Source organism: Equus asinus, chromosome 3, assembly GCF_041296235.1.
Source record: "Equus asinus isolate D_3611 breed Donkey chromosome 3, EquAss-T2T_v2, whole genome shotgun sequence".
NCBI lineage: Eukaryota > Metazoa > Chordata > Mammalia > Perissodactyla > Equidae > Equus > Equus asinus.
The window spans coordinates 67317391-67461569 of record NC_091792.1 but is presented as its reverse complement, the minus strand read 5'-3'; the positions used below and the strand labels follow the sequence as shown (position 1 = coordinate 67461569).

At 36.4% G+C, this 144179-nt stretch overlaps 1 protein-coding gene and 1 long non-coding RNA gene across 2 annotated transcripts; one reads left to right on the top strand and one right to left on the bottom strand.

Moving 5' to 3' along the window:
• Window positions 1-28000: 28000 nt before the first annotated feature.
• ADAM7 (ADAM metallopeptidase domain 7) lies at window positions 28001-96981 on the top strand. The gene is made up of 22 exons (XM_070506532.1): window positions 28001-28052; window positions 29120-29223; window positions 31479-31555; window positions 47586-47664; window positions 49012-49088; window positions 50128-50320; window positions 51603-51656; window positions 54441-54512; window positions 62383-62552; window positions 64892-64976; window positions 66618-66748; window positions 68375-68549; window positions 70026-70115; window positions 71139-71334; window positions 71750-71852; window positions 72834-73023; window positions 83570-83650; window positions 84773-84851; window positions 85375-85480; window positions 85850-85949; window positions 93791-93867; window positions 96768-96981. The coding sequence occupies exons 1-22, from the start codon at window positions 28001-28003 to the stop codon at window positions 96979-96981; spliced, it is 2505 nt and encodes an 834-aa protein (XP_070362633.1).
• Window positions 96982-97665: 684 nt separating this feature from the next.
• Window positions 97666-111361, bottom strand: LOC123284454 (uncharacterized). The gene is made up of 3 exons (XR_006525407.2): window positions 110986-111361; window positions 100988-101186; window positions 97666-100487 (listed from the first exon to the last, which is right to left on the bottom strand). It is a non-coding gene; the product is annotated as an uncharacterized lncRNA (long non-coding RNA).
• Window positions 111362-144179: the final 32818 nt, after the last annotated feature.

Sequence of the window (144179 nt, the reverse complement as noted above, 5' to 3'; positions counted from 1 at the left end):
TTTTGATTTGCATTTCTCTAATAATTAGTGATGTTGAACATCTTTTCCTGTGTCTCTTGGCCTTTTGTATATCTCCTTTAGACAAATGTCTGTTCAGATCCTTTGCCCAATTTTTAGATGAGTTGTTTTTTTGTTGTTGTGATATATGAGTTCTTTCTATATTTTGGATATTAATCCCTTACAGATATATGATTTGCAAGTATCTTCTCCCAATTATTAGGTTGTCTTTTTGCTTTGTTGATGGTTTCCTTTGCTGTGCAGAAGCTTTTTAGTTTGATGTAGTCCCATTTGTTTATTTTTTCTTTTGTTTCCCTTGCCTGGAGAGATGTGATATTCAAAGAGATACTGCTAAGACCAACGTCAAAGAACATACTCCCTATCTTTTATTCTAGGAGTTTTATGGTTTCAGGTCTTACATTCAAGTCTTTAATCCATTTTGAGTTAATTTTTGTGTATGGTGTAAGATAATGGTTACTTTCATACTTTTGCATGTGGCTGTCCAGTTTTCCCAGCACCATTTATTGGAGAGACTTTCTTTTCTCCATTTTATGGTCTTGGGTCCTTTGTCAAAAATTAGCTGTCCATAGATGTGTGGGTTTATTTCTGGGCTCTTCATTCTGTTCCATTGGTCTGTGGCATTGTTGTCTTAATTTTCACTCCTGTGACGACATATGATTTGGAGCACCTTTTCATATGTTTTTGCCATCCACATATCTTCCCTGCTGAGGTGTCCCTTAAGGTTTGGCCAACTTTTTAATTGAGTTGTTGTTTCCTTACTGTTGAATTTTAAGACTTCTTTGTATTTTTCTTTTTTGAGGAAGATTAGCCCTGAGCTAACATCTGTGCCCATCTTCCTCTACTTTCTATGCGGGATGCCTACCACAGCAGTGGCTTGTCAAGCAGTGCCACGTCCGCACCCAGGATCCAAAACGCAGAACGTCAGGCCCCTGAAGTGGAACGTGCACACTTAAGCACTGCGCCACTGGGCTGGCCCCTCTTTGTATATTTTAAGACTTCTTTGTTCAGATGTGTCCTTTGCAAATATTTTTTCCCAGTCTGGGGCTTGTTTTCTCATTTTCTTGATATTATCTTTTGCAAAATAGAAGTTTTTAATTTTAATAAAGTCTAGCTTATCAATTTTTTCCTTTCATGGATTATGCCTTTTGTATTGTGTCTCAAAAACATCATCACCATTCCCAAGGTCATCTAGATTTTTTCCTATGTTATCTTCCAGGAGCTTCATAGATTTGCATTTTACATTTAGGTCTGTGATCCATTTTGAGTTAGTTTTGTAAAGGGTGTAGGGTCTGCATCTAGATTCATTTTTCTGCTTGTGGATGTCCAGTTGTTCCAGCACTGTTTTGTTGAAAAGACTGTCTTTGCTCCATTGTATTGTCTTTGATCTCTTTTAAAATATCAGTTGACTGTATTTCTGTGAGTTTACTTTTGACCTCTCTATTTTGCTCTATTGATCTTATTCTATTTTACTTTGCCACTACTACACTGTCTTGATTACTGTAGCTTTATAGTAACTCTTGATGTTGTGTAGTGTCAATTCTTGAACTTTGTTCTTCTTTTTCAATATTTTGTTGGCTATCCTGGGACTTTTGCTTCTCTATCTAAAATTTAGAATCAGTTTGTTGATATGCACAAAATAACTTCATGGGATTTTGAATGTGGTTGCATTGAATCTTTAAATCCAGTTGGGAAGAACTAACGTCTTGACAATATTTAATCTTCCTATCCATGAATATGAAATATCTGTCCATTTATTCAGTTCTTCTTTGATTATTATTTGTCAGAGTTTTGTTTAGTTTTCCTTATGTAGATCATATACATATTTTGTTAGATTTATATCTACGTATTTCATTTTTGGGGGTGCTAATGTAAATGGTATCGTGTTTTTAATTTCAAATTTCATTTGCTTGTTCCTGGTATGTATGAAAGAAATTGACCTTTGTTTAGTAACCTTTATCTTGCAACCTTACTAAAATCACTTACTAGTTCCAGGTTGTGTTGGCTGTTAGGTGTTCTACATAGATGATCATATTATTTGTGAACATTTCTTCCTTCCCAACCTGTGTACCTTTTATTTCCTTTTCTTATCTTATTGTATTAGCTAAAACTGCCTGTAAAATGTTGAAAAGGAGTAGTGAGAAAGAACATCCTTGCCTTATACCTGATCTTAGTGGAGAAGCTTCAAGTTTCTCACCATTAAGTATAATATTAGCTGTCGATGTTTTTGTAGATAGTCTTTATCAAATTAAGGAAGTTCTCTTCTATTCCTAGGTTACTGAGAAGTTTTTATCATGAATGGATGTTGAATTTTGTCAAATATTTTTTCTGCATCTATTGATATGATCATATGATTTTTTTTTCCAGTTCTTGATATGATGACTTACATTAATTGATTTTTGAGTGATGAACCTGCTTTTATATCTGGGGTAAATCTCATTCAGTTATGGTGTATAATTCTTTTTATGTAATGTTGGATTGGACTCACTAATATTTTGTTGAAGATTTTTGCATCTGTGCTTACGAGAGATATTAATCTGTAGTTTTGTTTTCTTGTAACGTCTTTGTCTGATTTAGGTATTAGGGTAATGCTGGCCTCAAGGAATGAGTCAGGAATTATTCTCTCTGCTTCTATTCTCTGGAAGAGATTGTAGATAATTGGTATAACTTCTTCCTTAAATGTTTGGTAGAATTCACTAGTGAACCCATGTAAACCTTAATTATTGATTCAGTTTCCTTGTCGGATATAGGCCTATTCAGATCACCTATTTCTTCTTGTGTGAGTTTTTGTAACTTGTGTCTTTCAAGAAATTGGTCTATCTCATTGAGGTTATCAAATAGGTGGGCATAGAGTTGTTCATAGTTTTCCTTTATTATCCTTTTAATGTTCATGAGATCTGTCGTGATGTCCCCTTTTTCATTTATGATATTAGTAATTTGTGTCCTCTCTCTTCTTTTTTTTTGTTAGCTTGGCTAGACTCTTAGTGATTTTATTGTTTTTTTTTTCAGAGAACCAGCTTTTGGTTTCATTGATTTTCTTTATTGATTCCCTGTGATTTACAGTAACCAAGACAGTATGGTATAGGTACTTTCAATTTCATTGATTTCTGCTCTAATTATTATTATTTTTTTCTCTTGCTTACTTTAGTTTAATTTGCTCTTCTTTGTCTAGTTTCTTAAGGCAGAAACTTAGATTACTGATTTCAGAGATTTCTTCTTTTCTTATATATGCATTCAATGCTATAAATTTCTCTCTAAGCACTGCTTTTGATGTATCCCACAAATTTTGATAAGTTGTATTTTTATTTTCATTTAGTCAAAATGTTTCTTAATTTTTCTTGAGTTTTCTTCTTTGACTCACATATTATTTGGAAATGGGTTTTTTAATCTCCATATATTTGGGGATTTTCTAGTTATCTATTTGCTACTGGTTTCTAGTTTCATTCCACTGTGGTCTGAAAGCAGACATTGTATGTTTTTCATTCTGTTAAATTTGTTAAGGTACGTTTTATGGCCCAGAATGTGGTCTATCTTGGTGAATGTTCTTAAGCTTGGTGAGCTTAAGAAGAATATATATTCTGCTGTTGTTGGATGAAGTAGTCTATAGACGTCAACTTTATCCAGTTTACTGATAGTATTGTTGAGTTTGACTATGTCTTGGGATTTTCTGCCACCTGGACCTGTCCATTTCTCAGAGAGATTGTTACGTCTCCAACTATCAACTATCGAGTGGATTCATCTATTTCTTCTTGCAGTTCTATGAGGTTTTGTAGCACTCTGTTGTCAGGTGCATACACGTTAGGGATCACTTTATCTTCTTGAAGAATTGATCCTTTTATCAGAATGTAATGCCCTTCTTTATCCATGACAGCTTTCCTTGCTTTGAAGTTTATTCTTTCTGAAATTAATGTAGCTATTCCTGTTTTCTTTTGATTAGTGCTAGCAAGGTGTATTTTTCTCCATCCAATTACTTTTAGTCTATACTCATCTTTATATTTAAAGTGAACTTTTTGTAGACAACATATAGTTGGGTGTTGTTTTTTGATTGACTCTGACAGTCTCTGTCTTTTAATTTAATTGGTAAATTTAGAACATTAAGTTTTTTTCCAGCTTTATTGAGGTATAAATTACAAATAAAATTGTTCTATATTTAAAGTGCACAATGTGATGATTTGATATACACGTACATTGTGAAATGATTCCCACAATCAAGTTAATTAGTACGTCCATCACCTCACATATTTACCTTTTTATTTGGTGAGAATGCTTAAGATCTACTCTCTTAGCAACTATCAACTATATGATACAATATTACTAACTATATTCACCATACTCTACATTAGATCCTCAGAACTTATTCATCTTATAACTGAAACATTTAAGGTTATTATTGATATAGTTGTTAACAGCTGTGTTTGTTACTCTTTTCTATTTGTTTTCATTGTTCTTTGTTCCTGTTTTTGTCTTCCACTCTCTTTGTGATTTTAATAGAACTTTTCAGGTGATTCTATTTTGTCTCTTTTCTTAGCGCATCAGATATACTTCATTTTTTTACTTTTTTTAAGAGGTTACCCTAGAATTTGCAATATACATTTACAACTAATCCAAGTCCACTTTCAAATAACGTTTTATCACTTTGTAGGTAGTGTATCTTATAATAGTAAAATAATGCTAATTCCTCTCTCTCATCCCTCGTATCATGCTGCTGTTCATTTTACTTCTACATGTAAGCAACAATATTATATATATATATATATGTATATACACAAGCATATGTAATTGAATACACTTTTGCTAATATTATTTTGAACAAATTATCTGTTAGATCAATTAAGAATAAGAAAAAATGAAAGTTTTTATTTTACTTTTACTTATTCCTTCTTCAATATTCCTCCTTTCTTTATGTAGATCTGAGGTTCTGATCTGTATTATTTTTCTTCTCTCTGAAGAATTTCTTTTAACATTTCTTGCAAGGCAGGTCTACTGCCAACAAAGTCCCTCAATTTTTTTTTGTCTGAGAAAGTCTTTATTTCTTCTTCACTTTGGAAGAGTAATTTCACTGAGTATGGAATTCTGGGTTAGTGGGGTTTTTTCTCTGAACACTTTAAATATTTTGCTCTACTCTCTTCTTGCTTGCATGGTTCTTAGTGAAAAGTCAGGTGTAATTTTATTTTTCTCTTCTATAGGTAAACTTTTATTCCTCTGGCTTTGTGGAGATTTTTTCTTTATTATTCTCATTTGCCTCAAGGTATTTTCCAATTTCCTTCATGATTTCTTATTTGACCATTGGTTGTTTAAGAGTGTGTTGTTTAATTTCTGCTTAATTGTGGATTTTCAGTTTTTCTTTAGCTATCATTTCTAGTATCATTCCATTGTGATTAGAAAAGATTCTTGGTATGATTTCAATCTTTTTATATTTATTAAGACATTTTATGGCCTAATATCTGCTCTATCCTGGAGAATATTCCATGTGCACTTGTGGAAAATGCGTATTATGCCATGGTTGGGTTGAGTGTTCTGTATGTGTCTGTTAGGTCCAATTAGTCTATAGTGTTTTTCAAGTCCTCTGTATCCTTATTGATATTCTGTGTGGTTGTTTATCCATTATTAAAAGTGAATTATTGAAGTCTTCTACTATTGTGGTTGAGATATTTGTCCCTCTAATTCTGTCAATGTTTGCTTTATATATTGAGAAGCTCTAATGTTTGCTGCATATATGTTTATAATTATTACATCTTCTTGGCAAATTGACTCTTTTATCTTTATATAATATCTTTGGCTCTGGTAACAGTTTTTAACTTGAAGTATATTTTGTCTAATACTAGTATAGTCACTCCTGCTCTCTTTTGGTGTCTGTTTGCATGAAGTATCTTTTTCATCCTGTCACATTCAACCTGTGTGTGTCTTTAGATCTAAAATAAGTTTCTTGTAGATAGTATATAGTTGGATCTTGTTTTATTTATTTATCATTTCTGCCAATCTATGCCTTTTAATTGGGGAATTTACTCCATTTACATCTAAAGTAATTATTACGTTGAATACTAGAAAACATTCATGAAAGATATTTAAAAACACAAACATGGAAAGACATCTTATGTTCATGGATTGGGAGAATTAATATTGTTAAAATGTCCATAATACCCAAAGCAGACTACAGATTCAGTGCCATCCTTATCAAAATCCCAATGATATTTTTTATAGAAATAGAAAAAATAATCCTAAAATTCATATAAAACTTCAAAAGACCCCAAATAGCCAAAGAAATTTTGAGTAAGAAGAACAAAGCCAGAGGCATTACACTTCCTGATTTCAACATACATTACAAAGCTACAGTAATCAAAAGAGTAGGGCACTGGCATAAAAACAGCCATATAGATCAATGGAACAGGATAGAGAGCCCAGAAATAAACCCATGCATATATTGTGAACTGACCTTCCACAGGGTGCCAAAAATACACAGTGGGGAAAGGATAGTTTCTTTAATAAATGGTGTTGGGAAAACTGGATATTTGCATGCAAAAGAATGAAATAGAACCCTTATCTTACATTATACACAAAAATCAACTCAAAATGGATTAAAGACTTACATGTAAGAGTTTAAACTGAGAAACCCCTAGAAGAAAACGTAAGAAAACCTTATTGATGTTGGCCTTGGCAATGATTTCTTGGCTATGAAACCAAAAGCACAGGCAACAAAAGCAAAAATAGACCACTGGGATTACTTCAAATGAAAAAGCCCCAAAAAACAAAAAACTTTTGCACAGCAAACAATCACCGAAACAAAAATCAACATAGGAAATAGGGAAAAAAATATTTGCAAATTATATATCTGATGAACGGTTAATATTGAGAATATTATCTTATGATCTTTTGTTGAAAATTGGTCATTTGACAAAACAACTACCTTGTCCAGTCTTTGCAGACTGGCTCCATCTAGGGGAAGACCTTCATTAATCAGCTTGGTGTGAAGACTTCAGATCTTCTTAAGTCTTTACTGGGGTTGTGTCTTCCCTGTACCTGCATGTGTACTTTTTTCATAGTTTCCCTCCATATATAGTGGCTATTTTAAATGTGTTAATTTCCCTAAGAATATCACTGTCTTACTTCTGCTTCTTCTTAGGGCCTTAGATCTTGTGTTTTATTCTTCTGCCCATAATCTCTTGCCTCCAGGTCACCTACAGGTCTACAGTCCCCCTGCAGCTCTCAGGTGCCGTGACATCCACCACTTGATATCCAAATGGTGCCTCCACTCTCATCTGAGCTCCAAGTCAAGAAGACAGAAACCAGTTCCTTGGGCAGTGCCTAGACAGGTCAGAACATTGCAAACAAAGTCTGCTCTTTTGCTTTTGTCCTAAATGAAGAACTGGGGATTGAGTGGCTTCCTACCCCCAACACTGCCCTGTACTGAGGAGAGAGTGGATCAAGGGAAAGCAAAAGCACCACAAAATTTCCTACTGTTTTGAATGTGGTTTTTTATTCATTTGGAATTCACTTAATTTCTGCACATTCTTGACTGTTTTATAGAGCATCCACAAATCTGTTTCAATCAACCTGTTGTTTACATGGGGTGATGAGGGCCTGGAGCTTCCTAGTCTGCCTTCTGGCTGATGGCACCTTTTGTATAATTTTGATTCTTTAAAACTATTGGAATTTGTTTTACAACTCATAATAATATTATTTCTTGGTGAATATATTATGAGCACATGCAAACAATGAGTATCTGAAGTTGTGAGTGCAGTGCTCTGTAAATATTAATTGAATCAATTTGGTTCATATTTTTATTCAAGTTTTCTATATATCTACTGGTGTTCAATTGACTTAGTTTAATAGTTACTGAGAAAGCAGTATTTAAATCTTTGACTCTAATTGAGAAATTTTCTATTTTTCTTTCCAATTCTATGAATTGTTACTGACTGTATTTTGAAGCTCTATTGTTAGGTGCTTACAAATATAGAACTGTGTCTTCTTGATTATCTTTATGAAATACCCTTCTTTAGCCCTTATGATATTTCTTGTCTTGAAGTTTACTTTATCTACTGTTAATATAGACACTCCAACGTTCTTTTAATTAATTTTTTGTATATGTTACTTTCTGTCCTTTTACTTTTAACCTATTTGTGTCTTTATTTTCAAAGTGAGTTTCTGGTTGACGTAGTATGTTGAATTTTTCTTTTTTATTTAGACTGACAATATCTGACTTTTATGTGGAATGCTTACATCATTTATAGTTATTGACATTATTGAGATGTTAAAGCTAACATTTTGCTATCTTTTTTATTTTTCCAACATATTCTTTCTTCTTCTTTTCCTTATTTCCTGACTTCTAATGGATTGAATAAGTAATTTTAGGATTCAATTTTATTTGTCTATTGGCTTATTACCTATATATCTTCTATTATTTTTTTTTACTCTTTATAAGTTACAATGCACATTTTTAATTTATCACTGCCTACCTTCAAATAATATTTGACTGTGTTATTAGTGCCATCAAATTGCTTTTGACTCCTACTGACTCTGTGTACAGCAGAGCAGAACACTGTCAGGTCCTTTTGCACCATCCTCTTATCTTCTGTTGCTATGTCAGACAACACTCTGTCTGCTATTCACAGGGTTTTCACAGCTAGGTTTTTCAGAAGTGGGTGGCCACATGCCTCTTCCTAATTTGCCTTAGTCTGGAAGCTCCACTGAAGATTGTCCACCATGGGTGACCCTGCTATACTGATGGCATAGCTTTCAGCATCACAGCAACATATAAACACCATGCCTTGATGACCAACAGATGGGTGGTGTGGTTCTCTGACCAGGAAACAAACCCAGGCCACAATGGCGAGAGCAGCATATCTTAACCAAAAGACCGGCAGTGCTGGCTAATATTTGACTAAATAATGCAAAATGAAAGGACCTTATAGCAGCACACTTCTGTTTTACTGTTTTCATCATTGTATTATTGTTGTCACATGTTAAATTCTATGTATTTAACATACTCTAAAACACATTGCTATTATTTTTACTGTAAACAGACAATTGTCTTTTGAAGAAATTGAGACTCGAGAAAATAATCTATTTATCTTTACTCACATATTAAATATTTTGAGCACTTTCAATTACTTTGAGAAATCCAAGTTTGTATCTGGTATCACTTTTCTTCATCCTGAAGAAATTTCTTTTACACTTCTTGTCATGCAAGTCACTGTTAATAAATGCTCTCAGTTTTTGTTCATCTGAACAAATCTATGCTTTATCTTTATTTTTTGATGGTAGGTATTAAGGTTTTTTCTGAGGAATTCATATTGTTTACCTCTTTAATCTGGAAAATTTCAAACATAGACAAACCAGTCTGATAATACCCAATGTTCTATTTGCCCAAATTCAACAAATCCACTTCAACAAAGGTCACAATTCACTTTTGACCTTGAAGGTAAAGAATTCTAGATTAGCTTTTGTTTCTCTTTCTTCACTTTAAAACACTGATCCATTACCTTCTATCTTGCATAGTTTCTAGAGAGAAGTCTCTGATAATTCTTGTTTTTATTAATCTGTATATGCTATAAATTTTCTCTGGCTGTTTAAAAAATATTCATTTATTTTAGCAATTTAATTATGATTCTTAGAGTAGTGCTTCGTGTGTGTTTATCCTGCTTGAGATTCATTGAGATTCTTGGATCTGTGCACTTATAATTTTCTTCAAGTTAGGAAAAAAATTTGCCATTATTGCTTCTTTTTTTTCACTTTTCCTCTCGTTATGGGACAAAAATTACATATATATTAGAAATCTTGACCTTTTTCCATAAGACATTGAAGCATTGCTTATGTTCTATTTGCTAATTTTTAGTATATTTATACTCTGTGCCCCATTATTGATATTTTCAATTGTTATGTCTTCAGGTTCACTGATCTTTCCTTTTGTAAGGTCTAATCTACTGTGAATCACAGGCAGAGATTTTAAATGTTGAGATCTTCTATTTTTTATCTAATAATTCCTTTTTTATACTCTTTTGTCATCCATTTATCTCTTCATTAACTTCATATTTTCTTTTAAGTTCTTGAACATATTTCAAATAGCTGTTTTACTGTTCTAGTATGCTAATTCCATTATTTCTGTGATTAATTGTTCTCTTTTTATTGGTTGATATTCTCCTGGTCATGAATAATATTTTCATGCTTCTATCATGTCTAGTAATTTTTATTAGATTCCAGGTATTGTAGATTTATATTGTTGAATATTGGGCTTTGTTGTGTTAGACTTCCCTTTGATAGTCAGTTAGGTCACTAGCACATCAAGCTGACCTGTCTTTTAGCCTGAATCTCGAGAAGCCTTTATTCTAGTACTAGTGTAGCCTTACTACTAAGATGTGATCCTTGGAGTCTCTACTGAATGCTCTGAGTGATGGGCAAAGTCTCTCCATTCTAGCTCTGAGTGAGCCTTTGGAATTACTGTCTCTGAGTGAGCTTTTGGAATTCTTTGCTTTAATACTCCTCAGTGATTCTGAGTAGATTCTTTCTGCAGAAATTGATATTTTCCTGATTCATGAAGCTTCACCTTATGCACACACAAACTGTTGTTTACTCCTATACTCATTGGGCCCAATGTGCTCATGTCTGGAATACTTGCTCTGCCATTCTGACCTGCAAATCCTATCTTCCTAAAGATTCCCCCCCACCCAAGTCTAATCTCTCTCCTCAACTCAGCAGGATCACCAAGCCATGTTTGTATTTCTTCTTCTTGTGCTGTTTTCTGGAAGTTTCCTCCAGGTTAAAATCAGAGTTACTATGGGGCTCATCTTGTTTGCTTTTCTTATTTCAGGGATGCCTGTTGTGTAATTTCTAAAAAAAAATTTTACAAATAATTTTCCCAGTTCCTGGTTGTCTGCAGTATAAGCCCAAATTCTGATACCCCTTAATGCAGAAATTGGAAATGTTTGGCCCAATTTTTTATTCCATTCATTAGTTATCTGTGAATTTTGGAAAAAGGAACACCTAAGTTTAATTTATGCTCTATTGACACCTACAGTTTCAAAACAGTGAGGAAAGTCATTTTAACCATAACATGGTATTAAGACGCAATTATCTTTACAAAACCCTCTGTTCTTATTGCAAAATCTCAGAAAGACCTAATCTCTTTAAACAAACTCTAAATTCAAAGATAAAACCTACCATGAACTTATAAAAATAAGTGTTTATTCCACTCACAGAAACAATTCCATGCACTCCATTCCTTATCACTAGATAAAGAGCAGGAAGAGACTTACTCCAGAGTGCTGTGCGTGAACCTTATGACTGATATGCAATTGTTTCCAACTCCTTGCAGATCTCATTCAAACTGGAACTACATGTCTCTTTATTCGTATTGTGTTCCCATTCAATAGATATCTTTTGTTTGTTTTATGGGAATTCTACATTTTAGATACATCTTGGCCTGGTCACTTATTCTTTCTAAACTTCATTACTTATAGCTTATGACATAAGGATAATACCTATTTTGCTAATTCACAGAGTATCACCAGGATCACATGAGATAATCTATGAGGCATGTATTTTATAGATGTATAGAGCTGTCCATAGGTCATACATACTTTTTTGAAGTTTCAGTGTCCTTGACATAAGCCATTATAATGTATGTGAGAATACTTTGTTTTACTAAGAAATTGCTTTGGTAATATATGCCATGAGTTCTTTCTCCTGAAAAGCATCTGATTTTAACTCTATGGAGAATTGGAACATTTGCATCCATGTCATTAAGAAAATTAATGAGATCTCCAATTAGTATATCCAAATATTTAATTTATTACCCTCAGATTTAAATTAGCTTTATTTATCATATAGCTTTTTTAAATGATAACCCTCAGTAAAAAAACTAGTAAATATGAATACCAAAGCTTGTTTCTTAGCCTCTTTCTTATTTAATCTATTTATCTTTTCTATGACAACTTACTTATTCCTACACTGTGTAATTAAAATTCTTTTTCAGGTATCACATAATGATACATAATATACAAGATAAAAACATAAATTTGAAGTAGATAAAGAACACAAAGTAAACCTTTGAGTTTTTTAATATTCATCTTATTAATTTTATCCTCAATGTGATTTTATCCTCTGTAAGAGGTGCTCTGGATCAGAGATGAATAGTTATCAGTATTTCCGTAACAATAACGTTGTTTCATTTGTCCCACTCCTACCCTGAGACAACAGAATGAGAGTCAAATGGGAGAACTTTTTTGAGTGGCCAGACACTCCCTAAGCAAGGGATGGAAAAAAATGGATTTTTTTCTGCTTATGTATAGGAGAAAGATATAGCTGTCTTCCTCCTCCCTTTAAAAAGAAGGGAGAAAATCCTTCTTCTTGGAGCCAAGATGGCAAAGATTCTGGGATGTAAATACATCACTCCAAAGGCCAGCTATGCCCAAGACTTTCAGGCTTTGATGACTATAGAAGTATCTCCAAGGTCCTAGACCTCATTTTCTCTTGAAATGTAAACTCATACCTATGGAGTTAGGTAAATTTCCCTGGTGTTCTCTCACTCTCTATACTGGTTTAATTGACTTCTCAAAGCTTGCTCTTAAGCCAGGGTATAAAATTGCTACAAAATGTATTCAGAAAACCCTGGATGTGTAGAAACACAAAAGCATATTTTCTACATTCCTCAGAAATATAATAAGATCATAAATTTGTATTAACAGAAAAAGTAAGAGAAAGAAGCTCTGGGTAAAGTCCTTGAAGTTGCTCTTTTTAGTAAATCCCAGAGATCAACTAGTTCTCTAGTTAATTGACTCTTTCTTTAGAGTAAAATATATACACCACAGTCCTATGCATATACATACAGAAAACGAATAAGCAGAACAAATCCATTATTTTTACTCCAAAAAAATGTGACAATATTTTGTTTTTTTATTTCCTCTTGGGAAATTTAAATAAGCTTCAAAGAATTAGGAAACCAAAATATTTTGTTGTAAAATAGGAGGGAAAACTCATTAGGTTGACTTAAATGTTCTTTTAGTGATGTCACTCTGTCAGACAAAGTGCTTTTGCCCAGGGTGTGTGGTTGAAGTCAGATTTCCTCATTAGGAAAAGAGTATTTTCGAGCTTGAGGAGACCTTCAATATCTAACAACCCTAATGCATTCAGAGCTAATTTTAGAAAATGTTACATCTAGGACAGATTTTCATTGGTAATATGATAGAGTTTCTGTTTCTTCAGAAATATATATTTCCAGTTACCTTTGCATTTTCCTATCATCCAAATTAGATTTCTAACTGACTTGAATCATAAATCTTGATAGGAGATCAATGCTTAGGATTAAAAAAAGGTTATCCACCTTTATCAGAGTCAGTGTGGTGTCCTGAAAAGCACTGGCTTTGTAGAGGACAGACGTGGGTTGGAGTTCTTTCTCTGCCACTTACTATCTGTATGAAACTGGTGTAGTCACCTATGAAATTACCTCCCGTTTTGTGGATGAGGACACTGGATGTACAAGCACTGGAGAAAGTGTGGTTGTTGGTTTGATGGAGATATACAAATTGCCTAGCAGTGTGTGTGAGACACAGTAAGCACTCAACAAAGGAAAGATAATATTAGCAAATAACATTGTTTTTTGAATAGTAGAAATTGTTTTTCTCTTTGTCCAATCTCAGATGGGTTATCTAGCCATTGCTGATTTTCCATAACACCACTATCTTCCTCACTAAGGGGAAGGTAACTCAGGACACACTCGGAAAGTTTCTTTAAGGGCATCTTTTAAGGACTACATTCTTCTGTGTCACTTATACTGAAACAATCCTTTATACACTTTCAAAAAAGAGTGACACCCCCATGTCCAGGTAAAGAATGCCTAGGAACTTGTTAGATATTCTAAGAGATAAGCTGCACTTTCTTCTAACAAAAAGATATAGCATACATAACACTGTGGGCAAAATAAATTGTTCGATCTTTGTTGCCTGCTGCTTTTGTTTTCTTTTCTTGTCTACATTTTTCTATGTGTGTGTGCGCATGTCTGTATGCATATGCACAGTACTCTGTAACTTCGGCTCTTTGAGAGGGCTTCTATTCAGCTTTTTCTTCAGATTCCCATTTCAGCTCTTCTTAAGAGTTCTGATCAGTAAACTGTAATGCAGGGAACTTCTAAAGACAAAAATACTTTGAGGCAAAAATATATCCTTAGAAAATGATTCCTTCTTCTCTCCACTCTGCCTTCCATGTAATAAAATAATGAGTTATAGCTGTACCTGCATAATTAGTCAAAAATCTGTTTTAGAAGGAGTAACCTGAAGTAAAGAATTTCATAGCTATATATTTATGTTAGATATTTATTTCTTTGGAGTTTAATCTTCTTGGCATTACTTTTTTCCTGTGGGTGGACTATCATTCTCAGAAATAACTAAGAGCAGAAGTCTTGATAAATCTTCTCAAAAACACACTTAGGATAAAATCCTTTGTAAGTCTGCCCTTCCTGGAGTTAGGAGCTGTAAGTACTGAAAAGTTACACTCTTCTCTGACAGTCAAACATGCATCTTGCTTTTGCCTCTAGACCAAGTCCAGACAGCATACAGCATCTGCCCTACGGTTGGAATACATGCCCAGAGTCCCTAATTTCAATTGCTTTGCTCTATCTGGTCTTCTCTGATTTTCATTTTTTCAACAAATACAGTGACTACTGTATGTCAGACAACTTGCCAGCACAGGAAATAGAACAGTAATTGAGCAGACAGCATTATTTGTAGGTGCTGAAGTCAGGGAAGTAAGCAGGGGTCAGATAGGCAGGACCCTTTGAATCAGGATAAGGCAATCGGAATTTCTTTTCAGTTTGATAAAATACCATTAGAAAGTTTTATGCAAGCATAAACATTGATGTGGCTTATGTTTTAAGAAGATCACTTTGGTTGCTGAATGCAAAATGACATCTTGGGAAGGGTTGGGAGAAGCAAGAAGACCCAGTGCCTTTCTAGGCCTCCCATTAATGCAAGCATTGCTAACTGACAAGGATCCAGGATCATGCCATGTTTCCAAGTGTGGGTTCTCAAAACTGGTTACAGGAACAAACACTGGCTCATTGCTCACTAGCTATGTGAACTTGACAGGGTTTCTTAAATATCTTATGTTACATAAACATCTCAATCTCATCTGAAAAATAAGGATAACGATCTTACCTTCCACCAAGTGTTGATATGAGGATTACGTGCTGAAGTATATAAAGCACCTGGAGAAGCCCTTAGCACACAGAAAGCCTCAGTAAACATTAGCCTTAAAAAAAAAACTTTATCCATAAAATCCACTGACTCCTGTGTGTTTTTGTTGTGCAGACTTTTGACTACCTTACCACTGAGACTCTAATTCCTCCCAGCTTGATCATTCTCTTAAAATAGTGAGCTCCTCACTTGCTCTTGCCTAGTTTGGGAGATCTCTCTTGGAGAGATGGCCTGACTATATCGTTAGTATACACCAATTCTTCACCAAAGTCAGAGTTGTAGACTTCTTGATCCAACTAGGTCCTTACTACCCAAACTCCAGTAGAAAATCTACACTTATACTATATGCGTGGTGTTTAACATCAAGAATGTAAAACCAGAGACATCTCTTGCAACTTTGGCTAATCTAGTATCTTCAGTATCTGAGGTTCACGTTCTCATTTTAACCACAGTATTTTATCATGTCCATTTTATGGTGATGGATAGTTTCTATCATCAGTTTAGTTGCTGAATCTTACCATTTGTAACACTGCCTTTCCCCTCTAAACGCAAAAAAAAAAAAAAAAAAAATTCTAACTACCTCCTTGTGTTTGGGGTGTTTTAAAGTCTTTTTCTGGAAATATGTTAATATATAAGTCTTTGATTTCATTAGAGGGGGCTGTACATAGAAGTGACCCAACCCAGAGGGCTCTGAAGGAATGGCCTGAACTGCATCAGAATCTAAGAATGGGCCTCCTGGATGAATTAACCATAAGTTCCCCTGGTCTCCTAACTTCACATTTTGTGACCCTCCAGTATAGCCTGTCTCTCTGCTGAATATAGTTTATACCTATTCAAAAATTATTATACTTTGTTCTTTCCTCACATCCTGAGAGTTTGGAGAAAAGAATGCCTTTTGTGATGATGCTTGTCATGTATATTTTAATTTGTAAGAGGTTAGCTAGAGATTTTCTGATTAAATAAGGAAATTCACATTTTTTCAAAACCAAGTAATTGGTTATGATTTAAAATGCAATAGATGTTATGAAAAGAACAATTATTGGGGCTGGCCTGGTGGTGCAGCAGTTAAGTTTGCACGTTCTGCTTTGGTGGCCTTGGGTTTGCCGGTTCAGATCCTGGGTACGGACCTACTCACTGCTTGACAAGCCATGCTGTGGCAGGTGTCTCACAGAAACTAGAGGAAGATGGGCACGGTTGTTAGCTCAGGGCCAGTCTTCCTCAGCAAAAAAGAGGAGGATTGACGGCAGATGTTAGGTCAGAGCTAATCTTCCTCAAAAAAAAGAACAATTATTAACCTCTTCTTCTTACATCCCAAGCACTCTAGTATGCATTTTATATGCATAGTGCCATTCGATTCTCACAAAATCCTATGATTTTGTGTACTACTATTGTTTCAATTTCATATATAAAGTTGGTAAAAATTGAGAAGCAAATTGAATTATTTCCATTGAGGATCCAGTGTCAGATGACATACTTGCATTATGTCTATATTTCCCTGGCTTAAAATGCATTTGCAAAAGCTGGCCCAGGATCTCAGTAACACAAATATTATCGAATGTTTATCTCTTCAGTGGTTCAAAACTCTTCAAACTTTAAAAGAAATACAGAAAGAAAATAACACTAACCCATAAAGACAATATTGCTTAAGACAGGTGTTGGTACAGTGTATGTTTTCTGCAAAGGGCTTGATAGTATGTAAGTGTAGGCTTTATGGGTTATACTGTCCCTGATCTAACAACTACCTCTCTGCCACTGAAAGCATGAAAGCAGCCATAGACAACGCATAAACAAATGGCCATGGCTATGTTCCAATAAAACTTTATTTATAAAACTGACTGTAGCCCATAGACCAGAATGTCCCAACCCCTGGCTTAAAAAATGTGATGGATATAATTTTATTTCTTAATTTTGTAGAAAATTGAAGAGCAATCTTCCAAATAGTGAGTTAGAAGTCATTGCATTTAACATCTCATACTACGTGCAGCTGGGATATCCTTTTTGTAGCAAGAAAAAAATCTCAGGAATGAAATCCCTCAATCTGAGGAATAAGAATAAAACTTATCAATTGAATAAAAACTAAGTTAAAATAAAATCATTCTTTCTTGTCAGAAGATCTGGCACTCAGAACCATCTTCTCCTTTCTCCGCTTGAATTCATCATCCTATGTGTCCTTATTATTTAAAGAATAGGTCTAACAAAATTATTTGTGTGTTTAAAATTTTCTCAGTCTTGCCTCCAGCATAAATTATCCCCTTACTCTGGCAAACAGACCTCTTTACTACCCATCTCCAACCTATCTGGGTAGCCTCATCTCATGGCATGACCCCATCTCCCCAATCCCATTTAACCTGTTCCACTGTTAAACACATCTTCATTGGGCACCTAGTTCCAGGAATCTGTCAGAGTTTTAGATGTGAGTTGACTTCATCTAAATTCTTTTTAAACAATTTCATTTCAATTCATAGCAATACTCTACCAGGGAGTTCATACCTGTGAGGCAAATCTCATCATTCCATGAATACGTAACTAATATATATATTTTTGTCCTGCTTAAATGAGTCTTACATTTGCTACAAGTATGTGTTACTAAGTTGAAGCAACTGAGGAAGTTCAGCAAAGGAAATGGTAGAAGCGAAGACTGGAGGAGCTCAAACCACAACAACAAACAAAAGAGAACAACACAACACAGCACAAAAGCATGCTTTCCGACTTCATAGGGAGAGAGTGAGAATAGTTTTCTTGTGGATTCTCCTTAATAATTAGGGATAAACGAGTATGAGTCTTAAAAGAAGAAACTTTGATGAAAGCAAAATTTAAAACTCTTGAATTTTTATGTCTGTTTCTAACCATGGGCACGAGCAGGAAGCAGGACCACCACCCACAAAGCACAGTGGAAGTCAAAGGCTCCAAATGCTCGCTTCACCTCTGCATGACTTGTGGCTGGAATTTGAAATGGGAAGGGAATACATTCCTTGTTTTCAAATCTTGTGCAGGTGCTGGTTTCTTTGACAGATTAAAACAATTTTTTGAGACTATTACTATTATAGGATTTCTCTGGAATCTCAGAAACGAGAAGTAGAATACGATAGTGGGAACTTCACAAATTCAGTGTCTAAGAGTGTTGGACTTGTGCGAAGCTTCACCGTTTGCTGGTCAGCCTTGAGCAGGTGAATTTTTCCTTTGCGACTCAGTTTTTTCATCTGTACAATGGCTAAAGAATAACTACTGCATATTGTTAAAACTGAATGAGCAGGGTATGTTTTATTTCATCAGGAGGTAGTAGGGTTAATGTCAAGCCTGAGTCAAGACTGTACATTCTGAGTTAAGGAATAGCTCAATGCTAATATCCCTTCTCTTAACTTTGTGAAGAGACAACTTTGGCTGTGGGGAGTTTTTGGCATATATTTGAGAGCCATATCCAGCCTCTTCCTCCTAATTAATGGAGTGCTGCTGGTACAGGCACACAGAGATCAAACTGTGCCTGAAGGTACAATTGTGGGTGAAAGCAATCTTTAGCGTTTGAATGGGCAGACTGTAGAGATGCTATCACATTTATTTCTCTTTTCAGAAGAAAGGCTTGATGGACTTCGAAGCCATTAGAAATATTGATATGACCTCATGGTCCATGAATAGCTCTTGGTCACAGGTGACTCTGGGTCTTTTAAGCAGCCTTGCATCAGCTCTACAGAGACCTAGAGAAGCTCAAATTTTCTGGAAAATGAGAGTTATAGTAAATTTTTTTCAGTCACAGTAAAGCTATGTTTACCATCTATTCTGTAAACTGAGTGCAGCAATAATTGCGGTAAATTAATCAACTTCTTAAAACTACTATTTATTGAGTCCCAATAACATGCAAAGTCTGGGGTTGTTAGACTCTGCAGGGGACGTGTGACTGCTGATCATTGTCTCTGTCTCCAAAGGGCTTAGACATACTTCGGAAGATAAAGTGAAAATTTCGCTAATGATTTCTAGCATTGCAAATGTTTGAGAGCAGTAATAGACAGAAGATACGGCACTCGGGATATATCACTTTATTAAGATCTAAACAAATTTACTAAATATCTCAGACTTTGCTACACCAAGTCTACAAAAAAACAAGCAGAGAAAAAAAGACAACACTCACTTAAAGGTACTGATACATCAACATACAGACTAGTGGAGAAGAAGTTAGCAGAGTTTTAGAAGTCAGAGAAAGAAAGGAGAAGCATGTGCTACAGCGGGTAATGGAAGAATCACAAAGAATGTGATACTAGATGTGTGGGTTCAGGAAAGGTGGACAGGGGATGGTCCCTCCCCTTAGAGAGTGTTTTATAATATTTGTTGAATTGGAGGAGAAGGGTGGCATGGAATGAAGAATGTGATTAAGCCACAAAAGACTGACAAGTATACTCTGAGTTCCGTTCAATCAACCCTGAAAAAGATATTTCAGCTGAAACTGTAGGAAGATGAAAAGAGAGCCGACTACGTAGGAGAACTCATATAGGCGTGCTGATAAAAGGAGCAGGGGCACCAAGAGCTGAGCAGGCCAACCAACTGGATGATCAGTTGGCTAAAAGTGAAGTCCCTACTCTTTTTTAGTTGATGATCTTAAAATATTTTGCAAAAAGTGTTTGGACGTGATAACTTCTGTCTCCTGTCATTTGGCCATCCATACTACTAGGAATATTCTTTACAAAGACAGATGAGGGTGGAGGTTCAGTCATTCATTACTAATATTCCGTTTCAAAGGAAATATAAATTTTAAGGGCAATATCCTTAAATAAATGGTTAATTTATACCAAAAATATTTATTGTGAGTCTACTATGTGTGAAGTACTATTCTGGACACTGAGGATATAGTACTGAACAACAGAAAATTTTCCAAATTAAATTCTAGTACAAACAGATGAAAAAAAAATACCTAAGTGAAAGTCTTCACTGACCAGCTGCTTAGTCTTCATTGACCAAGTGGGAAGGAGGATAAGGAGAGCTTAGATGTATGGTATGAAGGGATGTGAAATCTAAAATAGAGGGAGCAGAGAAGGTCTTGCTGAAAAAGTAATATTTGAGGAAAGAACTAAAAGAGATGAGGGATGGAGCCCTGAAGTGATAACATGCTGGCATGTTTGTTCTGGATACAACAAAAAGGACAGAGTAGCTGAAGAGAGCTGAGGAGAAGAGTAAGTGATGAGGTCCAGGAGTAACAGGCACCAGATTATGTAGGGACCTGTAGATCATTACAAGGAATTTAGCTTCTACTCAGTTAAATGGCAAGTCATTGGAGGATTTTAAACAGAGGAATGACATGGCATTGCTTTCACTTTAAAAGGATAACTGAATACTTTTGAAAAACAGACTGTGAAGGAGAGGCAAGGATAGGAACAGTGAAACCACCGACCAGGAGGTTATTGTGGTAATCCAGGTGAGAGATGATTGCGGATTTCTCAGAGGGGTAGCAGTGGAGGAGATGAGAAGAGGTTAGATTTTCAGTACATTCTGAAGAAAGAGTCAATAGGATTTCCTCACAGATTGTGTATGGAGTGTGAGAAAGAGAGAAGCACCCAGGACAACACCAAGGTCTTTGACTTGAGTAGCTATATTGCTTGACAGCATTGCCATTTCCTAAGATGAACAAGGCATTTGGAGGAACAGTTTTGGGGATGAGTATCAGGAGTTCTGTTTTTGTTTATATTAAATTTGCAATGCCCACTACACATGAAAATGGAGATTCCAAAATGGAGAGATGCCAAGACAACTGAAGTTGAGGAAATATTTCTTGGACATATGAATTTGGCAATCAAACAGTATAGCAATTGTTTATAAGATGTGGTTTGTTGAGATCTGCAAGGGAACAAGCATAGACAAAAAAGAGGACAAGTTCAAAGAGTGAGATCTGAGATGCTCTAATATTTAAAGGTCTGGGCTCTGAGGAGAAATGAGTGAAGAAAAGTAAGAAGGAGCCACTAATGAGGAAGAAGAAACAGAACTGGAAGTAAAGTAAGGAAAGTGTAGCACAAAAAAGGAAGTGTCCAGTAACAAACCAAATGTGACCGAGAAGTGGAATCAGAACTCAGAATTGACCACTGAATTTAAAATCTGGAGATGCTTGGTGACCTTGATAAGTCATTTTAGTGGATTAGTGGGGACAAAAGAGATTGTCTCTTGTCCCCGATTGGAGTGGATTAAAGAGAGGATGAAGAACCAGGGACAGTGATTATAGATAACTCTTTGAGAGGATTTTGTTACAAGGGATCAGAAAAATATTAGTGCTTCTGGAAAAGCGTGTGAGATCAAGACAGTTACTATACTTTGTGTAAAGATGAGGAAAATGACAGCTTGTTGAAGAGTGAGAAGGTGTGCTGTAGTTCTGTAGGGACACAGGACTTCTGAATAGAGTCATGAATGCTATCACCTTGGGCCTACTTATCCAACAGGAGAAAATCTGATGGTATTGCATTGCATTTCATACCTTGTCATCATTTGGCATTAAGTCTATGTTGTTTAAACCTTTTGACCTTACCGAATCTAGTGTATTTCTTAAAGCTCTTGTGAAATAGAGTTAAATTGAAGGTGAGAAATAATGTCAACCCTTCAACGTAATTGAGAGTTACATATGTATTATGCACTATACATTAATTATCGTACTTAATCTACACAGTGATCCTGTGTAGAATATTGTTATTCCTGGTTTACCATTAGGAAACCCAAACTCTAGGAATATTAAATAACTTGCTCAAAGGTCACTAGCTAAGTAACGTGGTTATCAGAATTAAGAGGAGAAATTACTACTCACTTTATTTACTCTACCTCTGCTGTTTCCCCAGGAATAAACTTGCCCTGTTGGGTGGCAGAGAGAGTCAGTTTTTTATGCCTCTTGTTACATTTATTACATGACATTTGCTATGCATATTATTATAAATCTGTGCTTAGAAATGGAAAATATGATAGCTATTAAAAGTTCCAAATTTGTCATTACTCTAGCAAGTCGAAATTTCTGCTTACAATAAAAGCTTTAGAAAAGGGGAAAAAAATCAATGAAAACATGGCAACATGGCATCTCTACATTTAAAAAAAAGATCTTAGAGATGAAACAGTTTAACATTCCCAATTTATAAAAAAGGCACTGGGACCCAGAAAATAAGTGATTTGCCAAAGATAGTGGATTTAGTAACACGAGAACATGGAGTTCCTGATTTAGAATCTAGTGTTCTTTTCAATGCACTTAAAACACAGTTAATGGGCTGAAATTAGCTTCTACAAAGAGAACTACAAATTCCCCTTGATTAGTATGGTTTCAGAATACTACTTTATAATGATATTTCTTTTAAAGTCAGACAGAAAATGCTACTTTAATTCCAGTATTTCTATGCGAAGCTTTTGTCATTAATATTATAATTTGAATAAGATATTTTTCTTTATTCACTTCATTCTCTTCATTCACTTGGATTTACTGCCTTTTTTCTTCACGCTTCTCTTTACAAAGGTGGTACAAGAATAAGCAGTGGGGTCTGCAGTTCAGGCTGCTCCTTGTTTCTGACTTAGAATATATTCTTTATCATCTGTCATCCTTCCTGGGCCTCCATTAATATGAATTACTGCCTTTAAGTCCTTAAGGCCTGAAGGATTGCTCTCCAAGTTGCTAACTAGCAGGAGAGAGGGAGCAGGACTGAGGAAAAGAGGGAGAGAAGAAAGCTCAGGAGGGCAAGCTGGCAGGGGCATCTGGATTGTGAGGGAGGTCAAGAGGAGAAAGCAGCAAGTTCTGCACAAAGGTGGAGGCCTCCAAGACAAATACTCAAGGTTGACTGTTTTGTAAAGAAGTGATTCTAGTGTTGGTAAAGAATGAACACAAGAATCTACAACCTCAAAACCCATCATGGAAACCAAGATGGGATTAGACTAGAGAACTTCCTATGAAAGTTTGCTTCACTAATTTGCGGCAGAGAAATAAGAAGGGAACAGAACATTCTCGTACTTGTCTAATCTTCTTTAAAATCTGCTTTTGTCTGACATTTAGATTCCACAGAGCCACTTTGACATCGTAATCTGTTTTAGGGTTCATTGTTTTTCTACAAAGCTTTATATACGTTAGTGATCGTGTTAATTTAAACACAGAGAGCCTCTCCCGAGAGTGAGAATAAGTTGTAGACTAGTTATATTATAATATTGCACTATTCCATACTAGTCACTTGGTAAAGTTTGGAATTGAGGTATAATATTCTCCAAGTCTGAAAGATTGATTATAGAGCAATGATGAGAAAAAATAAAGTTTGTTTCCCCTTCAAAAAAAGAGGTACCAGTATATAATAAAAATAACACAGAGCCAGACAGAAATTTTCCTTTAATCTCTGCTCTCCACTTATTGATTATGTAGTTTGAGTAAGTTATAAAAATTTTTCTTCTTTGAAAGTTCTTGGTTGTTTCACCTGCATCACCCAGAGATAGTGCTCTATCTCTAATATTTTAGCTATGCTAGAAAGTTAGCCTAACCATAACTTACCCAAAGACAGCAGACAAAAGTCTTAGAGACTTATCATTTAACATGACACTATAAATAATTGAGATTACACGATTGATATTTTCAAAATTGCCTATTCTATTTTCCACAATTTTAACTGTAACAGAGGCAAGCTCAGTGTAGCTCCTATCATCCAATTTAAAAGGAATAAGCATGGAGGAGACACATGGTATAATATAAGCTAAACTCTTCAAAAGGTGGAAGTGATCAGCTGCATCAAATGCTGCTAAAAGGTCAAGTTAGTGAGGATTGAGAATCAACCTCTGGATTTAGCAAGGTACAGGTCATTGATAACATTGAAAAGAAGTGTTTTGTTGAGTGAAGGATAAAAAGTCTGAGTGGAGTAATTCAAGAGAAAATGGGGAGAGAGGAAGTGGAGACAACCTATACAACTCATTTTTCAAGAACTTGTGCTACTGAAAGAAGTCAAGAATGGGTGGAGGTGAAAGTGGTGTAAAAGGAGAAACACTTTTTTAAAAGATAGAAAAAATGGCAGCATGTTTGTATATATAGTAATAGAGTTAATACAGTAGAGAAAGAGAACTATTGTCAGAGTGCTGACATTGGGGGTCAAGAAGGAATGGAATCCAATACATTAACGGTGAGTAGACCTTAGAGGCGTGGGCAGCACATCCATAGAAACAGGAGAGAACTAGTCTGTATTGGTACACATCTTGATAGTAAGGTAGATGTGTTAGTGGGAGAAGGTGAGATTGTTTTTCTTCTGATGACTTTTTTTTTCTCAGGAAAATAGAAAGCATGGTGATCAGCTGAGAGTAAGAAGGAGAGATTTAGAGATTTGAGGAGAGAAGAGAGACTAAAATAGTCAATGAAGAGAATTGGGGAGTGAATGAACCAGGAAATGTAAGATTGCCTGTCAGCACAGATTCATTTAATATTACACCATCCCTATGAGGTTTTTGTTATTATTATACCCATTTTATAGATGAGAAAACAGAAGTACAGAAATGTTTCCTGCTTTCTCAATTAAAAGTAAAAACATTCAGTTAAAATGTCCATACTTCATAAAGCAATCTACAGATTCAGTGCAGTCCCTATCAAAATACCAATGACGTTTTTCACAGAAATAGAACAAAGAGTCCTAAAATTTATCCTTGAATATCATATCTCCTCAAGCAAGGGAAACAAAAGAAAAATAAATAAATGGGACTACATCAAACTGAAAAGCTTCTGCCTAGCAAAGGAAACCATGAACAAAATGAAGTGACAACCTAACAATTTGGAGAGGATATTTGCAAATCATATCTCTGATAAGAGGTTACTATCCAAAATATATAAAGAACTTGTACAACTCAACAACAAAAAAAGAAATATCCAATTCAAAAATGGGCAGAGGATCTGAACAGACATTTTCCAAAGAAGATATATGAATGGCCAACAGGCACATGAAAAGATGCCCAACATGACTAATTATTAGGGAAATGCAAATCAAAACCACAATGAGATTTCACTTCACACCCATCAGAATAGCTATTACTAAAAATACAAGAGGGCGGACCCAGTTGCTTAGTGGTTAAGTCCACATGCTTGGCTTCAGCAGCTTGGGGTTCACAGGTTCAAATCCCAGGCATGGACCTATACACGCTCATCAAGCCATGCTGTGGTGGTGTCCCACGTACAAAATAGGAGAGGATTGGCATAGATGTTAGCTCAGCAACAATTTTCCTCAAGTAAAAAGAGGAAGATTGCCAACAGATGTTAGCTCAGGGCCAATCTTCCTCACATACACACACACAAAAAAGACAAGAAATAACAAGTGTTGGAGAGGATATAAAGAAAAGGGAACACTCATACACTGCTGGTGGGAACATAAACTTGTGCAGCTACCATGGAAAACAGTATGGAGATCCTTCAAAAAATTAAGAATAAAGCTACTATATGATCCAGCTATTTCACTTCTGGGTATTTATCAAAACACATGAAAACACTAATTCAAAAAGATTTATGCATCCCTATGTTCATTGCAGCATTATTCACAATAGCCAAGACTTGGAAACAACCTAAGTGTCCATCAATAGATGAATGGATAAAGAAGATGTGGTATATATATATATATATATATATATATATATATATATATATATATATATATATGATGGAATACCACTCAGCCATAAAATAAAGGTAAAATCTTACCATTTGCAACAACATGGATAGAGCTTGAAGGCATTATTCTAAGCAAAATAAGTCAGAAGGAGAAAGCCAAGTACCATATGATTTCATGTGTGGAGGATAAAAACAACAGCAAACAAACACATAGCTGTAGAGGATAGACTGGTGGTCACCAGAGGGGAAAGGGAGAGGAAGGAGGACGAAAGGAGTAAAAGGGCGCATGTGCACAGTGGTGGCTGGCAATAGACTTTGAGTGGGGAACATGATATAGTCTACACCAAAATCAAAATATTATGGTGTACACCTGAAATTTATATAGTGTTATAAACCAACATCACCTCAATAAAAATAAATAAGTAAAATGTGAGGTATATCATAGAGATGATAATTAAACCATAATTGAAGATGAGATGGCTTTGGAATAAGTATACAGTTAGAGGAAAAGGGAGGGTAAGGTAATATCTTGAGGAGCTCCAAAATTTAAAGGTCAAGTAAAAATAAACACACCCACAAGTTGCCAGAGAGCTGGAAAGAAGTTAAGAAGACTGAGTGCCAAGGGAGCTAAATAGGATATTTCAAGGAGGAAGATATGGTCAAAAGTGCCAAATATTATTGAGAGGGCAAGACGAAGAGCCAAAATACCCTTGGATATAGAAATTGTGAAACCACTGGAGATACTGCACAGCTATATCTGTAAAATAATAGAGCTAGATGTCAGAGTAGAATGTGTGAGGATGAGCTGGGAATGAGAAAATTGCCACAAGAAATATAGATAAACCTGGTGAGAAGTTTAGCTGAAAAAAGAATGACAAAGAAGGTAATCGTGGAGGCCTGTGGAATATAGGATTGAGGGTAGGACTTTTTGAAAGAGAGACTTGAGCTTATTTAAATGTCAAAAGAAACCTTCCCAGTATCACAGATTGGTTCCGTTTATGGGAATATTAGAGAGATAATCAATAATGTGAGATAGGGGAGGGGATAGAATCCCAAATCCAGAAAAGAGATTGTACTGGCAAAAGGATATGCCTTCTAATCTAACAAGGGAACACAAACATACAAATAAGTTCGTACAGGTCCTTTTCACATATCTTATTTTTGTATTGATTTGAAAGAGTTCCATATTATAAGAATTTTTACCTTCACCTTTTATTATATATGTTGCATGCATTTCTAGAGTCTTTGTCTTTAAATTTAAATTAATTTGTGATTTATGACATAAATAAGTTTTTATAAGTAAGTTTGCAGGAAAGTGGTCAAAAGGGGCAAACTTCCATTTATAAGATAAATAAGTATAGAGATTTAATGAACAACATGATGACTATAGTGAACACTGCTGTATGGTATTTTTGAAAGCCGTTAAGAGAGTGGATCCTAAGTGTTCTCATCTCAAGGAAAAAAGCATTCTTTTTCTTTTTCTATTTTTTGTATGTATAGGGGATGATAAATGTTATCTAAACTTACTGTGATAATTATTTCACAATAAATGTAAATCAAATCATTATGCTGTACACCTTACACTTATACCGTGCTGTATGTCAATTACATCTCAATAAAACTGGGAAGAACAAAAAGATGGTTATTTTCCCTCATTTTCCCCTCTTGTCCCAATGACTCTCCTTCTATTGGGGTGGAGTGGAGTAATATCTCATGTTTCATACAGCACTCTAAAGGCCATTGTCCCTGGGCCTCACATGGCCTAGGTCTTTATTTAGCTAGAAAACAAAAATTCCAATATTTCTATCTCGTTTGTTTTATCAAATTTTCCTTACAGTTTCTACATGTGACATTCTGCATAGAAGGAACTTCTTCAAACACAGTTTATGTAAACATCATCCAATAATTTTTTTCTGAGACATACATGATTTTTTTCACTTTTGAATTTTTAACACATCTAGAAACTTATTTATATTAAGCTTGAACTAGGGATCTCTGCCCAGCCCACCTCCACGACCAGCACCTCAGTGGGTGCCTTTAATTGGTACGTGATGCCCACTCTTCAGGTTTTAGCCTCAAGCGCCTCACAAATTGTGTAACAGGATCAAGGAAAACTTCCTTGTGCTGGATCAAAACTGCTTGTCCATGTGTTGTTTTCCTCCTTGCTGAGGAAACAAGGATGAAGAACCGTGCACATCTTTTCTCAAGCATGTCTGTCCCTCTTCTGCCAGAAGCATGCAGAATGTTTCCCGGAAATTTATTTTTCATGATTTTACTCATTTCTCAGATTAAAGGTATGTCTTAATGTTTTTATCAGGGTTTTCTTATTATGCTATGAGGTAATGTCTCTTTAGTCGCAAAGTTTAAATCGTAAATGATAAAAACATTAATATCCATTGGTGATTTTACTGAGAACATAGCAAAGGACTTTGACTAGATTATGGCTAATCTTGAGATTCTATGATTCTATGAAATGTCATATCATTTGTAAATACTCTAATTTACAGTGAAAGGGAAGAAGGAGTGGACATTACTGAATATCTGCAATGTAGCAGACACTGTGATAGCCATTAGCATGTTTAAAATTCTATATTATTTTCTCCATTTACAGATAAGGAAATTGAGACTAATATCTACAGATCAGAGAGATTAGATATGCTACTCATGGTCATACTACTAATAAACTGGTAAATGCCTGATTCAAGTAAGAGCCGATTCCAAAATCCTATGCTCTTTCCTCTATATCAATCTTTAGTGAGGTGTGCAGGGCTGACCTCACAGATGACTACCAGTTGGGGTTTTTTAAAATATAATTGACACACAGTATCTTATTAGTTTCAGGTGTACATCATAGTGATTCAATATTTCTATATATTGGAAATAATTTTGATAGGAAACTTGTAGAAGATTATGTTTAGCACTGATCCAAGAGTATCTAGAATCCCTTTAACAACTGAAAGCCATATATTAAGACTTCAAGCGCAAATACCCCTGGGAGATAAAATGGGTAATTTACATTGGACAGTCCATTCCAGTGCAGGCTTTGACAGGTGGCAGAATCCAGAGACAGTTATGGGGAGAATAAGATTACAAGGGTAGCAACTACAGAACAAGGTGAAAAAAGGGAAGAAGCCAAAGGACTCTGATTTCTTTGCCAATTTTCCAATTTTGCTCATATTTTTCTACTCTGGAAATCTTGGTCTCAATTCCTTGCCTGTAAAGTGGGGATGCTATTTCATAGTGGTGTTGTACGTGGCTGCTAATCTGGAGGAAGTGAACTCTCTGAAAATAATTCTGTTACCCAATCACTTTGAGTGAGTGTTAATACCAGATGTATTTTCCCCCTTTTGTTTCCTTTTAGAAAAGGTAATCCTTGGAGTAGAGGGTCAAGAACTGGTTTATCCTAAAAGGCTTCCCGTGATACAGAAGCGAGATGTTTGGCACAGCCATGATTATGACATACAGGTACAGGTTTTGATTTAATAAATAAGATTTATTGGTTTCACAAGCATGTAGAAAGCAACCTCTGGCTCCAATCAGAAGCAAACAAGAGAGATGTCTCAATTTTTCTGAGGTCTCCCAATCAACTCACAGCATGTGCTTGGGTGGATGAGGAGTAGAAGTTGCAGAGGAAAACAACCCCTTGACAGATTAGGAAACAAAAAGGAGTAAAGTTCAGGTTTTAGAGGATGCCATGTAAAATTTTTCAGTTTATGTGAGGAGTTCCACTAACAGCTTTCCAGGCTCATTTAAAGCTATCTCATTTGTTCTAAGCTGCCAGTGGAACATAATCTCTGAGCATTTTGCTTTCCCAGTGATCTGATATACAGGCTTCTTTGTCTTACAGATTCTGTAGTAAAGTTGGATAACATTCATAGGAACAAAAAGGCTTACTTGGTCTATTTCTTAGAAGAATTTTGATTCAGATGTTAAAATTTAGAAACATTCAAAATTTTATTTTCAAAAGTAATAAATATTTATGTAGAAAATATATAATATACTTAATGGGGAGTAAGCTTCAAAATTAGGTTATTTTCAGTTCCCACTATTATAAAACACATTCAATGACTGTCAGACATTTGTTATCACACACTTGCATTTTGAGCCTTAGGTTTTTAATTTGGCTCATGAAGAATACTGACTGTCACTTTGCCCCAACACTCCTTGAGAGGGCAAATCTTTCCCGATGCAAAGACTTTTCTTCCCTCCACCAATAGAAGAGCCAGCCTTCCAGGTTCTCACTTGCTAGGTTTCTCAGTCATAAATAAGACACATTTCAGCTTTCCAAATGGCCCCATCAAGGCCTCTTTCTCATGGTTTGAGATGATGAAAAAGCAGCTCTCCATCCGCTGTCATTCGGAAATAATGTCCAACCATTTTTCTCTAACAATCTCCTTACAAATAATTTTTCTCTTGATTTCCAGTTCTTTTCTCACCTTCTCAAACCTTTTATTGGTTGAAGGTTGGTACTTAGCTAAGAGGGCAAAATCAGCTTTCTACCACCCATTGTGCAAAAGCTGGTGGGCTCTTCTGGCATCTATTGTCTTAAGACTTAATCAGGACTGATATTAAAAGTGCCACTATGAATATACAAGATGATACTACACTAGGGCAGGAAATATACAAGATGAGTTTGGAGCATCTTGTTGTACCAGAAAGTAAAGAAGTTCTCAAACAAACAAACTCCAAACATTGATGGAAGTCAAAAGAACACAGGAGCCAACTGAAAGAGCTCCAATGAACAAAGAAGGGACACCGTGAGCAACAAAATTAACGACACAGTTTTGGACCATAACATAAAGTATAAATTAATATCCATGAGCCTATATTGATATGAGTAAATGATTGAATAAGTAAATAAATGAGGGAGAATAGACAAATCTCTCATACAGAAGAACCAAAAAATTGTTGTAGATACTCCCCTCCCAAGGAGGTGGAGCATAGCTTCTCATCCCTTAAGCATAGTGACTTCCTTCCCAAGATTAGGGTCTGGAAGGGGAAAGTGTAGCTTTACAGTGGAGAAAACTGACAAATGCTACCTCAGCTAGGTGATCAAGGTTAACATCATGTTGATATTGACGTCATGTTAAGGTCATGTGGATGATATGTATTCTTGGTATGATGTGATGAATATGGCGCTTGTTGTTGTTTTCTCCCAAATCTCTATAACCCCAGTCTAAGCAAGAGAAAAACATCAGAAAAACCTAAATTGAGAGAAAGCCTACAAAAAACCTGACCAGTACTCCTCAAACTGTCAAGGTCATCAAAAATAAGAAAAGTCTGAGAAACTATCACAGTCTAGAGGAGCCTACAGAGACATTGCAAGTATAAGTGATGTGGTCTCCTGGATGAACTAAAAATACATAAACAGAAGATCCGGGGAGCGGTGGAATGCAGCAAGGAACGTAGCAAATTGCACATCTCTAGACAAGGAGAGAATGTGCATTTGTTCATTTCCTTTTTATTTTATGACTAGAAAAAAAGCCCATCAAAAATTTTAATTAGAAAATAACTTGAAAGAAAAATGCTCCATATATTAGCTCTCTTATAAATTCAGCTTTATCAGTATTTATCGTTTTGCCCGAAAGGACTGCTGAATGCTGGGCTGCTGGGTAGACCGTGAAAGATCCACAATTTCCCCTCCACCCACCCCACTACCAACTCCCAACACACACTAAATGGCCACACATTTAAGTCACATGATGGGTATTGTTTTTCAGGAAACTTATGAAGAAGAATTGTTGTATGAAATAAGCCTAAATAGGAAAAGCTTAATACTTCATCTTTTAAAATCAAGGTAAGTTCTATTTGGCTTCAATACCTTATAGATTGTTTAGTCTATAGTATCCCAGTTTTTGTGAAAACTGCCAGTGAAGTGAATTCCTCAAGTCATTGTTATCTATATGTAATCTGAATTCTTACTCTTCTAGTATAAGTCCATCTCATCTCAACAGCTCACCAACTATTATAGATGCTGTTCTCCAATTCCTAAATTAGTCCCTATTTTGGGTACCTGGAGATCTTTGAGCTCCGTGTACTCACTGTAAGAAGAGAGTTAATACGTTACCTCTTTGTGAATAGGTGGAACGAAAGATATTTGAAAGCCATGGTTTTTAAAATGCCTTCTAAGTTATTTAAAATAGATGCCAAACTAAGTTCTGTTGGGGAGTAAGCTAAGAACTGGGAAGAATTTACTTCATCAAGTTATCTTCTGTAAGTTAAATAATTCTAATGCCCCTATCTGTCTTCAGTAGCTCTCTTCACAACTTTTGTTGTTGTTGTTGAATTTCCGTTGTTTTCCTTTGGGCCATTCCTACACACAACAGCTTGGCCTCCCGGTCCCAAACATTAAAATCATGAAGAATTGTCAAATGCTAAGTTAAATGGAAGGATAACTCTCTTGAAGAAATGAGACTCTGGCCTATTAGCTAAAAACAACAACAAAAATATAAAACAAACAAATAAACGAAAAGTCCTCCTTTCACTCAGAGTCCTCCACTGGACAAATGTACAGAAGTATAATAAATCTAATAGCATAACTATATTGATAATTTATTCAGACTGTACATATTCTAACACTCCCAGGATGGAAGGAAGCTAACATTTATTGAGCAATTGCTATGTGCCTTTCCTCAAACTTCTCTCTTAATCCCCACAATACCCATATGAAGCAGATATTGTTTTATTCCCATTTTACTGAGGAAGAATCATAGGTTCACTGAGATAATAAGTTGTCCAGGATCACATGTAGGTAATGATGCTGGTTGTCTAACTCAGATCTGCCTGCTTTTAAAATTACCCCATGCTGCCTCTGCCTCAAATAGCCAACGTCATTATTTTAGTCATTGTTTAATTCTGCTAATCAGCCTGAAGTGGTATATTATAGAATTATAGACATGCAAAGCAGTTTAATCTAATGTTGATATTGCTGATCAATGAGAAGGCAACATTACCTGGTTCCCTCAGTTTCAAGAAGTAAGCGAATTTCACACATACCAAAAAGCATCCCAGATCTGTGAATATTATTTATTCACGTTTTCATATAATATGGTAACAAACACTCAATCGTTTTTGTTGAGGAAGATTAGCCCTGAGCTAACTACTGCCAATCCTCCTCTTTTTGCTGAGGAAGACTGGCCCTGAGCTAACATCCATGCCCATCTTCCTGTACTTTATATGTGGGACTCCTTCCACAGCACGGCTTGCCAAGCAGTGCCATGTCCGCACCCAAGATCCAAACCGGCAAACCCCAGCCTGCGGAAGTGGAAAGTGCGAAGTAACCACTGCGCCACTGGGCTGGCCCCTCAATCTTTTTAATTTAGATTTTTATCCGTCTTTTTTCTGTAACCACTTTTTTTTTCCGTATTTCCCCTATGAGTTTCCTTTAGTTTGATTTTAACCATACTGAATACCTCTTTTATAAGTTGATGTTGAGAAATAGAGGTGAACCTTCATAGGCCAACCATGTCAAATCAGATTGTTTATTCATCCAGTGGAAACACTGATTGGGTCAACTTTGTTTTCACTATAATAAATCAATTAATAGGTGTAAAGTTACATTCGTATGTGTAAATGAGGCAAAAGAAACATTAATTTGGAATATGCTATACAACCAAGCACTTTACTAAAAGTTTTATATATTCTATTTCAAAATAACCACAAAATGATTTTGTTCTATTTACCTGTTATATCTCTTTCATTTTTACCAATAGTTTATTATAAAAAAGATCTTACACACAAAGTTGAAAGAATTTTATAGTGAACGTTCATATACCCATTAATATATACATATATTCATAATCCCATCAAGATATACATATTTACATATCCCCATCAACATTTTACCATGCTTGTTTCATATCATATTTCCTTGTCTATCCCTTATTCTATCCATCCACCCATCCATCCATCTTATTTTCATGCATTTCAAACTATATTGTAGACATCAGTATACTTCCCTCTAAATACTTCAATGAGCCTATCTTTAGTGTTTAATATTGGTTCACAGTTTTTTCTTTTGATGTAAAATTTTCATGCAACAAAATGCAAACCTTAAGTGTACATTCATTGAATTTTGACAAATGCACAAACTTGTTACCCAAATTCCTGTAGAAATGAATTACAAAAGAACTGTCACTCAGCGAACTTACTCTTTCTCCTTCCTAGTCAACTTCCCTCAAAACGTGCTAACAGAGGTTTTACTCATTATAGATTACTTTTGTCCATTCTAGAAGCTCTTATAAATAGATTTATACTGGGTGTACTCTTTTGTATAAGGCTTCCTTAATTCAGCATGCCATTAATGAGATTCATGAACGTAGCTCCAGGTATCAGAAGTTTGGGTCTTCTACTTTCTGAGTACTATTCCGTGTATAAGTATACTACAGTTTGTTTACCCATTCTTCTACTGATGGACACGTAGGCTGCTTCCAGTGCTTGGCTGTCGTGAATAAAGCTTGAATGAGCAGTCTTGTACAGTCTTTTTGTAAATACGTGTCTTCATTTCTCCTTGGTGAACACCCAGGCATCAGATTCCTGGGTCACAGGGTATGTGTATGTTTAGCTTTATTTAAAAAAAAGAACAACTGCCATTTTCCAAACTGGTTGTACAATTTTATGTAACTACCAACAGTGTATGAAAATTCTAGTTTCTCCATCTCCTCTTCACCGTTTGGTGTCCTCCCCCTTTTTAATTTTAGTTATGCTAGTGAGTTTGCGGTAACACTTCATTCTAGGTAAATTTTCAGTTCCCTGTTGAAAGGTTTTTTAATGTGATTATTGACCTTTTGTATATCTTTTGTAAAGTATCTGTTTAAATATTTACCCATTTATTTGTGCTTTATTGAGTTAGAGGAGCTCTTTATATAGCGTACAGACTATCCTTTTGTCAAATATATTTCTTAAATGGTTTCTTTTAGCCTGTGACTTTTTTCATTCATTTTCTTAACTATGTCTTTTAAAGAGTAAAAATTTATAATACTAAACAAATTTTGATTTATCAAATTTTTCCTTTATGATAATTGCTTTCTGTGACCTCTTCTAAAGTCTTCATGGTTTTAGCTTTTAATTTTTGTGTATTATCATCTTGAATTTATGTGTGTGTGTGTGTGTGTCCACATGATTTGTGGGAGGGGCCACGTTCTTGTTGTTCCATATGCCTAGCTAGTTATTCCAGCCCATTTTGTTGAATTGCCTTTCTTTGGATTAAATTGCTTTTGTACCTTTGACCGAAATCAAATTACTATTTCTTGGCTCTCTGTTCTATCCTGTTTATCCACCTTTCAGTCCTTAAGCCATGACCATATTGTCTTGATTACTGCAGCTAGATAGTAAGTCTAAAAGCCAGTTTGGGTAACTTCTCCAATTTTGTTCTTCTTTCTCAGAATTTTTAAAAATTGCAGAGCCCTTGCATTTCTCTGTAAAATTTAGAATATGCTTATTAATTTCTATTTTTAAAAAAGCCCGCTAGAACTTTGGTTAAGATTTTATTGGATCTGTACATCAATTGGAGAGAATTGATATCAATAATATTGAGTCTTCGTGTTGTATCTCTATATTTATTTAAATCTTCTTTAATTTTCATCAGTTTTGTAATTTATAATGTAGAGCTCTCTCATGTCTTTTGTTAGACTTATTTCTGCATGTTTAATATTTGTGATGTTTATTATTTCATTTTTCTATTGGGAGGCCTTAATCTATGAATTTATTGACTGTTTTATTGATTACTTAGAGATTTTCATCAGCAAATACTGGCGATTTTATTTATTTATTTCTAATCTTATTCCTTTTATTCCTATACTTTATTGCAATGGCTAAGAACTCCAGTACAATTTGAGAAGTAGTGAGAGTTGGCAAGCTAACATTATTCCTGACCTTAAAAGGAAAGTCTTCAATATTGAATGATTAATATGATATTGCCAGTGGATTTGTCATTGGCATACTTTATTTATTAGATTAAGACAATTCCCTGAGAAGTTTGAGGAAAGTGTTTTGTCTCCATCCATTGAAATGTCCATATGGTAATTTATGCTGATTGATTTTTGAATGTTAAACCAAGCTTGGATCCCTGGGATAAAACTCTGTTTGCTGTATTCAGTTTACTAACGTTTTATGAAGGGTTTTTGAAACCATTTTAATGATGGATGTTATTCTGTATTTTTAGGGTCTTTTAATGCCTATGTCAGATTTTTATATTAGGATCATGTTGGCCTCATAAAATGAGTTGGGAAGCGTTCTTCCTTCCTATATTTTCTAAAGGATGTCCACTTTAGAATGTTTGATAGAATTTGCAAGTGAATTTATCTGTGCTTTGAGGATTTTTTGTGTGTATGTGTGGCGAGGAGGTCTTCTGATTCCAAATTCAATTTTATTCAGATTTTCTATTTCATTTTGTGTCAGTTTTAAATTGTAATTTACAAGGAAAATGTATATTTCTTCTAAGTTGTCAATTTTGGGGCATAAAGTGTTTCATAATATTCTCTTATAATTCTTTTAATGTCTGTATTATCTTTAGTATAACCCCTCCATAATTTCTAATATTGGTGATTTGAGTTCTCCCTCTTTTTTTCTTGACCACTTTAAAGAGGTTTATCAATTTGTTGATCTTTTCAAATAACAAATTTGGCTTTCTTAATTATTGCTATTGTTTGTATATTGATTTCACCGATTATATTATATTTATTAATTTATTATTTCTACTTGCTTAGTGCTTACTGTTCTCTTTTTATGCAAACATTTCATCTTTCTGTCATTAGTATTTAAAATATTTAAAGCTATGATGTTCCCTCCAAGCACTAATTTAGATGCATCTTGAAAATCATGATATGTTGTATTTTTATTATCATTCATTTCAAAATATTTTCTAATTTCTTTTGAGATTTCTCCTTTGATTTGTGGATTATTTAAGAGTGTGTTATTTAACTTCCAATATTTGATGGGGTTTTTATTTACATATCTTTGTGTGAAACTTTTTAGATTTAATTTTATTTTTGATAAAGAATATACTTTGCATGAGATCAATTTTTTTTAAATGTATTGCAATTTGTTTTATGGACAAACATATGTCCTAACTTGTTAAACACACCACGTGCACTTGAAAAGAATATGTATTTTGCGGTTGTTGTGTGAAATGTTCTATAAACAACAATTAGGAGAAGATGGTTGGTAGGATTATTTAGATCTATTTTTACTCATTTACTTTGTTGTGACACTTGTTGAGAGAGAAATGCCAAAATATTCATCTACAATTTTGGAATTGTTTATTTCTTTTTTCAATTCTTTTAATATTTTCTTCATGTATTCTGAAGCTTAGTTAGCTATTAGATTCATACACATTTATAATTGTTTTTTTCATATGGTGAATTGACTTTTATCATTAGCTCATTGTAGAATGCTCCTCTTGTTGGGAAGTATATTTCACCTCATATTAATCTAGCTTATCCCAGCCTTCATATGTTTACTGTTTGCATAGTGTACTATTTTTTATCCATTTTTTCAACCTATCTGTCTTTACATTTAAAATGTGTCTCTTGTAATACAGCAAGTAATTAGGTCTTGATTTTTAATGAATTCTGACAATCTGATTTCTAATTGGAATGTTTAATCCATTAACTTTTAATGTTATGAATGATATGATTATATTTAATATTTAATTTCTGTTTATCTCTGTATTTTGTTTCTCTGGTCTTCTTTTCCTGCCTTCTTTGGGTCTTTGGATTATTTGATTTTTCTTTTGAACTTTGCATACTGACTTTTATCTATGGGCTTTTTAGCAATATTTCTCTGCTTTAGTTATAAGCTTTGTTTTAGAGATTACAAAATATGTTTACAGTTACTATTGTATCATTTTATGTAAAATGTAAAAACTTTGCAATCATATAAGTCCATTTGCAACCATTACTCCTTTATGCTAACCTGTCATATGTATACACCTATATACATTATTAACCCCATGATGCATGGCTATAATTTTGGCTTTAAACAGTCATATGTGTCTTAAAGAAGTTAAATGAAAATATGTTTTTATCTACTCACTTGTTTACCATTATCTGTCTCTCTATTCTTAGAGATTTAATTTTTCATCTGCTTTCACTCACTACAGCCTGAAGAACTTCCATTACCCATTTTTGTAGTACAGGTTTGTGGGCAAAAATCTACCTTAGTTTTTCAAATTTTTTAATCTGAAATAATCTTTGCTTTTCTTTCATTCTTCATTCCTTCATTTATATCCAGCTATTTTTGGCTGGATGTAAAATTATGCTTTGACAACATTTTTATTTCTTTTGGCAAAAGATGCTGACATTGTTTTACTATCTTCTGGCCTCCATAATCTCTAATGAGATGTTGGTGGTAATTGGAATTTCTGTTCTCCTGTACATGTTACGTTGTTTTTCTCTTGCTGCTTTCCAGGTTTGTCTCAGTTTTTGTTACTCTGCAATTTGACAATAACATGCACCGCTGTGATTTTCTTCATATTTATCATGCTTGTTTTTTATTGAACTTCATGAAACTATAATTTGTCCTCTTCAAACTGGATAAAATTTCAGTCGCTATTTTTCCAATTTTATTTGCCACAGTCTTTCTAGCACTGTGTCAGTATTTTAGTCCTTTTGATATTATCCTACATGTCCCTGAAGCTTTGCTTTTTTTTCTTTCTTTTCTTCAGGTTGGATAATTTCTAATGATCTATCATCAAGTTTATTAACTCTTTCTTATATCAATTCCATTCTTTTTTTTTTAAGATTTTATTTTTTTTCTTTTTCTCCCCAAAGCCCCCTGGTACATAGTTGTATATTCTTCATTGTGGGTCCTTCTAGTCGTGGCATGTGGGATGCTGCCTCAGCATGGTTTGATGAGCAGTGCCACGTCCACACCCAGGATTCGAACCAACGAAACACTGGGTCACCTGCAGCGGAGCACGCAAACTTAACCACTTGGCCACGGGGCCAGCCCCATCAATTCCATTCTTATTTTAAACCCATACAATGAACCTTTTTATGTAGAATATTTTTCAATTATATAATTTTCAATTTGTTTTAAAAAATAATTTTCCTTTTTCTGCTGATTTTTCATGCATTTCAAGCCTATTTTCTTTTACCTTGTTGAGCATAGTTATAATATCTGCTTTAAAATCTTTATCTATAATTTCAACCTCTGGATGATCTTGAGGTAGATCTCTGTTTTTTGACTTACCTCTTGACAATAGTTCAAATTTTCCTGTTTCTTCACGTGTTGAGTAAATTTAGAGTTGAGTAAATTGTGTGCTGAGCAATTTAAACAAAACGTGGTAGGGACTTTTGATTCTGTTATGTTTCTCTGAAGGGGTTTGATACTTTTGTTTCATCAGGAAACTAACTTTGTTGAACTCAAACTGCAAACTCTGTCTTTTGAGGGGCAGCTCAAATTTCAGTCAATTATTTTATTCTTAACAGCATTTATTTACTGAACATTGTTAATATTCCATATATTGTCTTAGGAGCTAGAGAGACATGAATAAAAAATAATAAGTCCCTTCTTTAAAGTAATTCACAGGTAACCTTGAAGATAGAAATGATAACATAGTAAGGGCAGGCAAATAACAACTGGTGGACCAAATTGGGCTGCGTTTCAATTTATGCAAGCTGAGAATAATTTTTAAATTTTAAAATATTTAGAGTGAAAATAAACAAAAAAAATAAAACTAAGCTAGACAAAGAACATGTAACAAAGACTGTATGTGGCCCACCTAACCTAAAATGTTTATCATCTTGGTGTTTACAGAAAAGTTTGCTGATCTCTATAACATATGATAAAAATGTAGTAAACATGAAAAGGAGATTTTGGAAGTGTAAAATACACATAGAGGAAGGAATCTCAAGGTCTACCTGGAGAGAGGAAGCATGTTTTGAGTTGGTTTTTGAAGCAGTTCTGGAAGTTTATCATGTTGGGAGTGGGAGTGGCCAGGTGTAGCTCGAAGTAAGTTCAAGGACTTTACAAATAGTTTGCTTTTTCTTTATTCTATATTTATATTTCTATATTCTATATTCTATATTTATTTCTGAGATATCTTGAACTCTGTGGCTTATAACAACTATTTCCCTCTAACTTGTTAAAATCCATTAGCATGCTTACTCCTCCAACATCCAAGTAGTCACTGAAATGTTAAATCACTCTTAGATCAGGAACACATGACCATAAAGCATTTTTGAAACTGTAGAATCTTCATGATTTGCCATTTCTAAATCATTTATTATGGCTATTTGAGCATTATCATTTTTTCCTCATGTATTACATGTTTCAATATTCACACAAAATATTTAATTTGAGAGAAACGCTGATGTCCAGTTGCCATCTTGGTTAGTCCCTAGATTTAATAGATTCTACCATGGCAAAAATACTATGTGATGATAAATGTATTGTGATTATGTAATGTGTGTATATTTTTAGATTTAAAATAACAGTAAGCATAACTTGTGCTTTTCTGCAGCCCAAACATCATGATCATATTTAATATTAAATCATATTAAAGAATGGAATGCCAAATGGTACAAAATTCTATAAAATTTCTTAAAATGATATATTTTGATTTATTTTAAAAAATGAGACTATAGGTTTTCACTTCCAGAAAAATGGAGCAGACATACTTTTCCTCATTCTTTCCACTAACTACAACTAAAACCTCTGGACATTACATATATAAAACAAATGTAAGACGACTGACGGATGGGGACTTTTGTACCCAAGGAAAGACAGACACAGTGTGAGTTTCTTGAATTTTCTTTTTGCTTCATATATACCAGACTGGATACTGGAGAAATAAACAACGTGGAAATGCCAAGAAACACAGACAAAAAAAAGTCCCCAAAAATCCTGCTCTATTTAGCCAAAAGGTTAAGAAAGAGGTAGGCTAGAAAGACAAAAAAAGTTTAGGTAATAAATGTTCTACTCTAGCAAACATCACAGAAAAAACTGTGGCTCCATTCCCATCCCAACCAGAAAATGCAGAATGGAAAGACTAAACTTCTATCCTTGTCAGGCTATAAAAAGGTACCCCAACCATTCCCTCTTCTGTGTAGTGATGTCAGACCTAGCTAAATGGGGAGCCAGGACTTTCATCTTGGTCCAGTGGTAGGGAGCCCCATTTTTCCCACAGTAGTGTGAGCAGAAACAATGTGTAAAGCCTAGACACCACGCCCACCCAGCAAAATGAGGTACCTCTCACCCTCCCTGCTGGGTTAATGTCAGAGGAGGCCTAGAGAAGGGTAAATAAGGCCACTCCTCACAGTATCAGTGGAAGCCACATGGGGAGCATAGATGAGCATCCCTGTCTTTTCTAGCTGGGGTAGTTCCAGCAGAGGCCTAGTGGAAAGACAGAATTTTGACCCTCACCAAGCAACAACAAGGAGCTCATGTAGGCCAAGTGCCAGACCTGGATGTCCAGCCCCACTTGACAGTAATGAGGTGCCCTGCATTACAGTGGTATCAGAGGAGACCTGCTAAAACACAATGTTTAAATAAGATCCAGAGCCTTGTAATATAATACCAAAATACCCAAGTTTTAATTGAAAATCATGTATCATACCAAAATCCAAAAATATTTAAATATAAAAAAGAAAAGACAATTGATAGTTGCCAACACCAAAGTGAAATAGACGTTAGAATTGTCTGACAAGATTTTAAAATAGCTACCATAAAAACGTTCCAATGAGCAATGACAAACGTACTTGAAATAAATGAAAAAAGAGAATGCCTCAGGAAATGAATAGGAAATATCAACAAAGAAATAGAAGATATAAAGAAAAGCCAAACAGAAATTTTAGAACTGAAAAGTAAAATACTTGGGAAAAAATAAAACCTTCAATAGATGGGCTCCCCACTAGAATGGAGAGGACAGTAAAAATAATCAGTTAACATAGAATAATAGGAATTACACAATCTGAATAACAGGGAGAAAATTGACTGGAAATAAAACAGACTATCAGAGTCCAGCATGGTGGCATAATGGTTAAGTTTGTGCACTTCACTGTGGCCTGGGGTTCGTGGGGTCGGATCCCAACTGTGGACCTACACACCGTTCATCAAACCATGCTGTGGCAGAGTCCCACATGCAAAATGGAGGAAGATTCACACAGAGGTTAGCTCAGCGACAGTCTTCATTAAGCAAAAGGAGTAAGATTGGAAATAGATGTTAGCTGAGAGTCAATCTTCCTCACCAAAAACAAAACCAAAAAAAAAAAAACCCAAAAATCAAAAAAAAAAAGAGTATCAGAAATACATGAAACTAAAATAAAAGATGTAAAATTGATGTTATCAGATTATGGAACTAAAAAGTTATTCAAGGAAAACTTTGATACTGAAAATCTCCAAATTTGCCAAAGAAAACCCCCAAAACTTACTAGTTCAAGAAGATGAACAAACACAAAATGGGATAAACTAAAAAAAAAACCCATTCCAAGACACAGTATAGTTGCTTTTACATATATATATAAATATATATATATATTTTTTAATCAACTAAGAAACTATACAAAGAGATACATCGAAAAGTACTATGGTATGGTAGCAGAAATAAATCAAAATGAAATTTGAAAATATATTCAAGTGACCCACAAGAAGGAAGGAAAAGGAAAATAGAGCATGAAAAAAAACAAGAAGACGCCAGCCTGGTGGCACAGCAGTTGGGTTTGCACACTCTGCTTTGGCAGTCCGGGGTTTGCTGGTTCAGATCCCATACACAGACCCACGCATTGCTTATGCGGCAGGCATCCCACATATAAAGTAGAGGAAGATGGGCATGGATGTTAGCTCAGGGCCAATCTTCCTCAGTAAAATGAGGAGGATTGACAGCAGACATTAGCTCAGGGCTGATCTTCCTAAAAGAAAAAAAATGGAGAGTGAGAAGAAGTAGAAACAAAAAATAAAATGGCAGATTTAAGCCTTAAAAAACAATAATTGCTTTAAATCTAAATGGTCTAACTATTCCGATTAAAAGACAGAGAATGGCAGCAGGGATGAAAAAATATCACTGAACTATATGTTGTTTATATAATGTCTTCCAGAAAATAGAAGAGGGGATACTTTCCTTCTCATTCTATGAAGCCAGTATTACCCTGATGCCTAAACCAGGTATAAATATAAACAAAATTAAAGTACAGATAAATATCCCTCATGAATGTAGATGCAGAACTTCTTAACAATATATTAGCAAATAGAATTCAACAATGTATAATGAATCATACACCATGAACAAATGGTTTTTTTTTTCCCCATGGTTACAGGCTTATCTAATATTCTAAAATCAATCAATATAGTCTACCATATTAACAATCTAAAGAAGAAAAATCACATGATCATGTCAACTGTTGCAGAAAATGATTTTGACAAAATTCAACACTCATTTAAGATTAAAGATTCTTAGAAACTAGGAATACAGGGGAATGTCCTCAACTTTGTAAAGAATATTTATAAAACCCTACAGCTAACATCATTCTTAATGGTGAAAGACTGAAGACTTTCCTCCTAAAGTCAGGAGCCAGGCGAGTATGTCCACTCTCACCACTACTATTTAACATATTCCCACATGTTCTAGTCAGTGCAACCAGGCAAGAAAAAGAAAGAAAAGACATAGGTTGGGAAGGTAGAAAAAAAGTCCCTATTTGCAGATAATTTGATAACTGTTTGCATAGAAAATCCCAAAGAATCTGCCAAAGGAGCAAACAAAAAATATCTCCTAATGTTCAGCAAGGTCACAGAGGATATCCTCATTCAGAAATCAATTGTGTTTCTGTATATTACTGATAAACACGTGGAAACTGAAATTTAAAATATAGCACCATTTGAATCACTTGAAATAAAGGAATAAAACACTCAGTTATAAGTCTGAGAAATATATACAAGACTTGTACACTGAAAACCACAAAATGCTGATGAAAATATCAAAAAGATGTAAATAGATGAAGTCATATTGTGTTAACGGATTGGAAGACTCAATATAGTAAAAATGTTAATTTTCCTCCAATTGATATATAGGACTATCACAATTCCTATCAAAATCACTGTGAAAGTTTTTGTAAATATCGACAAGATTATTCTAAAATTTCTGGGGAAAGACAAGGGAACTAGAGTAGCTCAAACAAGTCTGAAAAAAGAAGAAAACAGGAAGAATCACTTCGCCAAATCTCAAGAAATATTACATAGATACAATGTCGTATTGTCAGAGAAATAGACACATAGATTAATGGAATCAAACAGAGAACTCAGAAATAGTTCTACACAAGTAAAACCAAATGATTTTGGGCAGTTTTTACAGCAAATCAATAGAGAAAATGTAATTTCTTCCCCAAATGGTTCTGAAATAATTGGATATCCATAGCAAAAAATAAAAAAAGAACCTCAATCTAAATTCTAAAACTTATATGAAAATTAACTCAAAATGAATTAGGGACATCAATGTAAAATGCAAAACTACAAAACATTTAGATAAAGTAAGAGAATATCTACAGGATCTAGGGCTAGGCGGAGAATTCTTAGACTTCACACCAGAAGCGTGATCAGTAAAAGATAAAACTGATAAATCGGACTTCATCAAAATGAAAAGTGCTTGCTCTGAAAAAGCCCCTGTTATGAGGATGAAAAGACAAGCTGCAGGTTGGGAGGAAACATTTGCAAACCACAACCAATGAAGGACCACTGCCCGGAAGGTAAAAAGAATGCTCAAAACTCAACAAAAATAAATCAAGGCATCCAACTGAAAAATGAGCAAAAGACATGAAGAGATATTTCACCAAAGAGGATATACAGGTGACAAATAAGTATGTGAAAGGATATTCAACACCATTAGCCATTCAGGAAATGCATATTAACCTACAATGAAATATCATTACACACTCATCAGAATGGCTAAAATTAAAAAATAGTTACAACACCAAATGCTGGCAAAGGACAGAGAGAAACTGGATCATTAATACATTGCTGATGGGAATATAAAATGATACAGCACTCTGGAAAAAAAATTGGTGATTTCTTTAAAAACTGAATATGCAACTTCTATGAGATGTATCGGTTGTACTCTTGGGTATTTATTTCAGAGAAACAAAAACTTATGTTCACACAAAGAGCTGTACACTAATGAGTACAACTTTACCCACAAAAGCCCCAAATTGGAAACAGCTCAGATCTCTTCAACAAGTGAATGGTTAAACAAACTGTGGTACACCCATATTGTGGAATACTACTCTACGATAAAATGGAACAACTTGGATGGATTATGAGGGCATTATACTGAATGAAAAAAAAAGCCAGTCTCAAAGGATCACATACTATATTATTCCATTGGTATAACATTCTCAAAATGACAAAATTTTAGAGGCAGAAAATGGGTTAGTCATTTCTATTGTTGTCGGGGAGTATGGAAGATGTATGGAGGGGAGATAAGTGATTATAAAGGAATAACATGAGAGAGATCTTTCTGGTGATGGAATAGTTCTGTATTTTGCTTGAGGTGGCGCAATACAAATCTACATATAAGATAAAATGATACATAACCACACATACACATTATACTAGCGTATATTTTGGGTTTTGATATTGTACTATAATGATTTAGGATGTAACCATTAGGGAAACTAAGTGAAGGGTACACAGACACCAGACTCTGCTACGCTATCTCTGGAACTACTTATGAATCTATAATTATTTCAAAAGAAAAATTTAAAAATTAGATACTAGTACTTTGTCTTCATAAATTGAAAAATGCAGGATCCTTTGTTTTACAAGAAATAAAATTTTACAATATAATTTTGGAGGAATAAAAGAAAGGACACCCACTATGATTCAGTGCCTGAGCTGAAATATACATTCTGGTCACATGTTGAATATATAACCCTTGCTATTTGGAGTTACAGTGAATGAAGGCAAGGTATGTTCACGAAACACAGGCATAAAGGGAAATCTGCTGATCCTGCTCTAATTCGAATTGTTTTGCCAGCTCTTTGAGGAAAAATGAGTAAGAGTGCACAGGCAGATATTTTCAATTCATGTTAAATATTTCCCTGATTTTGTTTTGTAAAAATATGTTTTTGAATAAATGATTATTATATAGTAAGAGAAGACCATTAGATAAACAATTATGTAAAGTGGATGATGTCAACTTTAATCGTGAACATGTTTATGTGTTTACAAGTATATAAATGTATTCTCATGTTCATATGACATAGTATATGTTCCACCTCTCAGGACTGATTCTGAGCTTGTTCCATTCAGTCAAACTCAAGTAATGGTACTGATGCTAGAGCTTTCTCTACTCCGTCATCATTGCATCTCTAATATAGTCAATGTTCCACTTTTCTTCTTGAGGACTTTTGAACGTTAAAATGGCTATATCCACATGGGGTAATTCAGAGAGAGAGAGAGCTGAGTAAATTTCAGAGCACAGAAGAATGTTGTTTTTGCTGAACAAGAAACAGGCAACCTGCTGGCTGCTATCAGAGACCTCACCAGATAGCATGGATAGAAACGATTAATTAAGCTTCTCTTCCCTAGCTACTTACAATGTACTGTTGAACAAAAGTTGACAGCCTTAGGGGAAATGAGTCAGTCCCCCACCCCCCCGCCCCGCTTCTCCTGGTTCTAGGGACAGTACTCTCCTGGGCACATCAGGAAGTCTTTGCTGCTGATCTAACTGTTTGTATGATACCTCCATGTGTATCCACATTTGCTCAGGTAACGCAATCTCCTCCCCTCATCATATTTCCTCTACCCATTCCCTTCCACCAGGCTTCTTTTCCTGGTCTATCCTGGTGATGGGGTAGCCTGGCATCTCTTTTATTTTTGTCTGTCTCTCATTGATAGAAAACTTTCTGGAGCTCTTCATTATTAAACTTTGGAAACACATATTGCTCAGCTCTTACATTTTAAAAGCCTTGCCTTTCAAGACTAGTGTTTCTGTCCTGAGTCTCAAAAGTCTATTTTTCAGGGTAAAATAAAAGCCAATAATTTCCTCCCTTGTTCTTTTCTGCTGTAGCATTCATCTCCTGAGGCAGCTGAGATAGACGATCCTAGTGCTTGGTCTGAGGATACCTATGGGATTCGATACAGGAGATGTGGGAAAGCAGAGTAACTCTTGATTACTCAAATGTTATCCCTTTACTCCTGCAGAGAAAAGACTATGAAGAATCACGTGAAAATATTAGCAGTTGTTATCTCTCGGTGGGATTTCAAGACAATTTTTTTGTACTTTTCTATGTTTTCTAAATTTACTATAATTGATACATACTGCTTTTATCTAAATATATAGCTGTCGGGTTAATATGTGTTAAAATATAGGTATCATATGTATATAAATATATTTGATACATATAAATATATTTTATGTATATGTCATATTTACATATGATACCTATATTTTAACACATATTAACCCAGCAGCTATATATTCACATAAAATAAATATATTTTTATATAACATATATATTTGTTATATATATCATATTTCTACATATGATATATATTTTTATATACATATGATGTATATTTCACAAGTTTTTTGCATTAATTTTGACTCTTAAGACAAGAGATTTTTACTTAGATAATATTTTCTCTAGGTTCTTCTCAAGATGCTGCCTTGATAAAACTGCCAGAATCTTTTTCTATCTCTTCTACAGTCTTAACCAAATCATGAAATCTGGGTAGGAAACTTTTCCTGTGAGTGAGATTGACTTGCTCACCTGTTTTTGGCATTAGAGGACCTCGCTGAGATTCGAAAGCAGCCTGGAGGCTTCTCTCTCACGTAACTGGTTTTATCTGATAACTTTTCACAGTGACTCTCACTACCTCTCTGCCCTCTTTTCCAGGAAGTTCCTAGCCTCAAATTACAGTGAAACATACTACTCCACAAAAGGAGAGGAGATCACCAGACATCCTCAAATCATGGTATTTTATGGAAACTTCCTATGTCTCTTCTCGGGAAATATTATTTTCTTGTGTGATTTTGAAATCCGATTCTAGCTTTACAAGAGCTTCAGAAAGTATTTCATCAGAAATGGGTCCTACATTGACTACCGTCACTGAACGATCCTGGAACGGAAAATCTGACCCTCTGAGCTCTCGAGGAGGCTGATCACTGCCTAACAAGCAAACCAATGACTGCTAACGTGTTTTTCTTTACAAACTGGTTTCTATGTGCCCCAAATTGTGTTAAGTCTGGAGGGAGGGTACAGCAGGACCCCAAAGAAGTATAAGGTCCCTGATCAGATTGTAATCAAGCTAAATGGCTAAAATCTAAAGACGTGAAACATTTTTAAAAACGCCATCTGATTGACCCTATGTGAGTCACATCCTCTAGTCTTCTCATGCACCAACATTGAGGTCTCTCCTTCATTCTCCAAGTGAATCTCTGTTCGTTTATTGTTAATATTATTCAAGCATATACAGTTTCTATTTTTATAACCTATTCCTCTTTCTAGAACCTGCCCTCTGCAGCATTCTAACCAAGGATGACCTTATTCTCTCTTACCAAAGTATCCTTTTTAAAACCTATTTCCTCTATTTAGGGCAGCTGTCAACTATGAAATCTAAGTCATCATACAATCTTTGTAAAATAGAACATGAAGAAAACTGAGTAACATTCTTTTATGAAGGGAGTGGTTGTTGGCCTGTGAGGGTCTGAGGTCCCTGAGGGGCCATGGAAAGTGTCACACATAGGCAGGAGTTGAACAGACAGAAATGATGGAAAGAGTAAATACCTGCTAGAATCCCCAGGGGCAAAACACCAAGTAGGAAGTGATAAAGATGCCAACCCGAGAGAAGTAGAGAGACAGGAGGGAGAGGCATGCCAGGAGCTGGTTGGAGAGTGAGACCTAACTTTAACAATCATCAAAAACTTTGGCTTGATTTCATATGCAACTGGGGACAAATTATAATAATAGCACAAGAGGGGTAGTTTGGCAGAGATTTTAGGATGGATTAAAGGAGTAATATTTCTGTGGAAAAGGGTCACATTTCTGAGGCTGGTGTCATCAACTAATAGACTGCTAAATTTGGGAGGAAAGAATCCATATACTGCTTTATACAAAGTAACCATGTGATTAAAATAAAAGGATTCTAAAGTAGTTTCAAAATTTTCCAAATGAAAGAAAGCAATGAATGAATGCATGAATGAATATGTGTAATTTATGAGAATGAAGTACTGATACATTCTGAGTAGAAAATATGTAGATATTAACATTTATATAATATCAATGTATGTATTTATATCAATAGCCTCTTCATCTGTTTTAGGATCACTGTTTTTACCAAGGATCTGTCATACATGAATTAGACTCTGCTGCCAGCATCAGCACGTGTAATGGTCTGAGGTAATGCACAGTTTATCTTTCTGTTTCCTTTATGAGTTTTCCTATGGATTTTCAAAGACATTCACTTCTCTTCTTTCTTTTCAACAACCCTGGTAAATAGAAAAATAATGAAAAAAAGCTATTGCATATTATGAGTGTGAGTACCCACTCCAGCACATTGATTATGTTCATTTTTGACAAGAAGATATCTAACCCACAGCCCTAAGCAAGACAAGTTCTTCAGTATATGATCAAGGAATTCAGAGTTGGGAGACTGCTGGAAATCATCTAGCCCGTCCTTTCATGTTATAGGTCAGAATACTGAAATCAGAAACTTGCTCCTGAATGTTCAATTTGATAGTGTTAGAACTCAGTCCAAACACCAGGCCTCCTAACTTTGAGTCTAAGGAATTCCCACCACACCACAATGCTTCACAGCTTTTTTCTAAATCAGGTGGTGTTTCCAGTCTCTAGCAAGTAAAACGTCAGAAGGAGAGCCTGTATAAGCTCTCTGTCGATTTTGGGATCAAAGACAAAGGAGGAAGATGCGGGGAGGGAACGGGGAGAAGAACAAGAAACTTTTGTCTTCATTTATGAGGGCTTTACTTGAGCAGTTCCTAGTGTTTTCAAGAATGAGAACCCCTTGAATGATAAAATTACCACATAATAGTATTTGTGCTTTTATATATTTACTCTACAATTAGGGCATGATGGACATAAAAATTCACAAAATTTTTGGAAGAACTGGGATGCTTACCAGGTGTCCACAGCCCCATGCGGGAATTGCTACTCCACCTATCTTTCAAACTAGAGATTGGGCTATCAAACTTCTGAAAATCCAGATAAGTTAACTCTCACAAAAGTTGTTAATTCAATCAAAGGACACATATAATCTCATCTCTTTATCACCCAGAACACCTGGCTATATGCTCATGAGGACTTTATAGTTTCCCTTTTTTAAAAAAGCAGAGTCAATAAAATGGAACAGAATAGTATTATGTAGTAATATAGTAGTAAAATGGAATGCATCTTAAATATACGTTGTTTCCAATTTCCACAGGGGGTTCTTCAGGGTAAATGACCAAAGGTACCTCATTGAACCAATAAAATACTCAGATGAGGGAGAACATTTGGTGTTCAAATATAACCCGAAGGTGCAGTACGCTGCCAACTATTCTTGTACACAGCTCAATTTTACCAGGACAGCTGTTCCAAAGGATAATGCTAAATCCATGGAAGACTCCAAAATGGAAGTGAGTGCTTTATTTTTAAATCATTTTTACCCCAGGTAAAATGTCTCTTATTTTCTTTATGACCTTGAGAGAGAGATTATGAGCCCAAATAAGTGTACATGCTACCTGAGTCTGACTCTTCATTGTTTGAAATATGAAATGGCAAACTTTCATTTTTATTATCTATATAGAAAGTGTTCATTCCCTACAGTAAATCTCAGTTTGTCTTTTGGATTTCAAGGGAGGGGGATATCTATAACTCTACACACAGATTTATAACATTAGGGCTATAAGTGGTTGGAAAGAATGAAATTTACAATGTCTTGAAACCTCTCCTAGGTATTGTCTTTCCTTGTCTTCCCTGCCAGATTTTGGTGAGAACTGTTGATGATAAGCCAGGTTCTCCCCCTTTCATCAGGTCAAATGTTCTAGTTGTTAAGGATAATTAAGAGTAATAACAAGGCCAATTTCTGGTGGGATGATTGCACAATGAAAGTCCTATGTATTTTAGGCTTTTCTATGCTGCTAGTTCATATCACCTTAAATCCTCAGTAAGTGTTAGCCTTTAAGCTCCATGGGTGTTCATCTTCTTCATATATCCATGGTACAGACTATGCCTGAAACTTACTAGATGCCTAACATATGGTCTTTGATTGAATCAATCAATCAATAAATGATTAATTAGCCCACAAAAGAATGACTTAGTCAAATCTTTGAACAATATGCCTCTGATTTAAACTCAGAGAATAAGCATGTACCTCAGTGTATGACACTGAAAACAGAATTTTCTGGTATTGATGTTTCAAATAAAAGATCTATAATTAGCAACTTTTATACATGGTCCCTTGGAATTAAGACTGCTGAAGGGAGAGATTGACAGACGGGGGAGTAGAAGGAATACAGTTGGTCCTTCTGGCCAGTGCTGTGCTTTAGCTGTCAACTATAGATGGATCCTTTTTAACATGATCTTATTTAGTAAGCGTTACTTTGTAAATGAAAAAAACTAAATGTTAAAAATTGGATTCATGATTCTTTATTTTAAATTCTTATTTTACATGAAAAACTAAACAAAGAAAGGAAGCATAATCAAATGCAGAATGTTGTTGCAGATTTATTAAAATCTGATATACAGGGCCAAATGTTTTAATAATATAGTGGGTCTCAATTAGATAAATTCCTAGAATTATTGGATATACTTTTGTATCTCATCTTCTGTATCAATAATATTGACATTTCTTACCATTTTAAGTGTTAACATGAGAAATATTAACCATACTTCATTAAATTTTTCATAAATTTCCAGAGCACCCATAAAGAAAAGTATGTGGAACTGTTCATTGTTGCTGATGATAATGTGGTAAGTTTTCACATGAACATTATCTCTTCATTCATCTTTATAAAACTATAGTTGTAATTCTAACAAACAGAAAAAAATATTTTAATCAGAATTCCATTCTGGGATAAATCTTCTGTTTTTAGCTTCCCCGAATAGACTTCTATAAGAGATGATAAGGTTCTTTGGCATTACAGCAGACTAAGCCAAAAGAGAACCCTCTTCCCTGTTACGAACATATGGAAATAATGAACAATGTATAAAAAATTGAAGATACATTCACAATCTATAGTTGAGTTCAAAAGAAAACACAGGAAATCTCCAAGTGCTAAACATGAGGAAGAAAATCTCTGTCAGAATAGTAAGTAAAATCAAAGACCTGGTGATCTACAATACATGGGATATACCGCGTAAAGCCCAGAGCCATAAAGGGCTGCCCCACCCCTGAAAAGGGAACTAGGAAAGTTCTCTCCACTGAAATTGCAAAGAGAAGGGAAAAGTTCTGTTTGCTGCAGTGATGGACAGAGAAAATCTAATGCATAGGAAAGCAAAAGTCCTAAGCCTGTGTCATGCACTGATGTGGGGCATGGTATTATATTTTTCTTCAGATAGACAAATGCTAAACAAAGCTTTCAACATAGAAACTGATTAGAAATGTGGTAAACTACTAGAGCCCAAGTCAAAAATGCCCTATAAAGACACTTTCATAATCCAAGATAAAACTGGTCACATGAGAAAGAGTCAACCAACATAATGAAAAGGAGAGTAAGCTCTCCAAGAACTGTAAATTGTCTGCTGATATTTCAGATTACACACCCAACAACAGAGTATAAAAAGATACGCAACAAAAAATAACAGGGTCACAGGGAAGGCAAGGGTTTTTTAGCTCCTCTCTATTAGAAAATTCTAAGTAAAGCAGAACAAAAATTCAACAAAAATAGAAAATACTTGAACCACATGTAGGTTTGATCTAATCAATTGATAGACTATCCTACACCCACAAAATAGAAAATACATATTCTTTTCATTGGTGAGAACATTCTTTTAACTAACTTTTTAAAAAATGCTAAGATAAGCCTTGTTCTTAATAACAATTTATTAGTAAAGACTAAGAATAATTTATTAAATTTAAATTTAAGTACATTAAATTGAACTTTACCTGCATAGCTCTCACACATGCTGCCTTAATGTGGTCTTAAAATATTTAAGGGTTTCTGTTTTTTAGAGAAGTTCCTATAGTAAATTATCCATTTTCATTTGACGAATAGTTAATGAATATCCAATATGCCAGGTTCTGACTATTAAATATATATATTTAACATATATATACGTGTTAGTCAGCAGAACAAGAGTTAAGTAGAGTGAGGGTATCTGGTAAGACAGAATAGGAAAAACGAAGGCAGCTTTTGGCAAAACATGTTGAGGAGTCTACATCTCTTGAAGGCAATGTGAGTTTTAAGCAGCTGAGTAGAGTGAGGATATGGATCTGTACACCCAGAGTTAGCAAGTTGAAAGGGAAAGAAGAACACAAATGTCTGAATCCTGGGGACACTAACCATTTACTAAAGATTTGGAAATAAGAGTATCTCTATCCTTCTCCCTTACCTCCATAGGTGGAAATCACTGATTGATGAAGTACCCTATTCTTTTGATCCCTAAGACAGCCTCAGAATCTTTCCCAATTGTGTGTTTTAGGCAAGCCCTATCAATTGATCATGGGAATCCCAGTGTGAAAACGTATTTGCCATCCGGAATTTAAGGAGATGGTGGAAAAGAGAAACTTGTGCACAGTAAAACTCTAGGAGTGTATAGGGTAACAGAAACCAAGGTGATAAAAAATTTCTTGAAAGAGAAAATAGTCAGTATTAAACAAGAATAAGATGACCAGGAAGACGAGGAAAAAGTGGTCAATGGATTTGATAACTAAAAGGACATTCATGGGCCTATCAACAATACTTTCAACAGAATAGCGGCAGTTAAACCAATGAGTAGTGGGTGAAGGAGGGCGTGGGAGATGAGAATTGAAGAGATTCTAATATTATATCTTTGAGGTATTTAGATATTTAAGACAACAGGAGACCAATGGAATGATGACTAGAGGTTACTTGCAAGATTCAGAAAAGCCATGCTTCTTTTTATTTTTATTATGAAAGAAGCTCAACCATGTGCATTTATCCCTACAGAACATCTTATGTTATTATCAAGTATATTTTATCAGGTCTAAATTGATAATGCTGAGAGTAAGGTCTTGACAGCACAGATAGGGAATCCATTTGTAACAAGAGAACAAAATACAGAATAGGCTGGAGCAGGAAAGTCTGCTTTGTCTTCTTAACCATTTCCTGGAGAGAAGGGGGAGCCACAATTTCTTGCCCATCTCCATCACATCTCTGACTCCAGGGTGATCCTTGATATATGTTACTTAGTTTGTGACCACCATGGACAGAGGAGGGCTGATCAAATTGCTGTTTTTTGCCATATAATGGCTGCTATGGAGTTTAATAAGTTTTGTTTCACATAAAGAACACTGATCAGTTGGTTTAATAAAGCAATGTAATGTGAAAAGGGGACAAAGTTATAAAGACAACCATAAAGTAGTGCTAAGCTGAAGCATGTCTTTAGAAACTGCTGTTATCTAGTCATTTTATATAAAAAATGTATTTCTGCATAAGTTGCGCGGATTTTTAGCTGACTAGGAGGAAAGCTAATAATTGTTTTCTTTGAAATATGTCATAATGGGTAAAGTATTTTGAGTTTTTATTCAACTCCTACTATTAATGAATGTTGATCTGATGTTTATATTTCCAGTATCGCAGGAATAACCATCCTCCCGTTAAACTGAGGAACCGAATTTGGGGAATGGTCAATTTTGTCAACATGGTAAGATTTGATACACTTTGAATCAAGCTAAAACTACAAATGGAAAGAACATTTTAGGATAGCTATCTGCTGGATTTTTGTGGTAATCCTGATGCTGAGATCACCCCAAACACATTTGTCAAGTAGTTCAGTTAGCAAATGTGCATTGAAAAATTCACAGCAACAAATGAACCACAGCTGAGTTTTTTATTTCCTCAGTAAATGACATTTAATATTTAAATAAATTTCAAATATTGATCACTAATCACAAAATTTATAAAGCAATGTACAAAGATTTGAATACCCATTAAGCATAAATCAAATCCACTATTTTAAATCACTATTCCATGACCTTGCATAGCAAAATGAGTTTCAAGCTATACTTTATTGTCCATATTTTGACACAAAAATTAGGGGAAACATTTCAGTAAAATGCACTAAAATGATTAATTTTTCCAAAATAGAATTAACTATAAACTTTTTCTAAAAAGTAGTACTGTGAATTGTACACATCCCTCTCATGTTGACTTCTTCTCAGTCATACATCCGTTCCTAGGATAAAGAGGGCCCAAAGAAAGATGATGTAAGGAATAACTCCACTAGGTCAGTGGTTGTTCATTAACTAGTTGAAGGACATTTGATCTGTTTCTAGTTTTTTACTGTAATGAATATAATTTTTTAAACATTTGCATACAGGCGTATGTGCAAACATGAATTTTCACTTATTTTTTGTAAATGACTAGGAATTAGACATACTGGGTCTTATGGTACGTGTATGCTTCTTTAGCTGGTTCTAACAAATTTTGATATATTTTATTTTTAATTTTCATTCTAATTGAATGAATAATTTTTAATTAAAATATCTCTAGTATCTCTTGTGACTTCATCTTTGAGTCAGTGTTTATATATATGTATTATTTAACTTCCAAGAACTTGGTATTTTTTTAATATATCTTTATGTTACTTGTTTATATTCTATTAGAATTACAGAATACGTTTTGTATGATTTAAATTCTTTTAAATTTGTCAAAGTTTGTTTTATGGCCAGAATCTGGTCTGGCAGATAATGTTTGTGTGTACTTGAAGAAAAAAAAGAATATTCTGCTATTGCTGGTCAGAGTTTTCCATAAATATCAATTATGTCAAGTTGGTTGATAGTGCTTTTCAGGTCTTCTGTTCTTTAATGATTATCCGTCTACTTTTTCTAACAAATACAAAGATGAGGGTTGCAGTCTCCAACTGTGATGGTGAATTTGTCTCTCCTTTCAGTGCTATCAGCTATTACTTCATGTATTTTGAAGCTTTGTTGTAGATGAAAACTCATTTAGCATCGTCTTCTTGGTGACTTGACCCTTTTTATCATCATGTCATGATTTTTTTTAACCCTGAAAATATTCTTTGTCCCTAAGCCTATTTTGTCTGAAATTAATATATCTACTCCAACTATCTTTTCATTAGAGTTTGCAAGATATATCTTTTGCTATCCTTTTACTTTTAATTTATCTATATCATTATATTTAAAGTAGGTTTCTTGTAGATAGTATTATTTTCTTTATTAAATCTGACAATCTTTGTCTTTTAATTAGTGTGTTTAGACTATTTACATTTAATATAATTATTGATATGGCTGGATCAAAATCTATCATTTTGTTAGTTATTTTCTCTTATTCCAAATGTCCTTCTTAAAAATTCTTTGCACTGCTGCTTTGTGATTGTTTTTTGTAATTCCATTTTATTTCCACCATTGGCTTTTTAAGAATACTTTAGTCCTTAAACATGGATTTATAATATAAATGCTTAATAGAACAGACAACCTTCAAATAATATCATATCCTTATTCATATAGTAGAAGTACCTTAAACAGCGTACTCCAATTTGTTCCATCCACCTTTGGTGTTAATATTTTCATCAATTTTTTAAAATAGACCTTGTTCATTAGAACAGTTTAGTATTTACAGAAAAACTGAGAAGAAAGCATAGAAAACTCTCATTTATCACAAATCCAGTTTCCCCTATAACCAATATTTTTGATTTGTATGGTACATTTGTAACAACTAGTATTGATATATTATTATCAACTAAATTTAAATAATTATTAAGATCTCCTTAGTTTTTAAAAAATCTCCTTTTTCTGTTTCAGAATCTCATCCAAGATACCACGTTATATCTAGCTTTCATGTTTCCAAGGGCTCCTCTTGACTCTGACAGTTTCTTAGACTCTCATTATTCTTGGTGACCTTGAGAGTTTTTAAGAGTACTAGTCAGACATTTTGTAGGATGTCCTTGTGTTGGATTTCATCTAATTGCCATTTTCATCACACCATGTCAATGGTACATATTATCAACCTGTTTTATTACTGTTGATGTTGATATTGATCATCTGGATGAGGTAGTGTTTTTAGGTTTCTCCCTGGCAAAGTCACTCATTTCTCATCCCTTTTCACACTTTATTATTAGGAATAAAGTCTCTATACATAGTTCACACTTATGTGTGGAGTGGGGAGTTAGTTCTCCTGCTCCTTGAAAGTAGAGTACCTACAAAAATTAGTTGATATTCTTTTACATAGGAAATTTATCTCTTTTCTCTCTATTTATTTGTGCAATCATTTACATCAGTATGAACTCATGGGCATTTCTTTTGTATTTTGAATTACAATTTAATATTACTTCATTTTATTGCTCAAATGGTTTTAGTATTGGCCATCAAGCAATGTTTTAGTTATTTGGTGTGTCCCTTTGACATACTTCATCAATGTGTGTGTGTGTTGGCACATGTGTTTCTTGGCACTTCCTTACTTTCTGGCACTATAAGATGCTCCAGGCTCATCTAGTATATTTCCTGCCCCAGTGCTAGAATAGGCCATTTCTCTAAGGAGCCCAGGTTCTTTTGTTGGAAAATGGTATTAGGAAGCAAGATCCAGGCACTAGGTATCCTAGATGCTATTCGGGGTTATCATACATTTTACTTTTATGTATCCTATGAATCAATAATACATTGCTGTTATTTTTGCTTTAAACAATAAATTGTCTTTCAGAGCAATTAAACATCAGAAAAAACCGTGTATTTAATATTTACCATTATTTTATCTATTTCCAGAGATCTTTATTGTTTTGTGTGTGTAGCTTGCACTTCCTTGTGGTATCATGTTACTTCTGTCTGAAAACTCCTTTAACGTTTCTTGTAGTGCATATCTACTACATATGAATTCTCTCAGTTTTTGTTTGTGTAAAGAAATTTTTATTTCTCCTTCATTTCTGAAAGGTATAAAATTCTGAGTTGACAGTTTTTTGGTTTTGTTTTTGTTTTTCCTACAGCATTTTGGGGATGTTACTCCATTTTCTCCTGTCTTGAACTGGAATATTTTCTGACCCCCCTTTCTTCAGTCCCCTGTGTGTGATACCTATGTGTGTGTATGTGTGTGCATACATGCATGTGTGTTTGGTGTTTATACTGCTTAGGATTTTCTGAGCTTCCTGGATATGTGATTTAATGATTTTTATTAGTTTTGAAAATTCTTGGCCATGATCCCTTCGAATATTTCTTCTCCCTTGTTATCTCTCTCTCTTTTCCTTCTGGGATTCTAATTCCACATATGTTAGACCCTGTGATTTTCCCACAGCTTTGGATTCTCTCTTTTGTGTTTCATTCTTTTAATTTTTTGTGTTTCAGTGTGGATAATTTCTATAAAACCAACTTTAGTTTCACTGATTCTTTCTTTGCTTGTGTCTTGCTTACTGATATGCTCATCAAATCCATTCTGTTATCTCTGGAACTATATATTCTTCTATCATTTCCATTCACACTCTCTCTCTTTTTTTTTTTTTTTTTTTTGCTGAGGAAGATTTTCCACGAGCTAACATAACTTGCCAATCTTCCTCTTTTTGCTTGAGGAAGATTCCCCCTAAGCTCACATCTATGTCAAGCTTCCACTATTTTGCATGTTGGTTGCCGCCATAGCACAGCTGCCAACAAGTGGTATGGTCTGTGCCAAGGAACCAAACCCACCCACCAAAATGGAGTGTGCTGAACTTAACCACTAGGCAACAGGGCCGGCCCCCATCCACTCCCTCTTATAGTTTATACCTCTGCTGAAATTCCTCATCTCTTCAAGCATGTTTTTCACTATATTAGATTTTTATTGCCACGTAGCAAATTACCACAAACCTAAGAGCTTAAAACAGCACCCATTTATTATCTCGCAATTTTTGTAGGCCAGAAATCTGGATACAGCAAACTGGGATCTCTGCTCAGGATCTCACACTACTGAAATCAGAGCTGGGGTCTCAGCTTATTTATGTTGTTGGAAGAATTCAGTTCTATGCAGTTGTAATGCTGAGGTCCCCAAACTCTTGCTAGCCATTAGCTGAGGACCATCGCAGTTTCTGGAAGTGCTGACAATTCCTTGCCATGTAATCCTCTTATGGGCCCTCTCACAACACGCCAGCCTAGTTCTTTGGGCTCACAGGAGAATCTCTGCTGCTTCAAATTTCTGATTTTAAAGGATTTAATTTAAAGAATTACAATTTCTCATTTTAAAGGATTAAGTTTGACCTACCCACAATAATCTCCCTTTAGATTAATTCAAAATCTGCTGACTTAAGTGCCTTAATTATATTTGCAACATCTCTTTGCCTTTGTCATATAGAAAACCTAACTATATTAATAAAATCTATCATATTCACAGTCCTGACCAATTGAAAGTGAGGGGAATTTTACAGGGTGTATGTACCAGGGGGCAGGAATCCTTGGAGACCATCTTAGAATTCTGCCTACCACATCCATATTTTGCACTGAAGCTTTAACATATTAATAATTATCATTTTAAATTTCCTGTCAGATAATTTCAACATTTGGGTTATCTCTGAGTCTACTTTTGTTGGCTCATCTCTCAAACAGTGGATTGTTTTTCCTTGTTCTTTTGTATGTTCTTTAATATTTTATTGGATACTGGACATTATGTGTAGGATAGTAGAGACTAAGGAAATTGTATTTGTGCCTGGGAATGTACACTTCTTCTCTTTCTAGGCCATTAACATGTGAGATTGAATCAATCTTGTCAGAAATTGAGCTGGTTTTGGGTTTTGCTGCTGTTGTTACCTGCAGTGCACCACCAGCTTCACATTCTCTTTAGTGTTACCTTGTTTAGAGTGGGTCCTGAATTATTGGAAAGATTGTTATTGCTTCACCCTCAACTTCAGACCTACATCAAGGGCTAATATACAAAGAAGTTCTCCCTTCACATTCTTATCTCTTCTTCAGTAGTAATCTATTCTTGTTTGCTTTTCAGGGATTGCTAGCCTGGTTATGGGATTCAGAGCATTTTCTCTTGTCCTAATTAACTTCAGTCTTAAGAAAGCCCTGACCATGGGTGTTGGGGTAGATATTTCTCAATGTTCATGCTTCTTCTCTGTTGGTAGGAGACCTCAGATGGTCTCATCTCAGGACAGTTTCTTTCTATCCCTGTCTCTCCTCCAGAGATAAAAGCTTTTTACTTTTCTCTTCTTTCAACCAGGATAGGTCTTCACTTGAGCTCTGGGGGTGTAAAAAAAAGTCTGCTGAAGTTCATACAGCAGCTTAAGGCTTTTGTTCCTCAGGAGAGAAGAGTCTGGTAGGTTTTAAGATGTTCCCAAAGCAGTAGTTGCTTCCATCCTTCAGGCCCGTACCACCAAGGGAGGATATCTCCAGTCTCCCACTCTGTCCTCCATCATTCTCATGGGTATCTAGAAGAAACCCATGGAGAGGAGTCTGTGTGTGGATGTGTCTGTGTCCCCTGGAGGTTCCTATACCCACATTCCTTTGCCCTTTAGCAATTTCTTAAAAATTTTTGGTGAATTCCTCTTACCTGCTTGTGTGGTGCTCAGCATCTCTTTTCCTCATACTCTGCAACTGGGAGATGCCTTAGTACCATCTCTCCTTGAAGGAGGCTATCTTTCCTTAGATTTCAGGCTACTTGTTTGCCCTATTACCTCAGCTCTCTTGTGGTTTCAAGAAAATAAATGATTTTGTAGATTCTCTAGCTTTTTGTTTTTGTCAGGGTAAAAGCAACATTCTTTCCAACTTTGTACATCTCAGCCAGAAGCAGAACTCCTTCCAACTTTAAATCTAAATTATGGAAACTAAAAATTCTCCCCATGACTTTTTCTAAAAGGTAGGAAAAATTCGAAGTAGAACGGTCATATCTACTATAGTAGTCACCTATATAGATAGTCACCTCTGCTTTCTCCTGTTTCTTATATCTTGCAATTGTCTTTATCACCAGCCTAACATTGCTCCAACTATAAGACTCAGTCTCCCTCCTTGGGTTCCCATCTCCAAAGTAAGCGTTAAATACAAAATGATTGCATATTGTTGAACTTTTACTAAATATTTTCAGTTTATATTGAGAAGTCACATCAAAAATAATTTAAAGTAACATAGTCTAAAATTCTTGACCCTTCCCATCTTATCACTTCTTATTGGCCCTTTATCTCCCACAGAGCCTATATTCATTATTTCACTGCATCCTCTCTCATTTTATTTTTATTATGTCTTCACCTCTTTTATCTCAGAAATTCCAAAGTTCTTTCTCTACTATGAAGAGCAAATCAACTCCCTGCAACCTTCCAACTATGTATATCCAAACCCATTGAAGCATTCCACAGATAAAACATGGCTTTATTTTATAGGACATTTTCTCACTAGAAGAGAATACATTCATAGAATGACAAATATTATTTCCATTTGCACTTGCATCTAGTTTATGAACCCAAAGCCCACCATGAATGTAGAGAGTACAAAGAGACCAGGTTAAAACTATTTTTGCTCTATGGGACCTGACTCATAAGGTTTATTCCATGATACGATCAGGGCCAAAAGGAATGGATATCACAAGCTCCGGTATAGATTTGAGATCATGATTTGACTAAAGGTCTAACTTCATGAGAGTTTAAAGAAGCCTACTTCTCTTGGGTATGACATGATCTTGTTGAGTTATCATGTTGACACGTGAAATTCAACATATTCATATTATTCAGGTTAATAAAAACAGAAAATTAACACAAGGTGGTTGTTATAGCAGAAACATTAAACTTCTTAATAACCAGTTACATTCTCTATTAATACTGTATGAGTTGTCTCTCCATTTCTGTTCTTAACTCAGTGTTCATAGTTTATCATTCATTCTTTCTTTCAATCTACCTTGTACTGGCTATTATGGAATATAAAATTGATAGAATACATAGTTCTTTGTCTCAAAATCCTCATATTTGCTTAAATTCTGCCTTCTTTTGCTCTGGCATCAAAGTATCTAACAACTAAGTATTTAGAAAAGAATGGAAATGGGGGTAAGAAGGCTTATGGGCTATGACTATTTCTGCCTGCTTTGAGCAATCCCCAATAAGATTTCATAGAGAACAAGATAGTTCCAAAAATCCAACATGGAGAACAAACATGGCAGCTAAGTTATTGATATTTGAAAACCAACATCAGTTTTTATTCTGTCACAGAACTAACTCATAACCTAAAGCAGAGAGAGAAGTAAAGACCATTTATTCCACTGTGTGCCACTGCTAGTAAATTCACATTTTTCAAGTCAGTTATAATTTCAGAACCTTAGTAAATTATTTATTCTAGACATATCCTGAGCCCAGTGCCTGTAAGGCTTATGATTGTTCAAGGGTAATCATACGTTTGTAGTCAAGTTCCTTTGTTAGCCATGGCAATTCACCCAGTATTCTGCATGATTCATCCTACATTCTGTTTCTATACAACTGTTTGTAAAATGAAACCTGCACTTTTTGCTTATGTACCTCACACATTAAAATCATTATTTTTTAGATCTAAGGGCATATGGCAATGATGAAGGATCTTTCTCCAACTTGACTTTGTGAAAATTATTTCTCCTTTAAACAGATTTATAAAACCTTGGACGTTCATGTGACGTTGGTTGGTCTTGAGACGTGGACAAATGGAGATAAAATAGAAATAGATTCAAATATAAAAACTACCTTATTGCGTTTTTCAGCTTGGCAGGAAATAATCCTTAAAAAAAGGAAGAATTTTGATCATGTTGTATTACTCAGGTATGTAACTGTTCTTTTTTCCCGCCTGCCTTAGGTGGATCATTAAAAAGAAAACAAAACAAATGAACAACCAAAATACTTTTAAAGCATTTGACTTTTGGATGGAACACAGGGACTAAATGTTATGTCTAGCTGTACAGAAAATTTCCAAATGAACTTTTTAATAATCAGTCTTTCTAATAGTGGTTACTATTAAAAAGGAAAAATGTGATAGATTCATATTCCTGGACAGGGTTGAAAATGTCATTAGGTAAGCAAAGCACTTTTAGATTCCATTTACTTTACTTGTCAGCACTCAACACTAGCTCCCTTCAGCCTGCCATGCCATGTCATTCTAATGCTCCACCAGAACCCACCTTTCCTTGGAAGCACCTCATTCTCCAGACACTTCTACTCAACAAAGTGTGCTCATCCAATGACCAGTGCTTCAAGAGCCTCTTCTCTGCTATTCAAGATGACAGACAACTAATCTGATAAATTAAGCCTGCCAAGTCTTTACTATTCTTAAGTAAAGGTTTGTATTTATCTAGAATACTAGGTCATTAATTCCTAAAAGGAGAGGGGGCATTCTTTTCATTCTTATGATTCAAAATACCTAGCACACTACTCAGCCTGTGGGGAAATGACAAATAATTGTGGAGCTGAACTAACTTTAATCTTGTGTCTCACATAGTCCTATTATCGTAAGGAATGTTAAGTTATGGAAGAACAACTTTGAAGCAATGAAGTCTTAGCATCTCTTCTGATGCCCTTAAATTCACTACATAAGAGTGGTACCCACTTTACCTACTTCATCTACCTACAATACCAGTGCTTTTCCTAATATCTGCAAACACAGTCTGCAAATGTACTTTCCAGTGTCATCTAAATGTTAACTTTCAGTCTGAATTCAGAACTGTGGACCTTCCAAAGTCTGAAGTCAAAGGTCAGGTCCAGTTCTTTGGCAGATTGATGAGAGTAAACCAGACCTCCAAAGTAATATAGTTTCTGGTTTTCATATCTGGGATGACCCATAGCACGGACCTCCAGGGGGACAGTTATACCTGGCTTGGGCTTTGATTTTCATACACTAGCATGCTACAAAATTATGGGGGACAAAATAAAGTATCACCATAACCTTCACAGTGGGCAAGATTAGCCCATTTGCCTATTCCTTGGACATGTATTTTAAAATAACAAATTAGTCTAAAAATATTTAAGTGAGTGTAAGGGAAAAATCTTTTGTTTCCACAAATGTCTCTTATTCTGAGCAATACTTCTCACACCAATAGTATGTCTGCAAATAGAGAAATGAGCGGAAAGTGCTAGCAAATGTCTAACTGGGCATTATATTTGGGACTTCTTATGTGTTTAGTTTCTTGGATGTCTTCCCTTCTGTATTTACATAAATCCAGAAGTGATGAGATGGAATATATGGCATTATCATGATGTGACTTTGGTTTTAAGTGACCACTAGCAAAGTCAGAATCAAGATTGTGCTTCCTCTGGTGCTTCATCTCCTTGGTGGTATTCTCCCAAGATCTCAAGTCTGGGAAGACCAGAATTCCTCCTCCAATATGCATAGTCAAATACTGAGAGTTTAAAATGTACGGACTGGAACATCTCAACAGCAAAGAAAGAAATAGAACATGTCTTTTAGCAAAAGAGCTAAAGACTGAAAAGAGTTGTCTAACCTGACCAACTTCTTATATTTGAATCCTCTCTCGTATACTTAAGTGTGGTCCTGCAGCTGATGATAGCTCTCTTTAAAGTGGTCTAACTCTAAATGTTCTTGAAAGCACACCAAATCTGGATGTCTTTAACATGCACATCTACATCTGTCTTTTTAGGTAATCTGGATATAGTCTTATTTTTGCATGACAACTCTTAACTGTTTGACTATAGCTATCAAATCTTCCGTGAGTTTCTATGGTTGATTAATTTTCAACCACAGCTAATTAATCATGGTGTTGAGTCCATTCACTATGTTGCATTTTCTCCTCTGGACACTTTTTAATTTAATTTAATTTAATTTTTTAAATCTTTTAAGTGGTTTTCTCCAAAATTGAGTGTAAGGTAAACTAAAGTCAAGTAAAATGAGACTCTGACATTAGTTTTTAGTTTTTTTAAGAAAGTACATTTTACGATTTCAAGTTAAGATTGCACTGACTTTTTCAATGACTCCAATATACCACAGGTTTAAAATGAGTTTAATATCAGTCCATTCCAGAACTCCAGAAAAAAGAAAAGATACTTTCAGGTGCAAAGGCACTAGCTGTGTGGGCGTTCGCTGCAATTCAACCTTTGTGTTAATTAAACAACTACCTCAGATTAAAGAATGCATTTGCATCTTGTTATAGTGGGAAGTGGATCTACACACATGGGCAAGGAACTTCTTATCCAGGGGGCATGTGCCTGCCCTATTATTCCTCCAGTATCGTTAAGGTGGGATGTGTTTTATTTATGTTATATTACTTAATCAAAAAGTTTGCACTAAATTTCTGTAGTTTTTTTGTGTCCTATTGAAAGGGACCATGTATGCATTCTGTCATCTATTCCTACCAAGATATGTCATGATGTAACTGTCACGTTTCCTTTATTAAATGAGAAGTGTTTTATAAAAACTATAGATGAATAACGAAGGTAAACTAGAGTTTAAAAGAACATCATATGGGGTTGGGCCCGTGGCTGAGTGGTTCAAGTTCCGTGACCTCCACTTTGGTAACCCCAGTTCGTGGGTTCAGATCCCAGGCATAGACCTACTCCGCTCATCAGCCATGCTATGGAGGCACCCCACATACAAAAAAGAGGAAGATTAGCAATGGATGTTAGCTCAGGGTGAATTTTCCTCACCAAAAGAAAGAACATCATATAAAATTAACATACAAGGATTAGGAAAACTCTTTTGTATATTAAATATAGTTATTTACGAAGACATGTAAAATACACAAAACTTCACGGCCAACTTAGCAAGTGAGGATTATTGTTCTTCTGCTGGAAACAAAGTACATAGACCATTTAAAATATCGTATCAGCACAGCCTTGCAGTTCATTTTCAGAACTCATAAGATCTTCAAACTGCTGATGCCACTTATTTATCTGATCCTTCCCAAGTCACTAAGATTTTAGTAAATGCTGTCCAAGTAATCCTATCTAAGAAATTCTTGAAAATATTAGGATTTGGATTTATTTCATTTAATATCTCTGCCTAGTTGTTGATATGCTCAGCCCAGTATAGTCAGACCTTAAAATTAAAAGCTAGTACTTATTAAAATGACCACATGACCTATTTATTATATGATTCTTTTTGTGGTTTTGTCTTTGTCTATGGTATTTTAATAATATAACTTTTGCATAATAGTCATCCTAATCTAATATAGGTGGTCACTATGGCAATTATGATATTATAACCCATCCAGGATACATTTTTAACTTCAACTGAGTAAAATGAAATTACCAAATTAGGGCTATTTCACCTTTGCAGTAACCTGATATCCCATTTCTCTTTGAAAGTTAATTTTTTTCATTAATATTGAGATTAAAGCATGAAATGAGGCTACAATCAGAGGCGACAATCAGCTCTGCCTTGGATGTTACACCACTGACCTGGTTTTCTTCGCAGTGGAAACTCCCTCCTCATGATTGCTTAGCTTTATTGTGCAGTGTGAGGTTATACACTGCAAACATGAACCGTGCATATTTTAATTTTTACCACTCTTGAATGTCTGGTATATATAAGACACTCAATAAGGTTTATTCTATTGAATAGTATGTTAGGTAATAATTTTTAGCTACTTGTAAGAATGAGTCTATATAAATGCACCAATAACTAGTTCTGTGCCACAAAAAAGAATTTTTCAAAATATTAGAGTTAGAGCCACTCAAAAGGTCATTTATCCAACCTCATTATATAATTAAGGAAACTCAAGGGCAGGATGGGGAGGTGATTAAGTCCATGGCCTCTCGAATAAGTACTAGTTAACCAGAAAGTAGAAACCAGGTCTCAACCACTAGTTCAAAGCACTATGTACTACACTGTGCTATCTTACAGAAATTTCTAATGCACTTCTTTTTTTTTGGCATCAGGATCTTTTACCTGACCTAAATGTAGTTGCAAGCAGAATGGCACATCAGCTGGGGCATAATCTTGGGATGCAGCATGATGATTACCCGTGTACCTGTACTTTGGGAAGATGCGTGATGGATAGTAGTATAAGGTGAGGCTCAAATGATATAGAGAATACGTTTAAATATTTGGGAGTGGCTGTTGATTAAAACACCATATTGTAGGGATATATTGTTATATATATTTTTCCTAATATACTCCAGGAGGTCTATTACAAAACCAGGCATGGTGGGGAGTTGCCCTTTTGGAACCAAGTCTTATCAGTTGATAGTGTCTCTCCTACTGATGTGGTGAGAGAAATTCTAAAACTCCATCTCACCATATTGCAAAAGTGCACAACGATCAATTAGTGATTATACTAGGGCTCTCAGAAGAGGAGTACACTCTACATGCCTTGTTCTGTCGTCTTTGCTATAAACTATAATTTTCTCCTTTAAATCTTTACTCAAATATCATTCTCAGCAAAGCTTTCTCCAGCTACCTCATCCAATTTTTCAATCCTGTCCGCTTACACACATACCTGGGCATTATCCATCACTTCCCCCTTTGCCTTCTTTCCCCTCCTTAGCACTAATCACTATCTAATATAGTCTATGTTTTACACATTCAGCTTATTTATTCTTTTACTCCTCTACTAGAATATAAGCCTCATGAAGTCAGAGGGTTTTGTCTGTTTTGTTGACTGTTACATCACCATTGTCTAGAAGAGTCCCAGACACATACTAGGTACTCCATAAATAGTTACAGAATGAATGTCCAGCACCGCCCCACCCCCACCATACTGTGAATTACCTGCAAGCAAGGCCTTAGCCTTGCGCATCCTTGAATTCCTTCATGTACGTGTGTGTGAAGTGGGAACACATAGTACACTGTATATAGTAAGAAAAGTGTTTGCTGATGATGATCAGGGCTTCTATATATTAATTAAATGACGTAAAGTAGCTGAAGCACCCAAGCCTAGTGCCTGGCACAGAGTAAGAAATCAGTAATTGATATCTAATTTTACATCATTATCCACATAATTAGTAATATTTCCTCAGGGTCCCATGATCCCCATGCAACATATTCAGGTCTCTAAAATCCATCTGTATCCAATCATTGTGTTAATAATAATGGCGAGGGAGTCAAAGACAAAAGGAAGATAGAAGGGAGGTGAATTTCAGGTTTTTTTTAACATTTAACTTCCTTTTAGAAGTATATCACATTCCTAGGATGTGTAAGATATTATTAAATAAATAGTTTGTTTCAACAAATGTTTATAGAGAGCTACTCTGTGCCAGGCATTGTGTTAACTAGGGCTTATTTTTTTAAAAAATTGAACATGACACAGTTCCTGCCTTGAGAAGCTTGTTGTCTTGCATGATGATAAACAAATACATAGACTATTTCAAGAGGGACAAATAGGAAGTGATACGGAAGCAACAAGCACAACCAGTCTAAACTGTGGGCTTCAGGGGACTTTCTGGAGGACACATAGTCAGAGTATTTTCACTAAAACAGGATGTATTGGCTGTGTTTCAATAAGTCATTTTCTATACTAAAAAGCCCAGATATTACTCTGCTATAGCAGTAAGACAAGAGTAGGAGAAGTAAATGGACTCTTTAGAGTTCACCATTTATATCTGTTGTTTCTGAATTCTTCATAAAACTTTCACAGCTGCTCTACCACTATGCATTGATATGATTATTCTTTATTTTTAACTTGTCCTATCTCTAGCATTCCTGCGCTAAAATTCAGTAAATGCAGCAGAACCCAGTACCTGCAATATCTGAAGGACTATAAACCAACATGCATGTTCAATAGTCCACCTTCTGTTAAGTTAAGTGATTTCCCATATTGTGGGAACAAGAAGTTGGAGGAGGGAGAAGAGTGTGATTGTGGCCCTGTTCAGGTATTCACAAATGATGTTGTCTTTAAATTACAAAGCTTATGCTCAGCTATAACCTAGGAGGGACATAGCTATTAATCAACCATAGTATTCCTTGTAAAGTTTTAAAAGCTGTGCTTTCTTTTTTTCTCGTTTGAAAACAAGCTGTTGGAGCAGCCTCAGTGCAAGGCTTCTTACCAAATCATGGATCACGTCTAACGATCTTGCTGGAGGTCCACAGTATCACATTTGCCTGGTTTATATGTTAATTGGCTCTTCTGTGAGAAGACCCCACAGGTGTCATTCGGTCTCATCTCTCATGCACAGCGGGAATCTGTTCTACAAAATCCCTCACAGTCAGTCAGTTGAGTTTATCTCAGGGCCTTATAAGGCTAGTCTGTATCCCAGTCAGATGATTCATGTTATAGAAATCTCTGTCTTGATGGTGCAGAAGCCTTCTAGCCTTTCACATATTTATTGCAGTCTTGGTCTCTGGAACATTTAGAATAAACATTTGAGGCAAATTTTAAAGTAATTCTTAATCTGTGTTTCTCCAAGATAGAAGCTGTTTCTTTCAAGAGCTCGTCATTATAGGTATGAGTCTTAGACAACTACTTCACAAATCACCCAGTATATATAAATCACCTGGGGGTGTTGTTAAACTGTGGATCATGATTCAGTAGGTCTGAACTGGGGCTGAGATCCTTCATTCCTACCCACCTGCAAGGTTGGGCTGATGCTGCTGGTCCCAGGATCACATTTTCATTATCTACACCCTAAGCACTGCACAATTCAAAAGAAATCTAATAAGATGGTGATTAAGAGTCTCCATGATCAGAGTGGGCACAGTGACATGTCCAGGGGTTACAACATCAAATGTCTCAGATTAAATGTGAGAAGAGGCTCTTAACTTCAGAAATTGATGCTTTTGCCCACGCACATTCCTTGGAATGGTTCTACAGTTTTGTTGTAACACAAGAAGTGCCTTATATGACAGGATGCAGACAACATTTTGCAGTTTTAATTTTGTTTGAGCAGATAGGGCCTAAGTGTCCATTCTGCAGTTATTATTTAATGATGCATTAAAAAAACAAAGGCCCATCTGAAATAGTTGGCACCTTGAGAAAAATGTAAAATCAGACCTTCAGAAGTTGTATTATCTCACATCAAACCTTTAGTATAGAGAAGCAGCAGGACCCTTCCAGAGAACAGAAGTCTTCCGGAGAACAGAAGGTCACAAACTTTGGACTTTGTAGGCTGCCAGTGAGGATTCATTAGCTGTAGAGTACTGAACAGCCATATGGGAAGGAAACAAAGTCAAGTCCCCAACAACAACGGCAAGGAATAGTCTTTATATACATGTCATAGCCAAGGATCATGCATTCGTGTTAACTCTGGAAGACAGGAAATGCTAAATTATACAGAAGCACAACTAATTAACTCTTCAAACAGGAGCCAACTACAAGCAATTTCTGATCTTTAATTTTTGATTATTGCCAGGAGTGCACTAATCCTTGCTGTGATGCAGACAAATGTGTATTGAAGCCAGGATTTAGTTGTGCAGAGGAAGAATGCTGTGAATCTTGTCAGGTAAGATTCTTTGCTAGGACTGGGTTTCTCTGTTTTCAGTCTATTAAGTGTACATGTGACCAGAGTTGTCTGATCACTGAATGACCTTATGTCACTAATCCCAGATTGCGGCTAGGCTTTCTCATACCCAATAGAGCCTCTTATGAGATGCTCTGACATCTAAGCATGGGACAGTGCTATGTTCTGGGGGGTGGAGAAGTGGGTAAGCAGTGCTTGTTTTAGGAGTGGTCTTATATGACTAGCATTATTTTTGTTCCATTGTAAAGCATTACCAACATATTTAACCTGAGCTGGGATTGTGGGAGGGAATTGGCACCCCAACAACAGTGAAATGAAAGGGAAAAGGATTGTACTGGAATTAGAAAGTGATAGTGACTAGTACATGGAGATATATTCCTAGGAAAGACAACCAGAAGTCCAAATGACTTTGTCCAAGGGTTTATTGATGCTTCTTTCATCCCACTAGATTGTGAACTCACAAAGGAAAAGAAGCATGTCTTATACATTTTCAAATAATTCCAGAACCCAGCACAATTAAATGCATACTGAATGGCTGAATAAGAAAATATTTCCATGGAGATCCCTTAAGCAATGAAAGCCAGGGTATTTTTCTAGTTCATATGGAGAGATCTCATTTCTTGGGAGTAGAGATTCCTCATTATAGATAGGCAAGTGTTCCCAGTTGTGTAGAGAGGCAGGAGGAAAGGGATGTGCTGGAACAAGGGATGAAGAAGACGAGATAAACAGAACACGTATCCATTTCTCCATTTTATGTCCATTCCAACTCTGTCTAATGCTCTTCTAATACCGAATTTCAAAAACACTATCTTGTCATTCCTAAAATTATGTAAAAGCCAAGACATTTAAAAATGATAATAGTTCTCAGTGGAATGGAGAAGGAAGTCATGATCCATCTTTAAAACCTTTTTTAGGTAAATTAAATGGGCGGGCCTTCCTCCTGCTTACTGAATCTTATCTACCTAAACATGTCCAAGATTCAGTCTCTTTGTTTTTCTTCAACAGATGAAAAAAGCAGGGTCCATATGCAGACCAGCAAAAGATGAATGTGATTTTCCTGAATTTTGTACTGGCCACTCTTCTGAGTGTCCTAAGGACCAATTCCAAGTAAATGGATTTCCTTGCAAGAATGAAAAAGGCTACTGCTTCATGGGGAAATGTCCCACCCGGGATGATCAGTGTTCTGAATTGTTTGATGATGGTGAGAGGCAATTAACAGTGAAAGATTGATAAAGATAATAGCCACTCTGTCTATGTTATTGTCCTGTAGGAACTTGGGGGCAAGACTGAAGGCAAAGCCATTTGTGGCACTCTTCCAAGATATTACCTTGCATCTCTCTGGATATTCCCTTTAATATTAAGTGATATTACCTCTAATATTCATTGATTAGCTCAGTATGGGGGTTAAGGTATGTTTGCTACTTTTTTACATCCATACGTCTTCCTAAAATATCCTCCTGAGGCAATAAGATAGTTTTTAATTATTTATTTATCCCACCCTGCTTCACCACTACATGACACTGAAATTTCAATTACGTTCGAAAGTAAGGTATTTTATGATTCATAATATTTATGCTTTCATTGTTTTACTTTTATCATACCATTTTGTATCCCAGAGGCAAAAGACAGTCCTGATATCTGCTACAAGATGAATAAAAAAGGAAATAAATTTGGATACTGCAAGAACAAAAAAAATGAATTAATACCCTGTGAAGAGAAGTAAGTGCCTTATAAAGAAAAGTAAGTGTCTTCAAAGAGTGTTTTGCAAAATCAGAACAAGTCTTATTCTGACAGCTGCTACCCTCTTTTAACTGAAGAGATAGGAGGAGAGAGAGCACACATCTCTGGCAGTGTGAGCTGGCATTTATGTACTGTATGTATTTGCTGAAGGGCATGGAATATACGGGAGGAAAGAAAGAAAAGATTTAAGATTCTTAGGAAAGAAAGGGAGAAAAAGAAGCTATGAAAAAAGAGAAAGCAGTAAACAGGAGGAGGGGGAAAATAATTAGAAAAAGTAAAAAAAAGAAAGAGAGAAGGAAAGAAGAGAAGCCATAAAAAAAAAAAAAAAAGGTAGAAGTTGAAATTGGGAGAATGAGAGAATTGGAAGTTAGATCTGATTTTAAAAAGCATGAGCTGAGACACACTTCCCAGATTTGTTTATGACATTTGGCAAGGCATTTTGTGTGTCACAAAACAGGATTTGAACTCCAAATAACAAGAAAACCCTATGGTCAAACTCAACTCTGCTCCTAAATATATTAGGTGCAAATGGGCAGTCCAATTGCTGTCTGATCTGTAAAACGAGGGTTATAATGATAGAAACCTCCAAAGTTTGTTGTGTAAATCAACAGATGTGCTCCATATAAGAAAAGATAAGATAAATCTTAGTGTCCTGATTAAAGTTTTGCTAATTTAAATTATTAATAAGAAATATTCTTCTGTAAACTTCAGGTAATATTGATTTGTGAGAATCACAGAGATATCATAAAGAAATACAATCACTTTACGTCTTCATCTACTCATCTCAGTTCCCAGGGTCAGGACTTTGACGCCCAACGGTTTACCCTGACGCTCCTGGCCCCTCTGCAGCCTGCTGACAAGGCTGGGTCTAGGAAAAGTGACCAGACCACTTCACTGGCAACACAGTCTTTCAAGTTCTTTTTCTGGTTCTGAGTCTGAGAATCTCTCTTTTTCTTTCAGAGATGTCAAATGTGGAAAGTTATACTGCACTGGAGGGAAACCGTCATCTCTCCTTGGAGAAGAAAAGATCTATCACCTTAAAAAATCTCCAAAGCAGAATTTCACCATTGACTGCAAAACCTTTTTTTTATATCATAATTCTAAAGATTTTGGCCTGGTTGCTCCTGGAACAAAATGTGGAGATGAAATGGTAAGATGAACACCCTTTGTTTTATTAAAACTTTTTGGTTCAGCCACTTTAAAACATCATTGGATCCTATCACTGGTTCCAGAGGGCCCAATATGGGACAGCAGAAAAAAAATGACAACTTTTTTTATTAGGCAGAGTAGCAATGACACTGTAATAAATGTTCATTTTGACTAATCTTTGTTATACAAAATGATATGTAAATGTTATAAACATGCTTAATTTTTACAGTAGACATCTAATGAAATTATAGACACAATTTTTTGAATTAATTTGTCAATGAAGTACCTATACATTCTTCATTTAGCTCTTCACTCAACCATATTTACTGGGCACATACTGTGGTGCCAGTAACTGTACATAGACAATGGAAAGATGAGTGTTTTTGACAATTTCATAGATTAATTAAATATATCATTACAATCCAACATAAGTGTTTTCATAGTGGTGTGACCAATGTGTATTTGAGTCCAAAGGAAGAAGTGACTGACTTTATTTCAGAATATGGAATAGCACCATATGATGCCATTAAATGAGTGATGTTTCAGCTTTGACTTGTCGAACAACAATTTTCAACACACAGAAAATTGAGAAAAGGCTTTTTAGAAAGAAATACTTGCATAATTTGCAAAGATATGAAACATATGGCTAGTCAGGTAACTGAGAATTTTAGGGTGAAATGGCCAAAAAATGAAGTTGAACAGGTAGAATCAGGCCAGATTGGAAAGTGTATATCATTTCAAGATAAAAACTTTAGAATGTGTACTAAAAACAACAGCTAGCTCATCAAAGTTTATAAACACAAGAATATATGGAAAACATATATTTTATTTAAAAATTAGCTATTCTGAATTGAATAGTTTGTGGATATGGCTTCTTCTTTCTCTTTCTATGTTAACCACATACAAATATTACAGTGTAATTCATATAATGTGATAGAGAAATAAATTGGAAAACAAAAACTGAGAATGCATAGAAAGAAATTAGAATTTAACAATTTAATAGACCTATATTTCAAGTCCAAATATTTAACTATGCAGTTTCCCATTAAAATGGCTAAATAAATATCAAAATGGTGAGGAATCTCTATTTGTGAAAATTTAGGTATGTGTCCAACACACATTAGAAAGTTCAAGGACTTACAACAAGATACAGTGTTATGAGACATCAGGTTGAAGAAAATACCAAACAATTTTCTATTCACTTCAGTAAGGAAAATCAGCCAGAGGTGCAAAGCAAAAGTATAACATCACCTTCATAGAACTCTATTAAGAGTGGCAGAGATTGAACAAAGGGGTGGAAAGGGGAGCAGTTGTTAAGGAACACATCTTGATCTTATAAGTATGTTGTGACCATGTACTACCACGTAGAGTGCCTATTCTTTCAAGAGAAGTCTTAGTACAGAAGCACACCAATCACAATGGTGCCAATTATTGAATCAGTTCATAATGAGGAAATTCATGCACAGCAAATGCCAGTCTACAGAGGTATCACAAAGATACTAGTTACACAATTTTTCATTTAATTTTTTACATTGACCTACTATTTTTAAACATGAGGAACTTAAAATGCTTTAAAAACATTCTACTTTTTCTTAGTAGGTATTCTATCTGAGTAAATTTTAATTTGGCATGGGAAAAGAAGGCAAACATCTTTCATTGCCCCTGGGTGCCCTTTTTCATAATTATACTACAGACCTTTCAACATAGATAAGAAAAAGAAAAGAAAAGGAAAATAAAGAAAAGAGAAAGGAAGAGAGGAGGATAGTAAAGTGGAGAGGGAAGAAGAGTAGAAGGGAGGAAATTAGTTAATCCATTCTCTGGCACAGAGGAATTGCTTCAAAACTGTCTCTGTAGTTATCTCTTATTATAAACATACAAAAATGTCAAACTCAAAATATGAAACATCTCAATATTTCCCTTTATTTGAGCCTGAAATACTTGAAGGGAGATCTACATCAGTTTTAAAACAGTCCCCCAGTGTTCAATCATGTATATAGAAAATCCATTATGTAAGGATAAACAAAGAGGACAAACAAAAACAGACACAAAGGAACCCAACAGTGTGGACAAAGGAGACCAATCTGAGGAATCATAGATGATAGTGCCCTGTGAAACAGATATACATTAAAACAGAGGGAAATCCTTTAGAAAAAAGATAAATTTACATTTTTATAATATTTAAAAAGATAAATCTATAAAAAGTGGTATAATTTGAAAACAAGAAGCATTGTCTTCAAAGTACAAAATAAATCATGATTGCTGGCTTATATGTAATTTGGGCAGTAAGTCATAGAATAGATACTACAAAAAAGTAGTAAATTAGAAGCTAAACTTCTTAACACAGAAGAATAAGAGAAAGGGATTTTTAAAAAATAGAGTAAAATGATTAAAAGCTGTAAAAACAGCTCTAAGAAATCTGATACAGATTTAACAGAAATTACAGATAAAGAAAATAGAATGGAGGTAAAAATATAATTAGAGAAATAATAATGAAAAATGTTCCTGAGCTGAAGGATGCATAAAATAAAAACTCAGTACCAGGAAAAATTCTTAGAAAGAGATGAGCATTTAGAACTACCCTGAACTATACCATGAAGTCAACAACAAAGAAAATGCTCTATAAGCACAAAAGAAGGCAAGCATCACTTTTCAACCAGAAAATTATCAGGTCTCTATCATGTTTATCGCCAACAAAAAATACCAGAAAATAATAGAAAGTCTAGAGAGCTTTAAGGAATGGAAATATTGGGATCCTAAAACCATACATACAGCCAAGTTATTATTTCAGGCCTTAAAGCAATAGAATGACACCCTCACATACCTATGACTAAGAAAATATACAGCAAATTATACAGCATTTATTTTCTGTAGAGAAAAATAGTCAAGAAAGTACTCCAGCAAAGTGGGAAATGAATTTAAATTGAAAAGTTAAAATGAAAAGACAGGATATTAAAGAAGTAGTTGCAAGCAAAAAATTCTATAACTCTTGTGAGTAAATTATAGTTATCTATTATTAATATATTTATTATGAGAATTTTAAAAATATCTTGAACAGTAGTGAATAATAGCAATTTTTGCAAATCTGAAATCTCCACTTTCTCAAACAAAAAGAACTGAGAAGAAGAAGAAGGAAGTAAAAATGTGACAAATGCTGGATTTTACTTAAGGAGGAGTTAATGCTTATTTGGTCTTGAACATAATGGAGTGATTTAGATTCAAATATTTTAATGTAATTGAATCAATGTTTAGAAAATAGAATATATAGCTTTCAAGTTAGAAAAAATAATTGTGGAAAAAAGTGATAAATATAAAAAAGGTAACTTATAATGTCTAACATTAGAAATCATATAATAAGATGAAAGAAGTGGGATTAAACATATAATGACAAATAGGAATGGATTAAAATTTCCCTATTTCAGATTTTAAAATAATCTTTGAACTGGTAGCAACAAAGAACTTCCAGGCAGTGACATCAGCAAGATGGTGAAATAGGAGGTCCCCTACTCATATGTCCCCACAGCAACAATAATTTAGCAGCCATCCATAGAAAAAGTCCCTTTGTAGGAGCTTTGAAATCCAGGTAGGAGTTTGCAAAACCTAGGCGGAGCCCAAGATGAAAGAGGTCCATTTTGAGAAAGTAGGCCCATGCCTAGGTGGCAGGTTTGTTAACCATAGTCCTAGATGCAGACCCAGAAATAACTCTCTTTCCTTGTTGACTTGGCTTGGGCCCGATTTGACCTTGGTCCTGGCACCAAAACATCTGCCACAGCATCCATCCATATCTCTGGAGGTAGACCTGCAGATCTTGGTCCAACTGTGAATCCAGAATAGGTTCTGTAACTCAGTTCCAGTCCTTCCCAAGCTCAGGCCTTCCTCCCCCGGGAATCACCAAGATAAACACCTGTCAGTGCTTCCAGGGGCAGGCTTGCTGATCTCGGCCCTGGCTGTGGACACTGAAGTAGCCCTTGAATGAGTTGCAGCCCTGTTAAGCCAGTGTGTGGTGTTAGTTCTGCCCACCTAGAGACCTGCCCAGTGACCCAGCAGGAGCCCTCCCAAGGATCCAACAAGTGACATACCAATCTGTGCACCTGGTAACAAGCCTGCTATCTATGGACTCCACTGCAGATGCTGTAGTGGACCCTTGTCATGGTGCCTGTTCACTTGGCCAATGTCCTGGAGGCACTGCTGTCCACCCAGGGATCAGGCAGAATCCATGTCTGCTCAAGTCCTTAGTCACGGGACAGAAAATCATAGACTAGGCAACAGTCACATAACCTGGCTCCAACCCCATTCAACTGTAATCCTGGAGGTAATTACATCAGCCTGGGGACCCAATAGGAGGTTTTTACTTGACAAAACAGTCTGGAAAAGCTGGAAGAGATGTCTGTTCCTTGAAATGCACAGACGCCAACACAAGGCTACATGGATCTTAAAATTCAGCTAAATATGATACCACCAAAGGAAACTAATAAAGCTCCAGCAACTGACCCCAAAGAAATGGAGATCTAAGATTTGACTGAAAAAGAATTCAAAATAATTATCTTAAAGAGGCACAATAGGATGCAAGAGAACACAGACAGATGATTAAATGAAATCAAGAAAGCAATGCATGAACAAAATAAGTCTAAGAAAGAAACAGAAATCATAAAAAAGAACCAAACAGAAATCCTGGAGCTAAAAAATACAATAACAGAAATGAGAAATTCAATAGAAAGCTCCAACAGCAGACTAGATCATTCAGAAGAAAGAATCAGCAAACTTGAAGACAAGTCATTTGAAATTAGCCAGTTGGAGGAACAAAAGAAAAAAAAACGAAAAATAGTTTAAAAAGCATATGAGACTTATAGGACACAAATGAGAAAATGAATATAAGCATTATGGGAGTCTCAGAAGGATAAAAGAGAGAGAAAAGGGCATAAAGCTTATTTAAATAAATAATGGCTGAAAATTTCCCAAATATTGGGAGAGATATGGACATTCAAATTCATGAATCTCAAAGGACCTCAAGCAAGACTAACCCAAAAAGATTATTCTGCAACACATTATAACCAAAGTGTCAAATGTCAAAGACAAAGAGAAAATTTTGAAAGCAGCAAGAAAAGCAACTTATCACATACAAGGGAATGCCTATAAGATGATCAGCAAATTTCTCCACAGAAATCTTGCTGGCTAGGAGAGAATGGGATGATATACTCAAAGCGCTAAAAGAAAAAAGAACTGCTAACCAAGAATACTATAACCAGCAAAATTATCCTTAATAAATGGAGGAGAGTTAAAGACAGTCTCAAACAAAATCTGAGGGAATTCCACCACTATCCCTACAAGAAGTGCTAAAGGGAGTTCCTTAAGCTTAAACGAAAGGATGCTAAGTAACAACATGAAAACATTTGTAGTATAATGCTCACTGGTAAAGGTAAATATAAAGTCAAATTCTGAATGCTCTAATACTGTAATGGTGGTATGTAAGTCAATTTTAACTCTAATATAAACGTTAAAAGACAAGAATATAAGAATAACTATAGATACAATGATTTGGTAATGGATATACAATATAAAGAGATGTAAATTGTGACATCAACTGCATGAAATACGGGGTGAAGAGGAGAAGTAAAAGTGTAGAGTATTTGTATGCAATTGACGTTAAGTTGTTCTCATCTTAAAGTAGACTAATGCAAGTATAATATATTTTATGTAAGCCTCATGGTAACCCAGAGGGAAAAAAAACTTCTAGTAGATACTCAAAAGATAAACAGAAAAGAATCAAAGCATACCATTACAAAAAATCAACACATCACAAGGGAAGATAGCAAGAGAGGGAAAAACAACAAAGAAATTACTAAAGAGTCAGAAAACAATTAACAAAATGACAGTAGTAAATCCTTAGCTATCAATAATTATATTAAATTTAAATGGATTAACATTTAATCAAAAGACACAGAGTGACTGATAGGTTTAAAAAAAGAGAGATCCTACAATATGCTGCCTACAAGATAGATGTTATTTTTAAGGACACAGATAGGCTAAAAGTAAAAGGATGAAAAAGGTATTACATGCAAAAGGCAACCACAAGAGAACAAGAGTGGCTATCAGACAAAATATACTTTCAATCATAATCTGTTACAGAAACAAAGATCACTATATGATGATAAAGGTGTAATTCATCAAGAGGATATAACAATTGTTAAGTATATAGGCATCCAACATTGGAGAACCTAAATATACAAAGCAATTATCAACCAAACAGAAGGGAGAAATACAGTACAATAATAATATGGGTCTTTAATATCCCACTTTCAACAACTGATAAATCATCTAAACAGAAAATCAAAAAAGAACCAGTGGGCTTGAATAACTTTATAGATCAATTGGACTTAAGATATATATACAGAATATTCCATTCAAAAGCAGCAGAATCACACTTTTTTCAAGTGCACTTGGAATGTTTTCCAAGATTTATCATATTTTGGGCTACAAAGCAAGTCTTAACAAATTGAAGAAGACCACAATAATATCAAATATCTTTTCTGACCACAATAGTATGAAACTAGAAATCAGTAACAGGAGGACAATTGGAAAATTCACAAATATTTGGAAACTGAACAATATATTCTTGAACAACCAATGAACAAAGAAGAAACCAAAAGGGCATTCAAAAAGTATCTTGGACAAAAAAAAAAAATGGAAACACAACGAAACTTATGGAATGAAGAAAAACCAGTTCAAAGACGGAACTGGATAGCAATAAAGCCTACATTAAGAAAGAAAAAAGATCACAAGTAAACAACCTAACTTTACTCCTCAGGAAACTAGGGGGAAAAAACACTAAGCCTAAAATTAGCAGAAGGAAGGAAATAACAAAGATTTATAGAGCAGAAATAAATGAAATAGAGACAAGAAAGACAATAGAAAATATCAACAAAACTAAGGATTTGGTTTTTTAGACAAAGAAAATTGACAGAACTTTAAGTAGACTGATGAAGAAAAGAAGAGAGTGGACTCAAATAATAAAATTGTAAATGAAAGAGGAGATATTACAACTGATATCACAGAAATACAAAGGATCATAAGAAGATACTATGAACAATTATACAGCAACAAGCTGAATACTTAGAAGAAATGGATATATTCCAAGGAACATACAACTTACCGAGACTAATTGGTGAAGAAATAGAACATCTGAACAGAACAACGTGAGTAAGCAGATTAAATCAGTAATTGATAATCTCCCACAAGAGAAAAACCCAGAATCAGATGGCTTCACAGGTGAATTCTACCAAAAATTTAAAAAAGAATTAGTGCCATTCCTTCTCAAACTCTTTCAAAAAATTGAAGAGGAGGGAACACTTCCAAACTCATTTTATGTGGCCAGCATTATCCTCAGATCAAAGCCAGACAAGGAAACTATAAGAAAAGAAAATTATACGCCAATATCCTTGATGAACATAGAGGCAAAAATTCTCAACAAAACACTAGCAAACTAAATTCAACAGCCCATTAAAAAGATTATACACTATAATCAAGAGGGATTTATCCATGGGATGCAAGGATGATTAGACATATACTAATCAATAAGTGTGACATAGCACATTAAGAAAGTGAAATACAAAAATCATATAATCATCTGAAGAGATACAGAAAAACTATTTGGCAAAGTTTAATATCCTCTCATGATAAAAAAAAACTCTCAACAAATTAGGTATAGTAGGAATGTACTTCAACATAATAAAGCCCATATATGGCAAACCCACAGCTAACGTCATACGCAATGGTGAACAGCTAAAAGCTTTTCCTCTAACATCAGGAACAAGAAAAGGGTGCCCACTCGCACCACTTCACTTAACATAGTACTGGAAGTCCTAATCAGAACAATTAGGAAAGAAAAATAAATAAAAGGCACCCAGCTTGGAAAGGAAGAAGTTAAATTATCTCTGTTTGCAGATGATATCTTCTACACAGAAAATCCTAAAGATTCCACCCAAAAACTGTGAGAAACCAATAAATGAACTCAGTAAAGTTTCAGAATAGAAAATCAATGTATAAAAATCAGGTGCATTTCTACACACTAAAAACAAATTATCTGAAAAAGGAATTAAGAAAAAAATTGCACTTACAATAACATCAGAAACAATAAAATACTTAGGGATCTTTTTAACCAACAGGTGAACGATCTGTACACTGAAAACTGTGACTTTGATGAAAGAAATTGAAGACACAAATAAATTGAAAGATATCCTGTGTTCATGAATTGGAAGAAATAATATTGTTTTAATGTCCATCCTACCCAGAGCAATGTACAGATTCAGTGCAATTCTATCAAAATCCCAATGATATTCTTTACAGATATAGAAGAAAAAATCCTAAAATTTGTAAAGAAGCACAGGAGACCCTGAATAGCCAAAGAAATCTTGAGCGAAAAAGAACAAAGCCGGAGGCATCACACTTCCTTATTTCAAACTATATTACAAACCTATAGTAATGACACAGTGTAGTACTGGCATAAAAACAGACGCATAGATCAGTGGAACAGAATACAAAGCCCAGAAATAAACTCATTCATAACAGTCAACTAATCTTTTACAAGAGCACCAAGAATACACAATGGGGAAAGGATAGTCTCCTCAATAAATGATGTTAGGAATACTGGATATCTAAATGCAAAAGAATGAAATTGGACCCTTATCTTACACCATGAATAAAAATTAACTCAAAAATGGATTAAAGATTTAAATGTAAGGTATGAAACAGTAAGACACTTAGAAAAAAACATAGGGGGAAAACTCATTGACGTTGGTCTTGAAATGATTTTTTTGTATGCGACACCAAAAGCACAGGCAAAAAAGCAAAAATAAATAAGTAGGACTATTTCAAAGTAAAACATTTCTTTGCAGCAAAGGAAACAATCAACAAAATGAAAAGGCAACATATGGAATGGAAGAAAATATTTTCAAACCATATATCTGAAAAAGGATTAATATATAAAAGTTATTAGTAACTCATACAACTCAATAGCAAAAATAAAAGGAAAACCAACAAATAATCCAACTAAAAATGGGCAAAGGACCTGAATATACATTCTTCCAAAGAAGATATATGAATGGCCAACAAGTATATGAAAAAGTGCTCATTAATCCTCAGGGAAACGCAAGTCAAAACCACCATGCTATATCACCTCACAACCTGTTAGGATGACTTATCAAAAAGACAAAAGATAAGTGTTGGTGAGAATGTGGAAGAAAAGGGAACCCTGCACACTGTTGGTGGGAAAGTAAAGTGGTACCGCCATTATAGAAACAGTATAGAGGTTTCTCAAAAAATTAAAACTAGAACTAGCATATGATCCATCAATCTCACTTCTGGGTATATATCCAAAGGAATTGAAATCAGGATCTTGAAGGGATTTCTGCACTCCCATGTTCACTGCAGCATTATTCATAGTACATATTATTATATTCGATTAGAAACAATCTAAATGTCTTTTGACAAATAAATGGACAATGAAAATGTTATATATGTACTGAGCCTTAAGAAAGAAGGAAATCCTGTCATTTGCAGCAATGTGGGTGAACTTGGAGGACGTTTCACTTATGCTAAGCAAAACAAGCCAAGCACAGAAAGATAAATACTGTATGATCTTCCTTGTATGTGGAATCTAAGAAAGTCAGTCACAAAATCAGAGAGTAGAATGATGGTTGCCAGGGGCTGAGGGGTGGCGGAAATGGAAAGATGTGGGTCACAGCATACAAACTTTCCATTATAAGATGAGTAAGTTCTGGAGATCTAATGTAGAGCTTGGTGACTATAGTTAATAATACTGGAATGTCTACTTCAAAATTGCTAAGAGAGTAGATTTTAAGCGTTCTCACCACACAAAAAATGTAACTATTTGAGGTGACGGATGTGTTAACTTAGTTTGTTTGTGATAATCATTTCACAATGTTACAAGTATATTAAATGATTATGATATATACTTTAAACATATACAATTTCTGTCAATTATACCTCAGTAGAATTGGGAAAACAATTCCCAATATATGCTCTTTCTAAAGAAATAGGTAAAAATAAAAATAACAGTTAAAAATTAAACGGGCTAAGATAAGCCAGACAACAACTGCAATGAAGACAACAATTTGATCATAAAATGTATTTAACAAAAGCAAAATTTTACAAAGTAATAGGCATATATCAGAAGATTAATTGATATTAACGAAATGTCCATCCAGCAACTGTGATATAACAAGCATGGATCCTTATTAAATTAAAAGAAAACTTGATATAAATAATAGAAGAAAACGTTGCAATTACAGTGCTAGAATTTTGCATAGATTAACATTTGGAGAATTAATAAAAGTATAGACATTTTAATAATTAATGAGTTTGTATATAACAATATTTGAATGCATAGCACATTATTTTCAAACATCCATCAAACATTCAAAGAGGATTTCTTCTGCCATAGAATATTCTACATGTGGTTTTTCACAATAGAAAAAATCATGTAAATTCTGACAGCAAGTCTTTCTGATTGAGATTGGTTGCTTCATTCCTAGGTATGCAGCAATGGTGAATGTGTGAATATTGAAAAGGCCTACAATTCAACCAACTGCTCCTCTCAGTGCAATGAAAATGCTGTAAGATTTTATTCTTTTTTAAAATAATGTCTTACCAGTCATTTATTTACATAGGACTTCATTCCTGAACCTATGTGTGTGTGTGTGTGCGTGTGTGCATGTGTGTCTGGTGATTTTTAAGTCAAATATACATTTGGGATCCATTTTTTTCATGTAACACCAATAAAATTGATCCAAAGATCCAAACCAGGTATTAAACATAGAAATTACCAGTATCACAAGTATATGTTTTATCATTGGACTGTTACTCTAGAAACCCAGTAATTTATGTGTATATGAAGTTTAAACCAAAAGTTTAAAGTTTGATCTATCATAATGTCACTTATAGTTAAGTTACATCAATGTAAACAGCCCAAAACTTTTGAGGAAACCACAAAAAAATTATATGGATTTTTTGCTCAGTAAACACTGTTCAATACTAGCAGTACCTAGCAGCTTGTGTTTGTGGGTAGCATCTTTCCCAAGCCCAATTAATCAGTAACACTTCAATAGAGTTGTATATGTATCAGGCACTCTTTCAAATACTTTATACATATATTAAATTTTAAAAGCTTCGTAACAGCCTTAAAAGGTGCGTATTATTTCTATACCCACTTTTACAGATGAAAAATGAGTCACACTGATTTTATGTGAAAGGAAAAGCTGAGATTTAAACAGAAAGAGTGTGTGTTTTTAACCATTATGCAATGCTCTTTGATGAACTAAACATTGTGCCATCACTTTTTTCCCAGGTTAATATTATCTCATTATTACTAAGCCTAGTTAAAGTCTGCTGTTTGGTTATGATATGTCCAACTCTAGCAGGGGCTGTTCATTTAATATCAATGCCTTCTGGAAAGATAAGCCAAGTCGTCTTGTCCATCTGGTTTTTGAATTTGTCAGAATCATTCTCTTGCCAAAGCCTGTCTTCAAATGTGGTTACTTCTTGCGTTTTGTTTGCTTTTTCTTTTTTTCCAACAATGCTTTTGCATTGCTAAGTTGCAGTTTAGTCAATTAATCAATAAAAAGGTTGTATGTGTGTGTGTATGCGTCTGATGTAGAACTAGCACCAAGCTGATGAGGCGCAAAACACAAGCTTACCGCAGGCATTTCATAAAGTTCTACGATTGACTGCTCTTCCAGGTGGATGGCCGTGAGCTCGAGTGCCAGTGTGAGGAAGAACAGACACTTGTGGACTGGGAGGAAACCTTACATGTTACCAGTGAGCATCCTACAATATCATATCTTGCATGTATCAAAAGTCTAGCCAGTGAGAAAATTTTCTTCTTATTTTCGAAGTCTACTGCACATATATTGTGTTTCTGTATGGATTTGTATGGTGTTTTTATTAGTTTGTATATTTAAATACCCAAATTTGAACTTACTACAATTGCTTTTTAGAATGAGTGTAAATTCTACCAGTTAAATTTAGATTAGATCTTCTAAGGACCCATAACACAACCACGCCTTTTCTGTAGTCAGTTAGTAATTAACTATCAAAGCTTTCCCTGCTGATTGTGGTTCTCTTAAACATAATGGAGTCTTGGGTGGCGTGTCAATTGCTAATACAGATGATAATTTGTATAATGTTTTGGTCTTTTACTTTATATAAAAAAATTGAGGGGAGAGGGGATTAAAGTCCTTAAGGAAGGGAGAAGCAGGACTATAACAGCTCAGTTAAATGTTAACATTCCACTGTCCTAAAGTTGATATTTTGGCTGAAATTCATATTTTTAATGTTGCAGATATCTCCATCCTGGTTGTTGTGCTTGTCCTGGTTATTATCAGTGTTGCGGTGGTCACATTATTAATTCGTTACCAGAACTGTATTAAGTTGAAGCAAGTTCAGAGGTATGTCTATATCTCCTATGTGTTGAAAGGGACCATTACTGAGAATATGTAAGCTTTGTGGCCATAGAGGATACTTGATGGGGTAGAAGTATAAGCCCCTTGCTGAAGACTAAGTAAGAGTAGCAGTAAGTCAAGCTTTTACATACTTGGTTCTCTTTCTAATGCTTGTCCCAAGGGTTCCCAAACTTTGCTACACATTGGAATCACAGGAGATTCTTCAAAAGAATACCAATTTTGGTTCCTCCCTCAGATCTAATTTTTATAGGGTGTAATCTGAGTACCAGTCTTTTAAAAATCTCCTAGATGATTTAATAGTAACCACAGGCTTATCTCATAGCTTGTGTCAATATTCAATTTCCTTCTTGATAGCACACCTGGAGATACACTGGGAGTGGAGAACAAAGGATACCTTGCTGATGAGCCCGAGACAAGGACCGAGGCAATCTTAACCAATATTCATCCCCTACATGTAAGAAAATTTCATTTGAAATAGTCAATTAATTGATTAAAAAGTAGTTGCATATGTGTTTGAAGTGGAACTAGCCCTAAGCTAAGTGAGGTGGGAGATGCAGAACAGTCTAACACGATTCCTCACCAATGCAGCCTGCAATCTACAAGTGGGGAAGGAGAGAATGGCAGGACTCAAGCAAACCAAGGCACTATTTCAGAGCAGAACATATTGGTTAAATAAAATATTGATTTGTGCACTATTGGAAAAAATTTACAAACATAAACCATATTCTGGGACATAAAGAAGTCTAAATAAATGTGAAAGAATTAAAGAAAATAAAACACAAAGTATCTAATTTGTGGGAAACTAAAATTAGTAGTTAAAAGAAAAATTCATAGCACTAGATGCTTATGTTAGAAAATAAAAAAGATATCAGTTCAATGACCTTAGCTTTCACTTTAAGAAACTAGAAAAAGTAAAGCAAATGAAACTCAATGAAAGTAGAGGACAGGAAAAAAGAAATATCAGATTGGTCACCAATGAAATAGAAAATAGAAAAATAACAGAGAAAAATCAATGAAAGCAAAAACTACTTTTTAGAGAAGATTAATACATCTTATAAACCTCCAGCCAGACTGATCAGAAAAAAGTGAGAGTCAGCACAGACTATCAGCTGTCAGAAAGGTAACATCACAGCAGATTATACACTTATTAAATTGACAATTGGAGAATATTATGAAAAAACATTATTTCAATATATTTGACAGTGTAATGAAATATTAAACTTTTTGAAAGTTACAAATCACCAGAGCTTACCCACAGAGAAATAGATAACCTGAATATCCCTGTAACTAATAAAGAAAAATATTATGCCCATACAGCTTTACTGATGAATTCTGTCAGTATTAATGACAAAAAATATTTAACTACAAATAATTTAATGACAAAAAAATACAAATTCTGTATAAACTCTTCCAGAGAGTTTATTTCTCCCATCTTCCAGAAAATGGGAGAGAATGGTTACTTCCTAACTCATTTTATGAGGACAATATATTTCTGTTACCCACCTAGACAAAGTCATTACAACAAAAAAAAACTACTTGCCAATAGTTGTAGTAAACATAAGTATGAAAATTATTATTAAATTTTAGCCTGTTGAATCTCACAATATGTAAAAAGGATAATGCATTGTGACCAAGTGGGGTTTATCCCAGGAATGCAAGGCAAATTTAACATTCAAAAAATCAATCAAGCTAATTCACTGTACTATCAGACTAAAAGAGTAAAATCATGTCATCATCTCAATAGATGCTGGATAAGCATTTAAAAAAATTCTAATATCTATTCCTGGCAAAACTCAGTGAAAGAGGAATATAAAGGAACTTCCTGAAACTGATAAAAGTGATCTACCCCCCAAAATACAGCTATTATCATATTTATAGGCAAAAGACCAACTGCTTTTCCTCTAATATGAAGAACAAAGCAATGATACCCACTCCCACCACTTCTATTAAACATTTTACTGGATATTGCAGCCATTACAATAAGGCAAAAAAAAAAAATTGTAAAGGAAGAGGTAAACTTTTTTTTTCCTAAGGAAGTTTCTCCCTGAGCTAACATCTGTCCCCAAGCTTCCTCTTTTTGCTTGAGGAAGATTGTCCTTGAGCTAACACCTGTGCCAATCTTCCTCTATTTTTTATGTGGGACACCAGCACAGCACAGCTGACAAGTGGTGTAGGTCTGCACCCAGGATCCAAACCCACGAACCTGGGCCACTGGAGCAGAGCATGCCAAACCTAAGCACTAGGCAATGGGGCTGGCCCTGGTAAACTCTTTTGATTTGCAGAAGACACAATCATCTGTAGAAAAATCCTATAGTGAATAAAACGAATTTCATAAGATTTCAAGATACAAATCAGTATACAAAAATCTATTGTGTTTCCATATATTAGCAATGAATAATCCAAAAAACAAAATGAAATAACAAAATAGCTTTTACAATAGCATCAAAAATATGAGATACTTAGGGGTAAATCTAACAAAAGATGTACAAGGCCTGTATGTAGAAAACTACAAAACATTGATGAGAAAAATTAAACAAGACCAATAGAAATGGAGTGAAATGCATGTTCCTGAGTCAGAAAACCCACTATAGCTGGGTTGTCAATTCTCCTCAAACAGACCTATAGATTCAAAACAATAGTAATCAAAATATCAGCAGGATTTTTGGTAAAACAAATAAATGAATTTAGCAAAGTTACAGGATAAAATGACAACAAACAAACAAATTGTATTTCTATATACTAGCAACAATGTGAAAATATAATCAAAAATATAATTTGAAATATCTCAAAAATGTGAAGTATTTAGGGGTAAATATAACAAAATGTTAGCCAGAATTGTACATGAAAAATCGTAATACATTGCTGAGGAAAATTTTAAAAGACCTAAATAAATGGAGGCCACACATATATGGCCAATTGATTTTTCACAAAGGTGCAAAGGAAACTCAATAGAGAAAGAATAGTTTTTTCACAAATAGTGATAGAATGGATATCCATAGATCCATTCCTTGAACCATAGATAAAATTAACTCAGACTGCAGTATACGCATAAATATATACATATCTTTGTCTTGTAAAAAGTTAAAATTAAAAATGTGCAAGACTAAATTATAGTGTCAAGAGATAAATATTTGGGGGTAAAAGTACAATGATATGCAAGGAAGAGTTCATTATTTTAAGTTAAGAATGTGACTAATTTGTGGGGGAGGAAGAGGGTGGCAATAGTGATAGGAAATTTGAAATGGCAAAGTTTTATTTCTTAACCAATGCAGTGATTACAAAGATATTTATCCTAAATGGTTTGTTAAGCTATGAATCAGTTTTGTGTTTTCTACCTGTATTGTATTTTCCCATGAAATGATTAAAAATAAGTAAAGGACAATAATACCAATCACCAGTTGGGATGTGGACAGAAAACTCTCATAAACTGTAATGACAGTTTAAATGGTACTATCAATGGGGAAAATTATTACTATATTCTAAAACTGATCCTACACATACCCGGCTACCTGGTAGTTCCTGTCATATGAATACACTCAACAGAAATGCGTACATCAGAAAACATTTACAATAATGTTCCAACAGCACTGTTTGCAAAAAGTGAAAATGATTTAAAGGCCCAATAAAGGTAAAAGGGGTGAACAAATTGCTATATATTCATACGCTGGAACACCTTTGTTGTTAGTGCTGTCAAATTGATTTCAACTCCTAGCAACCCTGTGCACCGCAGATTGGAATCCCGTTGGATCTTTTTGTGCCATCCTCTCACCCTCCAGCACTGTATCAGATAATGCTTCACTGCTATTCACAGGGTTTTCATGGGCAATTTTTTTGGAAGTGGGCGGCCAGTCCTTCTTCCTAGCCTGTCTTAGTCTGGAAGCTCCCCTGAAACCTGTCTACCATGGGTGACACTGCTGGTATTTGAAATATCGATGGCATAGCTTTCAGCATCACAGCAACACACAGCTGCCACAGTATGACAACCAACAGACCAACGGTGTGGTTTTCTGACAGGGAATCAATGCGGGCCCTGGCAGTGAGGGCAATGATGCTTAACCACTAGACAACCAAATGGAACATTACAGGGAAAGAATAGTAAATTAGCTACTGACATCTACAACATGCTGTTGTTTGTATGTATTATCACAAACATGCTGTTAAACAAGATGCCAAATCCATAAGCAAACTGTATGATTCAACTCACATCAACTTCAAGAACTGGCAAAGCTGATCTACGGTATTAGAAGTCAGGGTAGCAGTTACCAGAGGGGAGGGAGCCTCTTCAGAGGGGGTGCTAGAGTTTTATTTTTTGATCTGGTTCAGGTTTGGCTACCCAGATATGCTCATTTGTGAAAATTCATCCACCTCTGCACTTTGGATTTATGCATTTCTTTGTGTATATTTTACACCAAAGGAAAATGTTTATTAAAATAACAGCCTTGTCTATAATATATGAAGATGTAAGAAAAAGCTGACAATCCTGCAGAGTCCTGGCAAGTAGAGGCCTGTTTAGTGCCTTTAACAACAGCTGTGAAGATCTGTGCATTCACCACACTGAAAAAGAATGAGCAGGCAGATTAATAAGCTACAAAGCCATTCCCTTTTAAAAAGAACATTGTTGGGGCCGACCCCATGGCTGAGTGGTTAAGTTAACCACTCTTCTTCCACAGCCCAGGGTTTGCCGGTTCGGATCCCCAGCACAAGCCTACACACCATTCATCAAGCCATGCTCTGGTGGCATCCCACATAGAAGAACTAGAAGGATTTGCAACTAGGATATACACCTATGTGCTGGGGCTTTGGGGAGGAAAAAAAAGCAAGATTGGCAACAGATGTTAGCTCAGGGCCAAACTTCCTCACCAAAAAGCATAACTTGGGCTGGCCTGGTGGCATAGCGGTTAAGTTCACACACTCTGCTTCAGTGGCTTGGGGTTCGCAGGTTTGGATCCTGGGCATGGACCTAGCACTGCTTGTCAAACCATGCTGTGGTGATGTCCCACATAAAATAGAGGAAGATTGGCACAGATGTTAACTCAGGGCCAATCTTCCTCAAAAAAACTAATAATAAGTTTAAAAAAACATTGTCCAATGAAGAAAGCATTCTTGATAAGATTATGCCAATGAAACTGCCCACTAGGAGCTAAGTCTTGAAGGAGGGAACGTAAGACTTAAATTTGGAGGCAAAGTATCAACTGACCCTTGTTATATGCAAATTCCCAGTGAAAATATAATGGTGCCAGTATTGTAAAATTAGGATGTTTTTGGTTACTGGTGGTCTTGTTACACAGCTCTGGAGGTTTTGAATGCTTTGCCCCAACTTTACCTGTCCCAAAAGCCCTACATGTTTTTACTGCATACGTTGCAGGACACGCTCCCACCCTCTCCCAAGGAACACATATATGACATCATAGCAGAAATACTTCGACTGAACTTTTCTGGAGTATTTAGGGATGAAGAGGTAATCCTTCTCTGGTTATATGATAGTTTATCATTTTTATCCATTTGTAGTTTTTATTAGGCCAATCATGACCCTAAGATGGTAAAAACAAGACAATTGTCCACTCAAATGGACAGAAAATACTGTATGAAAATTTTTTAAGCTTAAACTGAGATTTTCTGACATGAAACCACAGGGTGCTAAGATCAGTCTCATATATTTCTTTGAGGTTTAAATAAGAAACTATATGTAAATGTACTTAGTAAATTGTTTGGTACAAATTTAGCACTTAATATGTGTTAATTATCTACTATGCTTCATATGCTGTTGCAGTTACTTTCCTAACTATGTTTCTCTTAAATTAATATGCAAAATAGGTGCCATCCCGGAGAAGGGAGTCAGGTGAAGGTGGCCTGAGCGTATGATCAATGCTGAATAGCCACAGAAGCCAACCAGAGGTTCAGAAAGAGGCTGGGGCACATATGTTACATTTCTGGAATACAAAATCCTTAAGGGCTTCAGGTTTTTTGTTAAATGAGGGAACTTAGGGTAGGAGCTTAATAAATATTTGTGAGTATATTAATAAATTAAATACACTTTTAGCAGAATATATAACACAATATTTTATAAATGTAGGTTGTGCGGGAGAGTTGGGGTCCTTGAACCTCATGTTTAGGCTTTTTGTATTATTTGTCATAAAATTACATAGATAATAATGGTTTAGCTCATGCTTGTTTGACACATTAGTTACCCATCAAAGGCCAGTTCTCAGCAAAACTGTGGTTTGGGAAAGGTCCGTCTGTGGTGTCTTGTCCCTCTTACATTAGTTATGCTTGATTCTTTTTTCCCCTGGCTCTCAGCACTTCTGCTAGGTTTCCACTGGGCATGCTTCTAGTTGTATTAACATCTGGTGGGGTTAGCAGAAAGCACTTCAAAGAGGGTAGCCTGGGCCAGCCACACCTGCATTACAGCAGTAAGTTCTGGGGGCTCTCGAAGACTTTCAGGGTACAAAGGGATGTAGCTGGGTGTGGCGTTTCAGGCATTCCAATAATTAGAGATATTAGATTTGGAGGCCAACAGACTTGCTTTGTGCTACTCATACATAATACATAAAGCAGCTCCCACTCTTCTCATATATAAGTTTGCTTTATAGGTAAGTTCTTAGACTCATCCATCACAAGAGAACAAGCTAGGGAAGAATATCGTTTCCATGTGTTTCAGTATTTGTCCATTTACTAGGACTGTATTTCAAGGTGGCTGGAAAATTTATCTTGGGGGCTTGGGAAATAGTCATACTTGCTTGAATACAAGTTGCAGGTTAATAATATGTCTTTTCACTAGCAGAGAACTGCAGAGCCCTTGGAGAGACTCCCAGTCAGTTTCTCAAGTCCACACTACATCACACTGGTATGGTCCCTTGCCTTCTTTCTGTTGGTTGTGCTAGTCTGTGTCCATTTGAATACTTTTGATGCCACTTAATCATTTGTCGGTTCCTTGAAAAGGTTTAATAATATAATGTAACCCTCTGATTTGAGGCAGAAATAGGACACTTCCTACTTCTCAGCAGGGCTGGGATTAGGGTGAGAAGAGCACAGCGAGCCATGTAAGGTTTGGTCAGAGACTGTCTTTATTGAAAATATTGGCATTGGGCCGGCCCAGTGGTGCAGCAGTTAAGTTCTCACGTTCCGATTCTTGGCGGCCTGGGGTTCACCGGTTTGGATCCCAGGTGTGGACACGGCACCGCTTGGCAAAAGCCATGCTGTGGTAGGCATCCCACATATAAAGTAGAGGAAGATGGACATGGATATTAGCTCAGGGCCAGTCTTCCTCAGCAAAATGAGGAGGATTGGCAGTAGGTTAGCTCAGGGCTAATCTTCCTCAAAAAATAAAATAAAATGAAATACTGGCATTGTGTTCATCATGAATTCTTGGGACTTAGTTTTTATTTATTTTTAAAAACAATGCATTAACCCATTATTGACCATGAATATTGAGCTTGTATGTGTCCATTAAGTGTTGCTCCTGAGAGGACTGTCTCACTCCCCTCACTCTGGTCCCAGCCCTGATCCTCAGGGTCAAAACATAACGACAGCTTCCAATGAGGCCTCAATCAGCCTGAGGGCTTTCCACTGACTGAGGAGGTGTATTCCCTGAATCAATATTGAAGAGAAAGCAGCAACTTAGCCAAATTAGCACACATGTGCAGTAGAGACTGACTCAAAAAAGAGCTATGACAGGATCTCTAGGGTCACGGGAATTGCTACAGTCTCCGTATCTACATCTGCATCCTCAAGGTCACACCGTGGAACACTTCTTCAGAAGCAGGTGCTGAATGCTCCAAGATTCTCAACTATATATTTTTAAAATCAGAAATTCTCATTATGCTTTCTTTATTAAAGGCTAAAGAGTGTGATTAAGATAGTTTTCAGTCTGCAGTTCCACAGAATCCTCCTGTCACACACGGATCTCAGAATGTGCTCTACAGTCAGAGTGGAGCTGAAGGATCACATCTCCCCACACCCCAGTCAACCATCATAATCCATTTTTATAAATTGGTTTTACTGCGATTTTAATAGAGTTTTTTTTAAAGAAAGCCCTAATGCTTGAAAAATGTTTGGCAGTCTCTTACCAAATATATTGTTGGAGAAAATTACAGAAAGCTTTACAAGGAAAAATGGTTTCTGATAAAGCTTCGCTTAACCAGAACTATGCCCCCTCATCTCACAGCAATTTACAAACTCTCTTAAATTTTTCGTGCATCGGGAAGAGGTGGTCTGTGTGTGTATGCACTCATGCGTGTGTGGATCTATGTGTCACATCTGGTGCAGTTCCTGACACAACAAAATTTAATTTTCTAGAAACCTGCAAGTGAAGATCCAAGAGAAATCGCAGATCCCAATCAAAGTGCCAAAGTGGTAGGTTCCTGTGACGGATGGTACCCCCTTTTTAAATTTCTCAAATGCTAGCATCCTTTTGTGTTCTTTACCTGCTCATTGATTGACCAGAGACATCCTCTGTCCTTATCAGAAGAGTAGGAAGGTTGAAATTGTTTTGTCTCTTATGCTAAAATTTCTAACAGATAATTCATCAGAGCATGCTTCAGTCCAAGAGTTTTCAACCTGACCAAAGGAGCAAGCTGGAATTCAACAGTGTCAGAGTCGCAATACATTTTAGAAATAACAACAAAAATAAAACTTCTTCCTCAAACTTTTCTTGGCCAGAGTATACATAGCCATGGGTTCTCATGAAGTATTTTAAAGGACATAATAGTAACTACAGAAAGGGTATCATTCCTAATGGAACCGTTTTTTTCCATTATTGCTTTACTCAAGTTTTCACTTACCAAATCAGTAGCTGACTGTATCTAAGGGATCATTTCACTTTTGAATGACTATGTCTACTCTAGAAAATGTATCAAAAAATTGTGATTTTTGTCAAAGGGAGACAAAATGAGCACTGGTTGGCTACACCTCAGAGTGTTTGTTTTCACTCCTTCATGCATCCATTCAACGTGATTTTCGCTGAGTTGCTACAAGGTACTGGGTTAACATGAAGCTTCCCCCATAAAGCATCCTTACAAGAAATCCTGCCCAATACACCCTCCCTGCTGAGATGGAGAAGGAAGGATGTTTCTAATGGTCCTTCCAATCCACAGTGATGCATCTGCCTCATATTGGAGAGTGGAGAGGGCACTCCTTAGTACAAACAAACTGGCTTCCTGGAGTGAAAAACAAAGTGATTTTCTTTTCTTTTTGATAGGCTTGTTCATTTTATAATAACTGCTTAATTAGCCATGGCTAATGAGATCTGGAAAAATGTGAATATATGTCGTACAACAGAATCCAGAAAGGTTATTGTAATTAGTAGATACAAATGAGTAGCTGAAGTATAATATGCTTATAGATTTTGCAGAAAGCAACTCATTTTTAACCATCTGTTTCTATTTAGAGCTTGAAATTGGATATCCAAAATGGCTGTGCGAGGCTGGGTTGAGGATTCTGGACGCAAGGTCTTCACAACCTTCCCTAGATATTTGCTACACAAATTTCTGGTAGTTTTTCAAATGTTCTTTATCCACATAGAAAATGCTGAAGAAAAACAACTTCTTTCTGTAATATTTACTGTAGAATTCACAATCTGTAGCGTAGACGTATGCCACCCAAAATAATCCTTATAGTTTTTCAAATGCTCTTTAGCTTAATACAGACATAAACAGTCTCCGTGCTCTAGTGTTTTCCTAGAAAATGTTAATCTAGTTACTTAAAAAAGAGTCAAAACCTTGAGGATAGTAAATTACAGCAGAATTTGTCTAAGAAGCAAAACACGGCTTATAAAATATTATTTCTTTGGGAGCATAAAAGTATTTACCTTAATTTGAACATGACACGATTACCACTAATTCTGGTTTAAATGAAAGTTTCCCCTGCAGAAATGCCTAGGAATTCAGTGCAGCAAGGCATCTGATTCACAAGTTTCTTGCAAAGTAGGCGCTGGCCCTCCCGCCCCTGTCAGTGGAGGAGGCAGAAGAGTAGTCTCCACCACTAGAGAGCAGTTCTTAAAATTGTGGTGGCAGCCGAGGAGGACGCGAAATGCCCCTGGTGATTCTAAATTCCTAAATTCCTAGAATTCCTTAAGAACCTGACAGAGAAGTCAGAGGGTTACAAGAATTTCAGGAAATTAACTCCAACAGAGAAGACATACTCCCAACTCCCCTGAAGGGCTTGGGAGATCGTTGTAATACATGGATCTGAGCACTTAACGTGGAGCTTCGGTGCCGTCTCCACCGTCCCTGCCGGCTGATTATGGTTGTGGGGTTATCCTGGGAATGACTCCAGCTATTTCTTACCCTGATGTTTCTCAATGCGTTCTCTTGTGTTCTTTCTTTTCTTTTCGTTAACTGTTAAAGCTATATGCGATTATCTTTTTATTTACTGAAATAGCTTTCAAGTGCTGAGTGCAAATTTTCAGTTTCAATTAAATAAAAGCTGCAAATCAAAGAAGAAAGCTGGTTGTTCTTGGTGAAATCTTTGTTGCTATGTCGCCTGGGTAATGAGAAGAGAGAGTGAGACCTGCCAAGGAGAGCAGCGGCTCGGCGGTTTATACTGTCGGCGTTCTATAAGCTTTTGTTGTTCTACTTAAAACCATCACTTTAAGAAATACGGATAAATGTGTACTTAAAGCAAAAGATGCTTCTTTAAATATTTTATGTAAATTTGTAGGAAAAAAGAGAAATTCCAAATCTGATATATACTAGCCTTATGAAAGCAAACAACAATCCTCTGATGTCCAAAAGAAGACAGTCACATATTTCTATTCTCCTGAACAGTACATATGTTGGTGAACAGCATACATTTGGGTGATATCTTATTCCTCCTTTCAAAGGATAGCCTTCTTGATTCATTATTTTTGTTATCGTTCCCTCATCTCTGCCAGAGAACTCACCATCACCACCCACTTCCTCTGCCTGGGGCTCCACTGATTTCTGGTGATATTTTTCCCCCAAATTTCTTTTGTTTCTAATTATGAATATGTCTGCTATCCCCTAAATCCTCCTGCTTCATTGCTTCCTGCCTAGATAATCACTCTAGACTTCAAAGCTGCATCTTTCTTCTTCAGATAACGCCGGAGGCCTCCTGCCAGATAAGCCCCTTTGGTATTTTAGGGGGCATTCTCCCTGCTGGCCCATGCTGCTGAGCCTAGGCCTTCCAGGCTTTACCTACGCTCCTTTCAAACGCTGCCACTACCTGCTCCATTTCTTGGAGACCCTCTCCTTGCAGTACCGTCTACACGTTAGGAAGCATCTTCACAGCTTCTCCCTGTTAGTGGTTCCTGTAGGCACAGCTCTGTCCCTGGTTATGATTTCACAGCCTTAATATTGCTGGCTCTTGCCACCTCCGGGGGTTTGAATCCTTTCCCTTGGACTCACAATCGCAGCTGGTCTCTTGTTGAGAATGGACAGACCTGCAGTCTGAGGGCCTCTGTCTTCCACCTCAGGCCCCATGAACTTCTGGCTGCCCGGCCTCCTGCACACATGCAGAATGCTTCCTGATCCTGGTACTTGCCTGAGATAAGACTGTGCTTTCTGCAGCCCTGGATGTCGTGTCCTGGGGCTGGGCTGTTCTCTGCAACTGGGTCATGTACCCTCTGCCCTGGACAGAGGTGGATTTATCTGGAAGCTAATGAAGCTCGAAATTCAGGGCCCATAACATGTATTGACCCTTCCAAGACCTTTTATCTAATTTTGTATTTACATTTTTTCAATGACATTCAGTGGGCTGGATTTGGGTTGAGGAGGAAGAACTTGAATGATTTATCAGCAAAAGTGCCTATAGGAAACAAATAGGACAAAGATGCATCTTTGTTAGGGTGAGGCTGTAGTCCAGCCAGGGAGAGGAAGGGACCAGCCAGGAATGGAAGGTGGGGCCTGGGAATGAGAGAAGCAGGGCGGGTGTGACCAGCTCTCCACACAGACCTGGCTGAATGGGGAAAGACCCGCGTGGGCTGAGCACCCCAGAGAGCAGCACAGACGCAGATTCAGGAGCGGAGTGAAAACTGAGTGCGCTTTGACTATGTTCCCCAACCCACACGCAGATCAATGGCGAGCGCGGAAGCTTTACCGGCTCAGGGAGTTTGAACAAAAACCTCTGATCGAATCACTGACCACTGAGCCACGCAGACAACCCGTAGAGAAACAGTATAAAATATAGAAACAAAATTTAAAACTTGAGCAGAGACATCAACAGCTGTATATTTCGGTGGGGGCAGGGTGGGCAATAGATTCTGAAGTTTAAGTTCAGGCAAGTCACTTTTTAAAACACTCAGAAAAATCAGAATCCATACTTATTACAATATATTATCTAAATGCTACTGTGCCAAGGAATCTCAAGGGTGTGTTGACACCATCTACCAGGACTACAGCGATAGTGAGCCAAAACAAAGCAAAACAAAAATGGCATTCCCAATACAGCACGGATGATTTTCAAATATCAACCAGCTCCACACAGTCACTTTGCCTTTTTCTCAAGGAACCTGCGCTGCCAAGTGATTGTGGAATTCAAAAATTCACAGTGGGCGCGTTTTGGGAGTCAGATTCTAAAGAAAGGTAATCACTTCCTTACTGGCATGTGAATGAGTCGCAGGTGCGTCAGCACCTTACAATCCATTGATGCAGTTCCTAGAATGGCCACCAGGTGGCAATAGAGCAAATTAAATCTCCTATGGGCTGGAACTGCTCCGTTATTTCATCCCTTTGTCAGACGACACCAGGACTTCAGAAGCGTGACTTTAAATAAACTCACTAGAAAATTTGCTAAACTGCGTCCCAGGTTATGAAAGATGTAACTTTGGGGAATTTTGCCAGACACCACTTCCTTCTCTACCAGGGTCTTGGTTTGAGGTACGCAAACAGGGACCACGCCCTTAAACAAAATGGGAGCTGGGCTGGCAGCCCCAAAGCTCTGCACGGAGATTCTAAATTGGAAAGATAAATCCTCAGTTCTGAAGGTCAGTATTCTTAAAGTGGACGTCTCAATAGCTCAAATAGCCCAGACTCCTGAAAACTACTGTGGGAGTCTAGTTTTTGGTTTTGTTTTTTAATTTTATATTATCTGTTATCTTTTTTGAAGGCCAGCAAGTTAGCCACTGCTGCCATGGAAACCTGAAGCGCTCCCCTTCCCCAGGGACGGATAATGGATAGTAAGTGTCAGGAAAAGCTGCAGCCTGGGTGACATACGACTTTGTGGTGGACTGCTGATGACAGTTGATGTCTCCCTACCGATCATCACCAAGGAGCGAGGAATATTGATTAGACTTCTGAGCACATTGGAAGCTTCCTGATTGCTTTCCAACGGAAGTCCAGGCTTTTAGGAAACTCAAGAACTGTTATGTAGGGAAGTGGCTGTCTCCTGGCCTTGACAGAATCCATTAACATCTTTCTCCAGGAAAAGCTGTAACTGTGAGCTATATGTAATGGATATTGATTGCTAAGAAAAGAAGATACATATAACTTTAAACCTCAGGGATCTCCAGGGACAAAAGATATAGAAAAGGGGGCCTTCAGGATCATAGGAGTCCTAGCTGGGGAGAAATTGTAGCAGAGCTATCTTAGAGAATCTTAGATAAGTTAATTCAAAAGCCACTGCTTCTTGTTCAAGGATACCAGCTATTTGCTACAAAGAAAACAATTGCAGCGTTTACTGAGTGGTGCTATTTGTCAGGTATTATTCTAAGCGCTTCACATGTATTATTCCATTTAACTCAAAACAACCCTATGAGTTAATTACTATTATTATCCCCATTTCACAGTCTGAGAAAATCGAGGTCAAAAGTCAAATAATTTGCCAAAAGAGAGATGGTCGATTAAGTACCATATTCAAGATATTAACCCAGAAGTCTAACAACAAAGAGTATGCTTTTAATCACTATCATGCTACTGTTGTGAATATAATTTTGACAGGGAAAAAGCTCAGGCCTCCCCAAACTCAGACATGGGTAAGAGAAATTAACATTTCTCACTCCCGTTATCATTTTCCACCCACCAAACTTCCCAGCCTTCACAGCCACAGTAATAGTGATGCGTGGTTTTACACAGCAAGGAAAGAAAAGGGAAGCCAGGCAGCAGTCACTTCCCAATTTAGCTGGACCCTGGTTGAAATGCCGTTGTCCACCGTAGAGCTGTATTTGGGGCTGCACCTGAGACTTGAACACTTTCTGCTGTTCTCCTGGCCACTCCCTAGGGGGCGCTTGTGGTCTTGGAGTCTTTTCTGGGTTTTACAACTACTTCGGGTTTTGAAAATGCTTTCTCGACAGAACAGCGCTCTGCCTGGGTGCTGTTTTAGTGCGCTTTAGCATGCCTGGGAACACTGTCTGTTGCTGCCTCTACCAGCTGTGTACGGGGAAGGAAAACCAACAGAATGATTGACACTTGACAGCAGCCGGTGGGCCAGGGGATGGCAGGGGTCAATAAAGGGCAGAACCTTCTGAAGAAGCCTTCTTCCTTCCTTTAATAAAATGAAGAATGACCAGGTGAGTGGTTGCCTTTAACACGTGGGGAAAGAGGGAGGGTCCGTACTGCACCATTCAGACTCCAGGCACCTGCCAGACCTTCATACATTTATCATTTGATGCCCCCTGCAGAGCTCTGTGACAAGTATTGTTTTCCAGACAAGGAAAGTAAGGATAGGAGATCCCCAGACACACAGCTGTAAATGGCAAAACAGAAATCTGGACACAGGCCTCAGATCAAAGCTGCCATCTGAATCGTTACCTACTCCGGCTTTGAGGCTGACTTATCACACACCAATGTGACAACGACATCACAGGGGACCACTGAATAATCCAGGAGTTTATTCTTGGGAAAGGCGAATTTGATCCAAAAAGGGGCTGGGCAGCAAAGAGCAGTGGGTGGGGCCTCCACATCCTAACCTAGGTTTTGCCGTAAAGCAGCAGGTATCAATTTCATTTTCACGTCTTCTCCAGGTTCTTCAAAGTAATGATAGAGAGCAGAAACTGTTCGAAGGTCTATTGTCATTCCCACAGGACTGAAAAGAGAAATCACTGGAAAGGAAAATATAAATGACTTTAGACAAAGCTTCCAGCATTTAAAATCATTCTCACTCCATCTTTAAACTATTCTTTTCTCCCACATTATCAGCATCAGCCTCTTGATATAAAGGTTTATGTCAGTGAGTCAGGAATGGTGAAATTTTAAAAAATCCTAAAGTCCTGTCTCAGGGGCATGTGTCTTCAGGTCTGCCAGGGAAAGTAGCTGGAGATAATTGGATCTTCTCTGAAGTGTGTCTCATGCTGTCTCTGAAGAAGGACACAGTTTAAGATATCATCACTTACTGCAGTCTTTAGGCTGGCTGAGGGAAGGAAGAAATAATGTCCTAAGTATCACACTGAGCAAATTTGATGCCTCAATATTGAGGCACTGCCAAGCAATTCAGAAGAAAAATAATCAATTCATTCCATCTTGTTAATGCCTCCTTAGTAGTTTAACAGATTTCTATGCTGAAAATATCACCAGCTGGACACTGTGCTGCTCAATATCTCACCTTCAGAAATGAATTATCAGGCAGAAGCCCAATCTAACGTCATCCTTCTCCCTGGGTTCACAGGATCTTCAAATGAGAGAACACTCACACTCAGGGAGAAGAAGGATAAAATCTCAGCACCACACAGCTTCATTTCTTGCATCACAGAACAGCCAAAACTATAATCTTCTTCTCTAGGACCTCAGCCCAAGTGACTCTTCTAAAAGCAAACAAACAAAAACTAGAGACAGACACCAATAATACTTGTAGATTTCAGTGGGGGAAAATGGCATAAAGATAACAAAATAAATATGATTTGATAACATGTAGGTTCTACTTGTTTATTCATTTACTTCTTTAGTCAACAGGCACTCATTGCACACTTGCTGTATTTGAGGTATGGTTCTTGGTACATGAAGATAGACAACTGTATAAAGCTCTGCCTGAAGAAACCCAAGCCTCATGGGAAGTGGAGCAGGCTTCTCAATGGATCAATGTGATGAATGGCACACAGGAGGAAGGCATAGATGTGATTGCTCTTGGGAAGGAAGAGGAGACGTATACTGTTTGGTGGAATGGAGAAGGCTTCAGGGAGGCAAGTTTTTATTACAGTCTTAACAAGTCTACAAAGGTTAGCCAAGCAGAGAATTAGCATTCCAGGGAGAATCTGCAAGTCTGAGAACGCCAGAGTATGATGGGTCCATTCATAGTGGGTAGTTAGTGTAGCTGAATTAAAAGGTGTATAGCGAAGTATGGTGTGAAGGTAGTTTGGAGGTAGGCTGTATAGGATATTCTATGCTGTGTTTATGATAAAGGCAATCGGACTTCTTAGAGGGGTTTAAGTGAGGGTAACATGGTCAAACTTGTATTTGAGGGGGAAAAAATGACAGTCATAATGATTGGTGAGTTAGAAAGAGAGTACTGGCCTGTCCAGGTTAGAAGATACCAAACTTCACAGAGCCCAGGGAAGGATGGAAACAGAGAGAAGAGGATGGCTTCACAAAGGTTTTTTCTTACTGACTGAGAGAGCAGGGATGAGGAGGGGGAAAAGCTGATATTGGCTTCTCAGTTTCGGTTTTGTGCAGGTGAGGCTGCATGGGTTCCTTCAGCAGGAAAGAGAATGGGAGGAGGAGAACCAGGCTAGAGTGGAGGTGATAATGAGTTAAATTTGAAGTACCTTTTAACTGATTCTTGTGTAAATAAGTATAGTGATTTAATATGACAATAGGAGCAAACTGGGGAAAATTACTCAGAGACGTTTTCCTACAAAAAAGATGACTTAAAAATATCTATTCAGTTTACTCAATTATTATACTAGAAGCTGGCTACCTCCAGCGGAACCCTGGGCCGGGAGCACGGGGTAGAATATAAGACAGGCTCAGCAAGCACTGGTTTAGATTTTTGCAAATGTGTTACTTTTTTTAGGTAATGCAAATAAAGCCTAATGAACTTAGGCAACTAGTGGAAAATAACTGAGATGCCGTTAGTTCTGGGAATAGGACCCAATTCTCCTAGCTGCTCGTGCAGTACATGGTCCCCGCCCATTCTCAGACTCACTGCTGGATCAGAGGAGACTATAAAGCTACTCCAGAAATTCGCCACCAAACTCCAGAGATTCCATGACCCTCCCTGCTAAGCTCAGGGCACAACTGACTGTGAGCACTCAAGGGAGAAGAGGCATTCTGTTTGAGTGACACTTTTCTCCAATTCTATCCAACACAATCATCCTTGTCTCTCTGTCTTGGAACATTAAATCCAATGCAAACATGTAATATCTTTTATTTATTCTATGTCTCCCCTTAAATCTTTGAGCATATGGAATATAATTACAATAACCGTTGCTATATTCCAGTCTCCTCATTCAAATATCTGTGCCTGTTCTGGCTTGGTTTTGATTGAGTATCCTGCCCATTAAGAGTTATACTTTCCTTCTTCTTTATATGCTTGGTCATTGTTGATATGATACCACACATTGTGAATGCCACCCTTGTTGATACTGGGGGTTTCTTGTATTCCTATAAATATTCTTGAACTTTGTTCTGAAAAGCAGTTAGTTATTTGGAAGTAATTTGATCTTCTCAGGTCTTGATTTTAAGATTTGCTAGGCAAGATGAAAGCAGTGTTTAGTCTAGGGCTATTGATTTCTCCCTACTGAGAAATACCGAGTAATCAGCCAAATGTCCCATAAATTATGAGGTATCCAGTCCGGCTAGTGGGAGCAGGCACTATTCCCAGCCTTATGTGTGTTTCAAGTGCTTTTCCCTCTGACTTGTGTTATGGGCTGAATCATGTCCCCGCAAAGATCTTGTACTCTTAGCCTCCAGAACTGTGAAGAAATAAATTTCTGTTGCTTAAGCCATCCAGTCTGCAGCGTTTGTTAGTGCAGCCCTGGGAAACTAATACAGATTCTGGTACCAGGAAGTGGGGTGCTGCTGTAACAAATACCTGAAAATGTGGAAGAGGCTTTGGAGCTGGACGATGGGGAAAGACTAGAAGAGTTTTGAGGTGCAGGTAGAAAAGGCAGAAATTGCCTTGAAGAGATGGTCAGTAGAAATATGGACATTAAAGATGATTTTGATGAAGGCTCAGAAAGAAAAAGAGGAGAGTTGTAGAGAAAGTTTCTATTGTCTTAGAGATATACATATGTCATCATGAACAGAATGTTAGTAGAAATATGAATATTAAAGATGCTTCCTGTGAGGTTCTTAGAGGGAAATGAGGAACGTGTTATTGAAAACTAGAGGAAAGATGATCCGTGTTATAAAGTGGGAAAGAACTTGGCTGAATTGTGGTCTGGTGTTTTATAAAAAGTAGAAATTGTAAGTGATGAAATTGGATATTTAGCTGAGGAGATTTCTAAGCAAAGTGTTGAAGGTGCACCCTGGTTTCTCCCTGCTGCTTATAGTAAAATGAGAGAAGAGAGAGAGAAATTAAAGAAGCAACTGATAAGCAAAAAGGAGCTAGAAGTTAAAGATTTGGAAATTCTCAGCCTATCCATATTGCAATAAAATGAGAAGGCACGTTCTAGGGAGAACATCAGCCGCGTGGCTAGACAACAATTTGCTAAAGAGATTGTGGGTATGTGACTTATGGATCCAATCAGCCATCTCATCAGAAGCCAGGAATAGAGTTAGGGTTATACCAGCAAAAATGCTCCCACCTTGGACTGAAGGGGACAGAGATGGGATGAAATGAAGGGGGCTGTTGGACTTCTGGGATTGTACAGGTTGGGCCAGTAGAGCTACCTAGCTATGAACATGTGTTATCCTTCAGGATAAGAGAAGAAAGACCTTGAATTTGGTTCAGAAGTTAACAGGGCTGCTAGTGCCACCACGGGCCCAGAGTGCCCAGGCTGAGGGGTCAGGGTTCCCAGCCAGGGTCAAAGGAGCTGGGCTACCACACTCAGACTGCTGGGTCTGAGAAACAGGGCTGCCAACTGGATGGGCCAGAGCATGGAGCCGAAAAGGATTATTGTTGAGCCTTAAAATCTTATGGAATTTTCTCTACTAGATTTCAGACTTAAGTGGAACCCATCACCCCTTTCTTCTTTCCAAGTTCTCCCTTTTAGAGTTGGAATACCTATCCTATGCTGTCCCACTATTGTATTTTGGAAGCAGTTAACTTGTCTGATTTCATAGATTCACAGCTAGAGAGGAATTTTGTGTCAGGATGAATCATACCTGACTCTCACCCATACCTGATTCAGATATTTAGATGAGATTTTGGACTTAGAGTAGATGCTGGAATGAGTTAAAATGTTTGGAGCTGTTTGGATGGGGTCAATGTATTTTGTATGTAAGAGGAACATGAATTTTGTGGGGCCAGAGGGTGGAGTGTTACGGGCTGAATTGTTTCCCCAAAAATTCATCTGTTGAAGTCCCAATCTATAGTACCTCAGAATTTGACTGTATTTGGAGATAAGGCCTCTAAAGAGATAATTAAGTAAAAGGAGGTCAATAGGGTGAGCCCTAATTCAATATGACTGGTGTCCTTAAAAGAATAGGAGATTAGGATACAGAAAGGCATAAAGAAAAGACACAGGGGGAGACTGCCACCTACAAACCAAGGAGAGAGGCCGCAGAAGAAACCAACCCTGCTGACACCTTGATCTTGGACTTCCACCTGCGGAACTGTGAAAAAATAAATTTCTGTTTTTCAAGCCACCCAGTTTGTGGTATTTGTTACAGCAGTCCTAGCAAACTAATACAATTTACTTTTTCCCTCTACCTTAGGTAGTTTCTTCGTATGTACATGCTGGCGGTGCCCTATTAAATACGCTAGGGAAACTCTCTATCAGTCTGCAGAGTTCCATTTCTGTGATGCTCTCTCCTCCCTAGTAGATCTCTGGTGCAATAGTGCTGCCTGATTCTGCCTGGACCTTGGGTCTGTCTCCCCAACTCAGAGACTCCGCTGAGCTTTGCTGGGTTCCCCTCCTTTCTGCTGCAGCTTGGAAACTCAGGGCAGTGAGTTTGGGAAACCACATAGTTTATCTCCTTTGTTTCCACTTTCTTGGGATCACCATCTTTCATTGTTTGATGTCTTGTGTCTTGAAAACTCTTGTTTCATACATTTTATCTTTTATGTTTTAGTCGTTTTCCAGGTGAGAGGTTAAATCAGGTCCCTGTTACTCCAGTTAATTCCTGGTTGGATACAAGCAAAGAATGAAGGTGAATTGCAACTTCTCTTTCTGGACTAGAAAGCTGGGAAAATATAACTGGTACAGAATACCAAAAGTTCTGGAAAACATTTTTTAACTTTTAAATTCACTGCTGCATTGATAAGAAAGCAAAGGAAATTCTCAGCATCCAGAAACAATGTGAAACATGAATCCAGAGACAGAAGCTGAATAAAAGCCACTTTAATCACAAGCTCCATTTTTATCTTACAGTAGGGTTCCAATAAATGACATACCATATTTCAGAAAATTGCAAAGCAGAATTGGAATTAAGCCGGTAGGAGCAAGAATCAGTAGAAAAGTTAACAGGAGATTAAGATTTCACAAATAGGATCAACGTTGGACTTAACAGATTCAAAACATTAAAATGAGTACACTTATATTTAAAGAGTTAAAAGCTGAACACAAAACATGGAAATAAGAAACAAAAATAACTTGCAAAATATAAAATAATTAAAATTAAATAATTAAAATCAGAATAATTAAAATTAAAAATACAATGGATGTGTTGAGCAGTGTATTGGATATAACCAAAAAGAGAATTAATGAGCTTTATCACAGTTCTAAAGAAATTATCCAGAATGTAGTATAGTGAGATATAGTTGGGGAAAAAAAAAGAAAGAATAGTTTGAAGATATAGGAGAGAGTAAAAAGATTTAACTTATATCTAACTATAGCCCAAAAATACATGATAGAATAGAGGGACATCATTCATAAAATAATGGCTGAATATTTTCCAGTAGGAGGAAAAGGAGGAGATGGAAAATAAAAGAGAAAACATTTTCAAAACTAGAGCATGTGAATTTCCAGATATAAAGTACCTATCTTAAAAGTTACAGTGAAATTTCAAATCACCATGTTTAAAGAAAAGAACTCAAAACCTCCAGAGAGAAAATACAGGTTATAAAGAAAGGAGTCAGAATCAGGGATGGGATTATATTTCTCAATGCAGTATAGGAGGTTAGGAGAAAATGGACCGATGCATTCAAGTGTTGAGGGAAAATGATTTTCAAACTCGAAGTCTAAACTCAGCCAAACTTAACAATCAAGCATGAAGGCGGAATAGATATTTTCGCTATGCAAGTTCTCAAAATGTTTCCTGTTATTCAGCTTCAGGAAGTTAGTAGAAAATATGTTCCCAAATTTGAGAGAACAAAAGGATGAAGCAGATGAAAGATTTGGGAAGGAGGTGATTCAACACAGTAGAAAAGCAAAGGGAATTTCCCAGGTGCGGGTGAGAGGAAGGCCCAGGGTGACTGTTGTGCTGGGGAGTCCTGGGGAGAACCTGCTCAGACCGCAGCAAGAGGACAACAAGCTCCGGAAGAGACGTCTGCAAGAGGAAATAAACAAAAGGACCCGGCTAGCACAAGGTGTCTGCCGTTCTGAGAGGTGGTTTCGAGTTCTTCTGGAGCAGTGGTTCTCAACAAGGGTGATTTTGTTCCTCAGGAAACATTTCATAATGTCTGGAAGCATTTTTTGCTTTTTGCAACTGGATGAAGGTGCTACTGGCATCTAGTGGGATGAAGCCAGTGAGGCAGCTAAACACCCTATAATGCATAGGCCACCCTCCTGCCCTTCACCCATTCCAGCAGAGTTATCACACCAAAATGTCAATAGTTTCAAGGTTGAATAACCCTGTCTTGGAGAACTTAAAACAAAAATTTTAAATGAGGCTATTTTAACTCCAAGGAAAAAATGTACAAAGAAAGAAATGTAATCACCTATACTAGGCTGTTAAATGTGAGCAATATTTAAAACAATTGTGCTCTGTTTTGGAAAAGTTAGGAAACAGAAGCAGTGAGGGAAAGGAGGTGAAAGAGTGATAAATTTTTATTTTTCTTAGTTGGAAGACAGTAGATAATGCCTAAAACTGACGAATGCACAAATGGAACTATAAGTAACTTCTCTAGAAATATGGAGGTAGCTGGTAGTAGAAATAACTGACAGTGTTGAATGGTTAGTGTTTAATGAATGAGAACCAGGAATAGAAAGCATGGGGCAGAGCCTCCTATTTTTCATTATGAATCTTCAAATAGTATTTCATATTTTAAACTATATGTATTTTTTATGAAAAAATTTTTTAAAGGAAGTAAGGCAGCTATCCATCATAAGACCCAGCAATCTAAGTAATAAATTAGAGTTATAGTTCATATAAATTAGTAAATAACTTAGACAACTTGGATGAAAATTTAATATCTTTATTTTCTGATTGAAACCAGGAGATGGAATTTTTCTGACCTTGACTATAATTTTTTTCCCGTTATTTCACGTTGGTTCCCCCTAGTGGAGAATTAAGGCAGGGCAGGCTCAGGAGAGTGTCCAGGGTTGATTCAGCAAGCACTATGACTGTCCCATCAGGGTCCCTACATGGTGCCAGAAAGATAATGTAAAATTGTGACTGAGAGACTAACTTGAGGCTGATCCAAAGAGGTATGTGCAAAGTGGGTCCTCGAAACTCGATGCTTCCTCTACTTCCTCCAAGAGCCCGCATATTGAAATCAACTGGAATTGGAAAGCAAGACAATTTGGGGAGAATTGGCTGAAACGAGTGGAACAGGAAGTGGTCTGCAATAATTCCAGAGATGGGAGCCCATGTCTGCCACTAGGCTTGTATGAATTCTCCATATACGTTGGCATGTGAGAGTTCATCCATTAAAGAGGCTGGGAATGGAAAATAACGTCAGACTGTCATGTGAATGGAGGAGTCAAAAATTGAACAAATTCACATGCACACACACCCCAAACACACAAAGTACTAAATTGTGCTCTTATTTTGAAATTCAGTGCACAGCCTCTGTGAGCCACCCAAATAAATGAAATAGAGGAGATCACCAGTCTACAAGTGATCAAAACAAAACAAGTGATCCTGCTTTGCTGCAATGCTGAAACAGCATCTCTGGATGACAGCATCACTGCCAGGAAAGCTGACTGATTGATAAAGCATCCTGTTTTTGACTAAGAAGTCTGGCACTGAAGGCTTGTTTCTTCTGAGTAATGGGTTTACTTACCTCTTTAAGGAGCACTGCTAATATAGAAGTGTTACAATCAAGTCTTCAATAATAACAAGAGGATTTTTTTAAGTGGTTTACTATTTTAATTAGATGTGGTGATTAGACTGTCTTGCATTACTTTAGTGGTACTTAGAAGATGACAGTGCAATTTTCCTCTTATCACTAAATATTTTTAGTAGTGAATTCAGAGGATGCAAACACATGTAAGACAAGTCGAGATGGTTTTTAGAAGAGGAATAGCTATGTCACAAAGAAGATTTTAAAATGCACTAAGCTAATGATGTCAATACTTGCGTTCACGTGGTTAAAATCCTTCCCTTTCTCATGCCCAAATTTTCATCTATGCTTATGTTAAGTATATAATTTTTTCCCTTAGTTATAAGATGTACAAAGCTTTTCCTTAGGAAAGTTGCATTTTGGCAAGACACTAAACATAGAAGAAACGCAGGATTTGTTTTGGTTTAGTTAGTTTGTCTATAAAGCCAGTGATAGCTGAGGAAACTTCAGTATTTGCAATGGTAACCAGAATATGGTTGGAAAGGCCAGGACAGGGTCAGCAATACACTCTGCTGCTGCGTGGGTTTGAGTTGGCTTGGGAAGTACAAATGTAATTGATAAGAAGCACAAAAGGTATTTGAAGTCCTCCTTGTTCTCAAGGCACTTATGTCAGCTTGGTAATAACGACTAATATGTCAAGAAAGAAATCCCATGTTAAGTGGCAAATACTAACTTCAAACAGACTAGGAGCACAGAGTGACTGCCTCACGTGTGAGCATATATGGGTTTGAACCTAAAGGACCTTGTGAAAGACTATCTTTCAGGCTCTGAACTTTGGTCATCGCGGGGAAGATAAAATAAAGGAGGCAAGGGGATTATTAAATTCTTCCTTATAAATTTACATAATTTATTAGTTAAAATCAGTGGAGATTAATTATTGTAAATTAAAAAGAAATAATGTGTTTTTAAGATAGAAAAATGAGTGATGCCTGATTTGTAGTCTCCATTCTCAGCACAGCAAATGGCTTGTCCGGGGCCCCAGAGCAGAGTCAGAACCAGAACAAATAATCTTCTTCCACAACAAGGGCGTCACATCCTCACCCTCCGCTCACACAGAAGGTGGGTCGCTAAGTGCATTTTCAGCCCCACTGCCCACCTCTCTCCTAAGTAGAAAGCTCCTGAGAGGTCCCAATCCCCCGACGTGGCGCTGGAGAAGAAGCACTGAGGATGACGACACTTGGCCGTCGTTTACGTGAATGTGGCTTCGGTATGGAATATTTAGTATGAGAGGAAAATCCTAGTTTAAAAAAGAAAACTTGAGAGGGCACTAAGCGTAGTAAGCAGGAAGGTTTTTACATCCAATTGGTGTGGAATTTTTGGCCTGTCTTCTTTCTCAGTTTTTCATCATTTAACTTTGAATGAGAATAGCCAGTTCCCCTGCTATAACATTGAACTACACAGCAACACTCATTTGTAGAACACAGTAGTAGCTCTGATTTAGACATATAGCGTAGCGCTGACTTTCACTTTGGGTGATATTTCTCTTTAATTAAATTTACATACAAAGTACCAAAATAATTCTCGCTAATTCCTGTTCATGACATCCTAACATCCTTCGTCTTTACCAGTGAGAATATAGACTAGATACAGAAAATGTAACAGTGTTTCTTCCCCAGATTTAGTATATGAACATTCAGGAATTGAGATTCACAGAAGGCAGTTTATAACAACGCATTTACAGATACTCATTTGCACCTTTTTGTGTCACTGACTAGAAGGTTTATGTGGACAAAATAACCAGCACTAGCCAGTTGCTTTTCTCTCTCTCGTATCTATCTGTCCATCTATCTATCTATCTATCTATCCATCTATCTATCTATCTATCTGGCAACTGACTTTATAAAAAATCTAGCTTTCAAAACCTGTTAAGCCGTCAGCAAATATGTAATTGGCACCCACTATGTGCACAGCCCTTAAAGATAGTATTAAATATTATATGAAAATGTAAAAAAAAAAAAAATAGTTCTTAGCCGTCTATTTAGATTGTGAAGACAAGATTTACCGATAAATAATACAAAAGTATTGTATGCCAGTCAAAGCTGGGTGACAGGGCACAGAACATAAAATGTTATATAATCCAGACATTCCAGATGTCTCCATAATGTGAGTTCGAAATAGCAGCAGTAAATGAAGTCACCCTGCCTGCAGGCTCTACGTTAACACTGCCTGAGTTAGACTTCTGGGCTCTCACACGTTCTAGGGGAATATCCTTGGGCCATTCCAGGACCTCTTGTGCTCGCTCCCTCAGGAGCTTCACTCGTAGATGTTATTCCTACCTCTAAATGTCCTCCCGTCACAGAGGGGCTTCTCAGATGAGTTCAACAAACCGCAGATTCGGCCTCATCACAGCTGTTGGTCCGCGCCGGCTCCTGCTTGCTCGAGTCCGCCGTCTCACCCCTTCTGCGTGCACTCTCCATGCCCCTTCGCCGGATCACTAGGACTTACAATAATAAGGCTGCCTCCACTGGGGACTCTCCGTTTGCCCCCCAAATTCCCTGTCTACCCTTTTCCGCCCTTTTTTCCTGCCGAAGGATGCGGACTATTATGGGCTGCAGCAGTGAAACTTTATTCCTCCGGCTTCCTTTTGGGTTGTCCAGTAGGAGACAACAGGCAGGAAGTTAGAGAGAGAGAGAGAAGTGCGGCTGGGGTTTTTAGTCCTCTGATCCTTCCACACAGGGGTGTGGGTTGGAAGTCGCTGTGCTTCGCTCCCGAAGTACAGCCTCTCCTACAGCAATAATTCTCTCTCTCCCAGTAATAGTTACGCCCCTCTGCCCCTTAGACTAAGGATGGTAGGGGCTAGCTGCTTGGGATGCTTTACCATCATTTGTGAATCTCCTAAAACCGTCCTCACACCTTTTTACAAAATTGCACATTCTCCTCCTGCTCCTCCTTTCGTTAACACTCATCAATCATCCCCATTTGAAGGAGGCGTCTGTGATCTGGCTGGTCCCTGATGGCTATAACGTCAAAACTCTGCTGAGTTTCCTGTAGAAGTAAGGAGAATATCATCCTCTTTCCCCATTTGGTTTCACGTGCAATTTCCTGGGCCCTAAAGTACATCAGCTTATTTCCACCTAAGTCAAATAATTACACCAAATCACGTGAAACTCAGTTCCCTACAATCTTAGGAAGCCGGCAGAAAAAAAAAAAAGTATTAAATCATTCTCTCCATCCTTCTCATTAGACCCTGCTCCTATTCACAACACCCCTTCCAGCCATAAAATATGGATACAAAGAGAAATAGCTAATAAGGGCAAGAGGAGGGAAGGCTTAGCTTAGAGGGTGTTAACTTACCCAAGCAAAACATTCTCAGCTCCAGTCATAGAAGTATGCTTGGGGGGTCGGGGTAAGGTCAGGGGAAAGTGAGAAACTCGTAATTACAAAGGTTGGACTAATCAGGAAAGCTTTGATGGACAGGATGAGACCAACTTGACCTGGATAGAGAAAAGGAGTTTAGGATATGTTAAGGAGCCTAGAGTGCATTTCAAGGAAAGGTAACATTTGTGCAAAGATAACCAGGGGAACATTAATAGATTGTGGGCAGCTGGTGCTGGGGAGCAAGGAAAGATGGGATTGAACGGATAGATGAAGCCACTCGATGGAAGAGCTTGAAATCTAGGCAGGAATCTTAGATGGAGTCAGCAATACGAAGGAATTCACCGAAAGGAATTCTGTTATGGCAATTTTGGTTACTTTAGCAGGATTTTGGAGCTGTGTTGGTGCTATCCCCCGAACAACCATATTAGACTTTCTGGAAGATGTGGAAACCAATAGCAGCGAAGCCAGTTCTTCCATATTGGCCCGTGTGGAAATCTTGAAATCTTTAGTTAAGGGAGTCTCACAGAGAGTTATAGCACTTTGCTTAATCTCTGCTCAGTAGAGGAGAGATGACAGATAAATAGGCCTTGGACTCAGTTCTGCACTTATAAACTGCAAAGCTGTCAAAGTGTCCAGAAACTCATCCAGAAGTAGCTGCCACACAGGAAAGTTCCCCTAATTTCCATTTCTTGAAAAATGAGTCAGTAATAATTCCTTAGGCCCATGTTACATCTATTATCAAACAAACAAAGGCCATTTGGCATGGACTGCAATTAGATTACAGTCAAAAAGTATTCTATGCCACTGTTTTGATCATCTAAATGGTCTGCATATGACTTTTTCTTTTTATCTCATAGAGAAAGATAAGAAATACAAAATTAGTGAAGGTAAAAAAAAACATGTTTTTGAATATTTAAGAAGGGCTATGCTCTCTGCTATGTTGTTTGCATTTCCTCATTTAATATCAATCTTATTAAGCCCAGGAGCGTTAAGTAGCTTGTTCAGGATCACACAGAAAAGGTTTTAAATTAGGACCCTCCATCTTCAACAATGCCTTTCATGTGCTACTCACCTACTATAATTGAACAGAAATTGTTTCAACACACATACGCTAAAGCTGATGGATTTCAGTTTTCTTCCAAGAATTTTCAACAGATGTGCTCCCGAGCTCAGCTCATGACAGTTTACGGCCAGTTTTATCTCTCTGATGTAAATTAAGTCTCTAGTTAAAGGAGATCCACTCTCTATTCCTTTCCTGACACTTTCATTGGGTTTCCTTAATTTCTAGTTCCTTCATTCTATGTCTTTGAAAGAAAATAAGATTTGACGTCATTTATTGATTTTTATTTTCATGTATTTTAGCACCCCCTTCATGCAAAACATTTATAAGCACTAAAAGAAAATAAAACTACAATCCCTTAGTCAAGGAGTTTTTTAAAAGGTTAGGGAATGGACAATTGTGACAAGAAATACTACTGATCCTCCAAAATTGTATATATATTGAATATTTTATGTTGAAATTAACCTTGGAAAACATATAAACTTGAAGCAATTAATTATATGTGGTGGAGGATTTGAATGCCAGGTTAAGGAACCTGAAATTTATGTAGGCACTGGAGAGTCCTTTTATAGTTTTGAGCTGAAAAGTCATCTTAGTACCCCTTAAATCTGAGTAGTTTCCAAATACAGCTGTGAGATTACCAATAATTCTAATACATGTAGAATGAAAACATAGACTTTAGAACTGAAAGACACTTTTAGATCACTTTGTTCTACTCTCTCATTCATCGAGGAGGATGTTCAAGCCCAGAGAGGTAAAATTACATCCCTGGGTTTGGTAGGATCTGAATACGGCTTCTTTCTGAACTTAAATTTCTTGGTAGATTGCCATCGAACTGAACGTCTACTTACTTAACTCACAAATCAGTATTTCATAGCATCTTTGTGACCATCGATTCATTATTATGTTAACTGAGTAAACAACTGACTGCCCATGCTATGTTCTGTGCATAATGAGAAAAGAAACTCACAGCCCTGCCCTAGACGAACTGCATTAATGTGGGGGAAGCTGCAATGCCAAGCAAGAACTTTGTTTACGCATTTGGATTTGCAGTATGTTAGGAGAGAAAAAAATTGTATTTCGGTGTCTTGATACCAAATAGGTTTATCAAAATGTGTGAATTTTACATAAAAACATTCCAAGTGAAATGCCTATTAAATACATATGACTTTGTTATAAAATCCTCAAGGTCTGGAGTAGCTCTATTAATAATGCCGCATCTACAGGCAACATTCCTATTTGGAGTAAGGTTATTGAGCTTTACTCCTCGGTGATGAAACCCACTGCTTTGCCAACAGCCAGTGCTGCAAAGACTGCTTAAGCTAAATTCCCATTCAGGAAGTGATAGAGATAGGTTTCTTGCCTGCCCTAAAAGCTTATAGCTCTTCTTTAGCAGCTAGCCTATTTGCTGCGAAACATCTCTCTTTCATGAAGGAATTTCATTTCACAGATTCAAAGAGTGGCTCAAGGCTATAAAGGTCATCGAGCCATTTGTTCATTTTTCAGGTGAGGAAACTGACACCCACAGAGGCTAGGTGACTTGCTGGCTAGCAACCAGATGGAACTAGAGCCCTAAACACCTGGCGCTTCTCCAATATGGCTTCCACTGTACCATGTCGATACCTTCTACAAAGTAATTCCCCCATTACTAATGCACTTACAATGACCCATTATGGAGCAGTTTCAAGAAGAGTTCCATCTATTCATTCAACACTATTCTGGGTCCACACGGATTTTTATTCCAGGCAGAGCAGCTAGGATGAAAAAGAATGACGCCAACAGGGTTTCCTCTTCCTTTGTGGTGACTTTACTGGGGTGCACCACTTGTTAGACTGTGCCTTACATTGCACACTGCCCACTCCAGTGGTTTAGCATTTAAAACTTTAGGAAACAGTAAGGTAGACATTTTGCTGGACACTTGCCTATGTTATCTTATTCAGCCCTCGCAGATCTCTGAGGGATGTGAGTGTGTGTGTGTACGTGTGTGTGATTATCTTTATTATGCAGATTAGAAAACTGAGGCTCTGAGAAATAATCTGTCAAGGTTACATGCACTAGTAAGTAGCAACGCTGAAAATAAACTCTGGTCTCTCTGAACTCAAATCCATGCTCTTTATACTGCACCAGTTTACTCACTGAATGCATCACCTATGCCTCTAAATCAAGCAAAAGCAATATTTTCTTTCATGCAAGGAAATCATGTGTGTATAGTCTGGGTGTCGAATGAACAAAACTATACTTAAATTTATATAGCATTTTGCATTTCCCAAATGTTTTGCATCCTTTTTTATTGCTTGCATGATGAAGAAAATCTTTATGACTGATTTTTGCAAGTCATAGTGGTTTAAAAAAAAAAGCCAAAAGTAGGGGCCCTGAGCAGTGATGACTCTGGCATTTTATGGCCTCAGAGGCAGAGAAGGATAATGACTTTTGAAGTTCCCTGGGTTTTGTCAATGTCCTAGGTTGATAAACCCATCAATTTCAAGTACAGAATTAGTATAGAATTACCAGGGCCATTGAGAACTATTCTTTAAAATACCAGGTCTCTCTGTTAAAAAGTAAAATGAAAAATATCACAAAGATAGATCTGGGAGCTGCAGAAACTCACGTTTGTGATTTGTGGAAGTCTCATCACCACCCTGAACTGAAATGTCAGTAACTCCAAGCAACCTAATGAACCATCAGCCTTAAGCCACCTAACATTACATAATGCAAGAAAAATCCACTGAGGTGGGGGAGCAGGAGATGGTGCCACCATTTACAACATTTCTATGCAGTGGCCAACACAGTGATTGCTTTCACATCCCTTTCCTCTGGCTATATTGATTACACTGTGTGAATTTATACAAATGCAGCATAGATGTTAATCTGGCTTATACTACAGTGACTTCTAATTAGCAACACCAATTCTCCAGAAACTCTAGCCTCAGCGTTCCCAGAACTGAGTACTTGAGAATGGTATATTTAAGCCAAATCGAGGTGCTGCAAGGTTGAACTGAGATGTGGGAGTTAGTCTCCTCAGCTACCTCCAGCTACAGAAATAGATAGACTGTTGAAGTCTATTTAGATCTTGAGCAGAAAGAAAAACAAGAAATGGAATAGTGATAAAGGAATTTTACGAAGGAATAAATTTTCATGTAGAACATTGAGGCTAAAATCTACTTGGCTACAACTAAAGTCTAAGCCGAGTGCTAGAAAAGTCTGAACTTGCTCCTAGTTGGGCTCTGATTTTTTTGAGTAATCATAGATATAAAATCTGAACTTGGGCACCTCTTTCCACATCTGTAGTCTGGGGCATTTATCTCTCTACCACACTAACAACATGTATTACTCATATTTATCACATCCAGAGCAGAGCAGTATCTAATTCATAGATGGTACTAAAGTTAAGTTTATCGAATATATTAGGATTTGGTCTTAGGCTCGGAAAGTCTGTGCTTGAATCTTATCTACACAACTTACACATGTAAACCTGGTCAAATTCTGTAACCTCTCTGTGCCTTACTTTCCTCAAATGTAAAATATAACAAAAGAACTCACCTCTAAGATTGTTGTCATGATTAAATGAGTTAATATATGGAAAGCAGTTAAGACAGCCTGCACATAGAAAGCATTAGTACATGTCAGCAAATACCGCTATGTTAAAAATAGCTTCCTTAAATCGATAATCCCCTATTTTATTCTCTTCCATAATATTCTATTAAAGATATTTATGAATATTGAAATGCCCAGCGAAGGAAAGGTGAAGGCAATGGTTAATAATCAAAGAGCAAGAATAAACGTCTTCCCTCAGGTTGCTCTCATGTCCTAGAGTACAAACTGGTACTTGAACTTCCGTGTGTGTGCATATGTGTATGTGTATATGGAAAATAGCAAGTTGATTTTAAATATTATTTTGCATCTGGAAATGTAAAAGGCTGGAAATGGCCGAGACAAACTTGAAGAACAAAATGGGAGAAGTTTTACTTCCAGATATTAAGAATTTTATAAAGCCACAGTAATTAAGACAGTGTTAGCAGACATCAAGATTTTTAATGAAGCTGAAATAATTAAGACAATTCTGTAAATATAGAGGGATAAGAACAAAAAGAGTAATATAAAGAAATGGAGAGGGGCTGGCTCCGTGGTGAGTGGTTAAGTTCACACCCTCCACTTTGGTGGTCCAAGGTTCACTGGCTCAGATTCTGGGCACAGACCTACACACAGCTTATCAATCTATGTTGTGGCAGCATCCCCTACAGAATAACTAGAATGACTTACAACTAGGATATACAACTATGTGCTGGGGCTTTGGGGAGAAAGGAGAAAAAGAGGAAGATTGGCAACAGATGTTAGCTCAGGGCCAATCTTCCTCAAGAAAAAATTTAAAAAAAGAAATGGAGGGTTCAGAAGCAGATCCACGTATATATTGATGCATGTCAGAGCAATGGGGAAATGGTAGTCTTTCATTAAATGCTGCTGAGCCCTTTGATATCCTTCTGGGAAAAGGTGAATATTGACCCCATTTCATTCCGTATATAAAAATCAATTATAGGTGGATTGCAGACCAAATCTTGAAATAATAGAGAAGATAATGCACAAGACTCTCTATAATACTGAGGGACAGAAAGATGTCTTAAGTAAGACACACACACACATACACACGCCAAAAAAACCATTAATGATAAAGGAAAAGATGGATGAATGGAATAAAATTAGCACTTTTGGTTATCAAAATACACCACTTAATAGGTCAAAGCACAAGCCACAGAGCAGGAGAAGATACAAAACATAAAATTTAAGAGTGCTTGCATATATAAAGGTCTACTACTTATCAATAAGCGTAAAACAGAAACTCAATAGAGTATTAGGCAAGAATGCTAAACAGGCATTCACAAATGAGGATAACCAAATTACTGAATGAGAACAAACACAGGCAAAAGTGCCCGACTTTGTTAGTCATCAGAGAAATACAAACTGCAACCACAAGGAAATGCCGCTTAGCACTCCCAGAATGACTAATGTTAAAATGCTGAGAAAATAAAGTGTTGATGAAGAGGCAGAGCAGCCAGCACTCTCCTACACTGCTGGTGAGAAGATCCATTGGTGTCATCACTTTGGACAACCCTTTGGCAGTATGCAAAGATATATGAGTGTGTGTGTGTGTGTGCATACATTTTAAGACCCAGAAATAACTCTCCCAAGTTTGCACCCAATAGAAATATATGCATATAGGCATCTAAAGATATGTACGAGCTTGTCAAAGCAGTATTATTTTTAATTTCAAGTCATTGAACAACAATGTGTAAATAAATTGTAGTAGATTCATACAATAGAATACTATACAGAAATGAAAAAATATGATTCACTGCTGCATGTAATATTATAGATGAATTTGTAGGCCTAATTTTGAGTAAAAGAAGTCAAACACAAAAGGTATATAATAGCTGGTTGTGTGCATGTAACGGGCAAAACCAAGTGGGAGTAGTGTTACCCACAGAGCACAGTGAGTGAGAGGGCACATGCGGGTGTCTTCCGGAACGCAGATAGTGTTCTACTGCAATAGCTCTGGGAAAAGACATTTTCACATTTAATATCTGTGAACTTTTCTGAATGTATATTATATTTTAATTAAACATTATTAAAACATAAAAATATGGTCCCTGCAAATAAGGCCCCCGCTAAATTTGGGGACTATAGATTTATAAATAATACATGATCTTTCTCTTGTCCATTTATTCATCTTCATTCTAGTAATATTTTCCTGTGGGAAGAGGATGCCAAAATCTATAGCTGTAGATTCTGCAGAATAGCCCTGACCTTGCTGCTCTCCTGTCAACCAGACTTGATGCAGGGCGATCACTTGGGCACTTCTTCACCTCATCCCACCTTACTCTTCTTTCTGCCTCTAAAATCACTTAACTCCATTCTCTCCTCCCCACCCTGACAGTTCTCATTCTCCTTGACACCCTCATGCCTTTCCCTGGACAACTGCAGCAGCCACTTAATTGGCCTTCATAAAGGCATTTTATACCTGTTATAGATGTATAACCTCTTCAAGACCATAAATATGATGATGCCATTCCTTTGCTCAAAAATGTTAATATTTCTCAATTCTCTACTAAATGAAGTCAAGGCCCCTGAACCTGGCCCTCATAACTGTTCCAAACCACCTCACTTATCACATCCGTTGCTGCTCTGCTTCTCAGATCCTGTGCTCTAACTAGATTGATTTTCTCCACATTTGCTGTGCACGATCTTACTAACTGTGTTTTTTTTTTGATTTGCTCATAATATTCCTTCTGCCAAGAATTTCTTTCCTCTCATCTTCAGAGATCGAAGTCAATGAGTCCTACAATGTCCAATTCAAACAATTCAAATGCCACCTGTTTCATGAGTTTTTTTCCCTCATTCCTTCCTGATGCAACTTTTCCCACCTTTCAAAGACCATCACTTTATTTTTCTGTCTCTTGTGTGCATCTGTCAATTTTCACCTTACATCAAGGGCCTACTATGCATAAAAATCCTAATCGTGTAATCAGAAAGCGTGAGTTTGAATCCCACCTTTCCACTCAAAGCTGTGTGATTTGGAGCAAGTTTTTAACTCAAACCTCAATGTCTTCTTTTCTCAAGGTATGGCAGATGCATGGGACTCTCCAGAACTCACCCCAGTATAAACCTTATCTAAAATAAAAGACTTCTAGTCTCTAGGGAGCCATGGGAGCCAAATAAAAGATTCCTTGCTGGAGATCTCTGAGGCTACTCCAAGTTTCATAAACCTCTCCACGTTTTAAAAATATTTGTGTGAATTTTCCTATCCTCTCCAGGGCTGCAACCTCCTAGAAGACAGAGTGTAATTGATTTACTCATATTTATTCCCTTAGCACAGGTACAGTGCCTTACACAGTATACTTGCTCAAAAAAGACTTGTTCTTTAAGTAAATCATACAAAAGAACAATATATTGACAGGGTGATATCTTAAATAGAGAGTTAGGTAAGTAAGGAATTTGATGACAATGGCCAAAGATGCTGTAATCAATGGTAAAATCAGAATCTAAACCCAAGGGTCATGTCTGAGAGGCTAAAACTGTAATAACTTGATGGTTCATCCAATCAGAGATAAAATTGTGAAAGGAACTCTAGTGATCATCTAGTTCAAGCTCATCATCTCATCAGTGAGTTCCCCCAAGTGCTGAAATGATTTTCCCACTTAATATAGCGAGAAAGCTACAGCTAGCAGCAAGGTTTCCTCTCTTCTCTAGGTATCTCTTCAGCATGTCACATTGCTTACCTCCGGAAGCCCTGTTGCTAGGCAACGATGAGCTCTTTCAACTACTTAAGTTTTAAGTGCATTTTATAAAATTTCTCTGCTTGACAAACTTGAATGATGGTGGGGTTTACTAGCGAGAAAGAACTAGCCTGGAAATGGCCAGTCTGTGAGCTTAGGGCAGTTAACCCAACCCACCTCTCCAACTGGAAAATGGAACTGCCCTGCCTGATAGGAATAATGAGCAGGATAATGGCATTACAGCATCAAGCACTCAGAGTCCACACATGCCCCGGGAATGTTGGTTGAAACACTCACACCTCTTCCAAGAGGAGTGAATATTAAACTCAGTATAGCTTTAAAATACGGATTTTACACAAAATTACATTTTTTGATTATTTGCTTTAACAGAACTTTTACTTGGGAACGTCTGCATTTAATCTGATTTTGATAGCAACTTAAAGCAGTATAAAGGCCTTTCTCTCTCACTGATTTATCATCTTTCCCTGGAAAATGGCCCAAGGGGTCCTTCTGGCCCATTGCTAAACCCTAGTTCTCTTGGTTTCTTTGGCTGCTTGACCAAGGTAGCAAGTGAAACTGAGGCTGACTTCTATAACTGGATTCAGCATTGCTACTCGCATTTCTCTGCAATGCACCACAAAAGCAGAGCTAGTCCTATTCCTGGTAATGTTTTCGTTTCTGTATTTCTTAATGTATAATATATTTCAATTTTAGACATGGACCACATATTAAAGAGGGTGCAGTCTGTTCTTTAAAGGCTTAAATATGATGAGCCTGCTGTCCTCACGACTCTTTTGCCCCATAAGCAAACCTTGGACACAGTTTAATTCACCAAAAATGTATAATTAGGGGGTGGGGGTGGGTTAAAGATCTTAATCCAACTCTGCCAATGATAATTCATCTGCTAAGTAAGGTGATACAAGAGCTATGAGTATTTTTATACTTAAAAATATTTGAAAATTGCCAAGTGCTATACACATTTTATTGAGTAAATTACATGTAATAAAACATGTTAGAATTACAACTTATAATGATTTACTTTTATGTATCATTTTTCATAATATAAAATATTTTATGGGGCCAGCCCCATGATACAATGGTTAAGTTCGCATTTTTCATTTCGGCGGCGGGGGTTCACCAGTTCAGATCCCGGGTGAGGACCTGCACACCACTTGTCCAGCCGTGCTATGGCAGGCGTCCCACATATAAAGTAGAGGAAGATGGGCATGGATGTTAGCCCAGGACCAGTCTTCCACAGCAAAAAGAGGAAGATTGGCAGTGGATGTTAACTCAGGGCTAATCTTCCTCAAAAAAAAAATTTATTTTGATGTTCATAGTGACCCCGTGAGGTAGATATCCCTTCGTGGTAGATACTGGCTCCAATTTATACAACTTAAACAGCACTGAGACTCAGGGAAGTAACGTGACTTGCTCAAAAGCATTCTATGGATAAGCTGGAACCTTAACCCAAGACTTATATCTTCAAATCCACTACTTTACTATTACTGATTCTCTTTGTCAAATGCAGTAAATCATATTTACTAAGCTATTTATCACATCCTCTGCTTGGTAGAAAGAAATGATCATTCTAATTGTCTAATACTAATACTAAAAGTAGCTAATAATTTTGGAAGCAATGTTCTATCATTGTAAGCACACTGATTATCCCCTTTTTACTGATGAGAAAACTCAGGCAAAGACAAGTTAAGTAACCTGCCAAATATCCCACACTTAAGAGGAGAAAGTGAGGATTCAAATCTAGGCAAGTTGATGACTCTTAAACACCTCTGTGTTTGATATAACAAGTGTAAGGCAGTAACCTAGAAATAAGGTACACTGGTGACCATGCAAGGTTGATTTGGGGACCCATCCTGAAACCCTGAGTTCATTATCCCAGTATCAAGTCAATGCCAGCTTAAAGCAAATAACTGCTGGGTTTATGAAGGAAGAAGCATTGTGTTGAAACTACGCAGCTAAAGAACATTAGAGTCAAGAACTGGAGATCTGAGAGACACACCTGAAGTTGGTGAGAGAGCAATGAGATGGCTCTTCCACCAACTTGTTGACTGGGACACTTGCCTTCATTCCTGCTCTAAATTATTCCTATATCTTTTTTGCTCCAGTGACATAGTTTAAATACAACATGACAAGTAAGACAATCAAACTCCCAATTTGCCCAGGTCGTTTTGTTTTGCGTCTGTTGATCTAGCGTAATTATTAACAGTACCCTTGTTCACTCTCAAAAGGAACTTGTAGTTTCTGAACTGTCAAAGTCTTTGATTTAGTGGAAAAATCTACATTTTGTAATAAAATTGATTTGAGTGTTGTTTCGAGTTCCTAGCTGTTTTAGACTGATTAAATTATGGACGTTATTTCTGTCTTTATATATTTAATTTGCAAAATAGGGATGTGTAAATCTTGCATATTTATCATGAGGATTAAGTGATGCCTTTCAGTGAAAGTTTTTTTCACTTTTAGTATCCCTTATTTAATACTGAACTGCATGCTGACAGCTATGTTGCTATATCTTATCCACATATGCTGCTTCTCTTCCAAATCAAAGAAGTCCCTCAGCAGTCATGATCAGATATAAATCATTGTACATCCCAAGCACTCAGCATGCTTCCTTGTAGTTACTTTTTGTGTAATAAATGCTTGTTGATAGTAGATTTGCCTATTAATTGATCTTACTGAAATATTTAAGCATCAATAAGACACAGCAGTATGATGGAATAAATGTTAATGCTGGAAAGTCATTCAGCCCAACCCCTTCATTTAGTAGAAGAGAAAACTGACACCCAAGAAGAACAAATTTTACTCTCTTGGGCATAAGTAAGCCAATTTTGATTGTAAAAATACTTCTTTCATCTTACTAAGGTATCCCTTAGCAAGCAACTATAAAAAATATTTTACATATGTATGATGCACTGCAGTTAGAAGTATTTTCTCATGCATTATCTCTTTTTAGTCCTCAAATAAACACTCATTATCTTCATTTTGCACATGAGAAAATAGCACATACCTTATTACGGGATGTATAGTATAGCAGTGGACTTAGAATCAGGCTCTCTAAGTGATTGCAAGCTCCTAAAAGAAACATTGCATTTTATCTTAAGAAAGCACTGACATGGTTTAGGTACAGAAAAAGTCAGTTCTAAGACAAAGTTTACAATCAAATAAATTTACAGAGATCTTTGCAGCCTAGTAAGCTGATATGTACCAGATCTTGGGACTTTTCTAACATGGAGCTGAGAGGGAGAGTAAGACATAGTGGCTAGCCCAAGGCACAAGTCCCAATGCCGTGCCGGAAGTAACTGATCTTGCTACAGAGGCCAGCTGAAGGGATGACTAGGCAGTTCCAAGCACAGTGAAACAGCGAAACAGGCCTCAACTGTGAGTTTTGGAAGTGGTTAGTGCTGAGGAATAAAATCAGGCAGGGAGGTTAAAGTGTGGGAAAATCAAAGGAGGAGGAGCAGGATTCTTGACAATCAGGTAAACTATTGTCTTGATTTTAGGAAATTTCTTTGTTGAAAAAAATTCAAGAACAAGCCCCTAGAGGAGATAGGAGTTATATTTCTCCTATTAACACTCATTACATTTATAGTAATTTCTTTTTAAATATCTTATCATCTCAATATACTGCAAACTCTGTGAAGGTAGAAGAATCTCAGCCTTGTTCCTGTTCTATTCGGTACCCTGCTGGAACACTGTAATTGTTCAATAAATATTTGTTGCAAAAGTAAGTGAACTAACAAGCTACACAGAACAATAGGATCTTAACAATGAGAATAGACAGAATACACAGGGGGAGAAAACCCAATTCAGAAGGGAGATAATGATTCAGGAAGAGAAAGCTCTAACATGGCAATCAAATTGGGGTCCTGTGGGCAGGCTGAAATTCTGGCCGTGGTGTGCCCTCTCTTCCACATACAAGATCCAAGGTCTACCTGGCAGAAAAAGAGACTCCTGTACCTTTGAAATTCAAGCTGGGGCATATGACTTAACCCCAAGTCTAACCACAGAGGAGTGTCCACCATTGATAGGCCTTGTTCTTGTAAGGGCTGCCTCAGAGAACACAAGTCTGCTGTCAGTGGGTCAAGTGTTGGAGAGCCACAAAGGGTCTTTGTCCTTGCATTAGGTCATTTTAAATAGAAACTTCTGGTAGACTCTATAAAGTCTACATACTGCCTTTATTCTTTATTGTAATTTGATGGAAAGCCAGGTATTGATTTCTGAAATAAAAGCAAGAAATATTTGGAAAGATTTTGCTCATTCCATTAACTTTATTAGGACTATAACAAATCAGCCATTTATTAAGACGAAACCATTTGTGTAGAAAAGATGGAATCTTGTATTAAATTTGTTTTTGTCCCATGCTCTGCCTCTCATTAGGCAAGTGCAGTTTATTTAACTATTACTTCTAAAAATTTTTCTGTTTCTAATCTATTATTTTGTTTACCTCTTTGTTTTCAATGTAAATAATTCTACTTAGAAAAGACCATTTGATTATTTGCTTTGAGGTAAATTAAAGACCTCAGGAAATATCCAAATTATTCAATATGCATTTGGATCTGTTAACAACATTTTCTTCATTTCCCATTTGAATATCTTTTCTATAAACAGTATAAGGTAGCATTTAAGGATAATTCAGGCTCAGCTATGAGTCATGTTGGGATAAGTGCAGTATGAGGTGAAGCTGAGACACGGTCAGATGAAGATCAGTGAAAGTAGCTCTAGGATATTAACTCTGCATCCTAGGGCTTAGGCAAGGGTCTGAAGTAGAGTATGTGCTCAGAAAATGAATGAAAAAGTGAATGAATTAACTTGCATGGGTGAATGAATGATCTTGAAGGATGTGTGTGCTAATTGGCTGCCCAGAAATCCAAAGCAATGTCCAAAGAGATGTAGACAAATAGGTTACTATTAGCAGCAATTACATAGAATCAGGTCAAACCTGTGGTTCATGCCATGAGTCTCCACAGCTTGAGAGGAAAGCAAAGCTCATTCTTGAGGAAAAGCAAGTGCCGGCAACTATGTCCAGGTCCTACTAAAGTGAGCTACGGTTGTTAAGATTCTTAGCTCATCACAGAACTGAAGAGTAGAGCAGGAAGACAAGACACAGTCATTTGGAACAATGGATCCTGGATCCCTTTAATGCTGTTCCTATCCCTTAGGCGTATTCATCATTTTTTCCCCACATACTCCCCTCTCCAGCACCTAAATCCAACACTAACCCCCAACTTGCCAAAGACAAATGAGTGAGCAGGTATAATCCGTGGAAAACGTTGGATATTTCTGAAGCCACAGGGTGGGGAACAACAGTTTACGATATTCTTTGCTTTTTTTTTTTTTCAAGGACTGATATTTTTCTAGCACTCAAATAGAGATGTTATGATTCAGCAAAAAGAAAACTAAGGTTTCTTTTTTTTATATTTAATTGTCTATTGATATTGTAATTTGTTTTGAATGGAAATAAGTGGCACTTTCTTCTTTAATCCAACCATATGTTATATGTATATCACACAGAATGTGTTTGGTATCAAGAGTTAGCTCTAACACTGCATTATGTAGGATTTATAAATACAAGAGTTAAAGTATTAGAAATTATCTTAAAGCTACTTGGAAACTGAACAGCCAATGAAACACTCTTTTGATGAGGTAATGCTATTTGCTTGAGCATCACTGGTTGTCTCAAATTCCTGTTTCCAGGAGTTAGAGGACGAGTTTCTCTGCAACCAGAAAGAACTGGATAGTCTCCAATTGCTTATATAAGATATTTTATGATCACTCAATAAAAGCTAGTCCCTCCTCAACTTGCCAATAGCCTCCTCTGAATTATTTCCCAGCAACACTCATACATAACTACACTGCGGGAATTTCTGTTGGTTCCAAAAGAAAACCTACATAGGAGACTAAGAAATGCAGAGTTAAATGCTCAGTGATTATATTTGTGTGCTATGTTGTAAGGAATACTGCACTACAAGTTAAGACACCTTGTTCTTCATCTCAGCTCCGATACAATCAGCTTTGCAACCTTGTGGTACTTGCTACCTCTAGAATTTAGTTTCTTCTTTTCTTTTTTTTGGACTTTGGATTTCAAAGCCGTCATGATAATAACTGTGCCAATCTGACCTACTTCATAGAGTTTTTGCATGCAAGGACTTCTAGTTAAAAACTATACATTCAAGAGTTCTGAAAGATGTAAATGTTACTTCAGTTTCCAGATTTGCCTATCATTTTAAGGAAAGACTACCTTGATGACGTCTTACTTTTGAGGCAATATTAGCACCCTTTATAAGCAAGCACAGAAAGCCTCTTGGCTAGAAGTGGTGCTTCCATATGTTGAAGAATCCCAGGAGCTGAGAAAGCAGCCTGTGCTTTAATCTTAGGGAGAAAGATGCAGGCTTTCTCTGGGTAGAGTTCTATTCAAGCCAAACTGCCTTGAGGCTTAATTATCTAATTAGAATATGGCTCTTATCTTTGTGAAATGTAGATAGGCTGTCTGTGACATTGGGAAAATTAACTTCCATCTTCCAACCACCTGGCTTCAAGGCAAGTAGCTCAGTTGACATTGCAGTGTCTAACCTTCTAGGTGTGTAACCGCTGCATAGGCACATCTGTGACATTGTCTCTTGTTACCTTGGCAAGAAAAAAAAAATGCAACTGATTCTTTTTCTAAGACACAGTGACAATTATAGATCTTTAAAACATTTAACAGCGAAACTTTCGACATCCTCACCACACAATTTCTACCTTCCAAAATCACCACTCCTCCCATCTTAGTAAATGAAAATCTTATTCTTTATGTTGTTAAGACAAAACACCATGGAGCCGTCCTTGTTTCCTTTTCACCCAACTGTGAATCTACCAGCAAATCCTGCAGGCCTATCTTAAAAATATATCCACAATCCACCCTCCTTCATTGCTTTTTTTGCTACACACTGGTCAAAATTGCTTTCACCTTTCCCTTGGTTTATTGCAATAACCTCCTAACCACTCTCCTTGCTTATGCCTTTGTTCTCATACAGACTATTGTTCACACAACAATCTAAGTGATTGCTTTTAAAAAGTCAGTCAGTTATGTCACTCCTCTCCTCCAAGGCCTCACTCAAAATAAAAGCCAGAGGTTTTACAATGATTTGGCTCCACCACCACCTGTCTCCCACCCCCTCTGCTCCTTCAATACATCCAGCTCTCCCACCTCAGCTATGCACTGGGTGTCTCCTCTGCCTGGGATGATTTTCCTCCAGCTAACTCCCTCTCTCATTCTCTCCCTTCCTCTCTCTCTCTTTTTAAGTGTGTGTGTCTCTCTGTTTCTCTAGATTTTTCCTCTGTTACTACCTTTTTAGAGGCCTTATCAGATCACTCCATATAAAATAATATCCTCTACACAAATCCTATCTCTTTTACATTGCTATATTTTTCTCCACATTTTTTACCACCATCTGGCAGACTTTATATTTTCTTGTTTATTGTCATTTTCTTGCACGACAAAATAAACTCCATGAGGGCAAGAACTTGGTCTGCATTTTCTTCTGTGTTCTCAGCACATAGCAATAGGTGCTGAAAAAATATTTAAGAAAGTACCCAGGAAAAGTAATATTTTAATATTTGAATTGAGGTAGGCACAAAATATTTTAATATTTAAAGAAACAAAGCATAATTGTGAAGTATTATGGTTGATCCTAGAAATATTGTAATTTATATGTTCCCAGAAGAGACTTCTGGCATTCGATCAGTGTTAGTATCATTGGAATAAGTGTACAGCTGCTTAAGGATATCATATTGATGGGGGAAGTAGCATAAAATGAATGATTAGAATTACTTAAACATTGGGTGATATTCTTTCTTTAGCATTTTTATCTCATTTAGAGAATCTCAGTGGTCAATATCATTTAGATGCACGTGTTCTTTTGCATTCTTTATAAAACCAGTCCTTCACTTGTTTAAATATGAACATGTATATGTGCTAACAAGGTATTAAAATTTGATCTACTACCCTGAATATAGACAGTCAAATTCTGACATATGAGTAAGTTACTCTCTGGATATGAGCTAACCATCATGTAGGTTCAGAAGAACATATTCGATTGATCTCAGTCATGTAGAAAAAACAATGGTCTGGAAGGATCAGCATACATCTCAGAGATCCTCATTTATGTGCAGAGGGTGGCATCCTCATAAGAAACAACATGGCATGTGTTAACGAAAAATTTATTCTGGCACTTGTTAAAATAATAAGGAAGACATTATTCAGGACTATTGAAATAGGTGTCAAGGCTTTGGCAATAGGGGAGAGAGATTGGGCTCAATTCTGAATACAAAAAGACAGCTTGGAATTTATAGTCAATTAGCAGAGTGAAGGGGTCAATGTATGGAAAATTACTATGAAATTTCGTATGGAAATTACTATGAAAATTACTATAAAAGATAGGGAGATTCTTGCTAAACAGACTTAACAGGATTTCTTGCTGAAGACAGGCCAAGGGCTTATCCACCAAAGATGGCAGATGAGGAATTTGATCAGAGATCAAGGATGATCAATTATCAAGGATGGAGGAATTTTCACTAAAGTGAACAGGATTCTTGCTAAACCTGAACTAGGGAGGCCATAGACAGGGCCCAAGGATGAGGCCTAGTCAAAAAAAGGGCTCAGAGGAGGCTGACTAAAGTTTGGTCAAGGAGAGTCTTTGTCACATAAAAGGTCATCTCAAGAACCCATCTGAAGTCCCTCTTTTCAAATATCAAGAATTAAATAAGAATTATCCATTTGAATTCAACAACATGCATCCAGGGACCTTGCTCTAGGCACTGTGCTAACATGGAGGAAGTAAATTTGAATATGATTCAATCCTGACTTGGAAGCTTCCACTCCAAGTGGGGGAAGCAAAGCATAAGTTAATAATTACAATGTAATATAGCAAATGCTTTAATAGAGGGATGAAGAAAGTGCTATGGAAACACAGGATTGGGGAAGTAATTGATGCTTAACAGGGGAGAAAAGGAAGGCTTCTCAGAGGAAGATTCTTTTGGTTTGAGTCTTGAAGGAAAGGTAGGCATTTACCAGTAAGAAAAAAAAAAGATTGGAGAAGATCTTTCAAGGCAAAAGCAACAAGACTTAAACAGGTACAGAAATATAAAATATCAAATGTGACAGTTCACTGAGAAATGTAGGAAGAGGCCAGACCCAGCGTTGGGAGTCTGGAGGGGAATGGAAATAGCTAAGGCTGGAGGTCACGTGGAGCCAGACTGTGAAGGACATTGTACTTGAATACTTCTTGTACTTGAGCTTCACCTTTGAAGAGGGGAGGAGAGTGAAAGTCAGACTTGTAGTTTAGAAAGATTTCTCTGACACAAGTTGAAGAGGATGGATTGGAATAGGAACAAATGAAATGCAAAGTAAACTCATTTGGTAGTTTCCAGAGCCTAGCAGAAAACATAATGAAGATCCCAAGGAGGGCTAATGGGACTGGAGAGGGAAGTATAGATTTTAAAGGAGACAAATTTCCCTTAGTAATCCAATGTTAATCATAAGGAAAAAGTAGATCTTAATAATGGCTCCCAGATTTGTGAAGATAGTTGTGGTATTACCAATAGAAGGAGCAAATAAGAAGTACCAGTTTGCTTGTGGGATTTAGTGAGATTGGCTTTGAATGTGTTGAATTTAAGGTGCTCAAGGGCCTTCAAACCTAGAGGTCCAGTATGCAGGTCTGTGTGATCTGTATGTGGGTTTACAGCACAGGAGGAGGTGGAAGTTGAGACAGCAATTTGAAATCACTGTAGTAGAAATGGGACTCTGAAACACTGGAGAAGGAAAGAGTATACAGGAAGACCACCATGTGAGAAGGCAATTGAAAATGGAGCCCTGGTTACACTAATGCTTAAGAAAAAGCATTGCAAATCCAATAAAACACATGTTTTATGTTACATAATCCCAACTGTTGTTAAAGAAGGTGTATTATGTTAATGAGAAAAGCCTTGTTTTGAGAGCACATTGATAGGTTTGGATAAGCAAATTTAGGATATGCAAATTGCTGAATTACTCTGCTAATCAAAGGAGAAGAACTGAAGTTCTGTAGAAAAAAATAGGGGTAAAGAAAACAAAAAAGAAAGCTAGACGCCTAACAAGATCAGATAAACCCCAACAGGCACATCAGGAGGGAAACGCTGTGAAGGGATTTGAAGTTTTGCATTTAGCTTTAAGTGCTTGTCCCCAAATGAAAACTTCAGGAGGTCCACAGTTCATTGATCTCTTTATGCCAGTGGATTCACTGGCTTGAGGGATGAGGGTGGTGTCAGTTCTCAAGGAGCTACTCATTTCCACCTTTGCCTGCATGGTACAATGAAAAGACAATGTGTATAATACAAGAGTCCCTAAGAGACTAGGCCACAAGAACTGACCAAAAGAATTGTATGGAGGGCTCCCTACTGCCCACAGTGATGGATAGTTCCAGTTGACCTTTGTATTATACAGTATAGACATACATAAATGATGCATACAAATAAAGCATATATAATGGATTTAGCTAGCTAGCTATGTGATCTTAGGTAAGTTGCCAGTATTTAGCCATACATCAACTCACTTATATATGCCCCCATATTCATATATCAAATTCAAAATGAGCCTCACTGAGATTCTTAACGTAAACCATCATATTTGTCTATATATTTACCTTTCTATATTCACTACCATGCATATATACAAAATGTTCCTTCATTGTTCATACCAAAATAATACAGGAATAGTATATGTACTCTTTTTAAAGCTACATATCAATCTCTGATTTCAGAAAATGGCAATTTTCATTTTATGTGGGTTTTATGATTAGGCAAATCATGCAAAACAGATAATAGAAGGTTTAAAACATTTACATGTTACAAAAAAGTAAATCAGAAAGGCCTTTCTATAAAAGTCAATACCGCAAAGCAGACCTTATGTGCATTCTGCAGGCAGCCTGGTGTCAAGTTTTCATGTTGCTCTATGAGTCCCAGAGGACGCCCTTACTCATGCTGCAGATACTGCAGAGATGTGGGTGTGGTTTCTGATACAGAAGCTGACTGTCTATGAATATTCATAGACACACTCTAGCTAAAACCCTCTAATGGTTTTCTTGGAACAGTTAAAATAGCAACAGTAAGTTGGAGCTAACCAGAAACAATTAGTTAAGGAATGATGCTAAGTTCTTTGAAAATGAAAGCACTGCATTCCAAAGCCTTCTTCAACACAGAGCAAGTCTCCTCTGAATCAGCCTGCGCTGAGTTACGGGGCGTGAGACTTGAAATGAATTGGTAAGAAACAATAAGCACAATTCAGATAGCTACAAAGCAATAGAATTACATTCTTTCCTAAGACAGTGCCTTTAATTGGGTATTTCTGGATCTCCAGGAAGAGGCCCAAAACTCAGATAGCCTCAAACTTACCTTACGTAGTTTTTATTTTGGCAAAATTGTGCATCTAAAGATATCATTTTTTGCCCTAATCATGAGCCGATCTTTGTACAAACTGTGAAAAATACAAAGCTATATAAAAAAAGCCAAATGCTTTTAATCTCCAAATCCAAAATTATAAACACTGTTAATGCAATAGACATTTATTTATCATAAATTCCTTTATGCAAATTGATCTACCTTTCCATCTATCTACTTATCTGTCTAATCTATCTATGCACACATACACATATGCATAATATTTTTTAATACTTTTTTTAGAGCAGTTATAGATTCATAGAAAAATTGAAGAGAAAGTATAGAGACTTCCCATATATATTCCACTCCCACACATGCATAGTCTTCCCCATTATCCACATCCCATAACAGAGTGGTACATTTGTTAAAACTGATGAACCTACATTGACATCATAATCACCCAAAGTCTATAGTTACATAGGGGTTCACTCTTGGTGTTGTACATTCTATGGGTTTTGACAACTGTGTCCATCATTTTGGTATCCTACAGAGTACTCTCACTGCCCTAAAAATCCTCTGTGCCTCACCTGTTTATCCTTCCCACGTCCCAACCCCTGGCAACCACTGATCTTTTTATAATGCCTTATTCATAATGTCATATAGTTGGAATCGCATTGTATGTAGACTTTTCAGATTGGCTTCTTTCACTTAGTAATATATATTTAAGCTTCCTCCTTGTCTTTTCATGCTTGATACCTCATTTCTTTTTATACTGAATAATGTTCCATTGTCTGGATGTACCCTTGTTCATTTACTTATTCACCTACTGAAGATCATCTTGGTTGCTTCCAAGTTTTTGGCAATTATGAATAAAGCTGCTATAAACATCTGTGTGCAGGTTTTATATGGACCTAAGTTTCAACTTCTTCAGGTAAATAACAAAAAGTGCGATTGTTGGATCCTATAAGAGTATGTATAGTTTTGTAAGAAACCACTAAACTGTTTTCCAAAGCATGTGTACCATTTTGCATTCCCACCAGCAATGAATGAGAGTCCCTTTTACTCTAGAACCTTGTCAGCATCTGGTGGTGTCAGTGTTCCAGATTTTGGCCATTCTAAGACATGCATAATGGCATCACATTGTTGTTTTAATTTGCATTTCCCTAATGAGATGTGATCTGGAGCATCTCTTCATATGCTTATTTTCCACCTCTACCTCTTCTTTTCTGAGGTGTCTGTTAAGATATTTGGCCCATTTTTAAACTGAGTTGTTTGTTTTCTTATGGTTGAGTTTTAAGGGTTCTTTGTATATTTTAGATAACAGGCCTTTATCATATGTGTCTTTTGCAAATATTTTCTCCTAGTCTGTGACTTGTCTTCTTAATCTCTTGACATTATTTATCCCAAAGCAGAAGTTTTTAATTTTAATAAATTCCAGCTTATTAATTATTTCTGTCACGGGTTGAGGCCTTGGTGCTGTATCTAAAAAGTCATCATCATACTCAAGGTCATCTAGGTTTTCTCCTGTGTTACCTTCTAGGAGCCTTGTAGATTTACATTTTACACTTAGATTTGTGATCCACTGTAAGTTAATTTTTTTTTTGCACTCTCATAGCGATCTTTATTGCACGTATTTTTAAGTACTTCTCTAAATGCATTATAGAATGTCTATCACATCTATTCTCTGAAATAACACTTATTTTGAGTTAATTTTTATGAAGAGTGTAAGGTCTATGTCCAGATTCATTTTTTTGGAAATGAATGTCTAGTTGTTCCAGTACCTTTTGCTATCTTTGTTCCATTGTGTTGCCTATGCACGCTCCTTTGTCAAAGATCAGTTAACTATATTTATGTAGGTCTATTTCTGGGCTCTCTATTCTGTTCCATTGACCTATTTGTCTATTCTTTTACCAATCTCACACTATCCTGATTACTTAGGTTTATAGTAAGACTTGATGTTGGGTAGTGTCAGTTCTCCAACTTCGTCTTTCTCTTTCAATATTGTGTTGGCTATTCTGGCATAATAGTTTTAAATGTATATTTTATATATTTAAAAACATTAGTATCTTACTATAGACTGTTGATAGCGCTTTTCATGTTATATCAAGATTATTTCACCAAATCCTTAGGAATGATCCCCAAATTCCACATTATGGATATACTATCATATATTTAAACAACTTTAATTGTTGGATATTAAGTAGTTTTCAATTTTGCTGTTATAAATAAGAATATAATAAATATTCTTGTACATATATCTTTGTAGGCATCTTTGATGATTTCCTATGACTAAAGTTTTTTATTAGAATTAGCAGGAGAACTTTCACAAAATTTTGGAAAATTTATCAGAATTTTTGCTCATAAATGAACACTTATTTCCCCATATACTTATCACTACTACTAATAATAGTGATCAGGATCATAGTCATAATAACAAAAACCTTTAATCTGCATTCTTTGATTACTAAGGAAGCCAAATATCCTTTTATGAATATTTTCTCACTTCCTCTCTCCCTGCCTGACTCCTTCTCTCCCTCCTTTCCTTCTTTTTTCCCTTCCCTTTCCCTTTTTTCTCTTCCTTCCTTCTTTTTATTTTTCTATATTTCGGTAATGGTCATATTATGTCCTTGGTCATGCCTTTTAATAGTACTGCAGTCAGTTTTTATAGTGTTTAGTTCAGAATTTGGGGATCTATATTCTTAAATAAGTCTCTCTCTATCATCATCAGGTATAGTTTTCAGGAATACGCAAAGTTTTATATGAATTGGAAATCTTTTCATCTTTTTTTCTTCTAACATGACAAAATTTATTTGTGATTGACATTAGATCATCTTGGAAGTTCAAAGTAAAACTGGATCTTGAATTATCAGTTGGGATGACAACAAAAATTCAGATGTAATTTTTTGACAAAAAAATCCCATTTCTGCTATATCCACGGTCATCTTCTATTTTTTCTTAATCCAATTGAAATCACATTTTTCTGAGACAATTGTACATTTCTTCTTTCAAGATTTCAAGTGAAATAAAATTTATTCTCACAGAGTTCTACATATTAGATTATTTATTAAAAAATCCTTTTGTTTCATTAGTTATATGCTATTTTTCCCCCTAAAGATTAGCCCTGAGCTAACATTTCTTGCCAATCTTCCTCTTCTTTTGCTTGAGGAAGATTAGCCCTGAGCTAACATCCATGCCAGTCTTCCTCCACTTGATATATGAGTCACTGCCACAGCATGGCTGACGAGTGGTGTAGGTCCACGCCCAGGATCCAAACCCACAAACCTGGGGCACCGAAGCAGAGTGTGCCAAACTTAACCACTACACCATGGGGCTAACGCCCATATGCTCTTTTTTATTCATAACTTTGTGGAGTTTTTTCTCTATCTCTTTTGAAAACAGATTATAAAAGTTTACTCTAATTAGTCTTTCCAAAAGACCAATACTTCATTTCCAAGAGAGATGTCATTTATTTAATTTATAAATGGTCTTCGTCTTCTCATTTAAAGTGTTTGCTCTGGAATCCTTCATCTGCCACTTAATGTTGTGTGTACTTTGCCTTAGTATTTTATAAATTATTCTTGATCCAAAATATTCCTTCCATCATTTTACTAATAAAAATTCCATTTCACCTTATTTTAGAAGAGTGTGTATTGAACAACAGAGTTGCTCTTTGCTTTTGTTATCCAGTCTATAGGGATAATCAGAGTACTTATCTTGATTAAATGCTTCATCATAACTTATGTTTGGTCTTTTTTCTTCCATCAGGTTTTATCTTTTTTCTATCTTTCACTCTTTGAGCTAAGGTTCCTTATTTTGTTTGGTTTTCTCTAATAATTTTTGGAAGTTATATCTATTTTTTCATTTCATGTGTGGTTAGCTCAAACTTTTCAACTACACTAGAAACTTATTTCTCTAATAATTAGTGTCAGTAGTGGAAAAATATTAACTGTTGTCTATGTAAAAGGAAGAAAAAATATATTTTTCCTATACTTCTTTGCTTTTGGTGCTATTTTCTTGGATTTTAGACCTACTGCATTTGTTACTTAGTTGCTTGCTTGGTATTCTCTTCTTTACTAGATTAGCGTTTCCAAAACTTACCTAATGATAGGAATCACATTGGGCTTTGGCTGCAAATTCAGATTCCTTGGTCCCATCCAAACCTACTGAATCATACTAGCTAAGACTGGGCCTGGGAATTAGTATTTTCAATGTGCACTTGAGGTGCACTTTTGAGTTATTTTTTTACGAAGATATGAGTTTGCTTTCAACTTTTTTATTCAATGGATCCTTTTTTCCACAAATTGCAATTTTGTTCAATTCAAGAGTCTTTTCTTTTCTTTTTTAGGAAGATTAGCCCTGAGCTAACATCTGCTGCCAATCCTCCTCTTTTTGCTGAGGAAGGCTAGCCCTGAGCTAACATCCATGCCCATCTTCCTCTACTTTATATGTGGGATGCCTACCACAGCATGGTTTGCCAAGTGGTGCCATGTCTGCACCCAGGATCTGAACCGGTGAACCCTGGGCCACTGAAGCAGAATGTGCAAACTTAACTGCTGTGCCACTGGGCCGGCCCCTCGAGTATTTCCTATGTTATCTATTTATCTATCGTTACTGCTACCTGTGGTTTTTTTCATTCTTTGTTGTGAATGCTAATTATCTGTAGAATGCATCCTCAGTCTTTTGTGGAAATTAATAAAAGAAACCTCCACTAAATTGGAGTCTGGATGGCCTAGCATGCACAACTCAAATTGCAGTTCTTTGCTGATCCCAAATAAACCCATTTTTGCTGAAATAACCGGATGTCTATTTGTTAAGATCCCCAACGGGGATCCAGAGAAGACCCCTGATAACTTTAAGGCTGGTGAGCCAACATGGGCAGTACCCACAACAGAGTCCATTGAGCTCGCTGCTTTTCTTGCTGACCCTGGATTTTAGGGTAAGTCTTTCTCCTGGATCTGGGCTTCTGCTCTCTTTGCATTTGGAACATTTCCAGACTCTACTCGGGATCTATTTTGAGACTTTATTCTTTTCTGGTTTAGGCCTTGTTTTGGCTGCAAGTACTCACTTGGCACTTTGACCTGACTCTTTGAATCAGGCTATTCCATTGAAACTGGCTGCTCAGCTTTCAGTCAGATTCATCTGGAATCAGACTGTTTCACTGGTTGGTACTGTATCATTCAGCTGACAGCCTGATTCCTTTGGAACTGGGCTGTTCTATCAGAACGGTGCCTGTTTAGCCTCTGGCCTGACTCCTTCAGGATTAGGCTGCTCCCTTAGAATTATGTTGGTATTAAGCCTGCAGGCTGTTTGAGCTGTTCAAGATATTTCAGCTGCAAGCTGTTTAAGCTACTTAAGCTGTTTAGGTTATTTGAAAATTATTCTTTTACTCTAGAGAAGAACTTCTGAGAAATGGGATCCCAGTCATCTAAATGTTCTGAGGGAAACCCTACTTTCCAGATGGACCCTAGGAGGGCTCACTTTTAGGAACTCTGGGCCCCCTACATGTGCATTTTTAATTAAGTGGGCCAAACTGACCAAAAGGACTTTGGAGTCACAACGACCATTGTGAGGAACTTTTGATCTCCCCAAACTAGCTTCCCTTAAAACCAAATTAGAAGACCATGGCTCTAAAATTAAGCAAAACGAGTGGTATATTTATTTTAATTGGTACCCGTACCCTTCTAAATGTGCACAAAACTCTAAATTCACCTCATTAAAATTGCCTCAAGATATCATGTCTAAACTAATTAATACAACTAAAAAACAGCAAAGGGCTTCTGAAGCCTGGTGTTTCCCACCTCCTTCTTCTTTGCCTTATCTGCCATCTTGTTTGCCTTGACAGCTGGAGAATACAAGGACAGTGTGTCTTTGCTGTATTTACTGTCCTACTCTCTCTACATAACCAAACAGAGGCCTCTTATTGGTCATTCCCATTGAACTTCTATAAATGTTTTAAAATGAGAACTTCCAGGAGGTATGCGTGTTTCTGGGTTTGCCTCCGTGGGAAGAGCTCTCCTCCCTTGGATTGGAGTGAGTACCAATGAACAAGTGATCAGGAATCTCCCCTTCACACCAGAAGAGTTGGCCAATTCCACAGCCAAAGAAATTTCAGCTTAAATGATCACTTAATGATCAAGGTAGTTTTGGATAACTGTATATAGCCCTTGATTATCTACTTGCTGAGCAAGGAGGTGTCTGCGCAGTGGCAAACACCTCCTGTTGAACATGGAACAATGCCTCTTGGGTAGTAGAAAGCCTTGGAGAAATAGAGTTTACATGGCAAGAGCCTGAGAGTTCCCTCTCCTAACTTTCCTTGCTACTCATATGTGACCTAAATGGTTTTCAAACACTATGCACTTTTCTTCCAATGTGGGACACAACAACCAGGAAAGGTCCTAACTGGCACTGAGGGACAAAACCATTATGCACAGAGAGCTGACTCTTGATCAGCAATGCTTTCAGAGAAAGATCTTGATCAAAAAGGGAAAATGTGGAAGTTAATAAAAGAAATCTCAAAATTGGAGTTGGGAAGGCCTTAGGGGGAGCTCTCACACGTCGTCAGTTACTCCAAACAGGAAGAGATGTACACATGCATCTCTGGAAGAAAATGCAGCTACTTTATTCCTGAAGGAAGGTTTCTCTCCCTGCCTGGCAACAGTCCAGCCAATGAGAAGCCATCAGCACCCTGAACTTACTTTCCTCTAATGAACTTTTGTTTAGAACAGCCCCTCCCTACTCCTCCTTTTGCTCTATAGAAGCAAGCCCCACCCTTTGTCTCTCTGGATTTGCCTATGGTTCAACATAGCATGCACATCCCAAATTGCAGTTCTTTGCTGATCCCAGATAAGCCCATTTTTTGCTGAAGAAATAACTAGCAATCTATTTGTTTAAAGTCAACACCTTGTATGAAAACTTTCACCTTTTAGCCATTTGAGGATTTTTACTTTTTTAATTAATTTTTTATTGAGGTAAAATTGGTTTATAACATTATATAAATTTCAGGTGTACATTATTATATTTTTATTTCTGTGTAGACTATATCCTGTTCACCACCCAAAATCTAATTGCCATCTGTCACCGTACACACATACCCCTTTACCCTTTTCACTCTTGCCCCTGCCTCCTTCCCCTCTGGTAACCACCAGTCTATTCACTGTCTCTATATGTTTGTTTGTCCTTGTTGTTTTTTGCTTTTCCACATATGAGTGAAATCATATGGTATTTGGCTTTCCCTGTCTGACTTATTTAGCTTACACTAATGCCCTTAAGGTCCATCCATGTTGCCACAAATAGCAAGATTTCTTTTTCTTTATGGCTGAGTAGTATTCCATTGTATGTATATATATGTGTATATATATATATATACCACATCTTCTTTGTCCACTCATCCATTGATGGGCAGTTAGGTTGTTTCCAAGCCTTAGCTATTGTGAATAATGCTGCAATGAACATTAGGGTGCATATATCTTTTCAAATTAGTGTTTTTGTATTCTTTGGATAAATACCTAGAAGCGGAATAGCTGGATCATAGGGTAATTCTATTATTAATGTTTGAGGAATCTCCATACTGTTTTCCACAGTGGCTCTGCCAGTTTACATTCCCACTAGCAATGTATGAGAGTTCCCTTTTCTCCATATCCTCTCCAACACTTGTTACTTCTTATCTTTTTATAGTAGTCATTCTGACAGACATGAGGTGATATCTCGTAGTTCTGATTTGCATTTCCCTAATAATTAGTGATGTTGAACATCTTTTCATGTGCCTGTTGGCCAATCTGTATATCTTCTTTGGAAAAATGTCTGTTCAGATTCTCCTGGGGTATAGCTTAGTGATAGAGCATTTGACTGCAGATTCTCTGCCCATTTTTTAATTGGATTGTTTGGTTTTTTGTTGTTGAGTTGTATGAGTTCTTTACATATTTTTAATATTAACCCCTTATCAGATATATGACTTGCAAATATCTTCTCCCAATTGTTAGATTGCCTTTTCATTTTGTTGATGGATTTCCTCTGCTGTGCAGAAGGTTTTCAGTTTGATGTAGTCCTATTTGTTTATTTTTCTTTTGTTTCCCTTGCCTGAGAAGACATGATATTCAAGGATACATTTTAGGATTCTTTGTTCTATGTCTGTGAAAAATGTCATTGGTATTTTGATAGAGACTGCAGTGAATCTGTAGACTGCTTTATGAAGTATGAACATTTTAACTGAACGTTTTTACTTTTAATTGAAAAAGTTTTCATCCACCATGGTCCATATTAGTGATTTGGATTTCTGCCATTATAATTTGTTCTCCTGAATCTGATGCAGAGTTTAATTCTTAGTTAACTTCCTTTGTTCTTTGTGACATTTACAATTTTTTAAGAATTTTATGTCAATTTTACTAGAGATGTTTTTATTTTATTTTGCTTGATTTTATTTTATGTATGTCCTGTTTTCTATGCTCAATCATTCTCAAAAATATGTTCTTTCCTTAAGGGCACCTAATAATTGCAAAATCACTCAACTTTGGGCTTTTGTTTAATTTTTGTTTTGTTTTGTTGGACTATTCCTGGATGATTAAAGCTCTGTCCAAATGGATTTGTCTACAGCAGGGTGAACGAAATCTCTTTGGGTCTTCACTCAGTTTACCTGGGGGCTACTTAACTCCTATTGTTTAATTTAGGGCCTCCTTGTGCAGTGTTTCTCAAACTTTAACATGCATACAAATCACTAGGGATCTTGTTAAATGGCAGATTATGAGTCAGTAGAGTGGGTGGAGCCTCAGATTCTGCTTTCTAATGAGATCTCATGAGGTCATGAGGTCTGCTACTGCTCACCTAAGGCCCACACTTTGAGTAGCAGGGTCTTAGTGATCTGCTTTTTAGTGCTTTGGACTTACAGATGTGAAATGGAATCAACTAATACAGTCTTCTGAAGATCCTTCATTAAGTCTAACTCTTGCTTCTCCAAATTGGGAGCATGTATGAGATAATGAAGTCTTTTCTGTGTTTTTGATAGGTGAAAAAAAAGCTTCTGCTATCCTGTTTCTTTCCACTTGTAGGCACTACACCAACAAAGTGGCCTTATAGTGGCCAGCTTTCAAACAAAGCTGATTTATGTTAGCTACTGAGAGCAAGTAGTGTGTTAAGCGTGTGACCTGCCTTTGCCACCAGTTTTTATTGCTCCAGATAAGGAACTGATGGTGAGATTCTCCTGTGGTCTCCTCTGCATATTCCCTGTGGTAGAATATTCTCAGGAGTGAATATTGCTTAACCTTGTGTTCCTTTGAATGCAGTGCCTTTGTGCTCTATGTTGCAGATTCTTTACCTTTTCTGGACTATGGATGACACCTATCTCTGATTAAAGCATTGACGATTAGTTTTCCTCATTGTATTTTGTTGATCATTCCGTTGAGGTCCTGTGGAGGGGAGTAGAAAAACTGAGGAGACAGCCACTAGAGAAACAGATACAACCCTTTGCTCTCTGCATCATCTCATGCAGAAGTCTTATAAATTCTACTGTTTTTGTTTATTTTCAACATGCAAAAAACCCTATTGATTTTATGATTATAAAATATTTCTTTATTATAATATTTTCAGACAATAAGTAAATGTACGATGACAAAAGGGACTAAAATTTCCCCTAATCTGACCACAAAGAAATATCCACTAATAAAATTTTGATGTTTAGATAGCCAGAATTTTTTTCTAAACATACATGGTACAGCTTTTTCATTTAAAAGGAATATTACATATGTTGTTTAATAAACAATTTTTGTAGCTAATAAATATTTGTCAATTTTGTGCCAAGAAATATACCTTTATGGTATCATTTTAAATAACTGAATAATATTTCATGGATGTACTATAATTTAACTGATAGCCTATTATGGGTATTTGGTTTTTTATTTCCAATTTTGCGCTTTATAAACAATACTATGATGAACATCTTTGTACAAGTTATCATGATTTGATATATATTAACAAACTTCCTTCTAAAAATTGTACTAATTTGAAATCTTGACAGCAATGCTAACGTACTCTATTGACTGTTATCCTTTTCATCACTGATCATCTGAGAGACAAAAACCAAAGTTATTTGTTTTTAATTTATATTTTTGTCAATATGTTTTCATATAGTAATTTATTTATTTATGCATTTTTGGTGAGCAAGATTGGTCCTGAACTAACATCTGTTGCCAATATTCCTCCTTTTGCTTGAGAAAGATGGTCCATGAGCTAACATCCATTCCAATCTTCCTCTATTTTTTGTATGTGGGATACCGCCATAGCATGGCTGGATGACCGGTGTGTAGGTCCACACCTGGAATGCGAACTTGCAAACCCCAGGCCACTGAAGCAGAGCATGCAAACCTAACCACTATGCCACGTTGACCAGCCCCTTCATATAGTAATTTTTTATTTGAGTTTTTTAACTTACCTACTCAAAACTTCTATGCTGTATTCACTCATTTAAAAAATAAAATGAAGCATCTAGTACATGTCAGACACAGTTCTACAACATAGTAACACATTTACTCTGCCATTGAAATACTTATTTTATTAGCTGTAAGAGATTTCGTGTATCAAAGATATTGAATCTTTACCTATCATGTAATTTGAGAATAATTTTTCCAATTTGTTTGTCAGTTTTATTTTTAACTTTATCATGATGATTATTTGTTAAAATGGTGATTGTTTTTTCCTGTGTTCAAAATCATCATCATTGTTCTGTAGAGTTTTTCCCATAGTGCCACACTGAGAAATTATAATAGTCCCTTAAAATGTGCTCTTTTACTATTAGGTTCTTTAAATACATTTTTAATCAATTGTGAATTTATTTTGCTATAAGTTGGAAGTGAGGGAACCAACTTTATTTTGTTGAAATTCCTATCCATTTATCCAGATATCATTTACTGAGTAATCAATCCTTTGCTTTCTGACTTGGAAGGCAATCTCAAAATGTACTTGTACAGGAGATGTTTATAATCATAATGTTTTATAAAATAAATTTTATAGTGTATATTTACATCTTTCAGAAATGAGAAAAACATGGTTAAGACTACACATAAACAGTTATATCTTCCCTAATAACTCAGCTTGTTTAATGGCATCCATCCAATAATCTCAGCTCTCTAGAATGCACCCAAGAACCTGGTGGAGGAAAAGAGGTCTCTAAGCATCCGCCTACCATAGGACAAAGAGCACACATTAAATTTCAGCTTCTGACTTAGAATCTAGATATTTCCAGCTTAGATTCTAGTCAAGTGGTCTTGATTGTACAGTTCCTGATTCACTAAGATTAGAAAGTATGAAGAGCATTAAATCTAGAGGAAAGCCTAGAGAACAGTGAGAAATGGCGCTAAACCCTGACAATAATCGGAAGGAGAGACTCAGAGCAAAATACAGACATGAGAAATAAAGAACACAATAGTTGAAGGTCATTTAATATAGTGTCAAATAATTCTACTCACTTCAAAATGTTATAAAAATTGATTCTCATGCCATTAATGATGAGCCATGATTAAACAATAAATTTTTACATAATATTCAGTATAAAGTGTCAGAAAAATCAAATAGTCCACCTCTTAATTATTTCTATAAACTTACAAATAAACTGCATACAAATACGGGAGCTGGCCCGGTGGCGCAGCAGTCAAGTTCACACATTCCAATTTGACAGCCCAGGGTTCACCAGTTCAGACCCTGGGTGCAGACCTACTCACTGCTTCTTAAGCCATTCTGTGGCAGGTGTCCCACATATAAAGTAGAGGAAGATGGTCATGCATATTAGCTAAGGTACAGTATTCCTCAGCAAAAAGAGGAGGATTGGCAGCAGATGTTAGCTCAGGACTAATCTTCCTAAAAAAAAGAAAAAATTCACATGAATACTAAAGCATTGTGTTTTAGTATCCCAACATATGATTTGTGGAATCTTCAGTAAATGCTTGCTGAGTATTATGAGAATTATTGAAACTTACGTTTGAAAAAGCCTACCAAGAAAGTCTGAGATACAGCTGGAGCAGTAGCTTGAATTCCAGATTTCACATTTACCACTCTATACTTAAGAGTGGGAGCTGAATCCCAAAATGATTATACCTAAGAAACAGACCCAGTCCAGCTGTGGATTAACCTAGGGAAATTCCAAGAGGCTCAGAGAGTTCCCGCTTGGTGCTCAGGACTAGAAGTGAGAGTACAGCCTTGAGCAAAATATTTAGGTTTACACCTATTGCTTCCTATTTCTGTTGAAATGGACAGGCTAATTAAACTTTCTCTACCTCAATTCTCTCACCTCTAAGATGGGGATAATAGTAGGTTGTTTGAATATTGGTTTAGTACATGAAAATAGCTTAGGACAGTAGGTAGCTGAGAACTCAACAAATGTTAGCTATTATTATTATTATCATGATTATATTGCTTTGTAGCTAAAAATCCAAGG

Coding starts and splice junctions, on each gene's coding strand:
- ADAM7 (XM_070506532.1), top strand. CDS start 28,001: ATGTTTCCCGGAAATTTATTTTTCATGATTTTACTCATTTCTCAGATT. Junction 29,224..31,478: donor GCCATGATTATGACATACAG/GTACAGGTTTTG, acceptor ATTGTTTTTCAG/GAAACTTATGAAGAAGAATT. Junction 47,665..49,011: donor CCAGACATCCTCAAATCATG/GTATTTTATGGA, acceptor CATCTGTTTTAG/GATCACTGTTTTTACCAAGG.